Source organism: Mauremys mutica, chromosome 11, assembly GCF_020497125.1.
Source record: "Mauremys mutica isolate MM-2020 ecotype Southern chromosome 11, ASM2049712v1, whole genome shotgun sequence".
Lineage (NCBI taxonomy): Eukaryota > Metazoa > Chordata > Testudines > Geoemydidae > Mauremys > Mauremys mutica.
The window spans coordinates 48,967,602-49,111,780 of NC_059082.1; the positions used below are offsets into that span (position 1 = coordinate 48,967,602).

At 47.4% G+C, this 144,179-nt stretch overlaps 1 protein-coding gene and 2 long non-coding RNA genes across 8 annotated transcripts; 1 reads left to right on the top strand and 2 right to left on the bottom strand.

Moving 5' to 3' along the window:
* Positions 1–5,267: 5,267 nt before the first annotated feature.
* Positions 5,268–77,365, bottom strand: TBC1D24 (TBC1 domain family member 24). Of its 3 annotated transcripts, none has more exons than XM_044979592.1 (8): positions 77,191–77,365; positions 70,366–70,469; positions 44,814–45,848; positions 22,274–22,432; positions 18,706–18,769; positions 16,206–16,301; positions 15,473–15,707; positions 5,268–11,348 (listed from the first exon to the last, which is right to left on the bottom strand). In XM_044979592.1, the coding sequence occupies exons 3-8, from the start codon at positions 45,770–45,772 to the stop codon at positions 11,194–11,196; spliced, it is 1,668 nt and encodes a 555-aa protein (XP_044835527.1). In that variant the 5' UTR covers positions 45,773–45,848; positions 70,366–70,469; positions 77,191–77,365; the 3' UTR covers positions 5,268–11,193. The 3 variants fall into 3 exon arrangements, 2 of the variants coding, with proteins under 2 accessions (XP_044835527.1, XP_044835526.1); XR_006572413.1 differs by lacking the exon at positions 70,366–70,469 and having other exon boundaries at positions 5,268–6,861; positions 9,004–11,348; XM_044979591.1 differs by lacking the exon at positions 70,366–70,469.
* A 3,066-nt stretch (positions 77,366–80,431) lies between these two features.
* On the bottom strand, positions 80,432–91,732 carry LOC123343960. 2 transcript variants are annotated; one of them, XR_006572417.1, is made up of 3 exons: positions 91,582–91,732; positions 89,541–89,713; positions 80,432–80,816 (listed from the first exon to the last, which is right to left on the bottom strand). It is a non-coding gene; the product is annotated as an uncharacterized LOC123343960 (long non-coding RNA). The 2 variants fall into 2 exon arrangements; XR_006572418.1 differs by lacking the exon at positions 91,582–91,732 and adding an exon at positions 91,258–91,297.
* Positions 91,733–105,000: 13,268 nt separating this feature from the next.
* Positions 105,001–118,517, top strand: LOC123343959. Of its 3 annotated transcripts, XR_006572415.1 has the most exons (4): positions 105,001–105,061; positions 108,914–109,035; positions 114,421–114,492; positions 118,388–118,517. It is a non-coding gene; the product is annotated as an uncharacterized LOC123343959 (long non-coding RNA). The 3 variants fall into 3 exon arrangements; XR_006572414.1 differs by lacking the exon at positions 118,388–118,517 and having other exon boundaries at positions 114,421–114,546; XR_006572416.1 differs by lacking the exons at positions 114,421–114,492; positions 118,388–118,517 and adding an exon at positions 110,595–110,652.
* The last annotated feature ends 25,662 nt before the right edge of the window (positions 118,518–144,179 follow it).

Genomic DNA, 144,179 nt, shown 5'->3' on the forward strand with positions numbered 1-144,179 from the left:
ACCTACAAAATCTCCACCAAGCATTCTCAAAACTACAGTACCCGCACGAGGAAATAAGGAAACAGATCAACAGAGCCAGACGTGTACCCAGAAGCCTCCTACTGCAAGACAAACCCAAGAAAGAAACCAACAGGACTCCACTGGCCATCACATACAGTCCCCAGCTAAAACCCCTCCAGCGCATCATCAGGGAACTACAACCCATCCTGGACAATGATCCCACACTTTCACAGGCCTTGGGTGGCAGGCCAGTCCTCGCCCACAGACAGCCTGCCAACCTGAAGCATATTCTCACCAGTAACTGCACACCGCACCATAGTAACTCTAACTCAGGAACCAATCCATGCAACAAACCTCGATGCCAACTCTGCCCACATATCTACACCAGCGACACCATCACAGGACCTAACCAGATCAGCCACACCATCACCGGTTCATTCACCTGCACGTCCACCAATGTAATATATGCCATCATATGCCAGCAATGCCCCTCTGCTATGTATATCGGCCAAACTGGACAGTCTCTAAGGCAAAGGATAAATGGACACAAATCAGATATTAGGAATGGCAATATACAAAAACCTGTAGGAGAACACTTCAACCTCCCTGGCCACACAATAGCAGATCTTCTTAGCAGTATTCTTGCCAGCAAGTTAAAGAAGTCTGGGCTGGATGAATGGACGGTAAGGTGGATAGAAAACTGGCTAGATGGTCGGGCTCAACGGGTAGTGATCAATGGTTCCATGTCTAGATGGCAGCCGGTATCAAGTGGAGTGCCCCAAGGGTCGGTGCTGGGGCCGGTTTTGTTCAATATCTTCATTAACGATCTGGAGGATGGTGTGGACTGCACCCTTAGCAAGTTTGCAGATGACACTAAACTGGGAGGAGTGGTTGATACGCTGGAGGGTAGGGATAGGATACAGAGGGACCTAGACAAATTAGAGGATTGGGCCAAAAGAAATATGATGAGGTTCAACAAGGACAAGTGCAGAGTCCTGCACTTAGGACGGAAGAATCCCATGCACTGCTACAGACTAGGGACCGAATGGCTGGGTAGCAGTTCTGCAGAAAAGGACCTAGGGGTTACGGTGGATGAAAAGCTGAATATGAGTCAACAGTGTGCCCTTGTTGCCAAGAAGGCTAATGGCATTTTGGGTTGTATAAGTAGGGGCATTTCCAGCAGATCAAGGGATGTGATCATCCCCCTCTACTCAGCACTGGTGAGGCCTCATTTGGAGTACTGTGTCCAGTTTTGGGCCCCTCACTACAAGAAGGATGTGGATAAATTGGAGGGAGTCCAGCGGAGGGCAACAAAAATGATTAGGGGGCTGGAGCACATGACTTATGAGGAGAGGCTGAGGGAACTGGGATTGTTTAGCCTGCAGAAGAGAAGAATGAGGGGGGATTTGATAGCTGCTTTCAACTACCTGAAAGGGGGTTCCAAAGAGGATGGATCTAGACTGTTCTCAGTGGTAGAAGATGACAGAACAAGGAGTAATGGTCTCAAGTTGCAGAGGGGGAGGTTTAGGTTGGATATTAGGAAAAACTTTTTCACTAGTAGGGTGGTGAAGAACTGGAATGGGTTACCTAGGGAGGTAGTGGAATCTCCTTCCTTAGAGGTTTTTAAGGTCAGGCTTGACAAAGCCCTGGCTGGGATGATTTAGTTGGGTTTGGTCCTGCTATGAGCAGGGGGTTGGACTAGATGACCTCCTGAGGTCCCTTCCAACCCTGAGATTCTATGATTCTATGATCTTAAGGTGGCCATCCTGCAGCAAAAAAACTTCAGGACCAGACTTCAAAGAGAAACTGCTGAGCTCCAGTTCATCTGCAAATTTGACACCATCAGCTCAGGATTAAACAAAGACTGTGAATGGCTTGCCAACTACAGAACCAGTTTCTTCTCCCTTAGTTTTCACTCAACTGCTAGAACAGGGCCTCATCCTCCCTGATTGAACTAACCTCGTTATCTCTAGCTTGCTTCTTGCTTGCCCCTGGAAATTTCCACTACTTGCATTCGAAGAAGTGGGTATTCACCCACGAAAGCTCATGCTGCAGAACGTCTGTTAGTCTATAAGGTGCCACAGGATTCTTTGCTGCTTCTGCTGAGGATGTATAACTTCCCAACGGTGTAAATTTCAGTGACCATGACAAGGGACAAGATCACCAAGTCACGTGCTGGATAAATGGCTCTGTCTACTCCTGCCAGTGGATCTCAAAACCTGACTGGAGACATGCCAGTGATTTTTGTTCTGGGGTCTCCCTTGAGCAGAGTCTGACAAGCATGTCCATTTTACAGTATGGGTGGGCTATGCTGAGGTCAAACTCATTCCACTTGTGATCTAAACAGAATTCCAATGCAGATGTCCAGCAGGTTCAGTCCATTACCACACTGCATAGCCAGACCCCAGGTGAGTATAAGCAGGGATTTAAAAGCCTGCATCTCTCAGTGGTGGAACGAGAGACATTTGATGCATTTTGTATGCTGTAGCAACGAGTTCCAGGGAGAAGGGGTTAACATGTGAGAGGACAAGGATAAGTCTTTGCTACAGAGGCCATTGTGCAGCAGCTGGTGAGAGGCTGACCTACAGAAGAAATGCACCATACCGGAGCAGCAGCCAGCAGGGAAGCACTGCCATCAGCCAGCTCCCTCCGCCAAGCTGGTCAAAACGACACCAGTACTAGCTGGACTAGAGCAGACCCAGCTCTGAGGGTGTGGAGTTTGATTTGTTTATGGTGTGGAGGGTCCGAGTATACATAGGAAGGAAGAACATTGTGATCCCCAGCACGCCTGGCTGCTGTCTGGTTTCATGAAGTCAGCAACCCCAACCCCACTCACGTGGGAGAGCAAGTCAGGGCTAGCTGGAATTACCCTCCTGTTCACTAGCAGGGAGGGGAGGGAGGAGTGGCTGGTGCTGTTAAACTTGAGAGGCTGATTCAGACAGAAAATGAAGCAAAGCCAAGAACAGAGCAGCAGTGCCACAAACTGCACCTAGCACGACTAATGTTTACACTTACAAGGACCAGGTACTGGAATAATAAGGAAGCACCTGTGGCTAAGCCTTGTTTAGACTATAATAGTACAGTTCCACCAGTAGTAGCCAGGGTGGAAGTGCTAGCACAGATCAGGTGCTATCCAGCATCACAGACCTGCTCTGGCCAAGTTCAGGTGACATGGCACACCTGGGGCCTTGTCTAGGCTAGGGCTCCCACACAGTTAGCCATGATGGGACTTATCCAGGAAAAGGACTAGTGCACAGCCTTGGAGCCTTGTCTACATTAGCATAACTAACCTGAGCAATGGGCACTGAGCGGAGTTTGGTCCTGGGCTACATTTGCAATTAGTGTTCAGAGCTGGTTCAATTGCTCCCATTGCGGACATCAGTTGTCAGCAACCAGTACTCTGCACATGAAGTCAAGGTCCTAGATTCCTGGTTGGCACTGCTGTGTGGAAGTGCAGACTAACGCACCCAGTTCAGCCCTCTGCATGGCTTGAAAACTTGCTAAGAGCCAGCTCAATGTGGCAGGGGGAAGAAACAAGCAAAGAACAGTCAAGAGGCAGCCCGCCTGCTAGCTGGCAAGGGAGTGAGAGCTTGGAATGGGAATGAAACCCCTGCTGGGATGTGTACAAAGGCAAACAGCTTTTCTGTGGCCCTTTGGTCTACCGTAACCCTTGATTTGCTGGTGGGAGGATTAGCTTTGTTAGCCGACATTATGAAATGGTGCCAGAATCAACGTCCTACTTCTGTGAGTGACAGAGCTCGCAGCTTCCAAGGAGAATGGGTATGGGGTGGAAGAAGGTGGGCACAACTAGCATGAAATCTGCATGAAATCTCTAGGAACCCCTACAGGCACAAGCAAGTACAGATCCATCATAGGAGGGCAAGGCTCCAATTTCTGACACTGCCAGTCAAGCATGCAATCTCCTCCCAGTTCCCAAACAGTACAGCTTTAACTCTTACAGCTACTTGCACATAAAGCTCTGTAGCACTGACAGTTGCTCCAAAGCCCAAGATTAGACTTTCTGGGCTAGCTGACCCCAGGTTATTGATCTGTAAAAGCCCCTGCACTAAAGGAGCTTTAGGTTTGGGACATTTCCTGCTACCCAGCACTAGCTTGTTGTGATATCAGAATGACACTTTACCTCCTTAGCTAACCTCAGAGAAACCCCTATTCCTACTGAGACCTCGTTAACCACTGATACATTTACACTAGCATCACTGTTTACTAAATCCTGGGCTTTTTGGCTAGTAGAAGCAGTTGTTCTTTTAGCTGGCATCTGTCAAAAGTAACCTGCTCATCTCATTTGAGATCAGCTGAAGAGTAGCCTCTAGTGGCCAGACCCTACCTTTACACTAAAGATTCTCCATAGCATTCTTACTCATCACTGCACAGAGATTGGCAGGAGCAGAGCGCTACAGAGATGCTTGTTTCAGTGATCCCTTACAGTCAGTCAGTCCCCCTCCTGCTCTTCACAATATAATTAAAGCGCAGCTTTACCCTAAGAAATGACTGTGTAAAAATGGCACTCTAAGGCTCCATGCTATCTCTGATCTCCATATAAAATGTACTGTTAGCACTGTTTTTTCTAACTGCCAGCTCTAGACTCACCCTTAGTTCAGAGTTTCAAGTGAGCTCTTTCTGTCTCATGCATCATCACCAGTGACTGAGGTTCGGCAAGCCAAATTATGTCATAAGTGACACCGGTGCAACAACACTGTCCAATGATGCCAGTTGCACCTGTGCAAACCCACTGAAGACTAACAAGGCTCTAGATGGCACTGATTGAGAACAATCTGAAGACAATGGGGCTGCCCAGGTGTAAACAAAGGCACAATGTGCTGTGTAGAACATCACTGAGTGATGACGACACATAGGAGACTCAGAGTGCAGCTGGACTCAAACCTCATCCACGAAACGTAACTGAATTGGCAACTGGCACTGAACACTCTTTAACTGCAAGTGCAGCCAAGGATAAACACCTGGAAAGAGGGAGAGGAAGGATGATCTTTTGATTAACACACTGGACTGGGACTTGGGAGATCTGGGCTCAATTCCCTGCTCTGCCACAGACACCATATGCGACTTGGCCAAGTCACTTAATCCGTGGCCTTCAGTTTCCCATCTGTAAAATGGAGATACCAACTCTTCCTTGTAGCTTTTGAAGGTGGTTATGTCTCATGATGCGGAGCAAGTGCCTACTAGAAAATCTGGCTTTAGAACAAGAAATCTGTACCAGACAGCTTTGCTGAAAGGGAAAAGCCAACAGCTTGTCTATTTAAATTTTATTTTAGTAATTCAACCCAAATTCTGTGCAGTCACATAAACACTCAACACTGACATTAGTGGATGGCATAGTTACATGACCTAGAAAGTCACAATTAGACAGCACTACAATCACCTGGAGAAAAATGTCACTCAGAATATAATTTGCATTCATATCACTTACAAACAGACTGGTACAAAATTCATCTCAAAACAAGAATTGGCTCAGAAGACAGAGCTATTATCACACAGTGATGAGACAGTATCTGAGCCCTCTATGCATTTTGTGCTCTGGGGGATTCCAGATGTGTATTGCAGCAGCTGACTTTTCCCTCTGCCCCAGCTTCAGGTGAGGTCTTGGTCCCTGCCCATTTGTGATATCAGAGTGTAGCTCTGAGGACACAAAAGGCAGTGTAAACTCCGATTCCTCAGGATTAAAACCAAAACCAGAAAGAGGTGAATCAGTAGGTACTAGGTTTTCAAACATGCCAATGCTGGGATTAGCAGCTGATTTGATATGCAATAAAATTATTTGGGGTGGGGGTAAAAAGATACTTCTGCAAATATAATTTTAACCCTTTCAGTACCATTCAGTCTATTTTCTCCACAGAAGAGAATGTAATACACACGGAGGCTCCTTGTCTGTCACCTCTCTGGTGAGAGGGACAGAAGATGGAAGGTGACTATCACAAAAAGTGCATGATTATCAGAGAGCAATTAGCTTTCCAGAGGTTTCCAGTGACACATCAGTTGGCTTCTGTGCTGTATGTCAGAGGCTATTTACAGTGAGTTCAGCCCATTTTCAGATGCCTAGGGGAGGCGGGAGGTGGTTCTAGTCTTCTCTGGCCTTCCCCATCCCCAGAAACCTTCTAATAGAAAGTTTCAACTCAGAAATGGGTTCCCAGGAAGCCAGAGATGCTCTTAAAGAGAAGCAGCTGCATCTCAATAGCCAGAACCTTAGCTCCACACTAACAGCATAAATCAAAGGGCACTGATAATACGCAATACCACACCAAAGGGATATGTCGTCAAAGGCTGTTCAGAATTACAATAAAGTAACTCGTCATACTACACGCTTCCCAGCTGGAGCCCTGATCTCTGAGAAGTCACCCACTCTAGCAGTCTTCTAAAAAACTGGTCTATGTACCCAGCCCCAAGAGCTCTGCATGTAACATAGACAACACTGCTCACTGATTTACATGGACCTGGATGGATTTCTCTTTAACATCAATTTTTAATCACAGACAGAAGATGCATCTTTGCCATTGGAGAGGAAGGGACAAGTCCTCAGCTCATAGTGCCACAGCTCTGAGCTGCCTTAGGCTCACAAAGAGAAATATTATACATGAACATTTACATAGAAAAGGAGCATTCGTTTTTATGGAATAACTACAAAAGGAGTATACGAAAGACAGCTTTATATAATACAATTCCTCTTGCTTGTTTGTTGTGGCTTCTTGGTCAGGTTGGGTTATCCAAGTGCTGGACCTGTGTACACTAAATTGGTCTTCTGAGATTTTATTTCTCAAGTACTCACCCTAATGAGATCTTTTAGCACCACATCCTGGTAAAACAAACTGCAGCTGCAATACATTCCTCCTAAGAGTGATATGAACACAGATGGCAGTCAGTAGAGGGGTCACTAGTTACCCCACCCATCAGGGCAAGGGGAGAAATTACTTCTAGCACAGCTTCACTGACTCGTCAGCCATTTTGCTTCCAGTAGTGGGGTTCATGCAGTGGAACCCCCAAATTACCCTGGTGAGGTAGTGTTCGTTCCAAGTCATAAGAGTATCCTCCCCTTTCCTCAAATTGCAAGGCCTATGCCTAGACACAGACTGCCTCATGAGAAGCTACTCACCACAGACTCCCATTACCCATGTGGTGAGCTCCTTTAACAAGGAAGTAAAGACTCTGCTATGGTCACCTGCAGAAATAGAGTAACAGGCCATCTGCACAGGTTTCTTAGGGTGTGTCTACACTGCAGCTGTGAAGTGTGATCCCCAGCCCAGGGAGACATTTGCACTTGCTCAGCTCAAGCATGTGTGCTAAAATTAGCAGTGTGAACACGGGAGAGGTGGTGGCTCAGGCTAGCCACTCAAGTCCAAGCCTACCCGAGCCCGCAGGTCTGAACATGGGTAGATAGTCTGACCTGCTCCCTATGTCACAACATCCACACTGTTATTATCAGTGCACTAGATTGAGCTGGGCTACTGCAAGTCTGTCTACATGTGCTGGAAATCACCTCCCAGCTGCAGTGTGGAAATACCCTCGGGGCTTCTTTGTAGGCCCTCCATGTTGGAATGATTAGGGGCATCAGCTACTTCTACAGAATGCAATCCTGGCAAAGGTCAAAACTGGGCTTTTCTTTGCTGCTAAAAGGCAGATGTCCAAGTGCCAGTGACTTTCAGTAGGATTTGGGTGCCTACCTCTCTGAGGGTTCTTTGAAAAACCAGCCTAGTATTCTAAAGCTGAGTTTGCTGTCATCTTCTATTCAAGCAGTTTTCTGGGGTTACGTTTCCACCCTAGCAGTCTGGAGGGAGGATTCTGTAGATGTTATTTGAGGAGTGGGGCAGGGCTCAAGTCTAGCATGTGGGAGAGGTGGGGGAAGGCAAGAAAACCAGAATGTCTCTGGATGTGTTTTGCAGACAGACTTAAATGAAGAGATTTGCTTTAATGTGAAAGTCTCCCACTCTTGCCAACCCAGAGCTCAAGGGACAGGTGATATCTTAATTACATGAAAGCTACTGCTAAGAACATCCTATACACAAGCTGGAAGAATGAGGCAGAGGGGAGAACATATTTAAGACAACCTCTCCCCCCAAGATACTTAATGCATTTTCTGAATGAATCCTTTGCCCAAGGAAGTTGATAGATGCCATTAAGCATCAAAAGTGATATGACATTTGCTTTTCAATATCCTACAGATAGATGGACACCTGCCAGTTCTTGTAGAAAGCAAGGTACAATCATGCAAGGTTCTTTTCAGCCAACAGCCATTGGTGCAGGTGGATGATATAATCTGTTACAAACTCAATTAATAGACATATGGATAGGAATTACCACTAGTTTCTTTCAGTCTGGAAAGAACTTGCTTTGAGAAACAGGCATGAGAGCTCTGTATGGAAAGTTAAAGGCACTGTACAGATTTTACAGTGCCAGCTAGTGGGAGATGATCCATCCACACCAGAACAGTTAATGAAGTAAGTGTCTACAGATCATGGACCTGAGCTTGTTCTCCAGGGCCTGTGCTCAGCAGCATTGCCATGGGTGCATCAGCAAACTTAACCATCACTCTCAGCAATATGCAAATAGGGACAGCTACAGTGGAACCAGAGCTGCCACATGTAACCCTCTCAGCTTGCTTAGTCTCCCTTTGCAGCCTAGTTACTTTGTAAAAATGTCAATATTCCATCCTGGCATAGGAAACCTTCCAAACCATGTAGGGCCAGAATCCTCCCTGGAACGGGCAGTTAACTCCTCAGACCAGTTTTGTTATAAGCCATTTGGGATGGAAACTCCTGCTGACTGATCTTAAGGGGGCACTGAAATGAACTATTTTTTACTAACTGAGCCAGTTGCTAATACTGACATTTAAGAATCCCAACGGTGCAACTGTGGGGGTTGACACGTGCCCCACGGCTAGTGCATACTATCACTTGGAAGATAAAAGGAGCTTAGTTCAGTCAATTCAAATCTGAAAACTGACTCTTTAAGCAGGGGCAAACTTCATTCACTCACCTTCCATGTGCTTCTGCCATGCGCAGAACAGAGTATTGCAAAGTCCACAGCATGTCAGACGGTATGGGCTGTCAGTCAATTGCATCTATCCTCACAGGCACAGGAAGGCCTTCTCAATGTGAGCAGCAAAACAAGCTGGAACCAAAGCTGCTTAAGATTCTAACAGAATATTTGTTCAGATTTAACACTGACAAATGTATATTTTTCAGACAGAATAGAAGAGTCTGCTCCTGCAGCCATTACTCAGCAAGGTGAGAGCCCAGGATTCTGGGTTAGCCACGACAGCTGCCCTCTCCAAACACATTCAACGCACTGCAAGGATGCACAGGGCAAGGACAATGCTTCCTTGTTCCATCATGAGTGCTTGTGGTGTTACTAGCTCTTGCAGAAGTAAGTGATGCTACTCTTCACCAACAAGCAAAAGATTCTGATTACAAACAGTTTGATGTACATCTATCATTTTAAAAGGGTGCATCCATGATCTGTTACTGACCTGGGTTCTTATGGAAGGGCTTCCGACAATGGTATCACAAGTAGCTGTTCATCTTCCAGGCTAAGCTTTGCCAGTGGGTTCTTGAGAGGCAGTGCCCTGCCAGAAAGTCACACAACTGTCTGACAGTCCCTTTAGATGTGGCTGGGGCAAGTGAGTTTTAGCCAGCCTCACCTGAGCCAGTGGATTCTGAGGAGATTGTGCCCAGCCTAGTTAAGAGTTGGGCCACTGATCTTCACTGCATATTTAGATCTCCCTTTATAAAAGAAATGCACCTTTAAAAAGGTAATAATCAAGGTTCTCTATTTTAATGCAATTGATGTCACTATGTACCTGGTGACGAAACCGTGCTCTCTTTTCCCTCCATCTGGCTGTAGAACTCCCCCTCACTAGTCATCAGTCTGCTGAAGTACTCAGAGGAATCTCTCTAACATTTGTTCACACTGATCCTCCGTTGAGATACACAGACTAAGACAGGAAAGGACAAGTCTCAAAGCTGGACTGCTAACTTCAGTTGTCAGGCAATGGGAAATCACTTCCAGTCACCAAGCGTGTCTGCGGAGAAGTGCTGCCAGAACTCTCAGGCAAGAAGAAATGACTGTGTCACCTGTCCAACTTGCACCACAAGGCATTACTGGCAAAGCATGGCTGCATTTTACACTGAGAGAGCACTAGTCTCTTCAGTCAATGGGCAGATTCAGGTGCTATAGAAACAGCACCCCCTAAAGCCTGTCTGGGGAACTAGTACATTCCCAGACACGAAACAGAATTGATAGATGTGATCATTTTCTGTCTCTGTAGGTACTCGCTCACCCTTATCCATTTCTCTTTGGAGAAGGCATTGTGTTTCTGCATCCAATTGCTAATTTCCTGCCTAGCCAGTTATCATTCCCAGTGCAAAGTCTCATGTCAGCTTCCAGGAACCACGAAGAAGGGGAAGAGTTTGTGCCCTGCATATAGCCTGCTGGCTTTTAGCTGCCTGAGCCGTGAGTCATAATATTACAATTGGAAGTCACGATTCTGATATGTTCTAGGAATGTAAACAGAAAGTCAACCCTTTGAGGAAGTGCTTTCCCAGACTGGATGCTTCCCACAGGGGGGCAGACTCTGCAAGCAGATGAAGAACACAAGCTTTCAGATGTGGCGAAAAACAACTATTAGTCTTTGTTCCTTTCAGAAGCTTTGCTGACTTGCTCAGGAAAGGGTGCTGAAAATGGATACACGGATCTGCCTGATGGATGGACCCATATGCAAAGTCCACTTTATTCTGCTCCTGCAAGTGGCAAACTGATATCACTGGCACGAGCCAGCACTGTACAAGCTACACACAGCTCTGCCAATATACCTGCATCCTGATGAGCAACACACTGCTGTTCCAGTCCTGGCCTGAGAGACTGATTGCATATGGATACAATGGGACTAGAATGAGATACCCACATTTCTACTTGTTACCTAAATCAGGGTTTGAACCCAGTTTGCCAGAGGTAAAAGGAGTTAACCAGATGCACCACCTAGTCATTTACATTTTGCATATAAGGAGCAACAGTAAACAACTAAGCCCTGCATTTAGTGTGCTCCTTAATAGCTAAGCTAGAAGGAGCCAGGTGGAATTTTTGTGCTAGCTTGGCTTTTGCATTAGTATTTGTCTTGAGAATTTTGAGATGTCTGACAGGCTCATTGTTTTGATGATGGTTATAGCCTCAGATGTTCATAGTGTCCTTGAAGCCCCACACCTCCATGGCAGAGATCTGGAAGTTTTCAGAGCACAGTGGCTGATTATTGAAAGTATTGCAGTGGCTGGTTCTCCCATGGTTCAGGTCTGCATCAAGGTAGAGGGCCTGGCCATCACCACCTCCTACAGAGAGAGGAAGAACACACACGTTACGTTGCTTTTGCATTTCTCAGGATGTGAAACTTACAGCTACACAGAGAAGGGGTTTGATGGCCTTTATCTCCAGGAACAGCTGGAATATAGGAAGACCCACCACAACGTTCAGCTGCTCTCTTTTAGCACAAAGGACAACCGTTTCTATGCATGGATTCTAATGAAGCTAGCAGAACTGCAAGTGACCATTTTGGCAAATTCATGGAAGACAACCCAGGCAGACTGGCTCCACACTTGCTTGCCTTCCCGCAGTTCCCATTGGCTGGGAACAGTGAACCGTGGCCACAGGGAGCTGAGGGGCTCCATGCCTGCAGACGCTCCAGGTAAACAAAACGTCCCAACCCGCCAGTGGCTTACCCTGACAGGCCGGGAGCCATTGCCAACCCATTTATTGATGTCAATACTAGAGCCTTTTAAAGTTGCAAAGGCTTTGTTTAGTGGACTAGATTGGCTTGAAAGGAATACTAAAAGAGCAGTGCTGCAGATCTGCATGACATTTGACTCATGCAGTTCACAAAATGCTATGCCTTACAAGCCAATCAAAAAATAATACAATGAACGGGGGTTGGGGTTGGGGGTTGGACTAGATGACCTCCTGAGGTCCCTTCCAACCCCGAGATTCTATGATTCTAACGATAGTACTATAGCACTGGTGTCAGTCCGCTACTGTGTAATTTGATCTCTTCATGCATTTCTACCAATGGACCTCATAAGTCTCAAGCCAATATGAAAATATAATGTGCAGAATCAATGGAATCTCTAATAAAATTGAATTAGACTTTTTACCCCACAGACATGCCAATCTACAGGGCTGCTTTGAAATAAACAAAGAACAATAATCATTTGACAGTGATAAAGCAGGTGACATTCCTATATAAAGTCCTACAAAATCTATAACTACAATAATAATAATCTATTTTCATACTAGTATTTAAAATGAACAACGGTGAAATCAAAAGAATAAGGTCTGCTTATCACGCAGCGTTCAAACTTAAAGTTGTTGAATATGCAGAAGCAAACAATAATTGTGCCGCTGCTCGTGAATTCTGTAACAATGAGAAGCAAGTAAGAGAATGGCAGAAAAATAAAACAACACTAAAAGACATGCCAAGAAGCAAGAAAAAATGTCCAACGAGGTGCGCTTCATTTCCTGAGCTGGAGAAAGATCTCAATAATTGGGTTGTTGAATGCCGACAAAATGGGTACATTGTCACTAAAACTGGAAGTTGTCTGCGTGCTCTGCAAATGTCGAAAGACGACAAATACAAGTCAGTAAAGCCATCAATGTTTGTTGCATCAGCGGGTTGGTGTACTCGCTTCATGAACTGTCATGGTCTCTGTCTTCATCAGCGAACAAAGATAGCGCAAAAGCCACCAAGAGAGCTGGAAGAAAAAAATCGAATCTTTCCAAAGGTTTATTATAAAATATCGAAAGGAATATGCATTTATACACAAATAGGAAATATGGATGAAACACCGATGACATTCGATCTCCTGAGCAACAGAACGGTGACCGGTGTTGGTGAAAAAACAGTTTTAATTAAAACCACTGAACATGAAAAAATCCATTTTACGATGGTTTTATCGTGTTTGGCAAATAGATCAAAGCTCTCTCCTGTTATTTTTAAAAGAAAAACCTTGCCTAAAAACATGAAATTTCCTGCTGATGTCATCGTACGTGCACACGAAAAGGGATGGATGGATGAAAGTGGGACTATTGAATGGCTGGAAAAAGAGACCAGGAGCACTTTTCAAGAAACCTGCTTTGCTCACTTGGAACATATTCAGGGCACACAAAACGGAGGTGAAAAATGTTGCCAAAAATATGAAAACTACTTTGGCTGTAATACCTGGAGGCTTAACTTCAGTTCTACAACCACTTGATGTCTGCCTGAACAAACCCTTTAAAGACAGGCTATGCAAAATGTGGTCTGAATAGATGTGCTCAGGCATGGTGAAGCTGACAAAATGCGGGAATCTTATGAAGCACAAAATCAATCTGTTCGCCCAGTGGATCATTCACGTCCATTCCCTCGGAAATGGTAGAAAATCATTTAGGAAATGCTGTATCAGCAATGCACTCAACGGGTCAGAAGATGATGCCATATTTGATGATGACACAACAGAGGCTGATGATGAGAAGGAATCTGAATCTGAAGACTACACTGCCGATATCTATGATGACAATGCAGGTGCAGCTGTGACTGAAGCGGAGTTTAATGAACTGTTTGGTGAATCAGAGACTGATTCAGACTTTGAAGGATTTTAAGACTTTTTAATGTCTCATATTGTTCTAAGTTACTTGTTTTAAATATCCATTTTCTGATTTTAAATTGACTGTAATTTTGAAGGTGAATACATATTTGTTCAGTTATTATTATAACAACAAGAGGTTTTTCATTAGAGTATATTAAAATAATTCTAGCAAAACTTTTGCGTGTTTCTTGTGACGTCAGCTTTTAAAATATAGCCGGGGCTGGAAAACTTTGGCTCCCGGCCAGTCAGGGTAAGCCGCTGGCGGGTCAGGACGTTTTGTTTACTTGGGGCGTCTGCAGGCACAGAGCCCCTCAGCTCTCAGTGGCTGCAGTTTGCCGTTCCCAGCCAATGAGGGCTGCGGGAAGTGGCGTCACTTCCCGCAGCCCCCATTGGCTGGGAATGGCAAACTGCGGCCACTGGGAGCTGAGGGGCTCTGTGCCTGTGAACGCTCCAGGTAAACAAAATGTCCAGGCCTGCTAGCGGCTTACCCTGACAGGCCAGGAGCCAAAGTTTTTGCCAACCTCTGAAATACAGGGTCGGCTTATGAACGGGTCATACAGTTTTTGCTATTTTTACCTATCCATTTTGGGGGGTCGGCTTATAAACGAACGGGCTAATGAACAAGTATATACGGTAAATAGAACAAGTGACAAATCAAGATAGAAACCCTCAGACAACTTAATGAGCAATATCAAACTGGGGAGAGAGACAAAGCAGGATACTAAAAGGGTCTGGTACAATCTTCTAGATCATTGTAAAAGATATTCCAAAGTGTACTGCATGTTGATCACATCTGCAAGAGACCAGACTGACAGAATATTGCACAGATCTTAGAGGGACAAGAAATTCAGTTAAATTAATTTAGATCAATGAAATACATACTTGGGAGGGAGATGACAGACTCCCAGCTAAAACAAAATGAAGGGTATTGTCTGAAGAGCAGTTACACAAGAAAGGCAGGTAGATAAGGCACAACATACTGGAGGGTTCAGTGCAGTGGAAATCCTGTTCTGTGTCAGAGACTGGACTAGGCAGTAATTCCCACATACTGCTCTGATGCACTAAGATGGATGTGACTAGTACTGCCTCCCTTAACAACAGAGCTTTGTGATGAGCCACAATACACCATCACTGGTCTCCGGTTGTCAAGTGCTCTCTAGCTTTCAACTGAGCTCGTGTTGTGAGCCGTTTGGGTTTGGAGCAGGCCAACCCACTGTGGACTACAGTGCACATTACTAAATAGGAATCAGTAGGCACTAGAGGTTATAGCTGAAGTCTTGATGTGGTAACCATTGGACTATATGCTCTCAAAGCAGGTCTCTTCCAACCCTGTTACCAGACTTTAGTAGACGCGCTTTAAAACTGTGGCTGTCAGAAAAAACTGTTCTGGGGAAAACGTCTCAGTACATAACTGTTGTCTGCATTTCCAATCATAACTGACTACTTTACTAGCCAATAGGCTCTTGCCACAGTCAGCAGCACTGCAGACACACTATAGTTGCAGCAGAGCAAGCTGCTGTATTCTAGTTCACCTTGTGCTTCAACACCACTTCATTGTCAGCTAAGTCCTTATTCCAGAATTATTTACCATCATGTGTGCTGCAGAACATAGGTGGAGCTGTGCCTGCAGCATCTAGTTCTTACAATGTTTTCTCTTTAGAAGTGTGATATCCAAGTTTTGATACAAAATTTGGCAGAGCAGGATGTTTTCATAGTCACTTTTCTCACTCCAGCTACAGTAGGAATGGCATAAATACTACAAACAGCTTGATTGATTTTTTGCTGTGATAGGCAGGAAGAGCTGACAGAATAATTGCATGGATCCTGCACAGACTTACCTATGATGATGCACTCATTGCTGCCAGCCATGAACATGGAAGCAGTTTTGGAAGGCAAGTTGAAGTGACGAGCAGCTAGGAAGGGGGAAAGACGATCCGAGGAGTCCGAGGGGATGCTGCTGGAGGACAGGACAGTGGAAACCTGCATGGACTTAGCCCCTGGCTCAGAAGTAGTCATGGCCAGTTCGGGGTGCTTGATTATCACCCACTCATAGCGTTCCACTTCTGGCTGCAGCTATGTGAGAGGCGAAGAGAAGACAGCCAGGAATCAGTTGGTGAGCATCCATTCCACTAAGAGTTCTGAATACAAAGCAGCCCTGGAGCTGCTCAGACACTGCCAGTACCACTGGTGAGTGATTCAGACTAACCCTTTGGCATAATGGACAGGAATGTTGCTGGAAAGACCTCTGCCATGTAGAGGACTGAGAATAAGACTTGGTAATACGTGGTGATTTCTGAATTAGCTTACTACATATGGCATACATCCACGCCCAGATCTTGTGAGAATTATTCTGTACTCAGGAGAAAGGCCCTCCCCATAAAGTTGAATAGGAAATCTCCTACCACATCCTTTCATAAGGGATTCCATAGACTTTAAGGCCAGAAGGGCACTGGATCACAAGCTTGTCAGCCCATATATTCCACTCTAAGTGGAAAAGGGGTGTTACTGATTAGCTATTAAAATCCAGTCATCTCTATTCACTATTGAGGCAGAGCTGCGATTACTACTTACCCTGAATACAAAGCATTCTCCTGTCCCAAAGAAACTCAGTTTATTCCCTCCTCGCCTGCGCTCACTCCAGTCAGTTGACAAATAAGCACCACAGACCTAGAGCAAAGGACAAGGTCAGGAGGCTTTTCACCAGTTACTACTAATAAGAAACAGGGTATTTTAAATTCACTGACACCAAAAGGCTTTGGAGCCCACAACTCAAGGTCTAATGTAGTTTAATGTTGAAAGTCTCAAGATCAGTGGATTAAGAGGACACAAGTAATTTAGACCTAAAGCTAGATCTAGATTCTGATCAGCTGGGGAATGGCCTGCAGATTCTAAATTTTAAAAATTATTTTACATCCACCAGTTCTGAGAGGAAGGATGATCCAGTGCATAGGCTGCTAGCCTTGGACTCTGGAGAACAAGGGTCAATTCCCTGCTCTGCCACAGACTTCCCATGTGACCATGGGTGAGTGACTTAGCCTCTCTATGCCCCAGTTCCCCATCTGTACAATAGAGATAATAACCCTGCCTAGCACCAAAGGGGTGTTGTGAGGTGCTCAGATACTATAGCGATGGCGGGGGAGGGGGGCATGTAAGTACCACAGGAAGAAGCATAATAGACAGACCTAGTTGCACAAAAATAAAATTGTGGAAGCCAACTAGCCACTTCCTTGTTTTGGTACCAAAAGGATCAACACTCATATCAGAGCACAAGACTTGGCTGTGCAGCAGCTGCGAACACGCAATAATTCCAGAGAACTACAAGCATGTCTGCTGCCTTCAACAATCTCGTCCACAGTAGCAAGTGCAGATGAATTGGTGCTGAGCCCAGTTTAACTGCTAGGATAGCCCAGGACATACACCACTCTAGACTCTGTCAGAAAGCCTGATTTCACACATTCAGCACAACTCGTGCTAGGTTAAGCATGCAGTTAAACCTCCTTCAGCACTCAGTGGTGCTGGGACCTTTTTGATAGTGGGGGTGCTGAAAGCCAGCCCCCTTACCCCTGTCCACACACCACGAGCTGGGGCCGGGACGGGGTAAGGGGGCAAAGGCTGGGGCCAGCAGTCAGGACCCTGGGAGCAGAGCCTGGGAGCAGAGTCCCAGGCACAGGGCCAGTGACCGGGACCCTGTAGCACCCCCCACACCACTAGTTCCCGTGCCTATGTCAGCACCAGCAGAACTTCTCCCACTGCTGACACCCATTAGCAATGAGTAGCTTTGCTAGCATAGAAAAGGCTAATGAAGCTTACATAGAAGGTAACAAAAAGGTGGCCCAATACTGGAATTTGCTCCATTAGAAGTAAGAAAAAAACGAACACAATATCTGAAGGAAATATCTGGGGAAATAAGTAAATTATTTTTTCTAGCTTCTAAGATGCAATTATAAACATGGAAAGTACAAAACAGAAAATAGACAGTGTCCTTTTAGACTATTCGCATTTCTCCTCTTCCTTCTGCTTCTTCCTTATTTTCTAAGGGGTCACATAACAGATCACTATTTGCTTTCTTCATGCAGAGGCCAGCAGCACCTACACAGCTAGAGTTAATAGCACTCTATAAGCCAAGAGGCAAATTAAATTTATGATGGCAGATGCACTCTTTCCCCTTCCTCTGGATATCATGGGCACCACATGAGCCACTTACCTAGCCACTGTGGTCTGAGGATTAGAAACAATGGGAAAAATTCTGCTTTAATTTACTTGCATGCAAACCCAATGAAACTGACCCCTGCGGACTGCAATGGCACTACATGTGAGCAACAAAGCACAATGAGGCCTCCAGTGCTGCAGGAGTTTGGTGTAGCCACCCAGCAAGGATAAAACCAGAGAGAGAAATCCATAGGCTGCAGCAGGAGCTGAATATATTGTAATGGAATTTTAAATGCCACACAGTATTTAGCAGCAGGCCCTCACTCTCTGTCACCAGAGGACCTCTACGCATGTGCAGTGGCTCATCTCAGAGCTCTATGAAATTTCACTGCTACTGTGCATTTGGTTTTATACAACCATAAGATCAGCACTCAATTTTTTTTTTGGTGTAATAGGAAACCCAATACTGCTTTCCCTTTTGAGCACTGCTACTGTACCAGGTTATCCTTGAGCAAAAGGAAAATGCCTTCTCTGGATCACAAAAGTCCAGTTCAGCACAATCCCACAGGCTCTCACTTCAGTCCTCATCCTAACAGGGCACATACATAATAAAATGGATGTCAGGCGTCTCATGGAAGTTACTGCAATCTGGTACCATTGCCACCATCTCATACGAACTACAACAAAGGGGATGCCAGACCTGGACCCAGGTTAAAGTATTTAATCTGGTATAAAGTTTACTGGAGGTCCCCCATGGCTAGTGAACAACACAGGGAGTACCTAAGTCAAAAGCCATAAGAAATGAATTTCTACACCATCTCCTTCTTCCTTGCATAATAAACTGTGTAGGACAGGATGGGTTTTAGGCAACCAGGTGGTATGTGGCATCACAATTTCCTCAGTTACCTTTTACCCTACTTACCTCTTTGGCTGTTGTCTTGATCACGAGGAGCGTTGGTTCATGTCCTTCGCTGTGAGAATAGAACCTGGTATGTGAAGAGATGGCTCCTTAAGCAAAAATCACACTGCTTACATTAACTGTGGTATGTGATCTGCAGTGCCCGAACTACCTCTCCAGCCTAAGATTTGTTTGCTGGCATGAGGTACAATGATTGCTCGGGGCTGACTGTACTACTGCCAGTGTTTTCAACAATACAAGGCAGAGGATAGCAGCAAGCTCTGAAAAAGACTAGGGGCCTGATTCTCCATTGCCTTGCACCTTGCAGAGACACCTGAGCAGAGTGGGGGGAAGATACTATCGAATCGGAACAGCATCATTTTACAATCACTTTGCACGGGGTAAATGACTGACTATGCAAGGTACCAGATAGCAGAGAATCAGGCTGTGTGTTGGTGTCATAGTTCATGAAGAGCTTTCTGCCTCTGCAGGCAAATGCTGAGGCTCATTCCTCTCACTGATGTGTGTCACTCTCACAGGCACTCTGTGCTGGAGCAGAAGATGAAGGAACCCATTTATCTGTTTCTTTTTCTTGGTAATTCATTCTTGGCAGCTTCACCTCCCATCCCATTTGTCATTTCTGTGAACACAGGATCAGATCAAGGATAATGCCTTTCATCTGATGCCAAGTTATTGCTATAACAAATTCACTTGTCTTGGGAACAGAGCAAGACTGACATATTTTGACCGTTAATTTTTAGGCTGTACCATTTTAACACATTTCAGGGATAAAAGCGACTTCACAGGAGACAACTGGGGAAAGTGGGTTTTGCTAGGCTATTTTTATTTTCAGGAATTTTTTTTAAACCACATACCTGGATTTTTAAAACCCATGACAGCTCTCCCCCAAATTAAACTCCTGTCTCATCCTGCATATTTTTAAGTCCACCTTTCCTTTTGCAGCTTATCCTTTGCCTTCTTCTTCCCAAGAGTAGAGATGGGCAACCTCTGCTTATTGTTATCACGTGAAACGCAAAACTTTCAGAGAGCCAGTGTGCATTGCTCCAAAGGGACTGACAGGTTGTGGCTCATCACCTGGGTTAAGACATGTCTTAGGCCTGATCTACACGACAGCGTTAGGTTGACATAAGGCCGCTTATCCCGACCTAATTATGTTAGTGTACACACTACAGCCTTGCTCCTGCTGACGTGCCCTACTACACCGACGTAACTCCACTTCCACGAGAGGAGTAGGGCTTATACTGGTGTAGTTAGGGTGACGTGTGTTACTTACATCTATTGGCTATCATTCTTATCATGCAATTGACAAGAAAGTTGGCTCCCGGCTCCCCATCTGGGCTGCTTCCTGGTCTCAGCTCCAAGCTGGGCTGCTGCCCAGGCTCCTGGCTCCCCACTCTCAGCTGGGTTGCCACCTGGGCTCTTGGCTCCCTACCCGACTCCAGCTGCGGATCTCCCTACTCCAGCTTCCCCCCCTGAGGCTCTCTACTCCCTGCTGGGAATGGAGCTGGCCCCCTGGGCTCTCAGCTCCCTGTAAGAGCTTTGTGAGCGACTGGTCATTATCAACCCAGCCAGTTACAGCAGTTAACATTTCACACTAACAGGCTTAGCATGATTTAAATATTTTCATTAGGGACACGGATAACGAATGGAGAGTAGGGCTTATACAATTTGCAGATGACACTAAGCTGAGAGAGATGGGAAAGTGGCAGATTAACTCATGATGCCCATGGAGCCTGTGCCCAGGGGCCACGGCCAATTTGGGGGCACCTGCAGGAGCACCATAACCTGTGTAGAAGTGTGTGTGGGGGGCCCCACCGGCACTAGAACTATGGTCCTGCTCCTTGCTCCTCCTCTTCCCCCTGGAGGCCACGTCCCCAAGCCAGGCTGGAAGCCGAAACTGGGCTGTGGTAAGAGCTGCCCAGGGAGCCTGGGCTGTTGTGGGGAGCCCCAGACCCTCCACCTGCCCTGGGTGGGGTGTCAGGGTGCCCAAGAGCAACCCCTGACCTGTGTCCCTGCCCCCCAGGGCCCCAATAAATCTTAATCCACATCTGGGTGGGAAGCACACTGGAGAATAGGATTGGAATTCAAAACAACTTTGAGAAATTGGATATTTGGTCTGAAATAATAGAACTGGAAGGGACCTTGAGAGGTCATCTAGTCCAGTCTCCTGCACTCAAGGCAGGACTAAGTATTATCAACAAGATGAAATTCAATAACGCGAAGTACTACACTTAGGAAGGAAAAAAAATCAAATGTACAACTACAAAATGGGGAATGATTGGCTAGTAGAAAGTATTGCTAAAAAGAATCTGGGGGTTATAGCTGATCACAAACTGAATATGAGCCAGCAATGTGATACAGTTGGGAAAACAGCTAATATTATTCTGGGTTGTATTAACATGAGTGTTGTTTATAAGATATTGGAGGTAATTGTCACACTCTACTTGGCAGGGATGAGGCCTCAGCTGGAGTGCTGTATACAGTTCTGGGCACTACACTTTTGGAGAGATGTGGACAAATTGGAGACAGTCCACAGGAGAGCAACAAAACTAATAAAAGGTTTAGAAAACCTGACCCATGAGGAAACGTTAAAAACCTGGGCATGTTTAGTCTTAAGAAGAGAAAACTGAGGGGGGCTGATGACAGTCTTCACACATGTTAAGGGCTGTTCTAAAGAGGACAGTGATCAATTGTTCTCTATGTCCACTGAAGCTAGAACAGGAAGTAAATCGGCTTAATCTGAAGAAAGGGAGATTTAAATTAAATATTAGGAAAAATAGCTAACTACAAGGATAGTTAAGCTCTGGAACAGGCCTCCAAGGCAGGGTGTGGAATCCCTGTCATTGGAGGTTTTTAAGAACAGGTTGGACAAACACCTGTCAGCGCTGGTCTAGGTTTATTTGGTCCTGCCTCTGTGCAGGGGGCTGGACTCTAGGAGATCTCGAGGTCCCTTCCAGCCTGACATTTCTATGATTCTATGAATTAACTGCAATTCCTAAGGTTGGCACTCAAACAGGGGTAATTCATGACTAGTACTCACACTGAGGGCTTGTCTTTCCTACGGGGTTAAGTCGACCTATGTTATGCTACTCCAGCTACATGAATAACGTAGCTGAGTTGACGGAGCTCAGGTTGACTTACCAACGTGTCTTCATGGTGCTGAGGTAACAGGAGACACTCTTCAGTCAACTTCCCTTACTCTTCTCAGATAGCTGGAGTACCGGGGTTGATCAAAGAGTGGTCTGCCATCAATTTAGTGGGACTTCACTAGACCTGCTAAATCGATCCCAGCTGCATCGATTGCAGCAGCATTGATCTTCCCAGTAGTGGAGTCCAGCCCTAATTGGAGGCAGGACCTTAGCCTCTAATTTTGGAAGCTATCCTTGTGGTAGCTGTAACTGAGATGGGGGAGGAGAGATTCAGACTTCCCTGGCATTTGCAATCTGTCACTCCCATAATAGTCTTTGGATGCACATTTTCGTGAGCCATGCTTTGGATGAGGATTTCTGTCCCCAGTTAGCATTGTTTAGCTGTTCTTTTCTACGTGTACAACCGGGAAAGACGAAGTTACCTGTTTAGGCTGCAGCCATGCTCCAAGGTGGTGAAAAGCAATAGGGGCTGGCAAAGTGCAAAGCGCTCTGGGATCCAGGACCAGATGTCTCTCATCTCTTTCACGCTGACGATTTCGGACTTGAAGTTCTCAGCATGCACTGCCAAGTGCACGTTCTGTCTGTGAAACATGGGAGACACCGTTGAGAGAGAGAAGATAATCTGACAAGCAACACAAAGAAGGGACAGCTGAATGTGAGAACATGCCTAGGTGGAAGTGCCTCGGTAAGTACCCTGCTCTCTGAAGCTCCAGGCCATGAGGTGAGGACAGTGTGGTTTAATGAAGGAAAGAAACACTGTTGCTGTTTGGTGGAATCTATGATGATTAGTAGCTTTACTGGAGAGAACTTTGCAGCTCTTACTCAGCCATGCTATCAATGGCTGGTGCAGAGGAGCTAAATGTTTGAATGAACAGGGGAAATATCTTAAATATATTAAAAACAAATTCAGTTAGATCTGCCACTCAAGGATAGTCCCACTAGTACCAGCACTAGAGAGATACAACCCACAGGGGAGAAAATACAGCAAGTCCAGCCAGATATTCTGACACTTGTTTGTCTCTTGAGTCCTGTTTGTATTTGTGGAATTAGAGAATTCCTGCAAATATCCCAGTCACACAAGAGTTACATAGATCACAGAAGCAGCAAAGAGTCCTGTGGCACTTTATAGACTAACAGACGTTTTGGAGCATGAGCTTTCGTGGGTGAATACCCATTTCGTCAGATGCATTTGCCATCTACCATAATTTTATCATGAGTCTCATGATATTTGGTGTTTTCTGAAAGCGCTGGCTTCTGAAATCATGGGATTATTGAGAAGGGAAGTTACTCACCTGTGCAGTAACTGATGTTCTTCGAGATGAGTGTCCCTGTGGGTGCTCCACTCCAGGTGTTGGTGCATCACTGCGCCTTCGTTGGGAAATTTTGACAGAAGTACTCATACTGGTCACGCACGTGCAGAGCCTGCCCCACATGCTGAGTGTGCCTTAATAGTACGCGTGCACGACTGGTCTCCTCAGTTCTTTCTCTACAACGGAGGCTACCCCAACTCTGAATTAGAGAGGAGGAGGGTGGGTAGTGGAGCACCCACAGGGACACTCATCTCGAAGAACGTCAGTTACTGCACAGGTGAGTGACCTCCTCTTCGAGAGAGAGATGTCCCTGTGGGTGCTCCACTCCAGGTGACTGAAAAGCATCTCAAGGAGGTAGGGACTTCGGATCTGGTAGGAATGCGGTAGATAATACAGCTCTGCCCAATCGTGTAAAAGTGAGAGGGCCTTGAGTCAGGGCATAATGCTTAACAAATGTGTGATCGGAAGTCCAAGTGGCCGCTTTACAGATGTCAGGCAGAGCAACTCTGCGTAGAAAAGCCACGGAGATAGCTAGCTACAGTTCTAGTGGAGTGAGTTCTGATGCAGGCTGGCAGAATTGTCTCCTTTAATTGATAGCACAGGCGGATATAAGGAGATCCAGTTGGAAAGTCTCTGGGTGGAAATAGGTGTCCCCTTGGATCATTCTGCAATGGAGACAAAGTCTGGAAGAGTTTCTAAAGCAGAGGTGGGCAAACTACGGCCCACAGGCCACATCTGACCCCCGGGACCCTCCTGTCCGGCCCGAGCTCCTGGCCCGGGAGGCTAGCCCCGGCCCCTCCCCTGCTGCTCCCCCTCCCCCGCAGCCTCAGCTCACTGTGCTGCCGGTGAAATGCTTTGGGCTGCAATCTCCTGGGGCAGCACAGCTGCAGAGCCGGGGCCTGACCTGGTGCTCTGTGCTGCGCGGTGTGTGGCTTGTTGCAGACAGGCGGCGCGGCTGCCTGTCCTGGTGCAGCTGCGCTGCCAGCCACAGCTGCTCCAGGGAGCATGGTAACGGGGCTAGGGGGGAGGGAGGGAGTGGATAGAGGGCAGGGGAGTTCGCGGTGGTGGTGGTCAGGGGGGTGGATAGGGATCGGGGCGGTCAGAAGGCGGGGAAGAGGTGGGTTGAATGGGGACAGGGGTCTTGGGGGGGCAGTCAGGAAGGAGAGAGGAGGTTGGATGGGGTGGCAGGGGGCAGTCAGGGGCTGGGAGTCTGGGGGCAGTCAGGGGACAGGGAGGAGGGAGGGTGGATGGGACAGGGACCCGGGGGGGGGGGCGGCTGTTAGGAATATGAGGAGAGATTGGATAGCGCGGCAGGGGGAAGTCAGGGGTGGAGGTTCTGGGGGTGGTCAGGGGACAGGGATCCCATGGGGGGAAGTCAAGAAGGAGGGGAGGGTTTGGATGAGGTGGCGGGGGATAGTCAGGGATTCCAGGGGGAGTCAGGGAGAAGAGGTGGCTGGAGGGAGCAGGGGTCTGGGGGGGCAGTAAGGAAGGAGGGGGGGTTGGATGGGGTGGAGGGGGCGTTAGGAGCAGGGGGTCCAGGTGCAGGAGGGATGGATGGGCCAGGGGTCCCGGGGGCTGTCAGAGAACAGGTGGGGTTGGATGAGGCAGGAGTCCCAGGGGGGCTGCTAGGTGGTGAGAAGCGGGGGGCGTAGGGGCTGGGCCACGCGTGGCTGTTTAGGGAGGCACAGCCTCCCCTAACTGGCCCTCCATACAATTTCAGAAACCTGATGCATCCCTCAGGCCAAAAAGTTTGCCTGTACCTGTCCTAAAGGGTCTGGTTCTATCCAAATAAAAGGACAAAGACCTGCATACATCCAATGTATGCATTGTGGATTCAAAGGAGTTTGCATGCAGTTTAGGAAAGAAGATTGGTAGGTGTATAGGTTCGTTGATGTGGAATGACTAATGTACCTTTGGAAGAAATCTGGGGTGAAATCAGAGGGTAACCCTGTCCTTAAAAAATACTGTGTCGGGTGGGTCCACCATGAGAGCTACTATTTCTTTTGCATGTCTGGTGGAGGTGATTGCCACTAAGAATGCTGTTTTAATAGAGAAGTGTAAGAGGGAACAAGTGGCTAGGGGCTCAAAAGGTTGTTGCTTTAAACAGGTTAGTACTAAGTGAAGGTCTCACAGAGGAGTAGAAGGTTTAATGTCCTAGTATAGGGATTGGAGCCCTTTAAGAACGTGCTTGGTGACTGGATGAGCAAAAACAGAAGTACCGTTGATTTTGTCATGAAAGGTTGCTATGGCAGCTAAGTGGACTTTGATGGAGCTGAAAAAAAAGCCAGATTGCTTCAGGTGTAGTAGGTAATCAAGTATGGCTGGAAGATGTGCCGAAGTGGGAAGAATTTGGTTGTTCGAGCACCAGTGTATGAATCGTTTCCACTTTTGGAGATATGTGGTGCGAGTAGATTGTGTTCTGCTATGTAAGAGTACTCTTTGAACCTGTTCAGAGCATGCTAGTTTGCTTTGTGAGAACCACGGAGGAACCAAGCTTTGAGGTGAAACATGGATAGGTTGGGGTGGAGAAATCAGCCGTGTTGTTGCAATAGGAGGTTTGGAGTGAGAGGCAACAAAATTGGTGGACGAATTGACATTCTGGTGAGGAACGGATACCACGGTTGTCTGGACCACGACGGGACAATCAGAATTACTGTGGCGCAATCTGTTCATATAAGAACATAAGAACATAAGAAAGGCCATACCGGGTCAGACCAAAGGTCCATCTAGCCCAGTATCTGTCTACCGACAGTGGCCAATGCCAGGTGCCCCTGAGGGAGTGAACCTAACAGGCAATGATCAAGTGATCTCTCTCCTGCCATCCTTCATAGAATCATAGAATCTCAGGGTTGGAAGGGACCTCAGGAGGTCATCTAGTCCAACCCCCTGCTCAAAGCAGGACCAAACCCAACTAAATCATCCCAGCCAGGGCTTTGTCAAGCCTGACCTTAAAAACCTCTAAGGAAGGAGATTCCACCACCTCCCTAGGTAACCCATTCCAGTTCTTCACCACCCTACTAGTGAAAAAGTTTTTCCTAATATCCAACCTAAACCTCCCCCTCTGCAACTTGAGACCATTACTCCTTGTTCTGTCATCTTCTACCACTGAGAACAGTCTAGATCCATCCTCTTTGGAACCCCCTTTCAGGTAGTTGAAAGCAGCTATCAAATCCCCCCTCATTCTTCTCTTCTGCAGATGAAACAATCCCAGTTCCCTCAGCCTCTCAGAACTTTCTCAGAACTCTGTGGAGAACTGGTATCGGAGGAAAAGCATACATTAAGTGTTGAGCCCATGAGATCAGGAATGCAACTCCTAGGGAATGTTTGCCCAATCCCACTCTGGAGCAAAATTTGGGACATTTCTTGTTCTTCGCAGGTCCAGGGTTGGATAGTCCCAAACACGGAATATATCGCATATGATCATGTCATTTTTCTCCCATTTGTGATCCCAGGGAAAACGTCTCCTTAGCTTGGTATTCAGGGCCCCGGGAAGATAGGCGGCTGATATCCAGATGTTGTTTGCAAAGCACCAATTCCAGAGCTTCATGGCTTCTGAGCAAAGCGAGTGAGATCGAGTCCCTCCTTGCCTGTTGACATAGAACATGCATACGATGTTGTCTGTCATTATCCGAACATGTTGGTTCCAAATGAATGGGAGGAAGTGACGGCAGGCATTGTGTATGGCTTGCAGTTCTAGGATGTTTATCTGTAGGGAGGCTTTGGTGGAAGACCATAGCCCCTGGGCTGTGTGGTGGGACATGGGTACTCATCATTATGAGTGATGGGGAGTCCAAGAGAAAAGAGACTCCTGAGCAGAGGTTGGAAGGAACTGTCCACCATTGGAGGGAGTCTTTGACTCTGAAGGGTATGGATAAAGGCTTGTTTAGAACGTGTATGTTTGGTCTGTAAACTGTGGCCAACCAAGATTGGAAGCACCTCATGTATAGATGTGCACGAAAGTACACAAGGCCATGCGGCCTAATAGTTGCAGGCAGTCTCATCCTGTGACCGGGGGACTGTTGCAAAGTTTTGTAACCAGGAGTTTTCTGGTGTTGAAATGATCAAGCGGGAGAGAGACGCTATTCCCGTTCGGGGATCAAGGTGCGTTCCTATGAACTCCAATTGTTGGGTGGATTTGTTTTTGTTTATTTGTAGGCCAAGGGAAAGGAAGCAAGCGACGGTAAGCTGCATGGATTGAAGAGCTTCATTGAGCATTGAGGCTTTGAGGAGACAATCGTTGAGGCATGGAAATATTATAACCCCCTGTTTTCTGGCTAGGAGTTTGGAGAAAACTCAAGGGGGGTGGGGAGGAGAGTAGATAGGCCGGAGGGCAGCACTCTGTATTGAAAATGTGTCTAACCGAGGGTAAAATGAAGAAAACATCTGTGGGCTGGGTGAACAGTCACATGAAAATAGGTGTCCTGTAGGTCGAGGGATGAAAACCAATTGCCCTGCTCCAGCACTGGGATTATGGTGGTGAGGGTAACCATTTTGAACTTTTGCTTTTTGATAAATTTGCTTAGCTGCCTGAGGTCAAGGATCAGTCACCATCTCCCGGTTTTCTTTTCTGTTAAAAAGTAATGGGAATAGAAACCTTTCCCTCTGTGTTGTTCAGGCACGATTTCCACTGCCCCCAATTGAAGGAGATGTTGTACTTCTTGGAGAAGCAGTTACTCATGAGAGGGGTCCCTGAAGAGGGACGGGGAGGGTGGGTGGGTGGGAGGGAGGCGGGGAGAGGAAAGGGATGGAATAGCCAACTGTGGTGACCTCTAAAGCCGACTTGTCGGTGGTAATATTTCGCCATTGATGGGAGAATGGGCATAGGTGGTGACCAAAAATAGGGGCAGGCGGTGTAAGCGCTGAAGTGGGAATATTGTTTTCTATACCCTTGACCAAGGCTTCAAATTTGCTTATTGGTTGGAGGGCGTTGAGATACTCCAACCAATTTGGGACAGTGGCGTTGGTATTTGGGTCTCTGGCGTTGTTGTTGTTGCTGTTGCTTGTGAGATCTATGGAATTGCTGGCTGTATGTGTGGTCACTGGTAAGGCTGGTATCTATATTGTCATCTTCTGGTTGTAGGGGTTTGAATTCCTAGAGACCAAAGAGTTGCCCTGGAGTCCTTCATGGAGTGGAGTACGTCATTCGTGGTGGAGGTGAATAGTTTGCCACCATCGAAGGGGAGATCCTCAATGTTACTCTGGACCTCCCAGGGAAAAGAAGAGGATGAGAGCCATGACCCTTGGTGCATCACGATTGCTGTGGCAGTGGACCATGCCACAGTATTGGCTACATCAAGGGCAGCTTGAAGAGCAGTGCGGGAGAAGATTTGTCCCTTGGAAACTATGGCTGTAAATTGTTGTTTCTTTTCTTCTGGAACGTGACCAATAAAGTCCATGAATTTATTGTAATTTTTGTGGTTGTATTTTGCTAGAATGGCTGTATAATTAGTAATGTGAAATTGCAACATGGAAGAAGTGTATACCTTACGTCCGAGCAGATCTAATTGCTTACTGTCCTTGGCAGAAGGGGCGGAGCGGGGAAACTGGTGTTTGTTCTTTTGGTTAACTGCGTCTACTACCAGCAAGTTTGGCGCTAGGTGAGTAAAAAGGAATTCCAAGCCCTTGGAAGGAATAAAGTACTTCCAGTCTGCTTGCTTACAGGTAGGCAGGCTTGCAGCCGGGGTTTGCCAAATGGCCTTGACAGGTTCTAAAAGGGCTGCGTTGATAGGTAATGCAATTCTAGAAAAAGAAGAGGGCTGCAGGATGTCGGTTAGCTCATGCTGCTGTTCAGGGACTTCCCCCAGGTTAATTCGTAACTCATTGGCAACTCTTTTAAACAGGTCTTGAAATTTTGAGAAGTCGTCTGAAGACGTCGGAGGAGGAGGAAGCAATGCTTCATCAGGTGGAACAACTGGTTCTACTGTGTTAGAGGCAGCCCGTGCTTGCGACATGGCTGCCTGGTGTCTGGAGTCAGTAGCAGGGTTGTCAGCTGGTGGTACCAAGCTGGTCTCACGCCTGGCTGCAGTGGTAAAACGAGTGTGGTCCTGAGTATAAGGAGCCCTTGGAGCCCAATATTGCCACTGTGGTGGGAGGGCATGGGTGGTGCCATGCAGGGGTTCACGCACCATGGGGCAAGACCCTTGGAGTAGGACCAGACAGCTTTTCTATGACCTCTCTTGATGGCTGTGGACGGGAGATCTGATAAGAAGAAAATTCTCCCTGCAACCCAGATTCCTCATCACTGGAGGAAAGCTGTGCGGACCTTGCCTGAGTGTTTGGAGAGAAGTAGGTGTTAAGTAGGGGTGACTGCAAAATAGGTGACACCAGCAGGTCCCTTGAGTGTGTGAACTGCGGTGCCGCAGTGCCTCTGTGAGGGGAGCGCTGAGCAAGAGGAATTTGTTGTGAGGTGGGATTCCTCTGCATCGGTGTCCTGAGTGTTCTGTCACTGCTGGTTAGCTCAAAGGCTGACAGTGCCAGGAGAGAGAAGAGGAGCCTGGGGCGGGGGGGCAGTCAGGCAGGCTAGTATGTGTCAGCACCGCTTCCACTGCTGAGAGCAGGGCCGGCTCCAGACCCCAGCGCGTCAAGCAGGCGCGTGGGGCGGCATTGTCCTGGCAGGGCGGCATTTGGCTCCGGCGGACCTTCCGCAGTCATGCCTGCGGGAGGTCCACTGGAGCCCCGGAACGAGCGGACCTGCCGCAGGCATGACTGCGGAGGGTCCCCTCTTCCCGCGGCTCCGCTTGAGCTCCCGCAGGCATGACTGCGGCGGGTGCGCTGGTCCCGCGGCTTGGACGGAGCTCTCGCAGGCATGCCTGCGGATGCTCCACCGGAGCCGCGGGACCACGGGACGGTCCGCAGGCACTTCTGCCCCAGCCGCGGGACCGGAGAAGGGCGGCGCGAGCGGTGCGGTGCGCCGCCCTGCTTGGGGCAGCGGAATTTCTAGAGCTGCCCCTGGCTGAGAGGCAGGCAACTGAAAGCCTGAAGCCTCGGCACTGGAGGTTAGTGCAACTGCTACAGCTGCAGGCGGGTTTCGCCCGGCGCATCAAAGGTACTCAGCCTGGGGAGCGCGGGGAGGGAAACAATACCCAGAGAAGTCTTATCCCCGTGAATACTCTTTGCGGGTGAGAGAGACTGATTTTTTTTGAAGTTTTCTTTTGTCTCTTTGAAGCAGGGGGGCTGTGGTGTATAGCAGAGTTGGAGCCCAGTCTGAGGCTGGTCCGAGAGATTTTTGCAGCAGGAGTAGTTTTAACTGCAGCTCCCTGTCTTTGTGTGCCCGGGATTTTAATTTGCTGCAATTAGCACATTTTTGGGGGATGTGGGACTCCCCCAAACATTTAATACATTAGAGTGGCCATCTGAAAGAGGGATGGCGTCATTACAGTTAGAGCAGCACTTAAAACCTGGAGAGCCAGGCATGTCGGAAATGGCTGCGCTGACAGGAAAAAAAAAGTTTTGTTTTTTTTGCTTTAAAGAGAAGAGATAAAATAAGAGGGAAAAGAGTTGAACAAGGGAGAGAAAAAAATATCTAACAAGTCTGCTGAGCTCCGTCTCAGGTTGGGGACGGTAGAGAAGGAACCGAGATGACCAGTAGCGCACGCATTCCATTAAGGCGCACACAGTGCGTGGGGCAGGTACGAGTACTGTGGTCAAAATCTCCGAGCGAAGGCACAGGGATGCACCAACGCCTGGAGTGGAGCACCCACAGGGACATCTCTCGAAGAAAAATCTCTGCTTTTGTTAAAAAAAAAAAGTTTTGCATCCTCATGGTTGCAGAGAAAAGCTTGAAAACATGATCCAAGTGCACCCTATAGGCTCAGAAACCAAAAGGCAAAGTAAAAGATCCCCACATTTATTATTTTTTAAAAGCATGATTTTAAAATCCAGTCTCTTGAGTTGTGGGGGCCTGTCTCGTGATTTTTGAACCCTTGGGATTCGCAATACAAAGATCAATACATTTACCCACCCTTTATTACCCTGGGTTAAAGAAGGAATCAATCTACTCAAACCCATGATAACAGAAGTTTTAAAAAGTGTTATTGCATCTGCATCTGATGGTGAAGCCAGTTATCAGTACAAGTGCCACAGCCAAGTAGATCTGGTGGAAGAGACACAAGGGCTCAAACAAGGTGTTAAAGGATTAGATAGCAATCAGCTGGGCCAAGCTCTGGAGAATCAATTTTGCATGCCACGAGGGTGGCCTGAGTGTGGGAAAGGGTCCCAAGTGTTTGCTCGGTTTTACAGTATTTTTATTTCAGCGATTGTTGGTTTCTTTTCTTTCCCCCACAACTTCACAGAATGCAGAGAGGACCTCATAAATAATGCACTGAGTATGTTAGTGTAGCGAGGAGCTCCCTACAGTGTGAAAAATGCTACATCACTTTATGAAAATTTCTACTTGGGAGTCATGCATGTGCTTGAGTAGCCAGTCATGCATGTGCAGCATTCCTTACTAACTGCTTGCTAAAGAGAGAGATTGGGAGCTGCCCAAAGTCACCAGTCCTGGGTCACTTACTGTAGCAAGTGGGGCATCTCTAAGCTGCCTTGCTGTCAGCATTCCTAAGGAGGAGGCTGAACATGTAAGGGTTTAGGCACAAGGCGTTTTATAAAGCTCACTAACCTTCCGATAGGAATGTTGAATGAGGCTTCCCACTTGCACTACAGCCCCGAATTCTCATCTAACCATCAAGGTACTTAGATAGACCCCATCAGGGTGGATTTGATTTACATCACTAGTCAGGAAGACTCGATTTAATCACGGATTTCTACATAAAAGTGCATTCTTGTTGGTTGTTATAACCTTAATACATATTCTTCACAACTCAGAGATAGATGTAGGTTTCATTTTTAGAAGGTATACACTTTTTAAAGAGATCTATTTAGAAAACTTTTCAGATAAGTTTTACAGCTATATGAGAAAATTAATGATTGATAAATGAAATAAGCAAACAAAGGTAATTGAAGCAGATATTTATGAAGTCATTGGGGGGTGTACTATCTCCAATCATTAATCATTAATATTAATCATTAATCATTAATATTTGGAGGATTTTCTTGCCATGCTGTATTAGGAGGAGAACATCACCAGACAGACATTTAAATTGTTTTATTTAACTGAAACAACATTATGTATTCTGGATTTTTTTCTTCAACAGCAAACATGTACTATTTTAACAAAACAAGCATATCAATTTCCAAATTTAGTTAAACATTCAATTTTTTTAAAATCAGGTTTGTTTTTGTTAAAATTACACTGCTCTACAGCCAAAATGCTTCTGAAATAAATGTAGTCAAACTTTACTAATTCTGGGTCACTGAGAACGAAAATGATGCTTAAAATTGTTGATTGGCTCTAGTTTTCAAGGTATGCTATTGGGACAGTATATACGACCCTTGACTTGGGAATGGCGGAGGATAAGTGAGTTATAAAGGGAAGGGATCTCAATTTAAACCAGAAATGACTAAAATACATCTTTGACTGGATCTATGAATAAATCTATGACTGGCTTTGGACAGTACTTGCTTTTTAGGCAAAACAATGAATGACGCAATCTGAAGCTGGTATTGCGTCATACATGATATGAATTGCATCATGTTATTCCTAGAAGTCATGGATGATGCAATCATAATGAAGCTTACATCACTCTGCAGAACAAATTGCCCTATATCAGCTCTAGAAATCATACAGTGTCGTGCTCTCTTATTTGTCAGTGTTTGATTTTGCAAAGGGACACATTTCTGTTTAGCCAAAGTGAGCAGAAATGCCTCGTACTTGTGTGAACAGTGCAGATAACTTCTGCTATGTTTGTGGTGAAGTGACTTTTGCATCACAAAAGCGCAGTATAACCACTATGGTTAAGAAAGCCTATCACCTTTATTTTGGCTGCAAAATTGGAGACCAGGACAAGAGGTGGGCCCCACACACATGCTGCAACACTTGTGCAACAAATCTTCGCCAGTGGTTGAACAGGAAAAGGAAATCTATGCCTTTTGCAGTGCCAATGATTTGGAGAGAGCCAACAGATCATATCAGCAATTGTTACTTCTGCATGGTGCCTCCAGTTGGGAAAGGTGTGTCAAAGAAGAAAAAGTGGACTGTGCATTATCCAAACATTCCATCAGCTATACGCCCAGTACCCCACGGAGAAGGACTGCCGGTTCCTGATGCACCAGAATCCATTCTCACTTGAGTCAGACGAGGAAGAGGAAGAGGATGAAACTTCTGGTCCTGAACCATCAATGTCACAGGACACACATTTTCTCCCATCCTCCTCCTCTGAACCACACCTCATAACACAAGGTGAACTGAATGACCTTGTCAGCGATTTGGAACTACCCAAGAGTAAGGCAGAGCTGCTGGGCTCCAGACTACAGCAGTGGAATCTCCTGGCAGGTGATGTTAGGGTTTCCATGTTCTGTGACCGTCAAAAGGATCTTGTCCCATTCTTCTTCAGGGAAGGTGATCTTGTAGCCTGCAACAACATCGATGGTGTGATGGCAGCCCTCAACATCGTTTACGATCCAGATGAGTGGAGACTGTTCATTGATTCATCGAAGACGAGTCTTAAAGCTGTTTTACTGCATAATGGCAATGTTTTGCCATCAATTCCAGTTGGTCATGCAGTCCATATGAAGGAAACCTATGACAACATGAAACAACTTTTGAGATGCATAAACTATGACCATCATCAGTGGCAGCTTTGTGGCGATTTGAAGGTCATTGCTCTCTTGCTTGGTCTGCAGACTGGATACACAAAGTACTGCTGTTTTCTCTGCAAATGGGATAGTCGTGCAAGAGATTCCCACTACATCAAGAAAGATTGGCCACTCTGACAGTCATTGGAGCCTGGGAGGAAAAGTGTTCAGCATCCACCACTTGTTGAATCAAGGAAGATTTTGTTACCACCCTTACACATCAAGCTGGGTCTGATGAAGAACTTTGTCAAGGCCATTGACAAAACACATGCAGCTTTCAAGTACCTCCGTGGAAAATTTCCAAGGTTAAGTGAAGCTAAGATAAAGGAAGGTGTCTTTGTTGGTCCTCAGATTCGTGAACTTCTTCGAGATGATGCATTTGACCATGCACTGCGTGGCAAGGAAAAGTCGGCATGGAAAGCTTTCCAGTTAGTGGCAATACATTTTCTCGGAAACAACAAGGCAGACAACTACAGGTTGTTGGTGGAAAACCTCCTCAAGGCATACAAAAGCCTTGGTTGCAACATGTCACTAAAGATACATTTTTTGCACTCTCATCTAGATTTTTTTCCACCGAACTGCGGAGCAGTGAGCGACGAGCACGGCAAGCGATTTCACCAGGACATTGCAACGATGGAGAAATGCTATCAGGGCAAATGGAGCCCATCAATGCTTGCAGACTATTGCTGGACAGTGACAAGAGATGCTCCATTGAATGAATACAAGAGACAAGCCAAGAAGTGCCGAGTAGACACTGAATAGGACTAAACTATTATGTACATAATAGTTTTTTGCCTTTTGTTTCATAATAAATTTTAGTTAGATAACCCTTTTGCTGATTTTTAAAGTGTTACATAAACAGGACAGGTGAAATATCATGTAAAGCAACCATAAACACATGAAAAGACCTAGGTTTACAATTTATGATTAAAACTCTACTATCTACACAATATACATAGACATAAAATGTAAAAACTTAAATATCTTAGAAACAGTAGCCAGTTGTTTTAATTGTCATATTTGAATTCAGCACATCAAAATACATAATAAATACCACATTTTATCCCTGAAGCAGATGACTTCTCAAATTGTAGACCAGTGTTATTTTTAACTAAAATAGTTAAATTAAGTATTTAAAAAAACCCCAAAATTAAACTGACGATGTCAACCAGATCAACATGAAAAACTTAAAATATTGCCTTCTGTAGCTAACTCAGTTGTCTTCACCTTAATTTTCCTGTTTGTTCATAATCTGGAAAAGAAAAACAAGCTTTCCTGCTTTTTCACATCCCAAACGATTTCTCAATTTGGAATGAGTTAGTCCAAAAGAAGAAAATATTCTTTCCACACCAGCCGAAGAAGCTACTGTTGTTAAAAGTGAGATTATCACTTCAACAGTCTCTGAACCCAAGTATTTAAGTGACATCCACCAGTTCACTGGTGTGACTTTCTTTAAAACAGCAGCAGCAAACATATATTTCTTCAATAGTTCACTCTTACGCTGAAGTTTATTATAGTTGGTATTATGCAGGGATGATTGCTGGTGTCCATGTCATAGCCAACTCCTCTTCTTCAACAGTTAAGGTTTGACCCTGGTACTGAGTATTGAGAATATTTGCAAGAAAATGAGCTGGAGATAGTGCTTGTCCCATTCATTTTTTTAATGCTTGTAACTTAACTCTGTCATTGCATATTTCTCTTTTTAAGATCTCACTCAGTTCCTTCCAAATTTCAACAGCGTCGGCAATAATATAGCTATTTCCCTGCATTTTGTTCAAGGCTACAGAAATAGGCTTCAGGGTATTCAGCATGTGTTCAACATTTCTCTTAAGCCCAATGTTGAGAACTTTGGCTGAGACAGTGCCATCTATTTTTTCACGATTTTGTTCACAAACAAACTAATCAGATTAGGCCAGTTCTTGATATAGTGCTCAAAACAGTCCACTACTGAGTTCCATTGCACATCTTGTGGGAGAGTTAGCTTGGTTCCTCCCACTTTTTTCAGAGCAGCTGCTGCAAAGTGGTTGTTATGGAAGTATTTTGCAATTTCAACAACATTAGCCTTTATTTCTGGAACACTGAAGTCTTTGGCTAGGAAGTGAATCAAATGAGCACTGCAACTGTGTGTTATTAGCTTTGGACTCTCTTCACTCTCTTATAAATAATTTCTTCTCCTCTTGGATACATTTGCAGAATTGTCTGTGACCAAGCTGTGTACTAGACATTTGAATTTTTTTCCCCACAGTTTAGCTTTTACTGCTACGTCTTGTAAGTATTCTGCTGTGTGTGCATTTCCTGATGTATCAATTGTTTCTGTAAGGAAGACATTCCCTTCTTCTGTTGTCACACAAGCACATACAACAGGATCATTATGGACATTGCTACACCCATCAAGACTCAGGTTAACAATTTTACCCTCTAGACCTTTTACACGCTGCTCAATTTCTCCTTCATAAACTTTATCCAGCAATTTGCCTGCGACATCTACTCTGTTGGGTGGACTGTATCCTGGTCTTAATGACTGAGGGGGGGGGGACCCAAAATAGCAGTGCCTGCCATCGCCTTTTCAGGTGAGGATGAGGAGAAAACCACAGGAGGAAGAGGAACATCTGGGCCCTCTTGGTCAGCTGTGTCTTGGAGTCCTGAGCCCGTGATCTCAGTGTCTGGACTCAGAAGCGGGGTTGGAAGAGGGTGTGGAGCCTGGATGGATGGCACCCTAGTCTGCATGCCCCCAGGAGCAGGACGGCTGATGGTGGCCTCTGGCACCTGCGGGTCAGAGGGGGCTGAACGAGAAGCCCCTGATGGAGCACCCTGGGCCTGGTGGTACACCCAGGGTGTCCAAAAGGGCCATTGGGTAGACCCTTGGATTGGACCTTGTCCCTGCGCCTGCCAGAGTGCTGTGATCCAAATGGCGGTGGTCAGATAGACGCGACCCCACGTCTGACTCTGTTGAATAAGAGGTGGAGTGCATGGCCACTGTGGTGCCGAGTGGGCCTGTGCCGAGTCGTGCCGACGCGATGGAGATTGGTATCGCGAAGACGGAGAGTGATGCTGCAAGGGGGAGAGGTGCCAGGATCTAGACCAGTGCCGAGATCTGGACCTAGTCCTTGACGGTGATCAGCGTCAGGAGTGGTGTCTGGGCCGAGATCTGCTCCTGGACAGTGACCGGCATACAGTGCAGTGCCACGAATGGTGCCGGGAGTACGACTGGCGCCGTGAAGGAGAGTGGTGCTGGGACTGCGAGCGGTGTCAGGAGCGGGAACGGTGCTGAGAGCAGGATTGGTGCCGTGGCTCAACCGACAGTGCCGGGTGGATAAGGGCTGGTTTACCCCAGGATGGGACCACACGAGCAGGGACCGGTGCCTTTGTCTGCTGTCATAGCAATCAGGTCCCTTGCAGCCTCAAATGTGTCTGGAGTCGATGGCAACTGGACTTCAACCACGCTACGCATCAGGGAGTCCAGACGCACCGGACTCAACGGCTCCGCTCTCTGTGCTGGAGTCAATGGTGTCGAAGTCGGCACTTGTGCCCCTGGCTGCTCCTCTACGGGCCGCGGCACCAAGGGTGGGTCCAGGGAGGTTGGCGTCTGCTGAGGTGGGCCAGCCTTTTCCGGTCAACGGTGCTGCTTCTGACCAGGTGAGTGGGAGTGGTGCCGGACTGATGATGTTGGCTGCGGTGCCAGGGAACGCTGGTGCTGCGGGTCTCCATCAGAGTCCGACCGCGGTGCAGCTCCTACTGTTGCCGCCAGGGCGCTGCGCACCGAACCACTCAGTGCCGGGTCTTGGCGCGGTGCTGGAGGTTGAGGGCTAAGAGCCGCCTCCACGAGGAGCTGTCGCAAACGAAAGTCCTGCTCCTTTTTAGTCCGGGGCCGAAAACCTTTGCAGATCCTGCACTTCTTGGTCTGATGAGATTCCTCTAGACACTTTAGGCAAGAGTCATGGGGGTCGCCCATTGGCATGGACTTGGAGCAGGATGCACAGGGTTTAAAGCCTGAAGCCTTGGGCATGAGCCCAAGCTACCGGTGGGGAGGAGGGAAGATCCCTGCCAACCCGCTAAGTAGAACTATGTACACTATAACTATATAAAAACTCGATAACTGTACTAACTATTAACACTGTTGAGAGGAAAAACGCTGGGGAGAATGGAGAGCAGCAAAGCCGAGCTCCACAGTTGCAACGACCGTCATGGGTGGTAAGAAGGAACTGAGGGGGTGCTGGGTCGGCTGGGCTATACATCCAGCGCCATGAAGGCGCCACTGCAGGGGGCTCCACGGCTGACCCACCAGGTGATGCTAGGGTAAAAGTTCTCTGATGGCCGTGCACGCGGCGTGCACACACCTAATTGGAATCAATATGAGCAAGCACTAAAGAAGAATTATGCGTTCTGAGTTAGTATTCCACCACTAGAAAAAGTTTCTCATTGTCATCTAGGAAGAACCAGTAGTTTATTGAGAAAGCCCACTGAAGATGAATTAGCCATGCAATTGTAATAGCCATTAGTTGGAGCTCACACTGCAAAGCTGCAGCCATTTGCCAATTAAAGATTTCTGTCCTTCATTAGAGTTCTTTTTATCCTTCACGTTAGTTTGTTTGCTGGAATCTGCATTGCAATTTTCTATTTAATGTGTTTAAAATACATCACATGCACGGAAAGAAGGACTCTTACTTCTTAATTACCATACCGAAAGTGTAGCATATTCAAATATTTACAAATTTGTTTGCTTATTTACTGTTTTGGTGGGAATGTGGGTTCTCATTCAGATTCACCACTAAAACTGAAGTGTTTCAAGGCCACCAAAGCTCAGCAAGATCAAGCTAGCTTTCATTTCATGTATCAGCAACAGCCAGTGCAGATACCTTGAATCATTATGTTCATTAATTGCCTTGGAATATATACAAAGTGTAAGTAGCCACTGAATCACCTTTTCTATTTCTCAAGATCTTGTATAGGGTCTGAAATCCCCGAGGACCTGTGGAAGTTTTTAAATCCATGACTTTTTCAAAATCTTCCAGAACTTGAACATGGATCAAAGTGCACTAAGTGGCTTAGCACCTAGTGTAGGCATGGACAAGTCATGTTTTAAAATGTTTTCCCTGCTAGGGTTAACAATGACCACATAGCATGTTTTTAAACATGAATATCTATGACCATACTAAGAGGAAAACCAGGTTTATCATGTAAGTTATGACAGATTAGTTTAGTTTTATTGTATTGCAGTAGTCCTGATCATGGCTAGGCGTTGTACAAACATGTTCAGTTAATATGTTTTCTAACATGGTGCATTTTTTCAAGTGCAGACAAGATCTAAGGAGTCCAATCACCAACACGAGAATTTCCATCCCAAGAAGATGACCCACATTTATGAATGAAATCTAGGCCTCCTGTGTGGCTGTGCAGAACAATAATGCTAGGTCAGTGAGACGGTCTCATGAACTCTCATTTGAACCCCTTTATAGGTTACTTTGAACTAATTTTGCAAGGCCATATTCAGGAACTATTTACTTTGCTGTTTGTTGCTGCAATCAGCACTGCTGCTACCGCCCCAGCATAGCAGGGATGACACACAGCCTTTAAAAACGCAGCCAAGCAAAGACAGAAGAAACGAGCAAAGCACAAACATTCAAAGTTTTTTAACCTACCTTTTAGGAGATGAAAGACTGCAAACAGGAGGAGTGCAGCAGCTATGGAATTGACAGAAGAAGAACGCACAAAGAGAAGACATAAAAAAAAGACAGGAGAAGAGGTCAGTGATTTCCTACAACCCCAGAAAAATGCATGGAAGGAGCCTAGGGAGAAACACAGAATAAGGTTTGAACAATGCCCGAAAAAGAAAAGAGGAGGACAGGTTAACAATATTCCTCATTTAGCATCAGTTCTCCTGTTCTCCCGTCAACCCTCAGTCCGTTTCCTTCCTGCTGTGTGGTTAGAGCTATCAGAATGTTAGGGGAACAATTCATATCTGCTGTGTGGCTCACTCACTAGCAAAGCAAGTTTGGATAAGGGAATCTGAGTTCTCTCAAAGACTTGAGAGAGAGCTTCTGTTGCACCTGCTTTTGCCTACCTAACGTCCAACGTCAAACCTACTCCACGGTCTCTCTTCCAGAGATCATTCAGAGATTATGGTATATTCCAGCAAATGGCACAGAAAAGGTGAAAACTTTTCATTAGCCAGCGACTCTGCTTGTTGCTCTCACCTGGCGATGATCGTACCTTGCTTGGAAGAAATCTAAGACTGCACCTTTGTTGCTCTGGGCTGACTACTGATAAGTCATTTCTTAGCCAGTAGCAGCTCCCGGCTTCTTCATTCCCTAACACACTCTCTCTCTGAAGAACATACACACCAGCTGTCTTAACTCTTTTGCCCTTCCCCAACTGGGAGGAAACCAGTGATATACCTGACTGTCACATACTTAGTGCTTCCAGTGCGGTGCATCAAAGACAGTGGTCTGGAGGCCCTGGTAACTACTAAACCTGCCCTGTTCAAAGTTTCTAACCAACACTCCAGTAGACAGAAGCCTTGAAAGGTATGCTTAGATTCCCTGACAAGGGAAGGTGCTGATTCTTTAGAGATCTGACCAACACGAAGAGGCCACACATCAAGGTCTGCAGGAGAAATACAGAAAGGATGTTAACAGGATGTAGGATTCTGAGAACAAGCAGCTGGAAAGGAACATTCACCTTATGAAGAGATGAATAGCAGCATACAAGAGCACCATCAAGACTGGTGTTATTTCATAGGCCAACATATGACATAAGAACGGCCATACTGCGTGAAACCAAAGGTCCATCTAGCCCAGCATCCTGTCTTCTGACAGTGGCCAGTGCCAAGTGCCCCAGAGGGAATGAAAAGAACAGATGATCTGTCCCCTGTCATTCATTCCCAGTTTCTGGCAAACAGAGACTAGGGACACCATCCCTGCCCATCCTGGCTAATAGCCATTGATGGACCTATCCTCCACGAACTTATCTAGTTATTTTTTTAACTCTGTTATAGTCTTGGCCTTCACAACATCCTCTGGCAAAGAGTTCCACAGATTGACTGTGCATTGTGTGAAAAAAATACTTCCTTTTCTTTTAAACCTGCTGCCTATTAATTTCATTGGATGACCCCTAGTTCTTGTGTTACGAGAAGGCATACATAGCACTTCCTTATTTACTTTCTCTACACCAGTCGTGATTTTTTGACTGATGTTGTACACTGAGTTGATGTTTTCAGAGAACTATCCACAATGACTCCAAGATCTCTTTCTTGAGTGGTAAGAACTAATTTAGACCCCATCATTTTATATATATTGTGGCAAAGTTCCTCCTTTCCTCTAGTAGGTCCTGCGCTTATTGGCGGATTTCCTCCCCTCAGTGGTCTTCCCCTTGGATGAAACCCACAGTCTGGATCACCTCCTCCTATGTCTGATTAGGAGTAGCGAGGCTTGGGGGGAACCCGGGCCCACCCTCTACTCTGGGTTCCAGCCCAGGGCCCTGTGAATTGCAGCAGTCTCTATAGTGCTACTTGTAACCGCTGCTTGACCGCTACAGCTCCCTGGGCTACTTCCCCATAGCCTCCTTCAAACACCTTTCTTATCCTCACCATAGGATCCTCCTGGTGTCTGATACTGCTTGATTGTATGGTGTTTCCTCAATCCTCCAGTAGTACACCCTCTCAGTTCTTAGTTCCTTGTGTCTCTGGCTCCCAGCTCCTCATACGCCCTTCCTTCCTCTGGCTCCTCCTCCTTGACTGGAGTGAGCACCCCTTTTTTATACCAGGTGCCCTGATTAGCCTGCCCTGATTGGCTGCAAGTGCTCCAATCAATGTAGCTCTCTCCGGTGCCTTCTAGAAAGTTCTTAATTGGCCCCAGGTGCCTTAATTACCCTGGAGCAACTGCCATTTTGGTTCCCATGGTACTAGGGATTTGCTTAGCCTGGGGCTAACATACCTTAGCCTGGGGCTAACATACCTGTTCCTGAGTACTTTCCTGTAGCCATCTGGCCTTGCTCCATCACAATATAGTTGGGATTATGTTTTCCAACATGCATTACTTTGCATTTATCAACATTAAATTTCATCTGCCATTTTGTTGCCCAGTCACCCAGTTTTGAGAGATTCTTTTGTAGTTTTTGGGATGTAACTGTCTTGAGTAGTTTTGTATTATCTGCAAATTTTGCCACCTCACTGTTTACTCCTTTTTCCAGATCATTTATGAAAATGTTGAATAGGACTGGTCCCAATACAGACCTCTGGGGGACACCACTATTTACCTCTCTCCATTCTGAAAACTGACCATTTATTCCTACCCTTTGTTTCCTATCTTTTAACCAGTTACCAATCCATGAAATTCCCTCTTATCCCATGACCGCTTACTTTGCTTTAGAGCCTTTGGTGAGGGACCTTGTCAAAGGCTTTCTGAAAATCTAAGTACATTATAACCACTGCATCCCCCTTGTCCGCATGCTTGTTGACCCCCTCAAAGAATTCTAGGAGATGGTGAGGCATGATTTCCCTTTACTAAAACCATGTTGACTCTTCCCCAACAAATTATGTTCATCTATACATCTGACAATATTGTTCTTTACTATAGTTTCAACCAGTTTGCCCAGTACTGAAGTCACGCTTACTGGCCTGTAATTGCCGGGATCACCTTTGGAGCCCTTTTTAAAAATTGGCATCACATTAGCTGAATAGCAGAATTCCAGTCATTTGGTACAGAAGCTGATTTAAATGATAGGTTACAGACTGCAGTTAGTAGTTCAGCAATTTCACATTTGAGTTCCTTCAGAACTCTTGGGTGAATACCATCTGGTCCTGTTTATTACTGTTTAAATTTATCAATTTGTTCCAAAACCTCCTCTAATGACACCTCAATCTGGGACAGTTCCTCAGATTTGTCACCTAAAAAGAATGGATCAGATTTGGGAATCTCCCTCACATCCTCTGCCATGAGCGCTTGAGTGCATCCTCGTCCTTGAGTGCTCCTTTAGCATCTTGATCGTCCAGTGGCCCCACTGGTTGTTTAGCAGGCTTCCTGCTTCTGTTGTACTTAAAAAAAAATTGCTATTACTTTTTGAGTCTTTGGTGAGCTGTTCTTCAAATTCTTGTTTGTCCTTCCTAATGCTCCTTTCTATTTTCCAAGAATATGTTTCAGTAACCACAAATACAGGTTCTTCAAGGGTACCGACTCAAGCTCATTGTTCTACATAAGTGGCTGTGAGAAGATACATTAGTTATGTGTACCTCCTGATCCCACAATTTAGAAGTGTGTGAAAGAGTATCTCTCTGGATTACAGCATTCCAGATACTATGCTCACAGGTTTCTATGGAGAGTTTTCCTTGTGAAGGACAGAAGAAGGGCCAGTTAAGCTATTGCTGAACCCTCCAAACCTTTAGATTTGGGAAAAAAAACAGCATTTAGGAGAGATTTCCTCCAAACAATTGGCCTTGGGAGAAAAATGTTAATGTGACTGTAGAATTTCAGGATCTGTTTAAAGTTTATCTAAATATGCTTTTATTTCATACATCACTTACCCAAGTCTTATCTTGTTGGGTTTAATATAAATATATCAAACATTGACATAGCTGCCTAGAAAAGTGAGGCATGAAGCTGTACTCCCAGGAATTCTTTATTGCACCTGTTGTATATGCATGAGGTGCTTTCTCAGATAAGGAAGCTGGTACTGTTCTGTATTTCTTCACCATTCTGAAGCAGCATATCGTATAGTCTAGCCTGGTTAGATAGATAATCTGATCAGTTTGCGAGTTTTCTGGCTGCCTCTTTCCTGTATCTGATGAGAAAGCATGTTCTATAGGTTCATCTTTTGTCCCAACCTATAGCCATTCTGTCTGTGACTGGTTTATTCCAAATCACTCATTTGTAACCAGAGGTGCACTTGTCTATCACTAAACAGACTAAGACTTTACCTGTGAACCTTACAAAGTGTCCTGGGATTTTTTATAAGAGGCTTTTTGACCGTAAAGCTCCTTTTCAAATATCACTTGTAAATAAAGGTCCATTAGGGTTTAAATACTCTCAACTCTCAAAGAAAAACTAAATATGGCTCAACTGCACTATTAAGCAGAACATTCCCACTTTCAGATACTGTTTGCTTCTGTTACAATACATTGGTGTTCAATGCTGCAATTTCAAAACATACACTGAAACCACTGTTTATATAAAAATCACAGTAAAAAATTAAATTTTCACATTTGTTTAGGTGCTGTCCCTCCCAATATAGCTTTGTTCTCAGACTGGTTTTTTTGGTTCACTTTGTTTTAACCTAAAAAAGCCAGAAAAATGAGCACGTCTTAATATTTGTAGTGAACATCTCACTATGGGTAAACCTACACTACCCACTGGATTGGCGGGTAGTGATCAATCTATCGGGGATCAATTTATTGCGTCTAGTGTAGACACGATAAAATCGATCCCCGATTGCTCTGCTGTCAACTCCGGAACTCCACCGCGGTGAGAGGCGGAAGCGGAGTCGGCAGGGGAGCAGCAGCAATCAACTCACCACCATCCTCACAGCCAGGTAAATCGACCTAACATACGCCAACTTCGGCTATGCTATTCGCGCAGCTGAAGTTGCATATCTTAGGTCGACCTCCTCTCCCCTCCACAGTGTAGACCTAGCCTATGTCAATAGTTAGAAGTTTGCTCCTGTGATAACAAACTGTCAAAACTGCTTCATTTCAATAATGGCATAACAGATAGATTATACGTCTTGTTATAATTTCAGCAACATTCAGACAATTTAGTACAAAGATGGAAGCCAGGTTTACATAGCTGCAGCCCCAAATGTAGTCATGTCCCCAGAAGAATGACTCCTCTGGGATAAAGATAACATGATGTGCTATCAGAGCATTCAGCCTCCTAACCGACCTTGCAGAGTTGGCTGTCTCCCTCTCTAGAGAGAAAGAGCCTGTTGGTTTTGTTGGGCAGGGCTAAGTAAATAGAGCACCTGGGGGCCTTACCTCTTCTGTTTGACTGTGATGCCTTTCTCCTGTAGGGCCTTCTCATTGGCCATATGCAGAAGCTGGATCTCCTTCCGGGAAAAAAGCCGTATGGCAAAGGCTTTCTCCAGCAGCTTCTCGGGAGACACTGACTTGGCAATGTCCCTAACAAAAGCTCGGATGTCTTGCTGCACATTGTCCGACTCTATGGGCTGCCCGGCTCTCACTTTGTGGAAGACTTTGAGAAGGGCTAGTGCAATCCGATAGAGCACCTTGTAACCCTCCACTAGGAACACATCGAAGACCCGAGTAACATACACCAAGGGCAGCTCTCCAAAGAGCCACCGCTGCCAGTCAGAGTACACCTCCAGCACGTCCTCAGACACTGCCACCATCAGCTTGTGTGCTGCCTGGCAGTACTTGTTAACCAGGTCACCAAAGGTCATACAGGAGGACTCGAACGCCAGGAATGTCTGGTCAATGAGCCGCTTGGATGGGTCATTGCAAGCAAGGATGCGACAAACCATCTCGAAGCACTCTGCCTCATCCTTGCTGTAGTGGAGGAGCAGAGCCACCACAGAAGGCAGCGCTGGGCAGAATGATATGTCAGGGAACTGATTTGCAATGCAGCAGATTATCTTCCTGACTGCCCCAATGCCCTCTGCATTCAAACAGTAATTGGGAACCAGACTGTTATCCACAAATTCTGGCAATGGCAGGGTGCCAGCATTACGCTTGCCAATGATCTTCACAACAATATCCCTGTACACGTTTGCATCTGGTGTCACTGTGCGGCATGGGATGTTCCCAATTAGCTTCAGGTATACTTTGGCTCTCAAAGAGTGATTCTTGGCCCAACAGCCCTGTCGGGCAAGCTGTTTGAACTCCTGGAAATCGGTGCAGATTAGCTCCTTTGAGTCCTGCACCTGGATTGTGGCATCCATCTTGTCCCAATCCACAAAGCGGCTATATTCATCCATGGCTGCAGAGAATGTTTTCACAGAAAGACAGAAGAGTAAAGACCTTATTCAGGCATTAGGGGACTCGTACTTTTTCCTGGAAGAGAAAGAAAAGAATGTTTAGCGGTTTCTCGTGACAGATCATTTCCCATCCTCTTCAGAGCAAAGAAATTCAGGTTGCTCTGTGTTGCTATGAAGATGTGGGTTCCCACTGCAAGCAAGTTCCCAGATGCTGATTTTTGTTTAATATATTTAATCCCATTTTCAAACCACAGCATGTTCTTAATCCACATTTAACTGGTACATTCAAAAATCAGCCCAGTGTAGATTCTAAACACATTCCAACATGCTGTCTCCCTAGTACAGCTGTTCTGGCTAGAGACTTCTCTGCATATTTGCACAAGCTCAAGTTATGGTTGCATTAACTGTGTAATGAAGAAGATGCTGCCATCCTACTGATTCAAAGGCAGCCATTGTGAGGTGTTGTCTAATACCAGCCTCTCCCCCTTGATTTTAATGGAAGGTGAAGATTACCTGGACTGTAAGCATCTAGCGTAATGCACTGGCCTGTGGGTTCGTGAGCTTTCATACATACACTTGTATGATCAAGTCACCCTCTAGTGGCTGTCCCACAAAGAGATGACATATTATTAACATCAGAAGAGCTCCTTTAAAAAACACAGATCTTTGCCACATGAGCTAGAGCTGAGCGATCAGGGTTCTAGGCCCCAACTCCTCAGGGAGGGCACACATGCATGAGTTATCTAGTAATTACAATTGTGGCCTAAAGCAACTGGATTTGTTATGTTTCAGAGTAGCAGCCATGTTAGTCTGTATCTGCAAAAAGAACAGGAGTACTTGTGGCACCTTAGAGACTAACAAATGTATTTGAGCATAAGCTTTCGTGGGTTACAGCCCACTTCATCGGATGCACAGAATGGAACATTCTAGTGTTACATTCGCCAGGGACAGTCATTTTACCTCTTCATAGTAAAGCATGGTGTACAGCTATGATGCTACACAGCAATGCTAATAAATAAGAGTAAAGATTATCAGTGTTCCAGAAAACAAACGACTCCCCTCTCCATAAATTAGAGTGTTTTAGGAAATTAACATTTACAGAGAAGTTCATTCTCAACAATAAGTTGCATTAAAAATATTTTGAAATGCCTAAGCTAGATACCTTGCCCATGAAAGCTATTCTTTCCCCCATTAAAGGGAAGCAAAAACCTTTCCCCACTCAAAGCAAACATGTTTATAAATACACAATCAGTGCTAGCTACAACAACAATAACTCTGATCCAAATAGCTGTAGATCCTACTTGAATATTAATCTGGATATCTTGGAACCATGTCAACTTTTAAAAGAAAGGAGTTATGTTTGAAAGAGCAGTGCGGTAAAAACAAGTAAAAGCATCTCTAAAAGATTCTTAGTAAAGGTTTAGTTTAAATCTGCTTTCTCATTTTGAAATCGGCTTCTGCTTTTTGTATTAAAAATATCAATTTTGGGAGAAAAAAAAACACACCTTAAGAGTGTGGATTATGCCACCCTCTGTTCTCAGTCCCATCTTTCTGTTCTAATTCTGAGACCAATTTTCAGTGTGTGGTCGAACTGGGTGGGGCCATGTTCCCACCCCCATTCAAACAGGCAGAATTTCTTTCAGTGTTCGGGAAGGATGAATAATAGAGGTTTAAGTTCTCCTGCGAATTTCTGCTTTGGGGTTTTCACCAGCTTATTCTTGGGGGACGACTATAGAATACTGGTCCATTGCAGAGTGAAGTTCATCTGTTACTAGGAGTTCCAGAACAAAGTAACAATACTTTGTACTTCTCTATCACCTTCCAACCAAGGACCCCAGAAAGATTTATGAACATTAATTAACAGGGTGGATTTGTTTTAAATCAAATTGATTTAAATCATGATTTAAATCACTAGTCAGGAAGACTCAATTTAATCATGGCTTTCTACATAGAAGTGCATTCTTGTTGGTTGTTATAACCTTCATACATATTCTTCACAACTCAGAGATAGATGTAGGTTTCATTTTTAGAAGGTACGACGATACATTTTTAAACAGTGATTTATCTTGAAAACTTTTCAGATTAGTTTTATAGCTATACTGTATCAGAAAATGAATGATTGGTTATTTTGTTTACCAAAGGTAATTGAAGCAGCTATTTATGAAGTCATTGGGAGGTGAACTATCTCCAGTTCAACAGGCTAATCATTAATATTTGGAGGCTTTTCTTGCCATGCTCTATTAGGAGAATATCCTAGACAGACATTTAAATTGTTTTATTTAACTAAAACAAAGTTGTGTTCTGGATTTTTTCCTTCAACAGCAAACATAATATTTTAACAAAACGAGCACATGTCCCTTGCTTCTCACATTTATCTCCAGATTTCTTCTCCTTGTCCAGATCTATTCCGCCCCCAACAATCTTCTATTCATTGAACTTTTTGAAATGTTGCACTTTTAGAGAGGTAAAGGATTAACTCTGTGTACACAAATTTGCAGACGGACAATAGAGTTGAGGTCTGTTATTTCTCACCTCTATATATTATTCATTTATTTTAAAATATTTTTGCTGTTAACAAGCATGTTATCTCTGGAGACACAAATCCACAGTCTGAGAACTGCAAAACTAAGCATCTCTGATGGCATCTTCTAGATTGAGCACTGAGTCCCATTGGGTAGATAGAAAGATTAACCTAAATAATCTATACAGAAGCCCCTGGAACCCCATAAGACTGGGTCCCTAATCCATGAACTATTGGAACTCATTTAAAAAATTTTTCTTAAACATCACATAAATATATTGTCTCATATTATAGAATTAGAATTTATAATCCCTATTCCATGATGAGATATCTTTGAGCTATTATGTATCTTAATTAAAACTATCTTTAGATAGGTTTTTTCCTCAAAGCATTTTATCAAAAAAATCTGATTTAAATTAAAAAAATCTGTTTTTTTTAAATCATTGATTTTTATCCACCCTGTTAATTAACCCTCTCCACATTTTTGTGAGGAAGGGAAGTATGATCCCATTTTACTGTGACCTAGACAAAGAAAGGTGACGCATGATGCTTGAGATGATTTCAGTGCAGTACACTTTATGGCTGGAGTCCAGTGCTGCAATGGATTCACTCTCCTGTCTCATTCTCTGGCACATTTATATTGTGTCAGTGCTTTGCCTTAGAGGACAACCAGGGCACAAACACATGAAATTAGTCTTAGCTGGCTATTTCCTGTCCACTTGCCTCTCTCCCCTCCTTTTCATTCAGCCTTCTCTTGTGTATTATTTGCTCTCTTATTTTCCTCCCCTGGGGCCTTGTTCACTGAAGGCCTGAACCAAAACTGACTGAAGCAAGTGGGAAACTCCCAGAGACTTCAGCTTTGGATTAGGCTCCCAAAGGTGGTATGTAGCTAGATGTATATAGGGGTGCTTGTGAGCACAGTCCCATGTGCTTTTGTAAAAATGTCAAGAGAGAGCTGGCTGTATTTTAAAGAATCCTTATTGAGGTTGCAGGAACAAACCATCCCAATGTGTAGAAAGAATAGTGGGGAGGGATAGCTCAGTGGTTTGAGTATTGGCCTGCTAAACCCAAGGTTGTGAGTTCAATGATTGAGGGGGACATTTAGGGATTTGGGGCAAAAATCTGTCTGGGGATTGGTCCTGCTTTGAGCAGGGGGTTGAACTAGATGACCTCCTAAAGTCCCTTCCAACCCGATATTCTATGATTCTAAATATGGCAGGCAAGCAGCTTTGCTTAACAGTGAAATCCTTGCTGATATTAAACACAAAAAAAAGCAGCTTAAAAGAAGTGGAAGATTGGACAAATGACCAGGGAGGAGCATAAAAATATTGCTCAGGCATACAGGAGTGCAATCAGGAAGGCCAAATCACACTTGGAGTTCCAGCTAGCAAGGGATGTTAAGAGTAACAAGAAGGGTTTCTACAGGTATGTTAGCAACAAGAAGGAGGGCAGGGAAAGTGTGGGCCCCTTACTAAATGGGGGAGGCAACCTAGTGACAGAAGATGTGGAAAAAAACTAATGTACTCAATGCTTCTTTTTGCTTGTCTTCACGAACAAGGTCAGCTCCCAGACTACTGTACTGGGCAGCACAGTATGGGGAGGAGGTGACCAGCCCTCTGTGGAGAAAGTAGTAGTTCAGGACTATTTAGAAAAGCTGGACAAGCACAAGTCCATGGGGCCAGATGCACTGCATCCAAAGGTGCTAAAGGAGTTGGCGGATGTGATTGCAGAGCCTTTATTTTTGAAAACTCATGATGATCGGGTCCCAGATGACTGGAAAAAGGCTAATGTGGTGCCCATCTTTAAAAAAGGGAAAGAGGAGGATCTGGGAAACTATAGACCAGTCAGCCTCACGTCAGTCCCTGGAAAAATCATGGAGCACGTCCTCAAGGAATCAATTCTGAAGCACTTAGAGGAGAGGAAAGTGATCAGGAACAGTCAGCATGGATTCACCAAGGGCACGTCATGCCTGACTAACCTAATTGCCTTCTATGAGGAGATAACTGGCTCTGTGGATGAGCAGAAAGCAGTGGACATGTTATTCCTTGACTTTAGCAAAGCTTTTGATACAGTCTCCCACAGTATTCTTGCCAGCAAGTTAAAGAAGTATGGGCTGGATGAATGGACTATAAGGTGGATAGAAAGCTGGCTAGACAGTCGGGCTCAACGGGTAGTGATCTAGTTTGCTCCGTATCTAGTTTGCAGCTGGTATAAAGCGGAGTGTCCCCAAGGGTTGGTCCTGGAGCCGGTTTTGTTCAATATCTTCATTAATGATCTGGAGGATGACGTGGACTGCACCCTCAGCAAGTTTGCAGATGACAAAAAACTGGAAGGAGCGTTACATACGCTGGCAGGTAGGGACAGGATACAGAGCGATCTAGACAAATTAGAGGATTGGGCCACATGAAATCTGATGAGGCTCAACAAGGACAAGTGCAGAGTCCTGCACTTAGGACGGAAGAATCCCATGCACTGCTACAGACTAGGGACCAAATTGCTAGGCAGCAGTTCTGCAGAAAAGGACCTAGGGGTTACAGTAGACGAGAAGCTGGATATGAGTCAACAGTGTGCCCTTGTTGCCAAGAAGGCTAATGGCATTTTGGGCTGTGTAAGTAGGGGCATTGCCAGCAGATCGAGGGACATGATCATTCCCCTCTATTCAGCATTGGTGAGGCCTCATCTGGAGTACTGTGTCCAGTTTTGGGCCCCACAATACAAGGAGGATGTGGAAAAACTGGAAAAAGTCCAGCGGAGGGCACCAAAAATGATTTATGAGGAGAGGCTGAGGGAACTGGGATTGTTTAGTCTGCAGAAAGAAGAATGAGGGGGGATTTGATAGCTGCTTTCAACTACCTGAAAGGGGGTTCCAAAGAGGATGGATCTAGACTGTTCTCAGTGGTACCAGATGACAGAACAAGGAGTAATGGTCTCAAGTTGCAGTGGGGGAGGTTTAGGTTGGATATTAGGAAAAACTTTTTCACTAGGAGAGTGGTGAAGCACTGGAATGGGTTACCTAGGGAGGTGGTGGAATCTCCTTTCTTAGAGGTTTTTAAGGTCAGGCTTGACAAAGCCCTGGTTGGGATGATTTAGTTGGGGATTGGTCCTGCTTTGAGCAGGGGGTTGGACTAGATGACCTCCTGAGGTCCCTTCCAGCCCTGATATTCTATGATTCTATGAAATGCTGCAGAAGCAGAGAAGGGAAGTGAAGCTGGAGCCAGCAGGCTATTGCCTGAGCTGGGGTCTTTGTACGTGAGCTGCTTTGATGGGTGAATGCACTAAGGGCCTGTGTGGGAGCAAGAAGAAAGTGAGAGAAAAGTAAAGAGATGATCAAAAATTGCTGCCTTGCACTTCTCTGGCAAATGTGGGAGCACACTGCTGTTTTGAGCGAGGAGACAAGCAGATGCTTTATAAAGCAGTGAGCAAGTGACCAGGGAGCTTTGTGAACAGGGGCCGCTAACAAGGAGTTTCGAGAGGGAGTTTGGAAGGGGAGCGGGAAGGGGGTGAGATACACTTGCCGTTCTTTAAAACCTTTGAACTAAACTATAATCAAAACTTCTTGATTTAAACAAAAACCCTATCATTAACCTAGGTAGCTGTGGGAGCGAATGCAGACAGAAGCCTAGCAGCAGAGTGATGGCTATCTTGTTTATTGCACTCAGTGTAGCATGTATGGATTACCTGCTCTGTGGGCAGGTGGTGTCTGTGTGCATTCTGTGCAAGGAGCTTCTAGCCCTCAGAGACCACGTATGGGCTTTGGAGGCCAGGGTGGCGGAATTGGAGGAGCTAAGGGAGGCAGAGAGGACACTGTAGATTTGTCCCACCTCCGGTCACTGAACTATTAAGAAGGATGAACAGCTCAGGGAAGGAGAGCAGTCAACGGGAGCAGAGGGAAACCTTCCCATAGGTGGGACCCTTCTTCCAGATGATGTTGGGGTATCCTCTTGCACTGAGGTTACCTCCTGGGGGGAGGGAACTCTAGTCATTAGGAAAAGGCAGGTGTTAGTAATGGGAGATTCAATCATTAGAAACATAGATAGCTGGGTTTGTGATGACTGGGAGAACAGTATGGTGACCTGCCTGGTGCGAAGGTTGTGGTTCTTTCGAGGCATCTAGATAGACTTATGTGTAGTGCTGCGGAAGAGCCGGTGGTCATGGTACATGCAGGTACCAATGACATAGGGAAGGGTAGGAGAGACGTCCTGGAGGCCAAATTTAGGCTGCTAGGAAAGAGACTGAAATCCAGGACCTCTATGGTGGCATTCTCAGAAATGCTTCCAGTTCCATGCGCAGGGTCAGGTAGGCACGCAGAGCTTCAGAGTCTCAATGCATGGATGAGATGATGGTGTAGAGAGGAGGGGTTTAGATTTATTAGGAACTTGGGAAACTTTTGGGATGGAGCCTATACAGGAAGAATGGGCTCCATCTAAATGAAAAGTGGATCCAGACTGCTAGCACTTAACATTAAAAAGGTTGCAGAGCAGTTTTTAAACTAAGAGATGGGGAAAAGCCGATTGCTGCAGAGGAGCATGTGAATCGGACAGAGACTTCTTTTAGAGGAGAGTCTATTGATAGAGATTCTCTAGGTTTTAGTCAGGAGGAGAGGATGGAAGAGGATAATGTAAGGGCCAGATCAGATGAGAAACATTATAATAAATAATAATAATAATACAGTTGAACCCTGTTATGTCGCCGGCCTAGGGGTTTGCCAAAAATAGTCGAGATAACCGATGATCGAGATAAACCCCTATCCACCCCCCCACCCCTGAACTCCCCTGCCCTCTCTCCAACACCCCCTCCCTGCCCCCTTACCGCGGTGCCTGCACGTGGCTGGATCCAGCGAAGCGGGACGGGGAAGCGGGGCCGGGCTGCCGTGGACGGGGACCCGGAGCCGGGCAGCCAAAGAAGCGGGACCCGGTAAGCGGGCCGGGCGGCAGGCGAAGCGGGACCGGGTAAGCGGGGCCGGGCGGGCGGGCGGCAGGCGAAGCGGGGACCGGGAAAGCGGGGCCGGGCGGGCAGCAGGCGAAGCGGGGACCGGGTAAGCGGGGCCGGGCGGGCGGCAGGCGAAGCGGGGACCGGGTAAGCGGGGCCGGGCGGGCGGGGACCGGGGAAGCGGGGCAGGGCAGGGACCGGGGAAGTGGGGCCGGGCGGCGAAGCGGGGACCGGCGAAGCGGGGCCGGGCGGCGAAGCGGGGACCGGCGAAGCGGGGACCGGCGAAGCGGGGCCGGGCAGGCGGGCGGCAGGCGAAGCGGGGACCGGGTATGCGGGGCCGGGTGGCGGCGGCGGCGGCGAAGCGGGACCGGGTATGCGGGGCCGGGTGGGCGGGCGGCAGGCGAAGCGGGGACCGGGTATGCGGGGCCGGGGGGGCGGGCGGGGACCGGGTATGCGGGGCCGGGCAGGGACCGGGTAAGCGGGGCCGGACGGCGAAGCGGGGACCGGCGAAGCGGGGCCGGGCGGACGGCGAAGCGGGGACTGGGTAAGCGGGGCCGGGCGGGCGGGCGGCAGGCGAAGCGGGGACCGGGTATGCGGGGCCGGGCGGGGACCGGGTAAGCGGGGCCGGGCGGGCGGCAGGCGAAGCGGGGACCGGCGAAGCGGGGCCGGGCGGACGGGCGGGCGGCGAAGCGGGGACCGGGTATGCGGGCCGGGCGGGCGGGGAACGGGTAAGCGGGGCCGGGCGGGCGGGCGGCAGGCGAAGCGGGGACCGGCGAAGCGGGGCCGGGCGGACGGCCGGGCGGCGAAGCGGGGACCGGCGAAGCGGGGCCGGGCAGGGACCGGGGAAGTGGGGCCGGGCGGCGAAACGGGGACCGGGTATGCGGGGCCGAGCGGGCGGGCGGGGACCGGGTATGCGGGGCCGGGTGGGCGGGCGGCGAAGCGGGGACCGGGTCTGCGGGGCCGGGCGGCCGGGCGGGCGGCGAAGCGGGGACCGGCTATGCGGGGCCGGGCGGACGGCGAAGCGGGGACCGGGTATGCGGGGCCGGGCGGACGGGCGGGCGGCGAAGCGGGACCGGGTATGCAGGGCCGGGCGGGCGGCGAAGCGGGGACCGGGTAAGCGGGCCGGGCGGGCGGCGAAGCGGGGACCGGCGAAGCGGGGCGGGGCGGGCGGCGAAGCGGGGACCGGGTATGCGGGGCCGGGCGGGCGGGCGGGGACCGGCGAAGCGGGGCCGGGCGGGCGGGCGGCGAAGCGGGGACCGGCGAAGCGGGGCGGGCGGGTACGCGGGGAACCACGGGGCTGGGGAGCCGGAGCTAGGGCAGGAGTCGCGTGGCCGGGGAGGGATGCGGCAGGAGCCGGGCAGGGCCCCCGCCGGAGTTACAGTCGAACCCATTTATCTCGACCTCGGTTAGTGGCAAAAGCTCTTCTGTGCTCGAGATATTAGGGTTCGCCGAGATTAAAGAATCGACATAACCGATGAGAAACCGATAAGACAAAGAGGGAGTTTGGCGGTTCCACTACTAAAACGTCGACTTAATAGGGTTGGCAAGTTAACCGAGGTCGAGATAAATGGGTTCGACTGTAATATTAATTGGAGATATACCAATCTCCTAGAACTGGAAGGGACCTTGAAAGGTCATCGAGTCCAGCCCCCTGCCTTCACTAGCAGGACCAAGTTTTGCCCCATATCCCTAAGTGGTCCCCTCAAGGATTGAACTCACAACCCTGGGTTTAGCAGGCCAATACTCAGAATCTCACACATCAGAAAAGGACAGACAAACAGTGACAAGTTTTTAAAGTACTTGTACACAAATGCTAGAAGTCTAAATAATAAGATGGGTGAACTAGAGTGCCTCGTGTTAAAGGAGGATATTGATATAGGCACCACTGAAACCTGGTGGAGTGAGGACAATCAATGGGACACAATCATTTCGGGGTACAAAATATATTGGAAGGACAGAACTGGTCATGCGAGGGGGTGGGGGGAGTGGAACTATATGTGAAAGAAAATGAAGAATCAAATGAAGTAAAAAATCTTAAATGAATCCACATGTTCCATAGAATCTATATGGATAGTAATTCCATGCTCTAACAAGAATATAACTGTTGGGATCTATTATCAACCAACTGACCAAGACAGTGATAGTGACAATGAAATGCTAAGAGAGATTAGAGAGGCTATCAAAATAAAGAACTCAATAATAGCGGGGGGTTTCAATTATCCCCATATTGACTGGGTACATATCACCTCAAGACGAAATGCAGAGACAAAATTTCTCGATACTTTAAATGACTGCTTCTTGGAGCAGCTGGTACAGGAACCCACAAGGGGAAAGGCAATTCTCAATTTAGTCCTGAGTGATGCGCAGGATCTGGTCCAAGAGGTAACTATAACAGGACCGCTTGGAACTAGTGACCATAATATAACAACATTTAACATTCCTGTGGTGGGAAGAACACCTCAACAGCCCAACACTGTGGCATTTAATTTCAGAAAGGAGAACTATGCAAAAATGAGGAGGTTAAACAGAAATTAGAAGGTACAGTGACTAGAGTGAAATCCCTGCAAGCTGCATGGACACTTTTCAAAAACACCGTAATAGAGGCCCAACTTAAATGTATACTCCAAATTAAAAAACACAGTAATAGAACTATAAAAGAGCCACCGTGGCTTAACAACCATGTAAAAGAAGCAGTGAGAGATAAAAGTGGAAGTCAAATCCTAGTGAGGTAAATAGAAAAGAGCATAAACACTGCCAAATTAAGTGTAAAAATGTAATAAAAAAAGCCAAAAAGGAGTTTGAAGAACGGCTAGCAAAAACTCCAAAGGTAATAACAAAATGTTTTTTAAGTATATCAGAAGCAGGAAGCCTGCTAAACAAACAGTGGGGCCCCTGGATGATCAAGATACAAAAGGAGCACTTAAAGACGATAAAGTCATTGCAGAGAAACTAAATGAATTCTTTGCTTCAGTCTTCACAGCTGAGGATGTTAGTGAGATTCCCAAACCTGAGCTGTCCTTTGTAGGTGACAAATCTGAGGAATTATCACAGATTGAAGTGTCACTTGAGGAAGTTTTGGAATTAACCGATAAACTTAACAGTAACAAGTCACTGGGACCAGATGGCATTCACCCAAGAGTTCTGGAAGAACTCAAATGTGAAATTGCAAAACTATTAACTATGGTTTGTAACCTGTCCTTTAAATCAGCTTCTGTACCCAATGACTAGAAGATAGCTAATGTAACACCAATATTTAAAAAGGGCTCTAGAGGTGATCCCGGCAATTACAGATCGGTAAGTCTAACGTCAGTACCGGGCAAATTAGTTGCAACAATAGTAAAGAATAAAATTGTCAGACACATAGAAGAACATAAAATGTTGGGCAAAAGTCAACATGGTTTCTGTAAAGGGAAATCATGTCTTACTAATCTATTAGAATTCTTTGAAAGGGTCAACAAACAGGTGGACAAGGGGGATCCAGTGGACATAGTGTACTTAGATTTCCAGAAAGCCTTTGATAAGGTCCCTCACCAAAGGCTCTTATGTAAATTAAGTTGTCATGGGATAAGAGGGAAGGTCCATTCATGGATTGAGAACTGGTTAAATGACAGGGAACAAAGGATAGGAATAAATGGTAAATTTTCAGAATGGAGAGGGGAATGCACATTGGAAAAAATACCCCCAACTATACATACAATATGATGGGGCCTAATTTAGCTACAACTTATCAGGAAAGAGATCTTGGAGTCATCGTGGATAGTTCTCTGAAGACGCCCACGCAGTGTGCAGCGGCAGTCAAAAAAGCAAACAGGATGTTAGGAATCATTAAAAAAGGGATAGAGAATAAGATGGAGAATATCTTATTGCCCTTATATAAATCCCTGGTACACCCACATCTTGAATACTGTGTACAGATGTGGTCTCCTCATCTCAAAAAAGATACACTGGCATTAGAAAAGGTTCAGAGAAGGGCAACTAAAATGATCAGGGGTTTGGAACAGGTACCATATGGGGAGAGATTAAAGAGGCTAGGACTTTTCAGCTTGGAAAAGAAGAGACTAAGGGGGGATATGATAGAGGTATATAAAATCATGAGTGGTGTGGAGAAAGTGAATAAGGAAAAGTTATTTACTTCTTCCCATAATAGAAGAACTAGAGGCCACCAAATGAAATTAATGGGAATAATAAATAAAAATAAAAGGAAGTTCTTCTTCACACAGTGCACAGTCAACCTGTGGAACTCCTTGCTTGAGGAGGTTGTGAAGGCTAGGACTATAACAGGGTTTAAAAGAGAACTAGATAAATTCATGGAGGTTAAGTCCATTAATGGCTATTAGCCAGGATTGGTAAGGAATGGTGTCTCTAGCCTCTGCCTGTCAGAATGTAGAGATGGATGGTAGGAGAGAGAACCTGTTAGGTTCACTCCCTCTGGGGCACCTGGCATTGGCCACTGTCAGTAGACAGGATACTGGGCTGCATGGACCTTTGGTCTGACCCAGTATGGCCATTCTTATGTTAGAGCAGGCGTGGGCAAACTCTTTGGCCCAAGGGCCACATCTGGGTGGGGAAATTGCATGCAAGGCCATGAATGTAGGGTTGGGGCAGGGATTTGGGGTGTGGGAGGGACTGCAGGGTATGGGAGGGGTGTGGTGTGCAGGAAGGGGCTCAGGGCAAGGGATTGGGGCAGAGGAGTGGTGCGTGGTGTATGAGGGGGCTCAGGGCAGGGGCTTGGGGTGCAGGAGGGGTGCGGCAGGGCGCTCAGGGCAGGGGTTGGGGGCTTAGGGCAGGGGGTTGGGGTGCAGGAGGGGTGCAGCAGGGGGTTAGGGTGCAGCAGGGGGCTCAGGACAGGGGGTTGGGGTGTGTGGTGCAGGAGGAGTTCAGGGCGTGGGCTCTGGCCCAGTGCCACTTCCCTTGAGTGGCTCCAGGGTGGCAGCAGCATGCAGCAAGGCTAAGGCAGACTCCCTGCCTGCCCTGGCCCCGTGCTGCTCCTGGCACCACATCCCAGCGGCCCCTGGGGAAACGGGGGAGGCGGGGGAAGGCAGAGGGTTCTGCATGCTGCCCTCGCCTGCAGATACCTCCCCCGGAGCTCCCATTGGCCGCGGTTCCCCGTTCCCAGCCAATGGGAGCTGCGGGGGCAGTACTTGCAGGTGAGGGCAGTGTGCACGAGCCCTCTGCCCCCACCAGCTGCAGGGATATGGTACTGGTGCTTCCAGGAGTGGCGCAGGGCCCGCGGCACCATAGGGAGTGGCAATCCCATGGGCTGGATCCAAAGCCCTGACAGGCCAGATCCGGCCTGCGGGCTATAGTTTGCCCATCCCTGATCTCGAGTCACAGACCTTTACCTGCTCCTTGTGGATTCCTGGTGGTTCTTCTCCCATCCTACGAATCTAGTGTGGTGACATTCCAAGGTTGGGAAACTCTGGGGCAGAGCCCTGATGGCAAAAGAGTCCCAATCAGATCATTGCTAAGGTGGCTTTTCCAGGAAGGATAACACGTTTGAACAAAACCATCAGTCTGTAGGTGATTAACATTAGCAAAGGGTTGTAACATTTTCAAGGCTGTCCAAAGCGTGCCAGCTCACATATTGGTCTGCAAAGCCTATGAAATCTGTGTGTTTTTTAAACAAAATTCTTCAGTGCAGTGGTGCCCAGCCAAGTACCTGTGCTGGAACCGGTACTTAAAGCCTTTGTAAGCGACAGTCTAGGTTTTCTCCCGCTCCTTAATGAACCATGGTGCATTGCCACTGCATGTCCTACATTCAACGGGGCATATTTTATTCAGCCACAGAACTTGGGCTTTTCCAAACTCCAGTCTGATGAGGTCATGAGCAGCATATGGATCAGCACAGAACCATGGCAGAACAGCTTCGTATAACCACACAGGAGGCACCACTGTGCCAGAAACTCCGACCCTCAACAGCTGCTGCTTTTCTGTACTATCCATCTCCTCCTACTGCTTCCATGCAAAAGGAAGGGGATGGGATACAGCAGTTGGGGGCAATTCAAAGTAGACTTGGTGGAGAAGGAGAAGGCGGGGGGGGGGTTCACCAAGATATAGTGGGGACTGGCTTTGGAGTCCCAGACACTTCCTGACAGCCACAAATCTTCCCTTCTGCCACAGCAACTCTGGAGAACCTGACACTCCAACCTAGGAAACTAGCTGGAACTGTAGTATAGGACAGTGTCCTAAACACTAAAGAACTAGAATGCTTGATACCAGTGAGGGCAGGAAAATGCGAAGAGTCATAATTTTTTCCCCCTGTCCATACCATAATGAGATTCAACCCAGAAAAGAGTGACATAGTCCAAAGTGCAGAAAGAAACACAAACCACCTGAGTATTGAATGTAAGAGGAGTAGCTGGAAAGCAGTAATGCCAAGAGACACGTATGGATGGTAGCAGACAGCAAACTAGCAGGGAACTTATTATGGCACGTGACACCAAAAAAGCTGTGATTCTGGGCTGAATATGCAGAAACATGTCATGGACCCAATAATCCTGATTCACGAAGATTTGACAAGATTGCACCTAGAATACTGTATTAAGTTCTGGGTATCTCAGCAACAGAAAGAGATGCGGTTTAGAAAATAATAAAACTGATAAAGGGGGTGAAGGGAGAAAAGATTAAAACACTATGCATAGTGTGATGGGCTGGATCACAGAGACCCCCTTGGGACTGTCACCTGATGTGCTGAGACTACCTCTGATCCTGTTTTCCCTGGCAGCTTGGGACTTCAGTACCTGTCTTCTTGAGCCAGACAAACTAGCCTGCTGCAAACACAGACCCACGTCTGAACCACGTCCCCCAAAAGCTGCAGACTTAACTGAAAACAGCTTAAGAAGTGCTCCTGTCTCTAGCACCCAGATACCCAGTTCCCAATGGGATCCAAACCCCAAATAAATCTGTTTTACTCTGTATAAAGCTTATACAGAGTAAACTCATAAATTGTTTGCCCTCTATAACACTGAAAGAGATATGCACAGCTGTTTGCACCCCCAGGTATTAATTACTTGTTCTGGGTTAATTATTAAGTAAAAAGTGATTTTATTAAATATAAAAAGTAGGATTTCAGTGGTTCCAAGTAACAGACAGAACAAAGTAAATTACCAACCAAAATAAAACAAAAACTTGCAAGTCTAAGCCTAATACAGTAGGAAACTAAATGCACGTAAATCTCACCCTCAGATGTTCCAATAAGCTTCTTTTACAGACTAGACTCCTTCCTAGTCTGGGTCCAGCAATCACTCACACGCCTGTAGTTACTGTCCTTTGTGCCAGCTTCTTTCAGGCATCTCTTTGGAGAGGAGAGGCTATCTTTTGAGTCAGCTGAAGACCAAATGGAGCGGTTTCCAGGGCCTTATATAGTCTTTCTTGTGGGTGGAAACCCCTTTGTTCTCCTGTGTAAAATCTCCTCAACAAGATGGGGTTTGCAGTCACCTGGGCAAGTCACATGTCTATGAATGATTCAGCTTTTTGCAGGCCGACGCTATTGTTTACATGTTAGTTTGAACATTCCCAGGAAAGCTCAGATGTGGATTGGCATCTCCCAAAGTCCACTGTCAGTTAAGTGTTTCTTGATTGGGCAATTTCTGAGAATAGTCCTTTCTCAAGAAGCTGAGCAAATGCTTCACTGAGGCTACTTAGAATCAAACAAGTACATAGCCAATATTCATATCTTCGAATACAAAAATGATACACACATACAGACAGCATAATCATAACCAGCAAACTACAACCTTCCCATAGACACCCCACTTGGTCTCCTCTGTATAAGAACTTCTGCAACCATAGGAGCCTGGTTGTAACAATGATCTATACGGTCACAATTTATGTCAATAACATCACACACAGCTTGTGTAAGGGAAGACAATTGTCTCAATTGTGTTTAGAAACTGTGAATGTCAAGAAGGGATAGAATTATTTAGCATGCATCAAAGGGGTATAAGTAGGAGAACAGAATGAAATTAAGAAAAGGATATTTTTTGCTGACTCTCAGAAGAGGTTCCTGAGTGAGATCTATTACAGTATAAAATAGTCCAAGGGAAGTGATGGAAGCTCTGTCAACTACTCTGTCAGGATTATCTGCACTTGCAATGGCATGGACTAGAGGCTTTTCTAGGGTTAGCTTCTAGTATTAAACAGTATAAATAAGACCGAATGAAGATATCTTATATCCTAAAACCATGCACTGAACGTGGATAGCCTCCAAATTGCCATGTTTTCAGCCAATTGACTAGGGGAGAACTGGACAGAACTTTGTAATTACCGTAATTAGTTTTGCCACATTTTCTATTTCATTAACAGAATTATCTTTATCTGCTTCTTCTTGTTTGTCATTTGGGCTACTTTCCTTCCACTATCTTTCTTAAAACCAAATAAAAAAGAATGTTCTCTCTATACCAGCAGAAGAGGTTACTGCAGAGAAAAATAAGATTTTTCCACTGAAACTCTGCACCAAAATTAAAACAGTTGAGCCAGCAACTGAAGAGGCTCAGCTTTCTATACCCATTTTGCAGTAAGGTGTCAACTGAAATGCACAAGGATATTGATGAATGATTAGCAGATACCTATGGCACAGCAGCGCTACCGTTTTCAGCAGAACTTATTAAAAGAGAAGAGGAGATTTTAACCCAGGTATGCTGGCCAAATTCTGATGTGGGTAAGAAGGTCATATTCTGCCTTCTTAGACCTCCCCTCAGATGTTCAACTATAGAAGTTATTCTTCTCTTTTCCTTGAAGAGGTGTTGTGTAATATTATTACAGCTTAATGGTTGTCACATTCTACCCTGCAAATGGCTGCATTTCAGTACGATTCCTGTAGCTTACAGCCTCTGTAAAATGCTTTGTGTCTTGGCACCAATTCAGCAAATTGCCATCTATATGAATATTATAATAACCTATTTCATCAAATTGTAATATATGAGGAATCTGAATAAAATGTACAGTAATTAATCAAACTCTCTCACCACTTGAATAGGACTCAAGAATTCTTTGACTTCTACCTGTGAGAATTATTTTTTTCCCATCCTAAAGAAAAGTTAAGTAGCAAAATATTGATTTGAGTAATCTTGAGTTAAACAAATCTGTCTCTTTAAGGAGAATCTGCCAGGTTAAAAATATTTGTTGGTAATAAATAAAAGGTAAGAACATCTTTTAATATTTTAGATTATTAAATCTACAAATTTTAAGCACTAATTTTTTGAATCATCATCAGTCCAGATACTGAACATAGTCTAGTCCAGGGATAGACAACCTATGGCACACGTGCCGAAAGCGGCACACAAGCTAATTTTCAGTGGCACTCACACTGCCCGGGCTCTGGCCACCCATCCAGGGGACTCTGCATTTTAATTTAATTTTAAATGAAGCTTCTTAAACATTTAAAAAACCTTATTTACTTTACATACAACAGTTTAGTTATATATTATAGACTTATAGAAAGAGACCTTCTAAAAATGTTAAAATGTATTACTGGCACGCGAAACCTTAAATTAGAGTGAATAAATGAAGACTTGGCACACCACTTCTGAAAGGTTGCTGACCCCGATTTAGTCAGTGTAATTTTTGCTTATAGCTTATTTCAAGTCAGTTTTACTTTGACACTTTGGAACTGGCAACAATTGAAATATCTGAGTTACATCACTGTAGGAGAACATTTAAAAATCTAGAACACATCCTGTTTTCAGTGAATTTTTAAAAAATCATTTAAAAAAATCATCTCCAATGTTTTTATTGTTTAAAACCTAAATCATCCTATGTTGACCTGATACTGCCTCCTTAATAAGCCTGATATGCTAAGAGTCACTTGGATAGCTTTGTTCCTTATTATGTTTAAAGATCTTGTCAATTCCCTATGAACTGATTGGTGTTAAAGTAACAAAAAGTTTGCCAAAGCTGACACTTCACCTACATTTTGCACACTAGTGACATAATGTACCATGGTTCTGAAATCAACATCATTCATATAAAGTAGCAGAAGTGTCACTGGCTTAATTGACAATTACCTCCTTTCCCCAAACATCTTGCATATAGTTACCCTGATTTGTACTCCACAGTTATTGCTAGACAACTGGCATCAAACTAAATTGCAGCATATATTTTTATAAATATTATACAACATGTTAACAGAAAACAGATTGTCTATTTTCCCCTCCACATAAAGACCATTAGCTAACCTCCTGATGCTACAATGCAGAGCCATTCCCATACTCTCGCTGGTTTCACATTTAGTTGTTTCCTTATCGCTTGCTGCAGCATTACTAACCTCTGTCTCCTTTGTGTCCCTGGTACATTTATATTTGAGTAGAGTTTACATGTACAGATTATCACATCTACTGCTTCAAAAGTGATTGGCTATTAATTCCGCCTCTCCCAATTAAAAACAAAACAAAAACCCTCCCCACAACTTTGAGGAGACATAACTTCACATTATCCAAGAGCACTGAGCCATAACTGAGATGTTGATGTTTTATACACCCAGGGGTCTGTGACTTAAAAGGGAATGCAGCAATTTCCTATTGGTACAAAAATACTGTAGAAGAAATGAAGGTCAGTTAATACACACTTGTGCTCTTACTCCCTCAATGTATTCAATCTCTTCTCCAGCTTCTTCTCTACCTCCGTGTAGCAGGGCACTGCTAGGAAAGCCCCTAATCAGCTCCTGCCACCCTGGTACCCGATCAGGGGGAAAAGATTGGGGCTGGGTAAATAGCCAGTGCTTGCCTGGAAACTGCTCCCACCTGCAAGCCTCATTAGCAGGAGCTAAAAGGCTGGGAGGAAGTGGAAGGAGGATGAAGACCAGGAGGAGGAAAGCACCTACTAGTCTTGCTGGTCAGGCCTGTGTGAGGCCAAGCCATGTAAATAGCGGGAAACTGGTGGTGGGAACGGACACAAAAAAGAGAGTATGGGCATTGCATCAGCTTGGAGCTTTCCTGAGTCTTTAATGAGTGGGGCCAAGGGGCCGAATCCAACAGGTCATGGCATGAACCCGTTATACCCCTACATTCATAGCAGCTGACTTAATAAATAATATTTCTACTATATTAATTTGGAAACAATACAGGGACAATAGAAATCAACATATCCTAATCAGAAGAGGATTTTCTTTAGCAAACTTGAGATACAGTACTTACAACTTTAGCTAGCTTCCCTGAATATGCAGATATTTGCACCACAGGGAAAACTGAACATACTATGCTAACACTGGAATCAATTTCTATATACTAGGATGCAGTTAGTCCAGTTAATCTAAGAGATTTATTAGAACACTTTCTTTCGAGAGCACTGCATGGAGTTCAATGGATTGCCTTAATGAGGTTAAATGCAATTCGATCTCCCTACGAATTGCCCCAGGCTTTGTGTACAGCAGCACCAGCTCTCTCATTGCTTAAATTGGGATTTTGAGCCAGCTTCCTGAGCGTAGATCTGATTAATGCCCTAATACTAATTTATCCAGTGCCACAGAGAGCTGGGTGATTGCTTTCTGCTCTAGCTTCTCTTATACCTTGGGGACAAAGTTCTATAAGATCTGGAGGTCTACCATGAACTAAAATTGCTACACTCCACGTCTCACTTTTACAGCTGGATAAGAGTGCTCAGTAGGATGAGCTGGTTCATAAGTCTTAACCATGTCCCTTGGGACAGCATGCATGGCTACACATGAAGGATAGTAACAGAAAACAGGCATTAGGTCCCTATGCTTTAATTATTAAGGCCGCATTAATTGCATCTTAATGTGATCCATCTACAATGCATTTAATTACCATCAAATGCTCACGAACAGCAGGAGTTAATTCTCCAGTGGTCCAGAGAGATAACTGGCGCTAGAGATTTCTTAAAGAAAACTAGATTTCTTTCTTAGAAAGTGTAGGGTCATTTCCAGAATTTCTCAAATTGATGAAACTAAATATACTGTCAAACTGTATATAGAACATGTTGCTAATAACCAAACACAAAGGATTCCAAATGTTCATGATTCTTAAAACCAGAATCTGCACATAATTTCTGATGCAAGCAATTACATTTACAACAAATGTAAAGTAATGCACACTGGGAGGGAAAATTAAAGCTATTCATATACCTTATAGGGTTCTAAATTAACTAAATCAACTCAAGAAATGGACTTGGGAGTCACAGCAGATAGTTGAATAGAGACTTCCACTCAATGTGCAGTTGCAATCAAAAAAGCAAACAATATTAGGTTGCATAAAGAATGGGACAGTAAACAATACTGAGAATATTATGCCATTATATAAATCAGTGGAGTGAATACTGTGTGCAGTACTGGTCACCCCATCTCAAATAGGATATAGTAGAACTAGAAGGGGTCCAGAGAAGGGCAATAAGAATGATCAAGAGCCTGGAAAAACTCCTTTTCAGTCTTTCTTCACAAGGATTGGGATTGTTGTTACTTTAGAAAGAAGAAAAATAAGAAGGGACATGAAAGAAGTATGTCAAATAATGAATTGTGTAGAAAAGGTGGACTGGGACCTTTCTGTTCTGTTCGCTCTGTGTCTTAACACAAGAGCAAGGGACAGTAAATGAAACTGAAAAAGGAGTGAAATTCAAAACTAATGACAGTGTGTAATTAAATGGTGGAACTCTGCCACATGAAATGGTTGAGGCCAAGAATTTTAAAAGACTCTAAAAGGGACTGGGTATTTATATAAGTATCAAGAATAACTGGAGTTATAATTAATAATGATAAAAATTTTGTGGAAGAACTTCAGAGCTTAAGTCAACCTCTAATTATTAAAGACTTAATGTGTGTGTGTGTGTGCGGTGGGGGGATACCCCATATGTGCCTACTGCAGGGTTCTTACACATTTCTCTGAAGAATCTAGTGCTGGCCACTTGTAGAGATGGGACACTGAGATAGATGGACCATGGGTGTGATCCAGTCTGGCAGATATGTTCCTATCCAGAGTTTTATTTTTGTACCTGAAAAACACCCCTATATTCACAGGCACAATAACTCAGTGAAAGTGCTTTGGACTGTTACTGCAGTCCCAGGTTTGCCCTCATTTCCTGGGAATGACAGTGCAACAAAGGTAGCTTCAAATAAATATTCTCTGTTGCTAACTACTGGAAAGGTTGCCAAACAAGTAGCACCACTGAGGAGCTTCTTCTTGGTCAGGATACTGACCATAATACAAGGACTTGAGGTTGAAGAGAAACAGAATTTTAAGTGTCAAAAATATCTGCAAAATCGTTCTATGTAAGTTGCACTAAAAAAATAGTATGATTTTGATTGATACTGTTATAATTTAATGCAGTGAACACAAAACAGTAGACAATTGTTTTATTCTTTTAGGTTACAGCAGCTGTGGGATATGGAGCTGTAAAACATTGGAAGCAGTTGGAGCATCTCTTTCTAATGAGTAGGCCACACTGGATGACAGCCTACTATTGCTATCTGCCAATAGAGTTACTCCTTTAGCTCAGGTGGGGTCTGTACTGTGATATCAAGGGTTGCAGTTTCCAACTCTCCTGAAGACCTGCATGCGTATAGGATTGTTCGAGCAGCTCAGTTATTTTGCACCCTGGGTAGCAGGTTTTGTCTTTGTCTAACAGGTGTTGGGTAAGCTTTTCAAGCATTGTTCTTCATTACAAAAGATCACAAAGCACTTTCTAAACGATACACAGAGGTCACTCATCAAACACTGAGAAGTGGTGAGCGCGGAGGTAGAATGAGGCAGCCATTTTATACCAACAACTTTTTATTTTAAAGGAAGGAAAGAGCAAAAAATAACCTGCTGTCAGAGAGGAGAGGACACAAGCTGTAGTTTTGTCAGAAAACAAGAGTTATTCTTGCTAGAAGTCCTATTACTAATGAGATATATGGATGCTGCTATAATATCAGCATCTACTAATCGCTGAGGATGGTTAGCACAGTTAAGGAACTTCACACCTATAGCTAAACCATTCCAAATGTGCATGTTTGATGTCAAAGTTGAACCACTGAACTGGTGAAAGTTGCTGGTCAGTCACCTAGAGGACAACTTTGTTGAGGTGGCATTTCCAATTTTTGTCTGCAAATGTCTTTCTTCTATGTGACTAGTTCCAATTTCAGAAAGCCATTGGGAGTAGGAAAGTTAAACTTTCTGCTCCAAGAAATGAATAAAAAAGCAGCAGATGAAAATATTCCATTCATAGAATCACTGTCTACTAAACCAAGAGGGATCAGTGAATTACAACAATCTTTTCAGTTCTCCCATTAAGTTAAAGTACTGAGATTTAGAGAATACCAGCATTCCCTAGAGTCAATATTTTAAAACTTCTTTAGTGATATTTAATACCATTTTAAGCATAAAATCAAAGGTGGAAAATACTCAAATCATCTAGTCCATCCCCCCTTTGACAAAGGAGAATCTCCAGGTTACTCTGTAATGTCCAGAGAAATGAGGCTTTCACAACTTTCTTTGGTAGATTGCCAAAAATAGAGGTCAGTAAGTTTTTTTCTAGTCCATAGCCCAAATTTTCCCTTCCTTAATTTTGCACATTTACTGCCTTATGTCATGCTCAACTGCCCTTTCCCTCCCCGGTGTTAATATTCAAGTTCCCAGACAGGTATGTCTCCATCAGCTAAGCAATATCTATTCAGGCTTTAATGTTTCCTTACCACAGTCAGTATCTTCAACCTTTAAAATAATTTTAGTTCTTTCCCAAACACCTCTAGTTTGTCTGCATCTTTCTGATATTCAAATGCCCAGAAAGCCCTATTGTATTCTAGATGCAGTAGAGCTTAACTGTCTGCTCAAGGTTATATGATGCAATGGCATATTCATCCTGAAATAAAAATGAATCATTTTACAGCTGTATCATATAGCAAGCTCATCTTCAATTTCCTCTCCACTATCATCCTTAGGTCTCGTTTTTAAAATTAGTAATGGAGAAGATTTCCTATTAAATTGTCTGCACTTTGGATTAGTCTCCCCTAAGATATATTGCTTGCATTTGTCTAGGCTGTATCGCATCTCATTTACTGTCCTTTATCTAACCCCTCTCTCTTTCTATTATTTTCTGTTCTCACTGATGTTCATGCCACCTTGTTTTACTATTATCTGCAAATTTAGATTATGACCAGCATAGAGACAGCAGCAGCTTCATTATGAACAGCATAGAGACAACAGCAGCTTCATTATGAACAGCATAGAGACAACAGCAGCTGATAGCATCAGTCAAAGCTTGTAGAGAATTTTTACAAAGTGGGGAAGATTAATAGATAATGGGAATACACTACTAAAACCCAGGAGAGATCATAACACTAAACAATTAAGGTAAATCAGAGGCATCTGAAAAGAAATGATAAAGTGACTCCGTTGTGAGTGCCTGTAGACCACTGTGTGCATTATTATTAGTGTGGGCACAATGCTAAAGTTGTACCAGTGCATACCTATCAGCTCTGTTCTTCCCACTAATTAATATATAGACAGAAGTGCAGTAACAGTACCACCACACACAAGCCCTTTAGCGATAAATCTGTAGAAAAGGCAGCACTGGTACAACCACTCACATACACCTGACCACTATGCAGTCCAAATCCCAATGCATACAGCCCCACTATAAACATACTCAGTATGACACCAATATGATAAGTGAGTTCCACAAGTAACTTGAATCCCCTTCCTTTACACTCCACATCGACACCAACAGCTGCTGGAATCCATTGTACAGGTTGGCAAAGGAGAAAATTAAAGCTGCTTTAAGGGACCACACCTTTTAGGAAGGCCTCACCCACTTTTTCCACAAGCCACGCGCTAAACCACAATACACTGGCCTTTGATCTTCCAGTCAGAGGCGCCAACTTTTCCCGGTGCCGGTGGGTTCTCAAGACCCCCGCCCCCATTCCTGACCCCACCCTGACTCCACCCCTGCCCCGCCTCAATTCCAACCCCTTCCCAAAGTCCCCGCCCCAACTCTGCCCCCTCCTTGCCCCTACTGGACCCTTGCCCCAAATCCCCACTTCTTCCCTGACTCCTCCCCCGAGCATTCCCGCTCCTCCCCGCTCCCTCCCAGTGCTTGTCGCGTGAAACAGCTGGGAGGAGGAGAAGCGGGACACGGCATGCTCAGGGGAGGATGCAGAGGCGAGCTGGGGCAGGGCGGGGAGCTACCGGTGGATGCAGAGCCCCGGAGCACCCACGGAGTCGGCGCCTATACTTTCAGTATCATAAAGTAGGATCTTTTTGATGCAATTTACACTTTAAGAGTATTAGTTAAATGTGCACCAGACTGGGATATCAGGTCCAAGAGCTCTGGGCTTCTGAGATGCCCCAGTCACTCACTATTCAAACATAATGCAAGCCAAAAAAAAAAAGTTTACTAACCAAACAAATCTTTCATTTTCTTGCCTTGCTTCACTACACATATTGAAGAACATATGCCTGCATGATAAACTAAAAGGCAAACTCAGTGATGTGTAAAGTGGCAAGTTAAGACTCTCTTACACTCAAGTTCCTTGAGAACTATTTATACCCCCTCACTAACAAGCAAAGGTGTCTAACCTGGTGCAATTTAAAAGCCAGAGAGACAGAAGAGGGTGCGAACTAGTGCGTCTCTTGCTGCACTCCTCTTGTGGCCCCTTCAAAAGGTGAGCTACATCAGCTTAAACTACCTTACAGCCAATGGGGCAAATTCAGAGAGTTACAAGCTGGTCAAGTAGATGCAAGCCACAAATTAGGCCTTATCTACATTAAAAGTTACACAGATTTAACTAAAAGTGTGTTTTTAAATGGATTTAATTAAACCAGTACAAAACATACCTGTGTGGATGCTTAAATCAATTAAAACAGTTGATAAACTAGATCAGTGTAAGCCAGGTTTAAAAATTGATTTAAGAGTGAACAAATTGAGCCAAATCAATTTAAAAACAATATGTGTTTAGATAAGGCCTTAATCTGACAGTCAAAGGAGGTAGATGGTATTTAAATTGGCGCAACATCCAGTCCCATCCGTCTGTAAAAATATTCAAATTATGTCAATTTAGACTATCTAATTGTTCTCTTTATTTGGCCCTAAATGTCCACAAGATTTCCTTGGGAAAAGCAAAGACGATTTACAGTATAGGAGAGCACACACTTAAAAAATTAAAGTTGTCATTATATAAACTCTTTATAAAACCATGTCTATTTCCTCCTCCTCTCACCTTCTCTGATGTTATTGACTCGAACCGTGACTGTATAGATCATTGTTGCAACCAAGGTCCTGTAGTGGCACCAAATCTTGTACAAAGGAGGTCAAGTAATGTGTCTGTGAAAAGGTTATGATTTGCTGGTTATGATTATGCTATGATGCATGTACAATTTTTCTTTTACTGGGGTATTGGTTTTCATAACCATTCATCCTCATTCAGAGTGATGCTGGTAGTGATACAAGGGAACTGGAGTATCTGAGGGAATTGCTTGTATAACTTTTGGTTAGCCAGTGGGGTAAAACCGAAGTCCTCTCTGTTTGGCTGGTTTGGTGTGCCTTAATAGTAAAGGACCCCCAGCCTTGGGCTGTGACTGCCTTGCTCCAAGCAATTTGTTCTGAATTGATACTCTCAGTAGTGTCCCACCAAAGGCCGCTTCGTTACACCCTCCCACCCCCCAAAGTAACAAAACCTAACATGAGATTCTTTGCTGAGTTGCTCAGAAGGGCATCCTTATCGAGGACATCTATACCATATAATGAATGGATAATCCCTTTCCTTAAAAAGCCAATTACCAATAGCAAGTGTCACCAGAAAAGTGACAAAGGATGATCTCTTCACTTTGGAGGACGGCCAGGCACTGGCAAAGAGCCAATATGGTAAATATTGTTCCTCCTTTCATTGTAATTTCAAGTAGCTTGCCAACAATTGCACACAAACACCCTTCAGACAATAAACTGCCACATTTTAGTGTTTTCTTCTCTAGTCTTTCCAAAGTACTGCCCCACTGGTGAAGCTGGAGAGTAGGAACATTCAACAACAGTGTGAGCAAAAAGGTTGCAAATCCTTTCAGAAAAACGTAAGTACAAAATGCTCAACACAGAAATCCTTCACCACAAATGACACCTTTGTTGGCAGCCCCCTCAGAAAGGCTAGGGGTACGTCACCATGCAAAAAAATAAAAATAAATTAAAAAAAAAAGTGCACTTTTTACATCAAGATTGCTACCTAGTGGAGACGAGGAACTATAGTTTTTGACCTTGCCTGCTTAAGTCAAGGTTAACTCCATGCCGGCAGTATGGGGTTGACTTCAACTATTTACCTAGAAGTAAACTGTCTGTGCCTTGTCTCCAGTGTGATCTTATATTCAGATGTCTCTCATGATTGAAAACACAGTGTTTGCTGCATAAATTATTAGACTATGGGTTGAACCAAAATTGGACTGAATTACCGTCTTACCCCTAAAATGTGTCCCTGCTGAGTAGCATGGAGAAGTCAGCACTTACGTTGTCTCTAGATTGAAGTACCAAATGAGTGAATGGGGGGCCTGGTTCAAAGACTGTGTAACTGGCACTGTTAAACACTAAATGTACAGTTTTAAAAGGTGTGATTTATACCAAATATCTGCATCTCCTGGCTTCAATCTCCTATAAAGAATAAGTGCTATCCAGAATAATTGCACATGAAGTATATGAAAGCATGAATGAGCAAATGTGAAATTCCCATAAATATAGTATTGTAGTTAATTACTTGCTCTTCCTATCGCTTAGATTGAAATAAGTAGCTCATCTTGTTATTCATATGAGCATGTTCATCATACATACCTTGGTGCAATACTTATATGGTGCAATTTGTGGTATCTAAATAATGCAGCTTTAGCTGATGTCCTCTTATTATAGACCGTCCCTGGACTCTCCTCTCCTATTCAGAATGTTGGCCTTACTATTAACAGTAACTTTGTAGAACCCATAACATTACATATAATGCTTGCAGGCAACATAAGGACATCTTTATTCCATACTTGGGATTGCATAGAGAAGAATTTTTTTCATAGGTGACAGATACTCTAGAAAAGTGGCTCTGAAGTTTGTAATATTTCTTTTTTTAGATTTTGTGCTACCAGTTCCTGAAACCAGAAGAAACGTGTACTAGACTCTGCTATGTGGCGTCAGATCAGCAAATCTGTTGTAGCTTGATGTACCACTCCTGGCACCCTGTGCAGCGTATAGAAAGCTAGCACTAACAACAGCCCTGCTGTACCCGTATTCAGCTATGTTCAATCTAAAGCAGGGGTCTCAAACATGCGGCCCGCGGGCCGCATGCGGCCCGCGGAGCTCTTCCCTGCGGCCCGCGGAGCTCCCCAGGGGAGCTCCGCAGGGGCCCCCAAGAGAAAAGCGGAGGCTCCCGCCTCCGCCCCTCTCCTGGAGCCTCGGCGCATAGAGCGCCGAGTCTCCGTCCGAGCGCCTGAGCCCCGCCCCGATCCGAGCCGCGTGGGGAGGGGGCGGGGCGGGGAGCTCTGGGCTGAGCGCTGCGCTCGGCGTGGAGCTCACAGCCCCGCCCCCTCACCACGCGGCTCGGATCGGGGCGGGGCTCAGGCCTCGCCGGAGACGCGCTCGGGTAAGGGGGGGGGAAAGCGGGACCCGCCGGGCCCGGGCCGTGGGGGGGGGGGGGGGAAGGGAAGCGAGACCCGCCGGGCCGGGGCTGGGGCCGGGCCGTGGGGGAGGGAAGCGGGACCCGCCGGGGCCGGGCCGGGGGAAGGGAAGCGGGACCCGCCGGGGCCGGGCCGGGCCGTGGGGGAGGGAAGCGGGACCCGCCGGGGCTGGGCCGGGCCGGGGGGCATGGGCGGCAGGTTATATATTTGTGTGGGGCCCGGGCCCCAGCAATATTCAGGGCTGGGCGCCCTGCTCCAGCAATAGTTGGAGCTGGGTCTCTTCCCGCCCCCCCCCCCCGGTCCTGCCTGGATCGGCCCCGGCCACCGCAGGTCTCCCCCCGCCGCCGCGACCCTGCCTGGAGCAGGTCCCAGCCCCCGCCTGCCACCCCCCCTCCGCGTGTTCCCCCCCCTCCGCCGCGTTGTGTTGCGTCCCTGCCTGACAGAACGCAGCGCGCCTCTCCCCTGCCTGCTGCCCGGAGGGCTCCCCAGCAGATTTGCTGTCTTCTGCCGCAGGGTCCTAGTGCCTGCCCTCCGCCAGTACTGGCAAGGCAGGCTGCCCTTACCCTGAGCCTCTCCAACCCAAACCCTCAGCCCCAGCCAGAGCCCTCATTCCCCCCGCACCCTAATCCTCAGCCCCAGCCCTGAGCACCCCCACATCATGAACCCCTCATCCCCCTGCACCCTAATCCTCAGCCCCAGCCAGAGCCCTCATCCCCCTGCACCCTACTCCTCAGCCCCAGCCATGAGCTCCCCCACATCATGAACCCCTCATCCCCCCGCACCCTAATCCTCTGCCCCAGCCCTGAGCACCCCCACATCATGAACCCCTCATCCCCCTGCACCCTAATCCTCAGCCCCAGCCAGAGCCCTCATCCCCCCACACCCTAATCCTCTGCCCCAGCCCTGAGCGCCCCCACCTCATGAACCCCTCAGCCCCCCGCACCCTAATCCTCTGCCCCAGCCCTGAGCGCCCCCACATCATGAACCCCTCATCCCCCTGCAACCCTAATCCTCAGCCCCAGCCAGAGCCCTCATCCCCCTGCACCCTAATCCTCAGCCCCAGCCAGAGCCCTCATCCCCCCCGCACCCTAATCCTCTGCCCCAGCCCTGAGCGCCCCCACATCATGAACCCCTCATCCCCCCGCACCCTAATCCTCTGCCCCAGCCCTGAGCGCCCCCACATCATGAACCCCTCATCCACAGCCCTCACCCCACACTCCAAACCTCTTCCCTAGCCCTGAGCCCCCTCGCATCATGAACCCCTCATCCACAGCCCTCACCCCACAGCCCAACCCTCTTCCCTAGCCCTGAGCCCCCTCGCATCATGAACCCCTCATCCACAGCCCTCACCCCACAGCCCAACCCTCTTCCCTAGCCCTGAGCCCCCTCCTGCATCATGTACCCCTCACCCTCAGCCCCACAGCCCTCACCCCTGCACTCCCTCCTATCCCCAAACTCCGTCCCAAAGCCTGCACCCCCACCCCCTGCCGCAGCCTGGAGCCTGCATCGAGCACAGAGCCTGCATCCAGACCTCCTCCCCCACCCAAACTCCCTCCCAGAGCCTTAGGCAGTAAATCTAAGTGCGTGTTTTGTCCTTTGAGTGAGGTGCATTACTGAGTGTATATATTTATTAAAACTGCGCGCGCTTAGGGGAGGAGGTGGAGAAGAGACAGGGCAGGGGCGGGGCCTCATGGAAGGGGTGGATTGGGGGTGGGGCCAGGGGCAGCAAGGGGGCGTGTCAGTGATGCGGCCCTCGGGCCAATGCACTAGTCCTCATGCGGCCCTCGGGGTCATTTGAGTTTGAGACCCCTGATCTAAAGTCTGATGGGTTGAGAAATAAAGAAACCCTTCTTCAGAAACACCACAAAGACCTGCTTTAGTGGGAACTGATGAGGCAAGAGACTATCAGAGCAGATATCTACAGCCTATGAGTTAAATCATTCTTCAGTTTGTGTTTTTTCTAGGAAACCCAGTAATAGGATGATCCACCACACTATTGTTTTAGTCTATGAAATCTCTTCTTCCTAGGACAGTGGTTCTGAATGGTGATGATCATTTTCCAGCTATCTTTCTAACTACCCTGGGACAGCTCAGCTATCTTTCTAACTACCCTGGGACAGCTCAGCAATTATGCCTATTGGTTTAAGCAGCAGAGAGCCAGAACAACAACAAACATGGAATCGCGAAGTCCAAGAGCATGAAACCTGCAAATAGCCCTCATGTGTCTGAGCAAGTAATTCAAAACAGTTAACTCCACGGCTAGACATCACCAGCACATGCTTTGATCAATACACGTAATCCAAGCAAGTCCATCATTAATATAACACAATCAGCCACATCCACTTTTATATTAGTGTGATCAGTTCAGGCAAGTCCAAAAATATTGCATGACTGTAGACTAGCAATTCCTTATTCAAACTGTGAATGTATCACCACCAAGAAGGTGGGAAACTGTTGGGCAAATGGATCAGGACATTATAATGGAACTTATCAGTAAAGTAAGATCTCGGTGAATGAAAACGCCGCTACGCCTGACTTTGGAAATTTAGGATTTCACCTGCCCAAAGGAATGAAAGGATCCCTGCCTTGCAGCCATAGCACAGGGCTGCATATGGAGAATAAACTGCTCTTTGTCTTCCTTCAGGGCACTAATTTCTGCAAGTTATTTACTTCAAATGTTCGGTATTTGGGGAACTTTAACATTTCCTAAAGTTTGTGATTTTTTTTTTTTAGTTTGTTAGGTTTCCGCCTTTGGTTATGAACCAGTGTGACACTCTGTACCTCAAATAGCACCCTGCAACCCTATATTCACCACTGTGATATGATTACGATATGCTTTGTGCAGGTACTACTTGAGAGGTCATGATCTGTTGAACATTACTATCCTATTGAATTATGTGTGTTACCATTGTATTTGAAGTTATGAAGTTTTGCTATCTGTGTGTTATTGAAATATGCTGTGCGTCTAGGAGATGCCCACAGCTAGTCTTTTGGTGGCAGAAAAGGAGCAACTAACCCTTACACACAACCAGATATTGTGCAAAATGTTTATCAGTGAAACAGTCCTGAAATATCACTGCCAATACTTAATTGGTAACTCATGATTTGCATCAGCCTCTATTAAATATAAACTCACATGGTGTTTTGAAGACACTTTGTTATAACTGAGGAGGTAGGAATCAAACCCATAATCTTCAAACCAACCATCTGAAATTAGAGGTTTTCAGGTTAATTTTTGGAGCCTGGGATTATTTTTATTCCCATTTTGTGTGCACTGTTGCAGAAAAAATGGAGTTTTCACTGGATTTAAAACAAATATGTTAAAAAATTAACAAGCACACTTCAATGTTGTTTACACAAGCAGTTCCCATAATCTACAGGATAATGGAAATTTTAATCTAAGAGCAAACAGTCTGCTGCATTAAACCCCACATTACGTGAATTAAAAAAAACACAAAAAACAGATCAGTATTTCAAATTTAAATCCATGCTTGTCACTTGTGTTTCCAAAACAACAACTCAGTAACCACTAACAATTCAAACTGCTTATGGTGTCAACAGCCATGCCAATTGATAGAGGCAGCAGCCAGCAATGCCTGAGCCTACATTTTCCAGATACCACAGAAGCTCCCCAACCTTCCCCATCTTTCCCCAGCTACTCAAAGTTTCCCCACCCCTTGCCCAACTAAAACCTCCAGTCCCCCTTCCCACTATCTGAGACTAAAGGCCTTTCTTCAGTCCCCTTCCACTCTCCCCAATAGCAGAGTGCATCTCACTTTTCAGAATACCATTCCCCATCTTCCTGTGACCCCTGTATACTATGTCACTAGCCATATAGCCATCCCAAGCAGCACCCACTGAACCCCACTGCTACACTCCAACCCCTGTGCACTTAGATGTACCCCCGTCTGCTCACACAACCCAAGCTGTACTCCAACTCCCATAATGCACTTCACTGCTCCCCCACGGTGCACCCCTACCCCATACAGCACCCCAACCCCATCACACCCATGTCACATCCCTCCTACTCCTTAATACTACACCCCATCAACCCCAAGGGGCACCCCACTGCTCCCCTATGCGCCAACTCCACCCCATCACCTGCCCCACCCCTACTGGAGCCCTCCATACTGCCCCATAGTCCCCAACGGTGCACCCCACTGTTCCCCCACCCCCATCACAGCCCTCCATGGTACCCCATAGCCCCCAGTGCTGTGCCCCACTGCTCCCCTACCCTCATCATAGTCGTTCATACTGCCCCATAATCGCCAACGGCGCACCCCACTGTTCCCCCACCCGCATCGCAGCCCTCCATGCCCCCCCCGCAGCCTGAGCCGGGCGTGGCTGGCCGCCCCCTAGGCCCGCTCGCTAACCCTTTCTGGAGGCTGAGCCCCGCCACGCTCCCTTACCCGGCCCGACACCGCCTCCGCCGCCCGCTTGGGTATCAGCCGCTCCCCCAAGCCTGACAGGCCGGCGCAGGCGCACACGCGACCTCCCACTCAGAGCCAAAGCGCAGGAGCCAGACACGATCGCCTTCCAACCTCGAGACGATGGGGTAGGCGCATGCGCAAGAGGATGGACTGCTTTGCTTCCGCCTCGGGCGGGCCGCCGCTAGGTATGTTTTGCCTATGCGCAGTAGCCGCGGGAGCTTTTCTCCCTGTCGTTCGGCAGGGAGGAGCCATTGTGAGCCTAGTACTATACACAGACAGCCCCCCCCCATGTTCACCTAGGGCCCTCAGCCTCAGGGGTCGGGCTGGTGCTGCCCTCCCAGCTCCAAGGGCCCAGGGGCCTGAGAAATGTCACGCGTGGAGCTGGACAGAACGTGCTCCACTGCGAAGCGAGAGGTTGGCTTCAGGGCCAGGGGCAGCAGGGCAGCACAGGCCCAGTGCGTTGTGGGGGTGTTTGGCTTCCTCTGAGGCATTAGGTTTTGCAGGCTGCAAGAGGCAAAGTTCAGGCTTGATGGGCCACTTGTCTCAGCTGCTGGCTCATTCCATGCTCCTGACATTTAAGACACAGAAGTGGCCGCATCTTGGAGTGGGGCTGTAAGGCGCTCACTGGGTACTGCACAAAGTGGCCAGGGCAGCAGGCTGGAAATCAGAAATTCCTGGTTTTGTTCATGGCTGGGCCACTGATTCACTATGTGAGTTTTGGTAAATCATCTGATAACTCTGTGCCCCAGTTTCCCCATCTGTAAAATGGAGATTGTGCTATTTACCAAGGTCCAGTGGTTAGGGCACTGACCTAGCACTTGCTCTGCCACAGACTTCTTACATGACAATGGGTAAGTCAATTAGCCTTTCCAGGCCTCATTTCCTGATCTTATAAATGGAGATAATAGCAGTGCCTTACTTCACAGAGATGTTGTGAGCATAAATAAAATAAAGGTTGTGAAGTGCTTTGAGAGCTGATGGAAAGAGCTATATGAGAGCTAGTGTAGCAAATTTGAAGAACCACCAGCACAGCACCTCCTGCTAGTCATCTGGGAATTAGCTCTTTTCCAGCAGAAAAGGTGTCTCTGCAGGCCAGTGTCTCACCTGTCACTGGCCCCATGTCCCTCCCAGTCCCCGGTGCCTTTTACCTCAGGGTTCTGCCCTAGCAGTATCCCCATGCTCTGAGTCTCCCTTCCTAGGGGAACCCCCAACCCTCTAAACCTGCCTTGCCTCAGGGGCTACTGCCAGTCATCATCTAACCCCCACTCACTGGAGCAAACTGCAGTCTGTAAAAGGCCACTCATCACTGGCAAGGGGGTCAGACAGCTTCCTCTGCCTAATCCCAGGCTGCAGCCTCTGCAACCGGAACACCTGTTTTGACCTTTTAGCAAGGCCCACAGCCTGGGAATTTACCAGGCTGGAGCTCCTCTTGCCTTTCCCTAGTCATACTCCATTCCCTGTTTCCTGAGCTCCTAGGCAGTCAGGTCCTTCTCCCTCCAAGGCTGGGGAGAGAGAGACTCCTCAGCTTTTGGCTCACAACCCTCTTATCAGGGCCAGTGGGGCCCTAATTGAGCTGGCCACACCTGTGGCTGCTTCCCCAATCAGCCTAGCTTGGCTGCTTTTTAACCCCCGTTCTGTGGGAGTAGGGCAGCTGCCCCACTACAGCTAGGCATTATGATTAAGACTACGTTTTAGTCATGGGTATTTTTAGTAAAAGTCATGGACAGGTCACAGGCAGTAAACAAAAATTCACAGCCCACAGTACTTTATACTCCTAACTAAAACTTGGGTTTGGGGGGCATGGGTGCTGTGGGGGGGTGGTCCGGGGGTGCAGTGGATGCCAGCAGGGAGGCGGGCAGCAGCACACAGCCCGGGACCCCCACTAGTGCTGGGTGTGGTGGGCAGTGGCATGTGACCAAGGACTCCTGCTGGTGGTGGGATGGGGGACCAGGTGGCGGCATGCAGCCCGGGATCCCCACTGGTGCTGTGGGAGGGGGAAAGGTTAGCAGGGCTGGAAGTCTCTCTATCCAGCTCTGTGTGTCCCTGCAGCTCCCAGGGGGAGGAAAGGCCAGGGGGGCTCTGCACGCTACTCCCTGCCACAAGCTCCAGCACTGCAGCTCCCATTGACCGGGAACTGCAGCCAATGGGAGCTGCAGGGGTGGCACGCGGAGCCTCTGGCCTCTCCGCCTAGGAACTGCAGAGACATGCCGGCTGTTTCGGGGGAACCCCCTCTGACATAGGTGCTGATTCCATAGGTGCCCCAGGGCTGGAGCACCTACAGGGAAAAATTAGTGGGTGCTCTGCACCCACTGGCAGCCAAGCTCCCCTCACCCCCTGTCCCACCTCTTCCTCCTCCTCCCCCCTGAGTGTGCCATGTCCCTGCTCCTCCGCCTACCTCCCAGCACTTCCCTCTGGCAACCGCCAAACAGCTGTTTGGCAGCGTGCTGGGAGGGAGTGGGAGGAGCAGGAATGTGGCACGCTCAGGGGAGGAGGCGGTGAAGAGGCAAGGCCAGGGCGGGGATTTGGGTAAGGGGTTGGAATGGGGGCGGGGCAGGGGTGGGAAGAGGTAGGGTGGGGCAGGGCCACATGGAAGGGGTGGAGTGGGGGCGGGGCCAGGGGCAGAGGGGGTGTCGAGCACCCAGGGGAAAGTGAGGAAGTTGGCGCCTATGCCCCCTGAGGTAAGCACCACCCCGCACCCCAACCCCTTGCTCTAGCCCTGAGCCTCCTCCCACAACCAAAGTGCCCCAGCAGTGGCCAGTACGGCTGGCCCAGGGGTTGCTTGGTCTGCTTGGTCAGCCCTGGAGCCTGCCACACCAGCTGCTTCAGAGGTCACGGAAAGTCATGGAATCCATGACCTCCGTGACAGACATGCAGCCTTAATTATGATATCCTCAGATGAAAAGCACTATATAAGTACAGAATATAATTATCACTGTGGGTACACTTTAAGATCCGGATAGCTTGCTCTCAGCAACAAAGTCAGTGTCTTTTAGCAAAGCTTGAAGTGGCCAGGACTGAAACCAAGGAAGCCAGGAAGGACTTCCATAATGTTTATTTTGTTTTATTTTATTTGACAACAAAGCTTTCTGTTCACAATTGGATAAGTAACCAGCACACTAAAGATTGATAACCACAGATGAATCAATGACTAATAAAGCACTATTATTAATCTTTTATACAGCATCATATATGTGTACAATTTTGTGATGTGTTGGTAAGTTCCTGCCAAACAGATAACAGAACCCTGCCCTAAAAGGGTTGCAATCTAACTGTGCAGACAAGAAACACAGTGGAAGAGAACATAATAAAAAATACACAGAGCAGGGGGTTGCTGTTGCAGTTGAATGCTACATGGAATGGGTGGGGTTTTAGGAGTTCTTAGTATTTGTGATATCCACCCAAATGCAACTGGACAGTAAAGTGAAACAAGACAGAAGTTACAGGAACTTCAACACCCAGAAATGAATGGGTTTAGCCATGCACGGAGGTTTACAAACACTGCCAGAGTGGTCCATCTCAGCTATCCTGTCTCTGACGGTTGGAAGATGATGTCATAATCTCACTCCATTTCCTTTTGGAAAGAGTGCTGAAGATCCTCTCTGTGACTGAAATTAAAAAATAAACCTGTTAATGTGTGGATGCTTCTGGGGTTGCTTGAGACTCACTGAGTACTGCTGTGGGAAGTTACAAATGTCTGTCATTTAAGTGTGTGATAGAGCCATTTCCAGAAGCTATAGTGAAAAATCATTAAGTGATCAAAGCATTTGCTGACCCTTTTCCAAAGCTGGTGATACAAGAAATATAATTTACTATAATTATATATTTATTTCTTGAGTGTCATACAGAGCACTTACACACATGAAAAGAGATGCATTCCCTGCCCCAGAGTGAGGAAAAATGAAAGGAGTAGCAAGGAAAGAGGATTGGGAAAAGTGTAGCAGGAAAGAGAGAGGAAACAGGGAGATATGAGGTCAAAGACAGAGGTCGGAGTGAAGTTATGTACAGTGCTTGACAGTGAGAGGCCATGTTTCAGTCTCCTAGGTCAGACTTCTGCCTGCTGAAGCATTCTATATATATCCTCAACTTTCTCTCTCTACTTACCGGGTTTTGGGTCTGCGAAAGATATTCTTGATTAGGCACCCCATAATGGACGATGCTTTTGCAGTACGGGCTCCAAGTTCTTTCTCAGTGTCACAACAGAGCTGAGGTTGGTGAAATCACTGACAATCTCAACTGGGTAGTTCCCTGCTAAGTTGCTAGAGTCTGCAGCATGTTATAAACCACCAGCTAAAAGAATTTTGGTGAGGAAGGGCAGTGCTATTATCCCCATTGTACACATGGGGAACTGAGGCACAGGGACACTAAGTGTTGAACCTGTTGTGGCTCTTTTCTCAGGGGACCAACAGCACTGAGCGTTGCAAGGAAAGAGGGAACAGACTTTGAGATAGGGCATGAACTGTGGTGCAATTTCTAGTGGAGTAAGAGCCCTAATTAACATTTTGCCAGGGAGTCGTCATTTTCTCATTATGCTTTTTTTGCCACCTAGGAATGGAGATGATCTGGCTCAGGACATGGAGCTCCCATTGACTTCAGTGGGAGTTCTGTATACAGACAACTTGTAGAATGTTGCATTGGAAGTGCTACAAAACTGTTCTCTGTCTATCTGAGAGGAAGGATGGTTCAGTGGTCAGTGGCTAGCCTGGGACCTGGGTTCAACTCCCTGCTCTGCCACAGAATTCCTGTGTGTCCTTGGACAAGTCACTTAGCTTCTTTGTTCACCATCCATACAGTGGAGATAATAGCACTGCCCTTCCTCACAAGGATGTTTTGTGGATAAATACATTAAAGACTGTGAGGTGCTTGGATACTATGGCGATGGGAGCCAGAGAAGAACCTTAGGTATCTCCCTGAATTCTTGACATGGAGATACCTGAACACCTCTCAGGAACAGGAATGACAACACTATTTCTCTTGAGTCCCTCCCTACTGGATGTTGCAGTGGATCATAGCTGTTGTGGGAGGATGTGATCACGGAGAACAGGATAGGGACCAGGGTGGATTTGATTTAAATCACTAGTCAGGAAGACTCGATTTAATCATGGATTTCTACATAAAAATGCATTTTGTTGGTTGTTATAACCTTAATACATATTCTTCACAACTCAGAGATAGATAAGACCCAAACTGGGTCTCTTTTACAGCCTGCTGCCATTATAGGTTTTCCATTCTTGTGAGAGAATGGTATGGTAGATCTCAAATCAATGAAGGCTACACTCAGAAAGACCTCAAGACTTCTGGAATATGCTGCTCAAACAGTTTCACTTTTGTTTCTACTGCCTGTCCCTCCCTTCTCACATTTATCTCCAGACTTCTTCTCCTTGTCCAGATCTATTCCTCCCCGAACAATCTTCTGTTCATTGAACCTTTTGAAACTTTGCACTTTTAGAGAAAGGTAAGGGACTGACTCTGTACACAAATTTGGAAAAGGACAATAGAGTTGAGGTCTGTTATTTCTCACCTCTATATATTTATTTAAAAACATTTTTGCTGTTAAGAAGCATGTTATCTCTGTAGACATAAATCCACAGTTTGAGAACTGCAAAACTAGGCATCTCTGATGGTATCTTCTAGACTTAGCAGAATCCCATTGGGTAGATAGAAAGATTAACCTAAATAATCTATACAGAAGCCCCTGGAACCCCATAAAATTGGGTCCCCAATCCATGAACTGTTGGAACTCATTTACAAAACTTTTCTTAAACATTACATGACTATATTGTCTCTTACTATAGAATTAGAATTTATAATCCCTATTCCATGATGAGATATCTTTGAGCTATAATGTATCTTAATTAAAACTATCTTTAGATAGGTTTTTTCCTCAAAAAGCATTTTATCAAAAAAATCTGATTTTTTTTATTTTTTTTTTAAATATAATTGATTTTTATCCACCCTGATAGGGACACAGTCCTTCAGGGAGCTAAGGCCAATCTCAAGGAACTCTCTGCAAATCAGGACACGGATTATTACCAGTGGGGAACCACAGTGGGGTGAGATGGTAGGTCAGAACAGTATTCTAGGGCTAGGAGAGGTTGGCAAATGCTGTTGCAGGGAAATAGCTGACAGGTTGCTGAGTGAAGGCAGCATAGAAGAGGTGGGTTTTGACTTGCTTTTAAAAGGTCTGGAGAATATGTTACTATTCAAGATGAGGGAACTATATGCTCCAGGAGCCATGGAACCTTTCACCACTAGCTCACCAGGCAAAGCTCAGGTCTAGGCCAGAACATAGTTTGGCAGTAATGGCTAAAAGCAGATAACATCTAACAGTGGTTTGGTGACCAATGGGAAATGAGGTTGAGGACCTAAGACTAGTTCCTATTGGATAAGTGTCTGAATCACAAAAAATTTCCACCATAATTGGGTCCCTTGTTAGCAGCTTTGCAGAAGCCAAGGGATGAGTGGACCATGGAGATTCAACTGTCCTCTAATCCCAGGTCAGGAGTAATGTATGTTGGCCCCAGGGGACAATGGGGGATGTTTGCAGTGCCACTGCCTTTTCTATGGATAAATAAAGGATTTAGGTCAGGCAGCTCTCATGAGCATTAGAAAGGTCACATGACACATGTAAAAGTTTGGTCCAGATGGTGGCTGGCAGAGGTGAATAGGGACTTGTTGGGGGTGGAGAGAGTAAGTGGAAATGAGAAATGGCAGAGTAGATGGAGTGAGTTGGGATATAGAGAGAGTTATCAACACAGTGGTACATGGGTTTTGAAGCCGAGCATGGGATGTTTAGAATGGATACAGGTAGGGCCGGCTTTAGGCCGATTCCCCCGAAACGGGCCCCGCACCTAAGAGGGCCCCGCTCCCTAAAGAAGAGCGACTAACTTAGGCGGCTTTTTAATTTACTCACCTGGCGGTGGTCCAGGTCTTTGACGGGACTTCGGCAGCGGATCCTTCACTTGCTCCGGGTCTTCGGCGGCATTTTGGCGGCGGGTCCTCCAGTGTCGCGGAAGACCTGGAGCGAGTGAAGGACCTGATGCCAAAGTGCCACCGAAGACCCGGACCACCGCTGGGTATTCGAATCGGGCCCCACACTTCCTAAAGCCGGCCCTAGATACAGAACTGGGTGAAGCACCAGCAGAGATCTTCCAGGCTGGGCCATTTGGACATATTTGCTGGAGTGCTCTGTACAGATTGGAGTGTGCCCCAGTTTGCGACTGAGCGCCTGGGAGAGGAGCAGTTTGTACAAAGCTAAAGACAATTAGCCAGTCTCTGTAGTGCAGGGATCGACAACCTTTGGCATGCCGGGCCGGTTTGTTTACCTGCTGCGTCTACAGGTTCGGCCCATCGCGGCTCCCACTGGCCATGGTTCGCCACTCCAGGCCAATGGGGGCTGCGATGTGCTGGCCGCTATTTCCCACCGCCCCCATTGGCCTGGAGCGGTGAACTGCTGCCAGTGGGAGCCGCGATCGGCCGAACCTGCGGACGCAGCAGGTAAACAAACCAGCCCGGCCCGCCAGGGTGCTTACCCTGGTGAGCCTTGTGCCAAAGGTTGCTGATCCCTGCTGTAGCGTTACAGAAAGCATTGCCTATAGGGCCTGCAGGCTCTGAAACAAGAAACGCTGCATGCACAGAACTCTCCTTTAACTAGAAGGCAGAAAAATCTGGGGAAGTGTGACCCCCTGTGGGTAAAAGCAGGAACTACAATGTGGATAACGACATTCTTTTTCATAGTGTGCACCACATCTTAATAGAGAACTTGTCTTGTGGGCTGCCTTCACTCTAATCCATGATAGCACAGCAGCTCTCTTCTCCTCAGTGACTGGATAACATCCATGTGGCAATTTCAGCAAGGACTTCCATGCAAAATTAAGAAAGCAGGAGTGTATTTTTCACTTCTTTTAATACAGTTTAGCAGCTAGACACAAGGAGGGGCCATCGTCATGTGGCCAGACAGCCAGGTAGCTCTTCATGGATAACCAGCAAGTGCTCCATGGACCACAGTTTGGGAGCTGCTGTTCTAGGTCAGTGGGCCATATTGCAGTATACTCAGGCTAGGATTATATTGCTTGTGTTTCCCATCCCATGCACTTTATTTACTTCTTGCTATCTTCTTCCTCCCTAGGTGTGATGCGATCTGCCTTTCCTCCTGGGAATTCGGTGCTAGTTCAGTCCGCACTCCAAGACCCTTTGTGCCACCTGCTCCTCCTGTCATACACATGAGTACTCACTATGAGCATTACTGTTTAGTGACCTCTAGCTTGGATGACCACAGTGCACCTGTGATGCTACTTGTGGCCACTCCCTCGCCTCAGGGCTACGCCAGCTCAGTCTTTGCCTTGCAGGTTGACAACAGATGCACACTAGCCCCTGAGTCTCTTCAAAGTGTCCCTATATGGTGTCCAGCCCCTGATCACTGGATAACCACAATAATCCCAGTGAGATGGGTTCCCCCTGGGGTGCCACCAGGAACTGGGGTATCACTGAGCCCTCCGACCCACCATCCCTCTCACACTGTGCTGCTATGAGAAGCTGCAGACCCGCTCCCGGTCCTACACTTGCACTAGCATTCACACAGGTAGGGACACACCCAGCTGCAGTTACATGCAGGTTCTGACCAGCCACTGCATGAACCAACAATAGTGAGGCTACAGCCAAAATAACCACCAGCTTCCCAGTGTAGAACCCCAGAGCGATACCTTCCTGCCCTAGTCCAAACCCCAACCAGTATGAATTTATTATCCAGATTGCCTCCCCCTCAGTGTGGAGAGGAAATGCAACAGCTCCTACCCCTTGAGCTAAGATTGCCATGTACTTCACTCAAAACTTATTGGTTTAGATTAAAACATAAAATAAGTTTATTAATTACAAAAAAGATAGATTTTAATTGTTTATAACTGATAGCAAACAGATCAAAGCAGATTACCTAGTAATAAACAAAAATGCAAACTAAGCGCAAGATACTAGAAAGATAGACTATGAATTAGTAAATTCTCCCTGTGAGTGATGATACAAGCAGGCTTGCAGAGTCTTAAGGAACAAGCTGCATTTGCATTGCAGCTTAGGATCTGCACCCCCTTTCCAAGTCCTTTTCTTTTGGAGCTTCTCTTAGGTGTTCCATTGTGGGGGAGTGAAGAATAACCAATGATGATGTCACTCCCCGCCTTATATAGCTCTAGCATATGGAGGGAACCCTTTGTTCCAACCTCAGTTCCCAGACCAGCTTGTGGAAAAACACCAGCACCCCAAAATGGAGTTCAGAGTCATGTGGCCTGATCACATGCCCTTGCAAAGTCATAGCAGCCATTACTTGGGCCTTATCTTAACTACAAAGTTTTGTTGGCAAAGGTGATGTTAGCAATCAAAAATTGGCATAATGAAAATCAGAATTTCATGTTCACACTCGCTCCCTCTGTTGGCAGAGTGTGTCCACAGTTGGGGTACTATCATCGACACTGTGCGCAGTGTACTGTGGGTACCTATCCAACAGTCCAGCTCGACATCTTCTGTCGCTAGGTGTGGGAAGGCAGAGTGGATCGCAGCGCATGTTGGGACTGGGCTCAATGTCCCATGATGCATTGCTTTCTGTCCCAGCACTCCATGGGCTTTCAGCTTTCTTTTGCGGCATTTTTCAAGGTCCTTTTCTTGCTGTGCATCGCGGCATCTTTGTGAGAAGGGATGGATCCCACACTGCTCTCCTATGCTCTATTAACTGTCATGACATTGCGGATGGCAGTACAGTTAATCGTGAAGTTTCTAACTGAAGAGGACTCCCAGTCACTTGACATGTTGTGTGATATGGATAAGAGCAACTTTAGATTGGTTTTGGCATTCACAGAACAGCTGCATAGGGTGGACCATCGCTTTTGGGCTTGGGAAACAAGCATTGAATGGTGGGATTGTTTCGTCATGCAGGTGTGAGATCATAGAATCATAGATTATTAGGGTTGGAAGAGACCTCAAGAGATCATCTAGTCCAACGCCCTGCTCAAAGCAGGACCAATCCCCAAATGGCCCCCTCAAGGATTGAACTCACAACCCTGGGTTTAGCAGGCCAATGCTCAAACCACTGAGCTATCCCTCCCCCCCGAGCACTGGCTACAGAATTTTCTGATGTGGAAAGCCACCTTCCTGGAATTGTGTGCAGAGATCATCCCAGCACTGAGGTGCGCAAGGACACCAGAATGAGAGCTGCCCTATCGGTAGAGAAGCATGTTGCAATTGCAGTGTGGAAGCTGGTGACTCCAGTCTACTATCGGTCAGTCATGAATCAATTTGGAGTTGGGAAGTTGACCATTGGGACTGCATTATTGCAAGTGTGTAGGGCAATTAATTGCATCTGGCTCGAAGGACTGTGACTCTGGGAAATGTGCATGAAATAGTGAATGGCTTTGCAGAAATGGGTTTCCCTAACTGTGGAGGGGCGACAGATGGCACACATATTCCAATTTTGGCAGCAGACCACCTTGAGACAGAGTACATCAATAGGAAGGGGTACTTCTCCATGGTGTTTCAGGTGCTTGTAGATCACCGTGGGCGTTTCACTGACATCAACACGGGGTGGTCTGGGAAGGTACATGACGCATGTATCTTCAGGAACACCGGTCTATATAGAAAGCTACAAGTGGGGACTTTCTTTCCAAACCAGAAGATTAAAGTGGGGGATGTTGAAATGACCATAGTGATCCTGGGAGACCTGGCATAACCCTTACAGCTACGGCTCATGAAACCTTACAGGGGAAACCTGGACAGCAGTCAGGAGCAGATCAAGAACAGGCTGAGTAGGTGCTGGATGACAGCTGAATGTGCCTTTGGCAGATTAAAGGCACGCTGGCAATGCCTTTATGGCAGGTTAGCTTTAATTGACGGAAAAATCCCATGCACTGTTACAGACTAGGGACCGAATGGCTGGGCAGCAGTTCTGCAGAAAAGGACCTAGGGGTTACGGTGGACGAAAAGCTGAATATGAGTCAACAGTGTGCCCTTGTTGCCAAGAAGGCTAATGGCATTTTGGGTTGTATAAATAGGGGCATTTCCAGCAGATCGAGGGATGTGATCATTCCCCTCTACTCAGCACTGGTGAGGCCTCATTTGGAGTACTGTGTCCAGTTTTGGGCCCCACACTACAAGAAGGATGTGGATAAATTGGAGAGAGTCCAGCGGAGGGCAACAAAAACGATTAGGGGGCTGGAACACATGACTTATGAGGAGAGGCTGAGGGAACTGGGATTGTTTAGTCTGCAGAAGAGAAGAATGAGGGGGGATTTGATAGCTGCTTTCAACTACCTGAAAGGGGGTTCCAAAGAGGATGGATCTAGACTGTTCTCAGTGGTAGAAGATGACAGAACAAGGAGTAATGGTCTCAAGTTGCAGAGGGGGAGGTTTAAGTTGGACATTAGGAAAAACTTTTTCACTAGTAGGGTGGTGAAGCACTGGAATGGGTTACCTAGGGAGGTAGTGGAATCTCCTTCCTTAGAGGTTTTTAAGGTCAGGCTTGACAAAGCCCTGGCTGGGATGATTTAGTTGGGTTTGGTCCTGCTTTGAGCAGGGGGTTGGACTAGATGACCTCCTGAGGTCCCTTCCAACCCTGAGATTCTATGATTAATGAGGATAATATTCCCATGGTCATAGCCACATTTTGTACACTGCATAATCTCTGTGAAGTTAAGGGTGAAAGGTTTACTCAGGGGTGGAGAGTTGAGGTAGACCACTTGGTTGCTGATTTTGAGCAGCCAGATACCAGCTATCAGAGGAGCTCAGAGGGGGGCAATTCAAATCAGGGAGGCTTTGAGGCAACACTTTGAAAATGAGAACCAGTAATGAATATGTCTGTGATTGGTGGTGCAATGTTACATTACATACAATTTTTCTATGAAGTAATGGTGACATTTGGGGCCTTACATTCCAGCAAGCACGTGAATAAACTGCCCGTGTATTTCGTGGTAGTGCCTGCTATCTCAATTTGTAGAAAACAAATAAAGATGAGTTACCATTCAAAAACTTTGCTTTTATTGTACAAGAAACAGCCCACATGCACATGCTTGGTGAGAAAGGAGGAACCAGGGAAGGACAGACTTTCAAAGCTGTGTATAGGTCCAGCTATCGTGAAAGTTGTCCGAGGGGGTGGAGTGAAGGGGAAACCAAGAAGTCCCAGAAAGTGGAAAGGACCGTGCAGGCAGAGTTTGGGGGGGCATGGAAAAGAGTTCTGACTGTGCTGCAGGAGAGGGCGGACATGGATCTGCTCAGTATGCAGCATTATCAAGGACTTCAGCATTTGCATTTGCTCCTCTGTTACTTTAATTATCTACTCAGTAGCATCCTTAACAAACCTGATTCTCTTTTCTGTCCTGCCTTTTGGCTTCCCAGCACTCCTTATGTTCCCTTATCTCTGCATTGGAGCCATGAAGTACCTCCCAGAACATGTTGTCTTTGCTGCATCTTGGATGCTTTCTTATCTGGTGGAGTCGCTCCGGTGTGTGTGGAGTGTTCCTGAAGGCCACATCTGCCGAAGCACAAGGGACAATGCACAGAAGCAGAATTGTTAAAGTCACGCACAATGTTGAAACATTTCAGTTAAATACACCTTTTGCAACATAGCAATCACTTTCTCACTGACCCTTGACAAGCACACATCTCTGTGAACACTCAAAGCATGGTGAGTGTTGGCGGGAGAAGGGGCACTCTATGCACTCTTATGTTATGGTGCAGCCAACTAGGGAAAAAATTCTAAAATTCTCACACATTTTTCCACAGGCAGGGGTCATTGTAGCAGATATCTCACTGGTAAAGGTAAGGAGGGAAACTAGAGTATATCTACTCCGTGCTTTTGGGTTCCGCCCTGCTTCCTATGCTGCTCGCCTGTGTGTCGCTTTGGTCCCTGCACAAGTGATTGCCGAATGGCACGGTAAAGTTTCCTTCAATGGGGGAAGGAACAAAGCTGGTCTGCCATGGAACATTCGACAGAAGATTACCAAGTACCTCCAGGAAACTTTCCTGGAGATCTCTCTGGAGGATTCCTGTGAGATCTCGGTGTGCATCAACATCCTGTTCTGCCAGACCGATTAGCTACACAGAGAAATGTCCAGCTCAGAGAAACGCAGCCAGCCTTCCACATTTCTATACCCTGAACCCACCTCCGCACCACACAAACCACAGCCATTTACCAGGAGTCTCCTCTCCTGCTTCTTGCTCCCCGGAGAGCAACTGCTGAGACTGGCTAGACACCTCTGGAGTTGAGGACAGTTCCTGGCTGCCTGCCCTGCCAGGTGACCCCGCTGGGAGCTGCACATCACCGTCTAACTCCACCTCACCATCAATGACTTTGTTCTTTGGGTTAGGTCCTCTTTCCACTGCCTCCAGGCCCACTGAAGTGTCCACAAAGCTCTTGGCGGTGGAGATGGAGTCGCCACTGAGGATAGTATCCAGCTCCTTATAGAACCGGCAGGTCTTAGGTGATGCACCTGAGTGACGGTTTGCCTCCCTCGCCTTATGATACACCTGCCTCAGCTCCTTTATCTTTGCTCTGCCCTGCATCATGTCCTGATCATAGCCCTTTTTGCACAAGCCTTGAGAAATGTGCCCATAGGTATCTGTAGCGAAGCAATGACTCGCCAGTGCGGCACCTCTTGCTGGTTGTCTTGGGAATTAGCTCTTCACCAGCTTTTGAGCACCCTCTGCTGGCCAGTGTCTCACCTGCCTTAGGCCCCCTGTTTCCCTCCCGGACCCCAGTGCCCTTTACCTCGGGGTTCTGCCCCAGCAGTACCCTCATGCTCTGGGTCTTCCCTCCCAGGGGAACCCCCTACCCTATAAACCCACCTTGCCTCAGTGGCTACTGCCAGTCGTCTCACTGGGGCAGACTGCAGTCTGTAATGGCCACTCATCACTGGCAAGGGGTTAGGACCAACTGCCTCTGCCTATTCCCAGGCTGCACCTCTGCAGCCCCAGTACCTCTGTAGGCCTTCACCAAGGCTTGCAGCCTGGGGGTTTACCAGGCTGGAGCTCCCCAGCTCCCTTTGCCCTTCCCCAGCACTGCTCTGCTTCAGGTACCTTGCTCCCAGGCAGCTGGCCCTTCCTACTCCAGTGCTAGAGTGAGACTCCTCCAGTTACTGGCCCCCAGCCCTCTTATCAGGGCCAGCTGGGCCCTAATTGAGCACAGCCACAGCTGTGGCTGCTTCCCCAATCAGCTTAGCTTGGCTGCCTTTCCCCTGTTTTCCAGGAGTGGGGCAGCTGCTCCACTACAATATCCCAATTCTTATGACTCAGCCGCAGCTGGGACTGTACAGCCTCCTCTCCCCACATACTGAACAGATCCAAGAGATCTGAAGTCGTGCAAGAGGGAGAGTGTTGGCTGTGATAACCCACCATGGTCACCTGGGAAGATGCGATGAGACCTCTCCACTCTGAGCCAGCAGGAAATGGAATTTCACAAATTCCTGGGGCTTCTAAGGTTGGGGAGCAGATAGTTGTTTACCTGGCTGCAGGGCAGCAGAGTTCAAACCGCTGACCAGACCGGTCACAATGGGCATTGTGGGACACTTCCTGGAGGCCAATTAAAGGGATGAAATCAAGAGTGGTGTCTACACTGGCACTTTATTGACAAAAATTTAGATGAAAATGACTTATGTCTCTCATCGGGGTGATTGTATTTTGTTGCCAAAACCAGGCATTTTTGCAGACAAAAGTTGTATCGCAGTGTGTATGCATTCACTGTTTTGTTGACAAAAGGCAGCTTTTGTTGACAAAATTTTGTAGTGTAGAAAAGGCCTTATAGGCCAGCCGAAGTGTCCACAGGAAGGTTAAGCTATTCCACAGCCCATTGTCTTTGTTGATGAGCCATTAGCACCGTCTGGCTTCTTCATTGTTGTACCTGAAAGGCTGGCTGTGGGTGGTTTACAGAGTAAGCCCATTTGAAATACAGATCCATAGTCAATATTTATAACTTCAAGTACAAAAATGATACATACAAATAGGATAATCATATTCAGCAAATCATAGCTTTTCAAATGACATGTCACATGACCCATCTTGTACAAAATGCATTATAATTATGGCATAATCATATCATAATAATATCACATATGAAGAATATGGGGTGCAGTGTCGCATCCAGAACCTCTGTTTCCCAAGGTGCAGTGTACCACCGTTTACCAGTTTCACCTTAAACCACTGCTCCTGTATCACACACAGCACTTGAGTTCAATTATAAAACAAAATGAAATGTATTTAAGAAAGAACAAAGATTCAAATAAAAGCCAGTGAGAGAGATGGAAACGATTACATACTAAAAAAAATCATAACATGCACTCTAGAAACTAATGTAATTAACGAGGTAACCTCCAGACCCGGTCTACACTATTCACTTATGTTGACATGTGTTGACCTAGCTGTGGAAGTGTCTTCTCTTGAACTTGGCTCCTGCCGACGTACGTGCCTCTCTCCGCCAATTTAGTAACACCACCTCCTTGACTGGCGTAGAGTCACAGTTGATGAGGTCAACACAGTGTCAGTGTAGACATTGACTGTTAGTGGCTTTCAGGAGCCATCCCACAATGCCCCACACTGACAATACAATCGGTACAAGTGCTCTTGGTGAGGACGTGCATCGCCGACACAAGGAGCAAGTGTGCACACACACACAAGCAATTTAATAACTGTGGTGACTGTATGCCAACATAAGTTACGTTGACATAATTTTGTAGCATAGACATGGCCTCAGTCTAAAGAAGTTTTCCTCACCCAATGTCCTTCCAGCGTATTTCAGCCAGGTTGGGCTTTGATCTTCCTCTCATGAAGCATGCAACACTGCAGCTTGCCTCCTCCCTGAATGATACAGCCTACTCTCTCTGCCTACAGTTATAGCCCAAAGGTTCATTGTTTTCAGTGGTAAATGGGGTTCTCCTATCCCATTGATTCACTTCTTCCTGTACATTTCCTCTATTGAGAGATTTCACAATCCTTCATTAGCATTTGGCTCAGACTGTAAATGTGCCCATTGTGAACCCAGCCAATAGTCAATGTACATGTCAACAGATAGGTGGATAAACATAGCATGGAAAATCCTGCTTTTCACCTTTCCAGGTGATCAACTCCCAAGTTGCATACCTTATGAATGTGATTTTCAGTATAGATGCGTATCTCCTTATACAGTTTCTGTCCATATATTTCATAATTATTAGGGTGATACAGCCTTTCACTAGAGACTTTACATGTCACCCTTTGGTGAACTGTTATGTATACATCAGATGTTATGTATACATTATGTATACCTGGGCATCCCTGTAGCCCCTATGTACCACATCTGTGCCCTTTGCCAGTTGGCATTAAGAGGTTCCTGGGTCACAGCACCCTACAATGAGCCTAATCTTACAGACCACTGAGAAGCTGCAGCTGGCATGGAATGTAGCTACCCATTAGTTTGGTGATGCTCGCATATTACACCAACTATCCACTTTGCTTCCGGGTGCAATTCCAGGTGTTGATATTGATTTGGAGAGGCCCATGTGATTGGGTCCTGTCAGCTCAAGAGTCCACTATTCCATTAGGTTCTGTCTGATCAGCTGAGGCCTTTTGGGCACTCTTGTTAACAGTCCTTAGATTAGAATATCAGGGATGTGGAAGGAAAGTGTTCTTGGGTAAGGGTGGGGGTTCACGCTTTGGAATTTGCCTCCCACGGTTAAATGGCAGTTTTCTGACCTTCACGGTCTCCTGTAAATCCTGTCTGTTTTCTCAAGCTTTTGCCTGACTGGGTGATTTTCAGGTAGTTAGGTTTATTCCAAGGGGCAGGAGTATTGTACATACATCCAGAAACCATATGACAGTCACATTCTATACATCAGAATAAATAAATACCACTTGATTTATGCTGTGGATACTCTTTAAAAGCATCCTGGTCTCCTCTAAAACCCTGTATGCCTTGCCATCAACTCAAATCTTTCAGATCTGTGAACATGACCAAGTGTTTAAGGATAAGCTGATTTTGCCAGACAAAGCCAACCTCTTTGGAAATATCAGAGAGTGTTTTTCCTGTGTTAAAAGCTCAGTTTCACTGGCAAGGCTGTATGGCATCACAGTAATGACCAGCAGGGTGTATTGCAAGTCAGGCTGGAGGTGCATTCATGATGGACCAGAAACAGACCAGCCAAGAGTCACCATAGATTACAACTGAGATGCAAGAGCAAGCTAGTGCAATGCCAGTCTGCACCCTGTGGTCTCAGTCTCTTACATTCAGAACTTTTTAACTCTTCAGAAAGCATCAAAGAACTGGAACAATCCAGGGTAAAGTTCCTAGATGGGTCCCAAATGAACAGTACTCATGGCTTTCCAAATACAATGGTCAGGCCACACTGATTGGCAGGACCTAGCACTAGAGTCCCACAGCATCAACCTCCATGGCACTGAGCTGCTCTCTGAACTGGCTGTGTTCTCACCTAGCACAAACCAATTACTGTTTCCAAAGGGTGTGAAAAAGCAACCGGTCAAATGTAGGCTCCATGGGGGCCCTGACCTGGGCTCCAGTCCCCTCCCAGCCTCTCACATCTGTGCTTGGGAGTGAATTGCCGCTCTGTGCCAGAGCCACCCCCTCCTCCACACACTCTGTTTTCATTAATGTGCTTTCTTGGGCTAAGGATAGTTCTTGTTTCCAGCTGAACAAACAGTTTTCATGGCATGTGAAACTCAGCTCAGTGCTAATAGGCATCCCTCCCCCGCCCCATTGCCACCTTTGTGCAGTTGGCAGGAAAAAAAGTGGCCTTATTACCTGGCTTATTATCGGCACGGGACTGTAATTTATGAAGTATGCTTGGTAAAGTGCCATGTCGAAAACATTTACGGCCCACTTACAGTCCCGCAGGGTGGTGGGGAGGGAGAAAGGCTTAGGAGAGGAAAGCAGTTGTTCCACCCTTAGAAAATGCTGCAGCCCCCTGAGAGCTTTGTCTCTGCTCACGCAGCAAAGTTCTGAAACCCCATTGGAATGGCAATCTCAGCAGCCTCTCATCGCACCTCTGTATGGCCTAGAGGCAGCAGTAGGTAGGAGTGGGCTGCACTGAAGGATGGGTCGAGGATGGTGGCTCCCTTGGTGTATACATTTGTGGGTTCCCAAAATTCTCTTACAATGTGGTCTGCATGATGGAAAAAGATTGCCTCCTGAGCACCTCCCCTCCCACCAGTGATTGCACAGGCCACCTCCCTTTCCATTTGCATCACACATGCTGACAATTCCAGCAATTACCTGCATGGCAACAGGGTACTAGGTCTTTGTAACTAACTGTCTTCGCTGTGTTAAATGTTAATCACTTTGAGCCTGATTCCTTATTGCCTTGAACCTTATGCAGTCATTTACACAAGTGCAAGTCTGGTGGCACCTTAAAGACTAACAGATTTATTTGGGCATAAGCTATTTTAACCCTTCTGCCCATCAGAGTTGGCAGTAACAAGGGCCGGGTTCAATATCCAGAGGTTCTGTTTCAATAACACAACACAAAATCGGCTCGAGCTTCCACCCAGTGACAATTACATACCACCCCCCTGGGTGCCTCTAAGAGGCAATACTTCCCTCTCGCAAGCACAGAGTCTGAGTGTAGCAAAAGCCTTTTAATAGAGGAGGGAAACAATGCCGCATTATGTTGGGGAAACACCACAAACAGGATTCATAACACAAATCATGAGCAAAAAACCCAATCCCAAGTAAGTGTGGCAGTGTCCTTTTCCCCTCTGGGTCTTAAGTCCAGCAACCCAACAGTCACCCCACCCACAGTTTCTGACCTTGGTCAGTGTAGCCCCCCAGAGTTCAGAAGTTCATCTGCAGAGTTTATCTCCCCCTGCCTGGGTGGAAGGGGGGAGATGGGGGGGTATCTTACATGCTCCGCTGCTCAGGTTGATAGCCGATTGGCATGCCTCTCCGTGGGGTTCTGCTGCAGTCTTCACCGCCAGCCGCTCCACTCTGCCTCGCCAACTGCCCTGCTATCCGCTTCACCAGCCGTGCCTCTACGCTATCCACTCCGCCAGCCATGCCTCTCCACTATCTACTCCTCTCTGCTAGCCACTCACCAACTTGTCTTCAGCCCCCCCCCCCCTTAACACAGCTCTCAGTAACTTCAGTTCTTTAGTGACTTCAGCTGGTAGTAGGGGAGCCTCAGTGCTGGTACACCACTAGCCCAACATAGGTTGAATTCTTAGACCCAGTAATTAGTGATTTCATCTCTGTAACATGTAATAAGACTCCTAATGGAGTAAAAATTAGTTCAGTTGTTGTTGCACAGGTGGCAGGAGAGAAAGAAAGGAACAGCCTTAATAGGAACCACACTGCCAGGTACACATACCTGTCCCCAGCTTCTCTCAGTTCAGTGGGTTTTGGAACCTATGTCCCTTGCCTAGCAAGTGCTACTTAGTTGAGGGTGAGTCCCTCTGTCATAAAATGCCAAGTACCGTTCTACTGTCCTTGATTCACATAACCAGGATAACAACACATTATTACTCCAGCCCCAATAACAAAGAGACTGGGGATCCCACAGCAGAGTGGGTGTGCCAATGCAAACGAGATCAGCCCCTGAAGTCATTTTCCACAGCTCACCACCAGATTGTAACTGCGTTTGTGTTGCTGTAGATATAAAGTTTTCATATCTACTAATAAATCATAGACGAAAATATGTGTAACCCCCAAGGAGATTACATAGATTCCTGGGATTCTATCTGCTGGCAGCTCAGGGAGTGGGAGCCAAGGGAGACTCAGAGTCCGCCCAGCAACCAATAGGGAGTGACAGGCCCTCCCAGGGAGAAGCCATTTTGTAGTCAGTCTGGAGCCAGCCAGGAAAAGGGCAGGACTGGCTGTGTGGGGAGCTGGTGAGTCCCCCGCCTGCATGCAGGGTTCCCCCTGAGAACAGGCCTCTAGGGACCTGACAGCAGATCCCTCAGCTGGGTTTTTCCTGCCCCACTGATGATTCCCAATTGGTAGCGTTTGCTGGGAAATTTCCCCAGCCAGGCTAGGTTCACCCTCCAGCTCCCTAGGTGAGACCAGTCACCACATGGTCAGCTCTGCTAGTCCAGGGAAGCGGCCTGCTGAGTGTGTGACTGGAGGCTGGGTTAGGAGGCTACAGTTTGGATGTTAGTGTAGTTGTATAACCTACACCTTAAGCCCTGCACCCCTTTGTGGTGAGAGGAAATGCTGGGACCGACGCAGCCTGATTCCTGCCTGCGGAGGATCCCTGCCAGCAGACCGCAGCCCCTCTGCAGTGACTGAGGAGTCCAGTGTCGTCTTTGAACCTGAGGATCATTCATGGAGTTTGTGAATGCACCAGCTTTTAGTTAGTTAGTCAGGGAATTTGTTTTGGGGACCCCCTATTCCCTGAAATGTGTCCTCAAGCCAGGGAGTAAGGGTTTGAGGATTTTATAACCTGCTGCATATTACACCTGTGGAGGGATTTAGCACCTCCTCCTACTTGTGAGCCCTTTGGGCTGTACTGAACCCAGTCAGCCACACTGCTAAACCACTGCAGAGAAGAATTTTGTGGTTATAGGTCATCAAGGGCCCCACAAAGTACATGTACCAACGGGACACTAATTTTACATTTGCTTCATCAAGTCACGGGTGTTTTCAGTGTGAACACCAGTGACCCTAAAAATAGTGTTTCACCGTTATGTTGTATTTTTCTCCTGTTTAATGATTGTGTTGAATATATTTTTATGTGTTTGTGTTATTTCTTGGAAGTCTCCAACTATCTGGCAAGTAAGTGGGGATTACTCTGTAGTTAGAATTTTCCGCCCAAGCTGGCCTGGTGACCCTGCCAGGAAGGAGCGAGGTGAGTGGAGGCACCGCCAAATAATTTCATAGAAAAAAGAAAGAAGAGTGGGTGGCGGGATCCAAAAGAACCCAGACCTGTCCATCAAAACCTGTAAGCGGATTGTCATTAAAGGAGGTAAACAGGTTGAGAGGGGGGCTACATATGTTAATATGAAACTATTTTATAATGCAAACAGGCATAATGCAAGATGTGTTTTATTAGATTATTATTCGATTTTTACAACTTTGCCTTTGTATATATGCAAATATAAAGCTTTTGTGTTTATATGGTCAATGTCCTTTCTGTGAAAATAATACATTTATTTTTATTCTAGGGGGTCTCTTACACTTGACATAGTTTAGGGCAGGGGTCTCAAACTCAAATGATCCCGAGGGCCGCATGAGGACTAGTGCATTGGCCTGAGGGCCGCATCACTGACACGCCCCCTTGCTGCCCCTGGCCCCACCCCCAATCCACCCCTTCCATGAGGCCCCGCCCCTGCCCTGTCTCTTCTCCACCTCCTCCCCTAAGCGCGTGTGTCAGAGTCTACCCTCACTTGAAACTGGGCGGTTTCAAAGTGAGGACCCGCATGTCTTCCCCCACCCCAAAATCCTAGGGTAGGTCTTCCCTTCGGCTGCCACCACCTGGTCAATTCCGTGGGCCGGGACACCCCTGTTTCCCCCCTTGGGAACACAGATCAATTCACAGAGGAGGAACCTTCCCCCTCCCCCCTGATTCAACTCCTTGAATCTCACACACACAGGGAAGCAGCCCACTTCCCCCTCCCCTTCCCCTGAATTTCCCCAAGGGAAGGAATTAACCAAGTCCAAAGAAAAGAAAAGAATTTATTAAGAGAACAAAAGAAAATACAGAATCTCTATGAATCCAAGCTGGGCACTCATAGGGTATAACCTTGCTAAGTTCTGGAGAGAATCCTCTTTCTTTCTCAGTACAAGCAGAATTAAGAATAATTAATAACAAACACACAGAATTGCAAACATAGGATTATTAGATAAGGACACAAAGTATCTTTCTAATACTCACTATCTTGACTAGAAGAAATTAGTTCAGAAAGGTGGAACTTGTAGGGACTTGATTAACTCGTCTGGTCTCTTGAACTCCAAACGGCCAAAGACAAAGACCCCCCCAAACAGAGGGAAAAGTTCCCTCCTAGGAGTTTCAAATTCTCTTCCCTGATTGGTCCTCAGGTCAGATGCCCACCAGGTACTATGCTTTAACCCTTTACTAACTATTCATGACAGCGTGGCTCCCCGCTCCTCCCCCCTCCCTCCTGGAAAGTGCTAAGCGCCACCAACAGCTGTTTGGCGGCTTGGCGGCGGGAAGCGCCTGGAGGTAGGCAGAAAAAAAAATGAAGAGTAATATAGTAGTAATATAGTAGTATAGTATTAAAATAACTTGCATCCGAAGAAGTGGGTATTCACCCACGAAAGCTCATGCTGCAAAACGTCTGTTAGTCTATAAGGTGCCACAGGATTCTTTGCTGCTTCTATTAAAATATAGTATGCTATTAAAAGTCAATTTATTAACTTTTTTATTAACTTCTTTAACTGTAATGTGAAACATCAGTGCTAATTTTGACAGTCATTTCATTTTTGGCCACTTAGCTGGCAGCGTTTTGCATCAACCAGAGCATCAATATTAGGTTTGATATCCTGAGACGAAACCAATCTCAGTGTTGCTTGCAAATGTTCATCAGTGAGCCTTGACCTTAACACAGATTTGTTAATCTTCATGGAAAAGAAAAACTGTTCACATATATATGTACTTCCAAACATTGCCATTATCCTTGCAGAAGCAGAGAATAACATGGGAAATCTTTCTTGTGAAAGAAACCTGTAGAATTCTGGAATTCCAACATCTGTATACTTCTGCTTCAAAATCGTGTCACACTGAAGCTCCACTAACTCCATCTGCATTTCCTCTGCAACATTGTCAATTTCAACAGCAAATGGTGTGGAAAAAAGTTGAAAATGTGGTTCAAGTGCCTTGAAATCTTTAAACCACACATCAAACTGTTTGTGTAAGTTAGAAATGATCTCTGCATATTCTTTCAAGGATTTGGGTTCAACTTTTCCTAAGGAATTCAGAGTTGAGAAATGGACCAAATTGCCAGCAGTCAGCAGTTTCCCCCATACAGTAAGCTTGACTTTGAATGACTTAATACTGTCATACATCTGTGTTATCACCTGTTTTCTACCCTGAAGTTTCAAGTTCAGTGCATTCAGGTGATCAGTTACATCTGTTAGAAAAGCAAGGTTGCAGATAAAAGTGGAATCAGCAAGCTGTGGAACCTCCTTGTTTTTCATTTTCATGAAGGAATCAATCTCCTCTTTAAGTGCAAAAAAACGCTTCAAAACATTTCCACGACTCAGCCATCTAACTTGAATGTGATACAGAAGTTCCCCATATTCACTGTCCATACTTGCTAGAAAAGAAGTGAACTGTCTGTGATTCAGCCCTCGTGCACGTATAAAATTAACAGTTTTAACAACTACATCCATAACTTCTTTCATTTGTAGACTTTTACTACACAGGGCTTCTTGGTGCAAAATACAATGTATACTGGTGAAGCTAATTCCTGGTATATTGAGGCTGTTCAGTTTGGTCTTCAATAATCCAACCACACCAATGTTTTCAGAGCACATTGATGGCGCACCGTCCGTAGCCAAAGATACGAGTTTGTTCCATGGCAGCGCAGCTTTTTCAATGCACTCTTCCAATCCTTGAAATATGTCACGTCCCGTTGTGGTACCCTTCAGTGGCATTAAGTCTAGCAATTCTTCAGTTATATTCAAATTGCAGTCCACACCTCTAATGAACACTGCACACTGTGCGGTATCTGATACATCTGTACTCTCATCAAGAGCAATTGAAAATACTTCAAAGTCTTTTGCCATTTGAATCAATTGTTTTTGCACATTATCAGCTAAATCCGTTATCCTGCAGGCAACTGTATTTGCAGACAAGCTTATGCCTTCAAAAACTTTCTTCCTATCAGGACATAAAATTTCACTGGCCTTCATAAGACATTCTTTTATGAATAAGCCTTCTGTAAAAGGTCGCGATGATTTAGCTATCATTTCGCTTATCACAAAACTTGCTCTTACTGAATCTTCGCTAGACTTGTTAATCCCTGAAAATAAATTTCTTTGCTTGGCAAATGCTGCTTTAAGTTGCTGAACTTTTTCCTCTCGGATTTTTCCGGTGAATGCATCATATTTTTCACGGTGCATCGTGTCATAGTGCCGACGCACGTTATACTCCTTGGGAACAGCAATCCTTTGCTGACAAATAAGGCATTAAATTTTATCTTTTACCTCTGTGAAAAAATATAAATTCTCCCATTTGTCTTGGAAAACTCTCTTTTCTTCCATGAGTGTTCTTTTTTTTGATGAAGTCATTTCCAAGCAGTTTTAATAAATATATACACTCAGTAATGCACCTCACTCAAAGGACAAAACACGCACTTAGATTTACTGCCTAAGGCTCTGGGAGGGAGTTTGGGTGGGGGAGGGGGTCTGGAGTGCAGGCTCTGTGCTCGGTGCAGGCTCCAGGCTGCGGCGGGGGTGGGGGTGCAGGCTTTGGGACGGAGTTTGGGGATAGGAGGGGGTGCAGGGGTGAGGGCTGTGGGGGTGAGGGGTTTGAGGCATTGGAGAGGCTCGGGGCATTGGAGAGTCTCAGGACTAGGGCAGAAGGGCAGGGGAAGGGCAGCGTGCCCTGGCCTAGTGCAGGGGGGCGCTAGGACCCTGCGGCAGCAGGTGATGCTGGAAGCCGGCATAGCGGAGGAGTGGAGTCAGCGTGAGCTCCCGGGCGGTGAGGGGGCAGCAAGTGGGGGCCGGGAGACACTGGGGGGAGGCGCGTGGGGGCGGCAGGTGGGGCCAGGGGAGAGACCCGGCCCCAAACATTGGGGAGCAGCGCGCGGGGAGCTTAGGCACAGAAAATAACTCGGGGAGGGGGGCGGGGGTGAGGGGAGTTTGGTGGCGACAGGAAGTAACTGGGGGAGCTCTGCGGGCCGCAGGGAAGAGCTCCGAGGGCCGCATGCGGCCCGCGGGCCGCATGTTTGAGACCCCTGGTTTAGGGCCTCAGAATGTCATAATCCAGCCCTGCTTGTCCATATACTTGTTGGCCCCCTCAAAAAATTTTAGTAGATTGGTGAAACATGGTTTCCCTTTACAAAAAACCATGTTGACTCTTCCCTAACAAATCGTGTTCATCTATGTGTCTGATAATTCTGTTTCAACCAATTTGCCTGGTACTGAAGTTAGTCTTAGTGGCCTGTAATTGCCAGGGTCGCCTCTGGAGCCTTCTTTAAAAATTGGTGTCACATTAGCTATCCTCCAGTCATTTGGTACAGAAGCTGATTTAAATGATAGGTTACATATCACAGTTAGTAGTTTTGCAATTTCACATTTGAGTTCCTTCAGAACTCTTGGATGATACTGTCTAGTCCTGGTGAGTTATTACTGTTTAATTTATCAATTTGTTCCAAAACCTCCTCTAATCTGGGAAAGAATGGCTCAGGTTTGGGAATCTCTCTCACATCCTCAGCTGTGAAGACCAATGCAAAGAATTCATTTAATTTCTCCACAATGGCCTTATCGTTCTTAAGTGCTCTTTTAGCACCTCGAGTGTCCAGTGGCAACGTACAGTGATAGAGTGGGGACTGGCTCATAGTGAACTCCAAACCCCCTCGACAGTGCAGGGGAAGCAAAGTCCTCAAATGCCTCAGTGCATCCTGAAAGGTAGATTTCATTTTGGGTTACACAGAAACCTCCTTTTAGTGTGAAACTGTTGAGTGGAAAACCCCCACACCATACACACCTTAAGAGGGTTCACTGTATGTGCACCTGATACAAATCAAAACATGGGATTGACTTTCCTCTCTGCCTGTTTGGCTTTTGGCATGCGTAACTGTACTTTGGTAGGCAGGGTGAATTTCATTCTCCCCAGGGTTGTTAAACAGATCATTTCCCCCTTTAAAGAAAGGGAGGGTGAGGGCACTCAATCAACCAGCAGCCACCCCTGGCCATGCTGCCGCATTCACTTGCAGAGTCCTGACTTTCTCCTTCCCCATCCCCAAGTTCTCCGTGACGTTAGACATATGGGGCTGGATCTGTATGAAAGCAAACACACATCTGGCAGTTCCTTCAGTTAATTGGGCAATTATTCATCCCGCTCTTGCTGGAAGCAACTTGCCATTACCAGGCCAAAACCAACAACAACAGAGTGTGGGTTTTCTCCTCCCCCTGGCTTCTGTCCTCTTAAAGTATGTAGGCATGGAATGGAGGGGCCATGGGGGTGAGGAGAAAGAGGAGGAACCAGCTCCAGGCTGTTGATCATGGTGACTGAGACAAATATATTTTTCAATGTGATAGACAAGTGTCTTCGGCAGCTGAAGAACACCAGCATGAGTTTCCCCTGTGGCATGCATGGGTCCATGAGGGGGAAGGAGGCAAAGCCATGGAATGCCAGGAGAATCAGAGTCAACCTGTTTGGGGTTTTATGAGGCAACTTGGCAGGCTATGGCATTGTGGAAGGCAGGGTAGGCCCAACCGAACTGTGTAACATTGCCATGTGTAAGTTGCCATGATTGCTCATAGTCCACCTGAGCAAGAGTGTGAAATCCCTCATCCATCTTCTTTACCCCTGGGTCCCCCTCTTTCTCTATGCCTAGCTTCCCCCATCCTAGTTTGGGGGCATGGTCCTCTAGACAGAAGGACCTCCTCCAAAGCAGGGATTCATGGTGCTTTAGAGTTCAGCTCAGTTCTTGTTGACATAAGCTGTAACACTTTGGTCAAATTTTGGTTGTTGAGTTTAGTATGTGGGTGTTGGTGGCCTTAAACTCTATGACTGCATGATATTGTGGTTTTATCTACCTCCCTTCTCATCTCAAAACTCTCATGTCCTGGGGCACTCCACCATTGCATATTGTTGGGATGGAGTCTGGAGGCCATTTGCACTGGAACAGAAACTGATTGCTCGTTTGAGTGCTCTGTCCTTTCCCTAATTACTGTGTGGGCTTATAGGAAACTTGATCTTTTCCACAAAACCCCCACTGGTTTCACCCACTGGTGGAAAAACTGGCCTTCTCCTCTAGAATTGATCCTACCTCTGCTGGATTTCAATTCTGCACTTAACCTGTCTGTTTCCCCCTTTGATTGAAAGCAGATCTCTGTCGCTCTAGTCTAAGCTATTGTGCAAAACCATGGAAGAGTCTGAAGTGTAAGCAGCATCAGTGTAATTAAAGACAGTGTAATTGCTTCCAAGCAAGCGGCATCAAATCCAGAATTGGAGGTGAATGAGTGGAGGGTTCTACTCTTTCCTTCATTCCTTGTCTCCTTCTCTTTCCTGATTCAGCTCTTCTCTGCAAGAATCATGGTGCAATTTACTCAAGGTTTCTTTCAGACTAATGAGAATCAGACAGACAGTTTACACTGTTCAAAGATGCAACAAAGGGTTTATGTAGCTAGGCAGACGGATTTCACAATGTTAACACAACCAGCAGGGTTGTTGAAGGGCCTTTGAACAGGTAATTTAATGCAAACAGTTGATCAGGGCACCTGAAACAGAATCGGTCACACATTACTGATTAGTGGCTTCCATCCAGCAACAGATCAATGACTGCTATTTTCTTGTAGGTTGCATGTAGTAGGGTGGCACGTGTGAATTGCTGAGTGAGACAGTGGCTGTCTTGTGCTTCACAGCACCTGGCACAGCATTTCCAAGAAAGTTTCTGGAAGTGAAGGGTGGTGATGGAGCAGACTTTGTTCTGGACGGCACTGGGCTCACCCACCCCTCTGGGTTTCCCTTTACATGCTGTGTTGAGAGCCACCAATTCCCATTGATTTCCTTGGAAGTTGAGGGCACTCAATACTTTGCAGAACTGGGCTGTGATTCTTTGACAATGGGATGGTCTTCCAAGAAGAAGGATTGCTAGGCAGAGACAGGCTCCACCTCACGAAGAGAGGGAAGAGCATCTTTGCAAGCAGGCTGGCTAACCTAGTGAGGAGGTCTTTAAACTAGGTTCACCGGGGGAAGGAGACCAAAGCCCCGAGGTAAGTGGGGAAGTGGGATACCAGGAGGAAGCACAAGCAGGAGACTGCAAGAGGGGAGGACTCCTGTCTCAGACCGAGAAAGCGGGACAATCAGTGAGTTATCTTAAGTGCCTATATACAAATGCAAGAAGCTTGGGGAACAAGCAGGGAGAACTAGAAGTCCTGGCACAGTCAGGGAATTATGATGTAATTGGAATAACAGAGACTTGGTGGGATAACTCACATGATTGGAGTACTGTCATGGATGGATATAAACTGTTCAGGAAGGACAGGCAGGGCAGAAAAGGTGGGGGAGTTGCGTTGTATGTAAGAGAGCAGTATGACTGCTCAGAGCTCCAGTATGAAACTGCAGAAAAACCTGAGTGTCTCTGGATTAAATTTAGAAGTATGAACAACAAGGGTAATGTCGTGGTGGGAGTCTGCTACAGACCACCAGACCAGGGGGATGAGGTGGACGAGGCTTTCTTCCAGCAACTAACAGAAGTTGCTAGATCACAGGCCCTGGTTCTCATGGGTGACTTTAATCACCCCGATATCTGCTGGGAGAGCAATACTGCAGTGCACAGACAATCCAGGAAGTTTCTGGAAAGTGTAGGGGACAATTTCCTGGTGCAAGTGCTGGAGGAACCAACTAGGGGAAAAGCTCTTCTTGACCTGCTGCTCACAAACAGGGAAGAAATAGTAGAGGAAGCAATAGTGGATGGGAACCTGGGAGGCAGTGACCATGAGATGGTCGAGTTCAGGATCGTGACACAAGGAAAAAAGGAAAGCAGTAGAACAGAGACCCTGGACTTCAGAAAAGCAGACTTCGACTCCCTCAGGGAACTGATGGGCAAGGTCCCCTGGGAGAATAACACGACGGGGAAAGGAGTCGAGGGAAGCTGGCTGTATTTTAAAGAAACCTTATTGAGGTTGCAGGAACAAACCATCCCGATGTGTAGGAAGAAAAGTAAATATGGCAGGTGACCAGCTTGGCTTAACAGTGAAATCCTTGCTTGTCTTAAACACAAAAAAACAGCTTACAAGAAGTGGAAGATTGGACAAATAACCAGGGAGGAGTATAAAAGTATTGCTCAGGCATGCAGGTGTGAAATGAGGAAGGCCAAATCACACTTGGAGTTGCAGCTAGCCAGAGATGTTAGGAGTAACAAGAAGGGTTTCTTCAGGTATGTTAGCAACAGGAAGAAAGTCAAGGAAAGTGTGGGCCCCTTGCTGAATGAGGGAGGGAACCTAGTGACAGAGGATGTGGAGAAAGCTAGTGTACTAAATGCTTTTTTTGCATCTGTCTTCACAGACAAGGTCAGCTCCCAGACAGCTGCACTCTGCAGCACGGTATGGGGAGGAGGTGATCAGCTCTCTGTGGAGAAAGAAGTAGTTCGGCGCTATTTAGGAAAGCTGGACGAGCACAAGTCCATGGGGCCGGATGCGCTGTATCCGAGGGTGCTAAAGGAGTTGGCCGATGAGATTGCAGAGCCATTGGCCATTATCTTTGAAAAATCACGGCGATCGGGGGAGGTCCTGAATGACTGGAAAAAAGCTAATGTAGTGCCCATCTTTAAAAAAGGGAAGAAGGAAGATCCAGGGAACTACAAGCCAGTCAGTCTCACCTCAGTCCCTGGAAAAATCATGGAACAGGTCCTCAAGGAATCAATCCTGAACCACTTAAAGGAGGGGAAAGTGATCAGGAACAGTCAGCATTGATTCACCAAGGGCAAGTCATGCCTGACTAACCTAATTGCCTTCTATGAGGAGATAACCGGCTCTGTGGATGAGGGGAAAGCAGTGGATGTGCTATTTCTGGACTTTAGCAAAGCTTTTGATACAGTCTCCCACAGTATTCTTGCCAGCAAGTTAAAGAAGTATGGGCTGGATGAATGGACGGTAAGGTGGATAGAAAACTGGCTAGATGGTCGGGCTCAACGGATAGTGATCAATGGTTCCATTTCTAGTTGGCAGCCGGTATCAAGTGGAGTGCCCCAAGGGTCGGTGCTGGGGCCGGTTTTATTCAATATCTTCATTAACGATCTGGAGGATGGTGTGGACTGCACCCTTAGCAAGTTTGCAGATGACACTAAACTGGGAGGAGTGGTTGATACGCTGGAGGGTAGGGATAGGATACAAAGGGACCTAGACAAATTAGAGGATTAGGCCAAAAGAAATATGATGAGATTCAACAAGGACAAGTGCAGAGTCCTGCACTTAGGACGGAAGAATCCCATGCACTGCTACAGACTAGGGACCGAATGGCTGGGCAGCAGTTCTGCAGAAAAGGACCTAGGGATTACAGTGGACGAAAAGCTGAATATGAGTCAACAGTGTGCCCTTGTTGCCAAGAAGGCTAATGGCATTTTGGGTTGTATAAGTAGGGGCATTTCCAGCAGATCGAGGGATGTGATCATTCCCCTCTACTCAGCACTGGTGAGGCCTCATTTGGAGTACTGTGTCCAGTTTTGGGCCCCACACCACAAGAAGGATGTGGACAAATTGGAGAGAGTCCAGCGGAGGGCAACAAAAATGATTAGGGGGCTGGAGCACATGACTTATGAGGAGAGGCTGAGGGAACTGGGATTGTTTAGTCTGCAGAAGAGAAGAATGAGGGGGGATTTGATAGCTGCTTTCAACTACCTGAAAGGGGGTTCCAAAGAGGATGGATCTAGACTGTTCTCAGTGGTAGAAGATGACAGAACAAGGAGTAATGGTCTCAAGGTGCAGAGGGGGAGGTTTAGGTTGGACATTAGGAAAAACTTTTTCACTAGTACGGAGGTGAAGCACTGGAATGGGTTACCTAGGGAGGTGGTGGAATCTCCTTCCTTAGAGGTTTTTAAGGTCAGTCTTGACAAAGCCCTGGGTGGGATGATTTAGTTGGGTTTGGTCCTGCTTTGAGCAGGGGGTTGGACTAGATGACCTCCTGAGGTCCCTTCCAACCCTGAGATTCTATGATACCACAGTTCAAGGGCCTGCATTTTGAAAGGAGATCAAAGTGCTGAGCATTCAGCAGCTCATAAAGATCAGGCAAGTCACTTGAATCCCAGTTTCTCCAATTTGTAAAGTGTATTGGGGTAAAAGTAGTCCTACAAAGGCAAGCAATTGAGTAGTTAAATCATGTTTATACAGTGCGTGATGGTGAAAAGTTCTATTACTATCTAAGATATGTATAGGGCCCCCAGTACTGTAGTGTTCGAGTACCTTACAATGCCCCTGGGAGATAGGGAAGTATTATTCCTAGTTTTACCAATGTGGGGGAACTGAGGTAAAAAGAGACAAAATGAAGTGATTTGCTCAAGATTACACAGTGATAAGAGACCCAAAGCATGGCCACTGTTGGCCCGCATCAGCTGACTTGGGCTAAAAATTGCTGTGTAGAGGTTTGGGCTCAAGCACCAGCCTAAACTCTGGGGCTCTCCACTCTCTCAGGGTCCCAGAGCTCATGCTCTAGCTCCTACATAGTAATTTTTCAGCTTCAGAGCCTGAGTCTTGTGTGCCCAAGTCAGCTGACCTGCACCAGCCATGGCTTTTTTTTTTTTAAATCTCTCTGTAGGCAGAGACTCAGAGCAGGAAATTGAACCTTGGACTCCAAAATTCCAGACTAGCACCCTAACCAATTGACCATCCTTCTTCTTTGATAACTACTGTTAATTGCACCCATTGGAGATTTAATAAAAGAAAGCAATAGTCACTGATGACTGAGTTAAAATGAAAAGAAAACAATCCAGAGTAAAAGTCTTCACCTAGTGTCAGCCTGCAGAAATGAGAGCAATATGGGATGAGTTCACTTCAGAATTAGAAGACCTCCTAGTTGGAAAGCCCAGGTGACAGAGCCTAAGAGCAAAACTTGTCTCATCTGTTTTTCAGCAGTTAATCCATTAGCAAGAATCTAGCTGGAGAAATCACCCAAACAGTAGGAGATGAAGGTGAAAAGCCTCAGAAAATGTGGACAAAGCCAGGAGAACAAATGAAAGCACAAATGGCCTGAGGTATGAGGAGTGGTTCTGAGCTGGATCTACCATTCAGTTCTGAGGGGATGATTAGACTCCCAAATCACTTAGAGAGGACAGCAAGAAAGGCAGGATTTGAACCTGGAAGACCTACAATCTGGACACTGAAATTAAACATCTGAGAACTAGGTCTGGCGGGGTGGCTCCAACTCTCACTGAAGTCTTTGGACAGACTCCCATTGACATCAATGAGAGCTGAATTGGGACCCTTGCAAAGATGTATTGCACACAGATAGACCCAGTAAAATCAAACCAGATGATGCAGCCCACTCAGCACAGTCACAGGGAGCTTGTTACAAAACCTTTTAACAAGGCAATTTCTGCAAAATAGCCATCCCCAACCCAGATTGAAAAGGCTCAAGGGAAGGACAGAGACATGGGAGACGATCCAGGGTGTAGAGCACTTTCAAGACAGAGAGAAACAATACAGGGTGGGAATTGTTTGTAGTGCAGGGATCCGATTAGTCGTGTTGCTTAATGCATTGCTCAAAGGGGCTCAGATGTTATGGTGATGAGAGTGAAAGACAAACCTATATGGAATAGAATCTCATCTGAGGGTATGTCTGCATGAGCTGGAGGTGTAAATTCCAGCTTGAGTAGACATACCCACACTAGCTCTGATTGATTTAGCATGCTTAAAGTGGCAGGGTAGCTATATTTGTATGGGTGGTGGGACAGGCTGGCCACCCTGAGTATGTACCCAGGGTTTCAGAGAGGATGTGCTGCACTGATATTTTTAATGCACTAGCTCAATCAGCTAGTGCAGGTATATCTTCTTACGCTAGATCTTATACCTTCTAGCTCCACTGGAGATGTACCCTAAGCCTGGGATATCTGATGGAACAATTCCAGATGCTGAAGAGTTGCTAAGGGCTTGGCTACACTTACAAGTTGCAGCGCTGGTGGAGGCTTTCCAGCGCTGCAATTACACCCCGTCCACACTTGCAGGGCACAACCAGCGCTGCAACTCCCTGGTTGCAGCGCTGGCTGAAAACCCATCCCGGTTGGGGTATAAGGAGTGCAGCGCTGGTGATCCAGCGCTGCTCAGCAGGTGTGGACACTCACCAGCGCTTTAATTGTCCTCCAGGGAATAAGGAGTTATCCCACAATTCCTGTTCAGCCACTCTGCTCATCAGTTTGCACTCTACTGCTCTTGCCTCAGGTGACCCGCCCTTTAAATGCCCCGGGAATTTTAAAAATCTCCTTCCTGTTTGCTGCAGCCAGGTGTGGAGTGCAATCAGTTAATCTTTACAGGTGACCATGCCTCCACGCGGCAAACGAGCCCCAGCATGGAGCACTGGCGAATTGCAGGACCTCATTAGTGTTTGGGGGGAGGAAGCTGTGCAGTCCCAGCTGCGCTCCAGCCGTAGGAATTACGATATCTTTGAGCAGGTATCAAGGTCCATGCTGGATAGGGGCCATGATCGGGACGCACTACAATGCAGGGTGAAAGTTAAAGAGCTGCAGAGTGCCTATTACAAAGCCCGCGAGGGGAATCACCGATCCGGAGCTGCCCCCATGACCTGCCGTTTTTACAGGGAGATGGACGCGATACTTGGGGGTGACCCCACTGCCAATCCCAGGACAACGATGGACACTTCTGAGCAGGCTGGGGGACAGGAGGAGGAGGAGGCGGCGGCGGATGCGGAGGCGGCGGGGAGAAAAACGCGAGTGAAGCTACTGGGATGGGGGAAGACACCCCAGAGTGGGCATGCAGCCAGGAGCTCTTCTCAAGCCAGGAGGAAAGTACCCAATCGCAGCAGCCAGCAGTTGCAGAAGGACAAGCAGAGGAGCGGGTTACCGGTAAGCGGCTTTTATTTTCTGGGTGGAAATGTTTCTGGAGAGGAAGGGGGTTTAGGGCTGCATGCATGCCAGCCTAGATGTGGAATAGCCCATTGATGTGGTCTATCATGTCGCGGTAATCGGCTGCAGTGATCTCAGCAAAAGTTTCAGCCAGAGCGTGGGCAATATGCCTGCGCAGGTTTATAGGGAGAGCCACTGTGTTCCTTGTCCCAGTCACGCTGACGCGTCCGCGCCACTGTGCCGCGAGGGGTGGGGGGACCATTTCTGAACACAGGGAAGCCGCATAGGGTCCAGGGCGGAATCCACATGTCCCTAGTGACTCGCAGCAGGGAGATATCTTCCAGGATTAACTCCTGTGAAAAATGTTGGGAGACTCTTTAGTGAAGAGATAGGGAGATAGTGAAGATCACCCCTGCAGCTGCATCTTCACTCAACCCCTCTATCACTCAAGCCCCACTTCTCCCTCTATAAGCACCCCTCACTCACCATTTCGTGGCTTCTGTTGTGTTATGTGTGTGGTAAAAGAATGCTAAACTGAGGACTAAGAACTCCCTCAGTGTAGCAATTAATGTCTGGAGATAGTGAATACAATGCTGCCCTGTTAAATGTATACATTTCTGGCTTTCTGCAGTGACCTTGACTGCTGGACTGAGCAGATGTACCACAGCACAGAGGCTGCACAATTTGAGGAAAAATCCCCAAAAGAGCAAGGAGGACATGTTGAAAACTGTTCTTCATCACTCTGCTAGAGAGAGTAAAGAATTGAAGGAGTGGAGAGAGAAGGAAAGCAGGATCCGCAAGAGAAATGCAGTGGCCAAGAGGAAAAGCACAGAGCGGCTGCTAAGCATTCTGTCGCGCCAAGCGGACTCCATAGAGTCACTCGTTGCCATGCAAGCAGAGCACTACCGTGCTACTCCACCCCCCCCCGTCCCAAAGCTTTTTGCCTTGTGCCCCAATGTCAGCTCAAACCACCTTTCCCCAGCATCCAGGTTCTTACCACCACCAGCTGCCTCCAACACCTGTACGTTCACCAACCAGCCCTGATACCTACCACCCTTACCCTCTGCACTCAACCCCCATCACCATGCAGTATATGCACCCTGAAGTGCAGGATTCATTAAACAGCACTCCAGACAGGACATATGCAAACTTGTGACTGTACAGTTCACCAACCCACACCCCTGCCCTCTTGTGTTCATGAAATGTTGTGTGTCTGTCTGTCTGTCTGTCTGTCAAGGAAGTTTTTTTCTTTTCAATAAAACAATTCTTGGCTTTGAAAACAGTCTTTATTATAGCAGATAGTGAAAGATACCGTAGCCCAGTAAAGAAAGAGGCACTGCAAATCATTTTAGGGATAATAGAATAACAGTGTAAACAGTGCAATTCACTCCCATGCAAGGCAGCAAACATTACTGTTGGCTTTCAGCCTCAAATTCTTCCCTCAAGGCATCCCTAATCCTTGAAGCCCTGTGCTGGGCCTCTCTATTAGCCCTGCTCTCTGGCTGTGCATATTCAGCCTCCAGGACTTGAACCTCGGTGGTCCATGCCTGACTGAATGTTTCACCCTTCCCTTCACAAATATTATGGAGGGTACAGCAAGCGCATATAACCGCGGGGATGCTGCTTTCCGCCAAGTCTAGCTTCCCATACAAGGAACGCCAGCGTGCCTTTAAACGGCCAAAAGCACACTCCACAGTCATTCGGCACCGGCTCAGCCTGTAGTTGAACCGGTCCTTGCTCCTGTCAAGCTTCCCTGTATAGGGTTTCATGAGCCAAGGCAGTAACGGGTAAGCGGGGTCTCCAAGGATCACAATGGGCATTTCGACGTCCCCTACTGTGATCTTCCTGTCTGGGAAAAAAGTCCCTGCCTGCATCTTCCTGAACAGGCCACTGTTCCGAAAGATGCGTGCATCATGCACCTTTCCAGGCCAGCCTGTGTAAATGTCAATGAAACGCCCACGGTGATCCACAAGCGCCTGGAGAACCATAGAGAAATACCCCTTACGATTAACGTACTCTGATTCCAGGTGGGGGGGGGCAGAATAGGAATATGCGTCCCATCTATCGCCCCTCCACAGTTAGGGAAACCCATTTGTGCAAAGCCATCCACAATGTCCTGCACGCTCCCCAGAGTCACGGTCTTTCTTAGCAGGATGCGATTAATTGCCTTGCAAACTTGCATCAAAACGATTCCAACGGTCGACTTTCCCACTCCAAACTGGTTCCCGACCGACCGGTAGCTGTCTGGAGTTGCCAGCTTCCAGATTGCAATAGCCACCCGCTTTTCCACCATCAGGGCAGCTCTCAATCTTGTGTCCTTGCGCCGCAGAATGGGGGCGAGCTCAGCAGACAGTCCCATGAAAGTGGCTTTTCTCATACGAAAGTTCTGCAGCCACTGCTCGTCATCCCAGACTTCCATGACGATGTGATCCCACCAGTCAGTGCTGGTTTCCCGAGCCCAAAAGCGGCGTTCAACGGTGCTGAGCATTTCCGTGAATGCCACAAGCACTTTAGTGTCACACGCGGCAGGAGAATCGATATCGATATCATCGTCAGACTCCTCACTGTCACTTTGGAGCTGAAGGAATAGCTCGACTGCCAAACGTGTTGTGCTGGCGACACTCATCAGCACAGTCCTCAGCAGCTCGGGCTCCATTTGCCACAGAAATCGCGATTCACACACAGAGAGTAAAACAGAAAGGCACTCACAATGGCGCCAAACGTTGCCGGAAAGAGTGAATGCTGGGATGTGAAGCGATGCACCACGGGGCGTTGGCACAGGAAGCGGAATGACCCGCACACTTCCTTCCCCTTCCCACAATACTCAGCGCCAAAATGGGACGAGGTGCTCTGTGGGATAGCTGCCCACAATGCACCTCTCAATACAGCGCTGGAAAGTGCTGCAAGTGTGGCCACACTGCAGCGCTGGTAGCTGTCAGTGTGGCCACACTCCAGCGCTGGCCCTACACAGCTGCATGACCAGCGCTGTAACTCCCAGCGCTGCAACTTGTAAGTGTAGCCAAGCCCTAAGAATACTAGTGATAGAACCGTAGGAGGTAGGTGTAACACTCTGTACCTTGGAGGAACACCCTACACCTTTATAAAATGATTGTGTGGTATCCAATGCAAAGTCTGTCATGTTGGGTGTCTTCAGAAGGCTCATGATGCACTGAGCATGGTTATAGTAATTGTTACAGTAATTTTATAGGTTATAATTTCATGTATGTAGTTATGAGGCTGAAAATGTATCCTCGTGGCTTAAAATAAGACCAGACAAAAACTTTCCAAGAGCAGAGAGGCAGTTCACACCTCATCAGGGCAGGTATGGGACAAACCCAGCCCAGCCTCACAGGAACAAAGGATGCTGGCTAGGCAGCAACAGAAGAATCTGTTAGACTCTCGAGTGAGTCACCCCCCTTCCTTTGGTCAGTTTGGAATTGCGATGAGGTAATGCTCACCTGACTCTGAAGAGGGAGGGCAAAGCCAAGAGGGAAGAAAGGACATAATAAAGGGGAGACACATTTGTTATGCTCTTCCTCTCTCTTCTGCCTCCATCTACAGACATCACCACCAAGCGACTGAAGCACTGATCAAAGGGGAGAGCCTGGCTGAAGGGCAACCAGCCAGCCTGTGGTGAGAAGCATCTAAGTTTGTGAGGGCATTAAAAGTATTAAGATCAGTTTAGAATGTGTTTTGCTTTTGTTTCATTTGACCAAATCTGACTTGTTATGCTTTGACTTATAATCACTTAAAAGTATCAGGGAGGAGTATAAAAGTATTGCTCAGGCATGCAGGAGTGAAATTAGGAAGGCCAAATCACGCTTGGAGTTGCTGCTAGCCGGAGATGTTAGGAGTAACAAGAAGGGTTTCTTCAGGTATGTTAGCAACAAGAAGAAAGTCAAGGAAAGTGTGGGCCCCTTGCTGAATGAGGGAGGGAACCTAGTGACAGAGGATGTGGAGAAAGCTAGTGTACTCAATGCTTTTTTTGCCTCTGTCTTCACAGACAAGGTCAGCTCCCAGACAGCTGCACCCTGCAGCACGGTATGGGGAGGAGGTGACCAGCTCTCTGTGGAGAAAGAAGTAGTTCGGGACTATTTAGAAAAGCTGGACGAGCACAAGTCCATGGGGCTGGATGCGCTGCATCCGAGGGTGCTAAAGGAGTTGGCTGATGAGATTGCAGAGCCATTGGCCATTATCTTTGAAAAATCACGGCGATCGGGGGAGGTCCTGGATGACTGGAAAAAAGCTAATGTAGTGCCCATCTTTAAAAAAGGGAAGAAGGAAGATCCAGGGAACTACAAGCCAGTCACTCTCACCTCAGTCCCTGGAAAAATCATGGAACAGGTCCTCAAGGAATCAATTCTGAACCACTTAAAGGAGGGGAAAGTGATCAGGAACAGTCAGCATGGATTCATCAAGGGCAAGTCATGCCTGACTAACCTAATTGCCTTCTATGAGGAGATAACCGGCTCTGTGGCTGAGGGGAAAGCAGTGGATGTGCTATTTCTGGACTTTAGCAAAGCTTTTGATACAGTCTCCCACAGTATTCTTGCCAGCAAGTTAAAGAAGTATGGGCTGGATGAATGGACAGTAAGGTGGATAGAAAACTGGCTAGATGGTCGGGCTCAACGGGTAGTGATCAATGGTTCCATGTCTAGTTGGCAGCCGGTATCAAGTGGAGTGCCCCAAGGGTCGGTGCTGGGGCCGGTTTTGTTCAATATCTTCATTAACGATCTGGAGGATGGTGTGGACTGCACCCTTAGCAAGTTTGCAGATGACACTAAACTGGGAGGAGTGGTTGATACGCTGGAGGGTAGGGATAGGATACAGAGGGACCTAGACAAATTAGAGGATTGGGCCAAAAGAAATATGATGAGGTTCAACAAGGACAAGTGCAGAGTCCTGCACTTAGGACGGAAGAATCCCATGCACTGCTACAGACTAGGGACCGAATGGCTGGGCAGCAGTTCTGCAGAAAAGGACCTAGGGGTTACGGTGGACGAAAAGCTGAATATGAGTCAACAGTGTGCCCTTGTTGCCAAAAAGGCTAATGGCATTTTGGGTTGTATAAGTAGGGGCATTTCCAGCAGATCGAGGGATGTGATCATTCTCCTCTATTCAGCACTGGTGAGGCCTCATTTGGAGTACTGTGTCCAGTTTTGGGCCCCACACTACAAGAAGGATGTGGATAAATTGGAGAGAGTCCAGCGGAGGGCAACAAAAATGATTAGGGGGCTGGAGCACATGACTTATGAGGAGAGGCTGAGGGAACTGGGATTGTTTAGCCTGCAGAAGAGAAGAATGAGGGGGGATTCGATAGCTGCTTTCAACTACCTGAAAGGGGGTTCCAAAGAGGATGGATCTAGACTGTTCTCAGTGGTAGAAGATGACAGAACAAGGAGTAATGGTCTCAAGTTGCAGAGGGGGAGGTTTAGGTTGGACATTAGGAAAAACTTTTTCACTAGTCGGGTGGTGAAGAACTGGAATGGGTTACCTAGGGAGGTGGTGGAATCTCTTTCCTTAGAAGTTTTTAAGGTCAGGCTTGACAAAGCCCTGGCTGGGATGATTTAGTTGGGTTTGGTCCTGCTTTGAGCAGGGGGTTGGACTAGATGACCTCCTGAGGTCCCTTCCAACCCTGAGATTCTATGATTCTATCTTTATAGTTAATAAATTTGTTTATTCTACCTGAAGCAGTGCGTTTGGTTTGAAATGTGTCAAAGGCTCCCCTTGGGATAACAAGCCTGAGACATATCGATTTCTTTGTTAAATTGACAAAGTCATATAAGCTTGCAGTGTCCAGCAGGCATAACTGGACACTGCAAGATGGAGGTTCCTAGGGTTGTGTCTGGGACCGGAGATACTGGCTATTTGCCCAATCCAAGGAGCAGTTTACATGCCAGAGGCTGTGCATGAACAGCCCAGGAGTGGGGGTTCTCACAGCAGAGTAGGGTAAGGCTGGCTCCCAGAGTCAAGGATTGGAGTGACCTAGCAGATCACTGGTCCAGATAACACCCGAGGGGAACATCACAGAAGGTTCTTTGGAAAGGTAGAAGGCATAGGATTGGCTGAACAAGCCCATGCTCTAGAAGTAGAAATTTCTCTTTGCCCTCACTGCCCAAAGAACTGGGCATTACCACTGGTCTATCAGCTGGGGACTCTGGGCAGTACCATAATGCAAATAACAGTAACAATGAATAATGACAGGCCAGTGAGAGGGGAAAATGGTCAGTTCGGTTTTCCAAGTGACTGAGCACACTCTGTTCCAGCTGGAGTTGATGGAACCTGGGGGTGCTCCACAGCTTTGACAATCAGGCCCCTATTCCACCCTCTCAGTGGAAGAAGAGAGAAAAGGCCAAGTAGGAGTGAAAAGAGGAGCAGTGGAGACCCCAGCCCTGTGGAAAGGGCATTTCTTGTCAGTTAGAGATGGAGACCTGGATTCTCATCCCAAACCAGTGTAACTGCATTGACGTCAGGGGAGCTTTACAGTTCTGGGAAAGCAGAGTCATGTCCAGAGAGTCTTGCCTCCAGGGAATTCTGACTTGGTCATCAATGCTGTGACTGGAAGGAGAGGATAGGCCCAAATTGCCTGGCTTAAGGCAGGAAAACTACAGCCAAACTGAATGCAAAGACAGCCAGGAAGTGGAAATAGAAGGGGGCCTGTTTCTTTTGCTGTTAAGATGCTCCCAGACTGAATTTACTATTTAGACATTTTGTAGGGGGGCGGGGGATTATCCCCCTGCCCAACTGCCACACTAGACTGGGATTCAGCTCTGCCTCCATTTCATTCTGGATCAGCTGGAGTAGTAGTGGCCTGCCAGCCAACAGCTCCCACCCAGCAAGAGGGCTGTGCTGGAGAAAAATACCCAAAGCCCTGATCTCCACTGATGTAAATAGGCATAGCTCATTCACTTCAGTGAGGCTAAGATTTCAATCTGGGCATGTGGGGGTGTGAGAAGCTGGGAGAGAAGGGGCCCCCCTCCTTTAAAAACACCTTTTTAAAGATTTCAGGCTATAACAGAGATGTTCTACAAACATGGGGTAGCCACTGCGATGGGTGGGGGTGTGTGAGAGCAATGGATGATTCTTGGGCACCTATATTGCTCACACTAAACTGCAGAGATCCCCTATAGCAGGGGTAGGCAACCTATGGCACACGTGCCAAAGGCAGCATGCCAGCCGATTTTCAGTGGCACTCACACTGCCCGGGTCCTGGCCACCAGTCCGGGGGGCTCTGCATTTTAATTTAATTTTAAATGAAGCTTCTTAAACATTTTAAAAACCTTGTTTAATTTATATACAATAATATTGTAGTTATATATTATAGACTTCTAGAAAGAGACCTTCTAAAAACATTAAAAACACCACTTCTGAAAGGCTGACAACCCCTGCCCTAGAGGATTGTTTGCATGCCATTGCTCCATGCATTTCAGGGCAGATGATCCTGCTTTATCATTCCACCTGCTTTGCATTTTTGGCTCTGGCCTTGTTTGCTTTCCGTGGTGTTTCAGACTGTGCCCTCTTTCCACAGAGATGCTGGAAATGAGCTCACCTCCCAAGGCAAACAGCTTCAGCGGGTGTGTGGCTGTTGGGAGGAGAAGTCAGTGTGGAGACTCTCTCCTCCCCCAGAAATGTCCGGGGGAAAATGGTGCATCTTGGCAGTTAATGGTAAGGAAACACAGCATGGGGATGAGTCACCCTCAGAGGCTGCCTTCATAACTCTCAGCACCACCCTCCTAGAATATTCAATAGCACAGCTGTAAACAACTTCTTAGAGTGAGCCAACATCTGGGATAATTAGCTCCCCTAAATCCTGGTACCCACTCTTCCCTCATTCAGGGAGTGCTGTCTATGGGGGCAGGTTATTGCTTATTCACGAGCAGCACTGATTTTCCTCTCCCACCCTCTCTGCTTAGCATTGCTGCTGCCTTGACATCCAGATTCCATCCCCCATCCCTCCACATCCACTGATGTTCGTTACCCTTGGAATCAATTTCAATGTATTTATTGGCCTGACAGCATGAAGCGGTAAATGTTGCCAAAGTCAATGCATCAAGTGTCTGTCTAGGACAGGTCTGGGCTGCCTACTTTGTGTCTCCTGAGCTCCCAAGTCTGTTTATTTAATTTTCTCTCACCTGGTATTAGAAAAACATTAAACTTTTATTAATTTTTTCCCCTCTTCCCATTAGCAGATGAAGTGCAGGAATGGACAAATGAGTCACTTTAAAGCAGATTGAGATTTCTTATGATTTTCCTATTAATGTTTTAAGAAAGCTGAGGAAAATGACCAGGAAATTGTTACAGTGAAACCTGTTTTAAAGGACCTGAAAATCATCAGCTTTTTTGTTACTAAGGGCTGACAGCATTGTACAGGTTATGTGTGCTGATTCTTCTGGCTGGTTTCTTTACAACAGAGGCAAGCTCTTGTCTAGAGGTTTCACTGTACTTGGTCTGTCAATTTTTCAAGAGGCTAGTAATCTCTGCCTGGGTTTGAAGACAGTGTCATAAATTAGAATCCGACACATTTTCTGTGATACAAAAGCAGAGGTGGACACGGCCAACTCCACAGTGACAGAGCATTTCAGAGGTCTTGAGAAAAATGCTTTGCACTTCTTGGGCTGGATCCTTTGCATGTGCAAATTGGTGTTGTAGTATTCATAGGCGGCAGGTTCATATAATTTTTGGTGGGGCCCAAAATGGTGGTGTCCCCCCCCCCCCCGCTCTCACCCTGTAAGCTGATATAAAATGAAGCTACAATGCGTCAGCACCACAAGATTACAAGGGTCAATTAAAAGTGGAAAGTCAGAAGCAGCACTTGCCTATTAATACCTAATATACGGTATTAAATTTTGTTGCACCTGTTGTGACAAAGTGGGAATGTTCTTAATGTTTTCTCTGAATACTGTGTGGGTGCCTCAGTTTCCCCTGCAAAGTGCCAACTGACGGTGTTGGGGACAAAGATCAGGTGGCCTCCTTGTCCGGAAGAGACACAAAGGCCAGATGAGGGAGTGTCAGTTTGGAGCTGGCTGGGGAAATCGGGAGAGGCCCAGAACTTGGGTCTGGGCTCCCCACCCCCCAAGATGGACCTGACTGAGGGGTCCTGTTTTCTGTACTTACAAGCTCTGTTTTAGACTGTATCCCTGTCATCTAATAAACCTTCTGTTTTACTGTCTGGCTGAGAGTCACATCTGACTGCGGAGTTGGGGTGCAGGGACCTCTGGTTGCCCCAGGACCTGCCTGAGCAGACTCGCTGCGGAAAGTGGACAGTGTGGAAGGGCATGCTGAATGCTCCGAGGTCAGACACAGGAAGGTGTAAGCTTCTTGCCCTGGAGACAGTATGCTCAGAGAGGAGGCTCCCCCAGAGTCCTGACTGGTTTTGTATGGAGTTGTTCCAAAGCATCCCAGCATCCCCTTCCACACCATGCGCTTCCCGGAAGTCTGCACAGGCACTGACACTCCCTCCTCTGGCCTTTGTCTCTTTTCCAAGCATTAGGAGGCCACCTGATCTCTTTGTTCTCCAACACCTTCAGTTGGCACCTTGCAGGAGAGTGGCCCAGGCCATCAGTTGCCTGGAGACAGGGTGTCAGCCATTCTCTGTGCAGACAGCATCACACTGGCCCTCTAGGGCTTTACAACAATCACACCCCCTTATCCCACCATCTAGAGCCTTAAGAAATGCATTGGGGAAACTGAGGCACACAGACAGTATTCAGAGAAAACACCTGTATACGACCAGTTACATACTTTGAAGGGTGTAAAATAATCAAATATTGTGCTAAATACAATGATACTCCAAACTGACCACCAAATTTAAGTTGCATGTTTTTCCCCTCAGGTGAGGGTTCTGGGGTGGGGCTGGGGATAAGGGGTTCACAGTGCAGGAGCGTGCTCGGTGCTGGGGGTGCAGGCTTTGGAGTGAGGCAGGGCTGAGGATGAGGAACTTGGGGTGCAGACAGGCTGCCCCAGGGCTAGGGTCAGAGAGGACTCCCCATCACCACCACTGGCAGCAGCAAGCTCCAGGGGAGGGTTCCCTCCTGCCCCCCATGGCACACACACTCTGCACATGCTCCTAGAGCCCCTCTCAGGTCCAGAAAGCTCACTCCCCTCCCCTATGATGGGTACTGGGGGGGTGCACAGGTGGCCTTCCATGTTGCCCCTCACCATAACTTCACTGTGGATGGGGGATGGGGCTGCCCCTTACCCAGCATGGGGCAGAAGTGGGGTAGGCAGGGTGGTGGCTGGCTATGGGGTGGGGGAGCAGGGTGTCATAAAATTCACCCACGCCCCAGCTGCTCAGGTCTAGGAAGCCTCCCTCTCCCATCCCTCCTGTGGCAGGTGGGTTGGTGGGTGCTGGGGGAGGGGGCATTGCCTTCACATGTGGCTTCCTGCCTCCCCTGTGCAGCCTGCTGTGCCTCACTGGGGGGCTGGGACTGGGGCTGGGGCAGGGGGGGAATCATAGGGTCAAACACTCACGGAAGTCCCAACTGCTGCTAAGGTGAATGATGTCTGTCTCCTGGCCCGTTTGTGTCTCCTCCAGGTAAGGGCGGGAGGGGAGGGGAGGCCCCCTCCACTCCCCTCCCGCTCCTGAGTGCTTCTGCAATCGTTAGCACATTCCTCTTATGTTAATGCTGCAGCCCTTAGGCTACCGGCAGCAGCAGCAAAGGAGAGAGAGAGAGAGAGACATGCTGTGTGCTCTCTTTACATTCAAGCAGGGAAACTCCGGGGAGGGGGAAAAATCCAATATTTCCAAATATTGATGGAGCAGAGCCCCTGATTATGAATATTCCTGGGGCTTTAGCTCCAAGAGCCCATATAAGTTGGCGCCCATGGTAGTATTGAAGTTAGTGGATTGGTCCTGATTTACAGTAGCTGTGGATCTGGCCCAAGACTACAGAGTCTGGCATGCGTGGCTCTCAAAGGACTTTCCAAAGCAGGGTATTGTCATTGCAGATGGGGAAACAGAGGCATGGAGATTTACACCAGTAGGAGGGCACAATTTATACTCTTGGGGACAGGGAAAATGTCTTACTTTAGCGTCCCAATTCTACTACCTGGGAGCTCCTCCCACAATGGGAATTGCACCCAGGTAGATGAGAACATGTATGTTTATAGAGTGCCCTTTATGGCGCACATATATGGCTTGTCATAATTATGACAATAATTCCATGGACTTGCTCCTTAATCTTATTTACTGTAAGTCCAAAAATAGGAGTGAGGAAAGGAGTCAGCTTCCAGATAATGAACTCAGGAGGCAGGATCTTCAGGTGGTGTCAACGGGCATTGTCACTGAAGCTATGCTAATTTACCCCAGTCGAGGAGTTGACCCAGGAAAACAGTGATTAATGCAGAAACAAACAAATGCATAAAATCTGTGACTAATAATCCAAAGCATCCACATCTGTTATCACCCACACTCCTAAGCCTTACCCACCTGGATTTCTCACATCAGTGCTATCAAAGCCAGCACAGTCAATACACACAAGCTCAGATTCAACATTGCTGACACTGAATAAAAGACTTGAAAGCCTCTGTCTGGGTAGTCATGCGCGTGTACACACTTTCCTCATAAGTCACCAAGAAGATTACAACATAAAAAAGCCATTTTGCAAAACATTGGGAAATTAAACTGTAACAACTCATGAGGCCTGCCAGAGGGCAGCACACCCCTGACTCCAGGACAGTCACCTCCAGACAGTAACCCCAAGCTGTATGCAGCAGTATTTCTCAGTACTGCTCATGCATAGCTCTCCACCCAAAGCAAACCCTTGGGCTCCTGCAGTCACTGCCACCAATGACCTACCCACTCCCTCTTCCACTCCCTCCCCAATAGTCTTGCCATACCCAGTGTTCAAAAATAATACATTTTCGTTTTCATTTATTTGCCCTGTTGCTTTTGAGCCTTTAGGGTGCACTCATGTGACATTTACAAGCTTTCTTTGCAGCTATGAGAGCTAGAAACTTACCTCTTTAGTGAAAGCTAAAATTCTCCTGCAATCACCTAACTGTAGGAGCTGGGGCTTTAAGAAAAATATCAAAAATTGCAAGAGTTGGCAACACTGTGAACACATCTTGTCAGTGTGATTTCTCTGTCTGTTAAGTCACCTACCAGCTGAGTGTGCCACCCTCCTAACACCCTGTACTAGTGCACTCACCCCTGCAGTGCCTCCTGCTGGTTTCCTGGGAATTAGCTCTTTTTCCAGCTCCGAGGCACTCTCTGCAGGCCAGTGGCTTGCTTGCCGCTGGCTCCCCTGTGTCCCTCCCAGACCCAGGTGCCCTTTACCCATGGGTTCTACCCACTGCAGCAACCCCCAATCTGGGTTTCCCCACTCCAGGGAACCCCCAACCCTCTATCCCCACCTCACCTCAGTGGCTACTGCCAGTTGTCATCTAGCCCCCATTCACTGGGGCAGACTGCAGTCTGTAAAGGCCACTCATCATTGGCAAGGAGGGGTTGGACCTGCTCCCTGGGCTGCCCTCTGCAACCCCAGTGCCCTTCTGGGCCTTTGCCAAGGCCTGCAGCCGGGGAGGTGGGGGGTTTCTAGGCCAGAACTCCCTAGCCAGGCCCTTCCCTTTCTACAGGCAAAGAGAGACTATCTGCTCCTGGCCCACTGCCCTCTTATAAGGGCCAGCTGGGCCCTGATTGGGGCGTGGCTCCAGCTGAGGCTGCTTCCCCAATCAGCCTTGGAGCTGCTTACCCCAGCCACAGCCCTCTCCCGGGCTGTTTTTAACCCCTCCGGGCAGGAGTGGGGTAACCACTCCTCTACACACCCATTTGCTTGCACTGCTCCCATGCCTTTCTGAGGACAGGGCTACGTCTGAGCAACAGTCAATTACACTGTCAGAAAGAGAAGGGAAAACCTATATGTAACGAGGCAGTGACCCATTAAGAACTTTCCTGCTAGCCCTCTGGTTAAACCCAGCTAGAGCTGGTTGGACATTAACAAAATTTAGATGAAAAATGGCAGGGGGGGGGAGAATTGGTGAAATTTCTGTTATTTTATTGGTTCTGCTGGCAATCTGCTTTAGGAACTCTGGTGCTCTGGCTCTCAGTGATACCAACAGATGTGCACACAAAGGTACATGAACATTGTCCAACACATACACACACACTCCTGCCCCCACACATGCACTATGCATGTGCACACATCCCTACCCCCATGCATGCACTTCATGCATGCTCTATACCCATCTATATGCATGCACTGTATGCTCACGTGCATGCTCTATGCACATGCACACCCACCCAAATGCATACATTACACACATGCACACACCCACGCACATGCATGCTCTGTGCATGTGCACATATCCACACACGCACAGAATTCAATATCTTTCACATTTGGACTTCTCCTTTCTGGCTATGGGTCGAGGACACCAGCTCCAGTCAATCAGTCCGAAGGTTCCTTTCTACCAGCCACATGGCCTACTCAGACTCCTCACATAGAGGCTGTTACTTACACATCTGACATGACCCACCTCACCAAATGTTTGGCCTTTGCTACCAAAACTCATTTGATGAGTACTTGGCATCTTGCCGCATTGGGCTGTTAGCGTATGATGGATGATGCTGTCCTGGGCTGTCTGTTCCATGCTAAGTGCCCTTTGCCTTATCAGGTATGACCTGTAGTGGAAGAGTGTGTGTGGCCTGGCAGAGAGGTGATTCCAGGCATGTCACAGGGTGTGAGTATGTTGGCTACGTGGGGTCATAGGCCATGCTTTTTATTTTTGCAGAGCACCATTCACCCTTATGGTGCCACATAACCATTTCATAACTATCATTATTATGCATCTGACGAAGTGGGTATTCACCCATGAAAGCTCATGCTCCAATATGTCTGTTAGTCTATAAGGTGCCACAGGACTCTTTGCTGCTTTTTATCATTATTATTATTATTATTATAGCCATGGAACTGGCAGAACATTGCAGGTGTCCCCCAGGATAGCTCTTTGTTCCCCTCTAGTGGCTGCTACTGCCTTCAACGCCGTGAACATGGTCTTTTAGCTCCAGGAGTAGCGATATGTGCTTTTGGATCCCGAGGGGCCCTGGATGCAGTCCCTGCAGATGTATTCCTCTAGATATAGACGTCCCAAAATGTCTTCAGGTTTGAAGCAGTGTCATGGCACGATATCCTAAAGTCATAAGACATGTTGAGTTTGCTAGTTCTTTTGTTCCCCTGCCCCACCAAAGTGAGAGTTGGTGCAGCAGCCAGCAGGGCAACCTCTGGTCCAGCTGCTGCTGCTGAATGTTAAAATGATCTTGTATGTCAGATCTAGGCAAAGTGAGTGACTGGCAGTAACTGCAGAGGTGTCCCTTGAAGGCTATCTGGTTACATGCAAAGCTCCCTTGCTGGATTAGTTACGACCCCTTCAACTGGCCTGTTACGAAGTGTTCATGAGTCCCTCAGAGGCTGGCCGGAAACTGGGCTGACAGGGTCATGGGCAGGTTGTGCAATGATGTCATGGCTTGGCAGACTGTTGCTAGGCTACAAGAGCAACATGGTTTCCCAAGCGCTTGGGGTTGGGCTTGAAGCACACCTAGAAGTAGCCTCAATCTGATGGAAGCCAGGAGGACTGATCCTCTTCTCACTCACAGTGGGGCAAATCGGGGGGTGAGTCCAGTGAAGATGGTGGAGTTACACTGGTATCAGACTGTTATAACTGAAATCAGATGGACGGCCTCGGGGGCCAATGTACCTGGGTGCCTGAAGAAGCAGACAAGTGCCCTACTCCCATGGAAAGACTTGGATAAATCTCTTTAGGGGCCTAATCTGGCCCTGTGTGTTTAACTAGCCTGGAGGAAATGAGTTCATCTCTGCCAAAATCTCCATGGAATTAACAAGGACACAAGGGAGGGATGCGGACAAGGGGAAGAGAGGGACAAGGGGTGCGGGGAATAAAACCTCCTGCTTCAGGGCACGAGCCAATCTATGCTTATTGAGGGTCAGGAGGGAACTTGCCCTGGGAGCAGGTTATCACAGGACTGTTGCTGCCGGAAGGGTTTCTTGCACCTTCCTCTGCAGCAGTTTGTCTTGGCCACTGTCAGAGACAACTGCAGTACACGGGCCACTGGTCTGATCCAGTCGGGCAACCCCTAATGATCTTATGGTAGGGAAATGAGGGCCGAGGATAACAGTGACATGGTATGAGGGCAGCAGCTTTGTTGGCAATAGGGAACATGGCCCAGATCTACATCCTGCCCTTGGTGCATCTTGAGGAGAATACCTGCCTTAGAGGAATCTCCCTGCAGCCAGCTAAACCATTTTATGGCTGTCTAATTGGAGTGCTTTGTAGAGCTGGCTCTCTTTGTAAACTTTTGGGGCCAGATCCTCAGCTGGTGTAAATTGGTATTGCTTAAGTAAAGTCAACATCAGTACGCCAGGCTGATCTCATGTACCCTAGGTTTGGGATGTGCAGAGAACTGCGTCCAGAATCAGGGAAATGCAGCCACCATCTTTGTGTCCCTGCTCCCCAGCAGAGAATGTGGCTTAGTCAGATCAAGTGGGGGAGGGATAGTGTTATATCCTTGGGGGCAGCCGGTTTAGGAAGAAATCACTTGAGGCCAGACGGCAGACAGCTAACAAAACTACCATTTTATTTACAGACACGGAGCTCACCCAACCGGCCGAAGCTGGCTGGGCTATCCCCTAATAATCTAACTCAGTTGCCATAGGAACAAAAACCAAGACAACCAAATACACAACATATTCCTCCCCCCTAATAAGAACATCCCCTAAATAACACACACTAGACTAGAGAAGGACGGTAGACTGCCTCCATTCCCGGCTAAACCCTGGGGATTATTTTGCCCCATAACTGTGGGTTCGCCCTAGCTAAAGATCCAGCCGATGAGGAGGCCTTCTGTCTCTAGGTGGATTACAGCGAATTTCTGGTGTTGTTGCACCCAAACGTACCATGGGCTCAGGGTCCGCAGCACGAACAGGTGAGGAGGTGGTATCAGCTCGTGCTGGGCAAAGGGGTATCTCAGCCGCCGGCAGTAATGGAGGAGAACAGTCAGGAACAGGTGATTCGTGATTCGGTGTCTCACCAGAAGAGGTGAAGTCAGACCCCTCAACTGCAGATGTGTCCTGAGGACTGGCATGACCTGGCAACAGCTGATCTACATGTCGCCGCCAGGTAAGATTCTCTGCAGTCCGGACTGTGTAGGAAACAGGTCCTGTTTGAGTGATGATTGTGGCAGGGATCCATTTAGCTCTGGAAGTATAATTCCGAGCCAAAACTGGCTGTCCGGGCTAAAGGTTCGGTCTTTTGCTCTGGGTGCCCGTCTGATGACTTGATATTGCTGCTGATGTTGCACAATTTGTCAGGGTTCAGAAGGTTTCAACAGATCAAAGCAAGTGCGCAGCTGTCATCCCATCACTAGAAAGGCCGGGGATGCCTGGGTCGTAGCATGAGGTGTGTTTCTGTAGGAAAGTAAGAAGGTATCCAGACGCTTTTGAATGGAGTGTTGTCCCCTTGCTGATTTCAAAGCGTGTTTCATTGTCTGCACAAATCTTTCAGCTAATCCGTTGGTGGACGGATGATATGGTGCTGACGTGATGTGGTGTATCCCATTTGCCTTCATAAAATTTTGAAACTCCTGAGAGACAAACTGCGGTCCGTTGTCGCTCACAAGTTGTTCTGGCAGACCAAAACGACTAAAGAGTCCTCGTAGTTTTTGGATAGTACTCTCTGCAGTAGTGGACTGCATTATAGAGACTTCTGGCTATTTAGAATGGGCATCTACTGCCACCAAGAACATGCTTCCTTCAAGGGAGCCAGCGAAGTCAATGTGAATACGTTGCCACGGGTTTTCAGGCCAGTCCCATGGGTGTAGGGGCGCCCACTGGGGTGCATTCCTCACACCCTGACATGACATACAAGCTTTTGCCTTCTCTCCAATAGCACTGTCCAATCCAGGCCACCAAAAATAGCTTCGTGCAATTTCCTTCATGCACACTATTCCACAGTGACCGGAATGTAGCTGTTCTAACATCTGTGATCTCAGTGGTGGTGGAATAATGACACATCTCCCCCACAACAAACAACCAGATTGGACCGATAACTCTGTCCTCCTGGACATGTAGGAAACAAGGTCGGGTGAGACCGGAGAGGTTTGTCGAGATTTTCCATGCATCACCAGGTCCATAACTTGGGACAATACTGGGTCAACGCGAGTTGCCTTCTTTATCTCAATAGCAGTGATGGGTGTATTCTCTACCTGTTCAAAGTAGAAGATTTCCTTTTGGGCACTATCGTGGTGTTTGACCGGCAAAGGCAACCTTGAGAGGCCATCTGCATTGCCGTGCAGAGTGGATTTCCGATATTTGATTTCATATGTGTGTGCTGAAAGTAACAATGCCCAACGTTGCATACGACTAGCAGCTAATGGGGGAATGCCTGTGTAGGGTCCAAAAATTGACGACAGAGGTCGATGGTCTGTGAGAAGAGTAAACTTTCGCCCAAACAGGTACTGATGAAACTTCCGAATTCCAAAAACAATTCCTAATGCCTCACGTTCGATTTGGGCGTAGTTAGTTTCTGCTTTGCTTAGAGTGCGTGAAGCAAAAGCAATAGGTCTCTCTTCTCCCGAAGGCATAATGTGTGACACGACTGCTCCCACTCCATAAAGGGAGGCATCGCAGGCCAGTTGTAGGGGTAAGGATGGATCAAAGTGCGTTAGAACTTCAGAATTTAGCAATGCATCCTTAGCTTTGTTAAATGCAACATCACAGGCTTCAGTCCACTTCCAGGCCTTGTTCTGCCCAAGGAGCTCATGACGTGGTTTTAGCAGTGTGGCTAACTGTGAGATGAACTTTCCATAATAGTTCAGTAATCCTAGAAACGAGCGCAGCTGGCTTACATTTCGAGGTGGGGGAGCCTCCACAATAGCTTTAACTTTTGCAGGGGCCTTATGAAGACCTGCAGAATCAATGATGTGTCCCAAATATTCAACAGAGGGCTTGAAGAATTCACACTTGTCTTTGCGAACTTGTAGGCCATACTCTTCCAGTCTTTGTAGGGTAGCCTCTAAATTCTTTAAGTGATCCTCTTCATTTCTTCCAGTGACCAGGATATCATCCAGATAGCACTGAATTCCTGACAAGCCACACAAGATCTGGTCCATAGCCTCTGGAACAGGGCAGGAACAGACGTTATTCCGAAGGTAGGCGACAGTATCGATAAAGCCCCTTATGAGTCACAATAATCAACAGCTCTTGGGACTTTTCATCGACGTGCATCTGTAAATATGCTTGACTCAGATCAATCTTACTGAACTTTTGTCCCCCAGCCAGGCCTGCAAAGAGGTCATCGATGCGGGGAAGCGGGTATTGCTCTGCACACAACACTGGGTTGACAGTGACTTTAAAATCACCGCAAATCCGGAGAGAGCCATCTTTCTTCACTATTGGAACGATAGGAGTGGCCCATGAGCTATGGGTAACTGGTATTAGGACTCCATTGGTGACCAGGCGCTCCAGGTCTGCTTCAACTTTTGGCCTGATGGCATATGGCACAGTTCGGGCTTTCAGATATTTTGGTGGACTGTCAGGTTTAATGTTCAATGTCACAGTGATTCCCTTCATACTTCCCAAATCATCTCCAAAAACAGCAGCATGTTTCCTTAGTATAGGGGTTAGACTGGTTTCTTCTTTAGTCATCCGGTGCACTTCTGCCCAGTTCAGTTGAATCTTCCCAAGCCAAGACCTACTCATTAAGGCTGGGTAGTTACCTCTCACCACAAACAGTGGCAATTTAGCAGCCTGTCCACTGAGCTCCACCTTAACATCAATAGTGCCCAACATGGGCACAGCTTCTCCCATATATGTCTTCAGAACAGTTTTTGTTGCCTTAAGCGGAAGATGCTGTAGCTTTTCTTTATACACAGTCTTGGAGACCAGCGAGACGGCTGCACCAGTGTCCAGTTCCATGCGTATAGGTTTGCCATCCAACAATGGGGTTACCCAGTATTCATGTGAGCCCATTGCCAAAGACAAAACATGCAGTGGCACTTTCTTTTGTGATGAGGTGTCACCTTGATCATCCTGGGTCTGCTCTAGGGTATGCAGGGTTCCTCTTTTTGTCGGCCAGACCACAGGCCTCTTTTTCTTTTGTTTACAGGCACACTCAATGTGTCCCTTTTTGCCACAGTGTCGACACACCAGGTCCTTACACCAGCATTCTGATGCCTGGTGACCCGGCTTACCACAGCGGTAACATTCTTGACTCTGCACAGTTTTGTGGGTCGGTTCTTGTGACACTTTTTGCACCCTAGGGGATGCACCAATGTATTGCATCTCCCTTGTAGCCAGTTCCATGGAGACAGCAATATCAATGGCCTTCTGTAATGTAAGCTGAGCCTCTGTCAGTAGGTGCTTCCGTATAGCTTCACTGTAGAGGCCACACACTAACCTGTCACGCAGGGCATCATTTAACATCTCTTTAAATTCAGTGTTCTGCTAGCTTTTTTAAAATTGCTACAAATTGTACAACTGTTTCATCTTCCTTTTGGTCTCTTTTGTGGAAGATATACCAATCTTCTAGAACTGGAAGGGACCTTGAAAGGTCATCGAGTCCAGCCCCCTGCCTTCACTAGCAGGACCAATTTTTGCCCTAGATCCCTAAGTGGCCCCCTCAAGGATTGAACTCACAACCCTGGGTTTAGCAGGCCAATGCTCAAACCACTGAGCTATCCCTCCCCCATCTTTCAGCAATTACCAGTGGTTTTGGGGAAAAATGGGACCCCGGGATTTCCACAATGTCACTGTAAGATTTAGTCTCAGGCTTAACAGGGTGTAGTAAGCTGCGTAGCAGGGAGTAGGTTTTAGCCCCTACAACATTTAAGAATATTGGCACCTTCTTCGCTTCTGTAATGTCATTTGCAATAACAAAAAGCTCAAAACGCTCAGTATACACATGCCACTGCTCTATATTCTCATCAAAAGGTTCCACTGGCCTGATCAGAGTAGCCATGATTTTTAGTTTCACTTTCACAGTCAGTGCAAACAAGCAGTTTCTTTTGTTTGTTTGTTCTTTATCTTGACTTCTACTTCCTTCTGTTACTGGAGCAGCACCGGAATCCCATCCATCGTCGCCACTTGTTATATCCTTGGGGGGCAGCCGGTTTAGGAAAAAATCACTTGAGGCCAGACAGCAGACAGCTAACAAAACTACCATTTTATTTACAGACACGGAGCTCACCCAACCGGCCGAAGCTGGCTGGGCTATCCCCTAATAATCTAACTCAGTTGCCATAGGAACAAAAACCATGACAATCAAATACACAACAGATAGCTCAGTGGTTTGAGCATTGGCCTGCTAAACCCAACGTTGTGAGTTCAATCCTTGAGGGGGGGTCATTTAGGGTTCTGGGGCAAAAATTGGATTGGTCCTGCTTTGAACATGGGGTTGGGCTAGATGATCTCCTGAGGTTCCCCCCAAGCCTGGTAGTCTATGATTCTATGACTTGCAAAGGCCACCTAGAGGCAGAGCAAAAATTAGAACTCCTATCCCTGTGCTCAACCCACTAGACTATATTCTCAAAGGCTACCCCATGCCAATGGCCAAGTTAGGCTGCAGGAAAACTTTACTATGTAGTGAACATACTGGGCCTTACAGGGAAGTATTTAGCTCTGGTGCCAATTGTCCTGCAGCCCTCGTGCATTGAATTGTAATCCTTGTATCCATGTTGCAGTGTATTCTCGGAATGGCTGTACTGTCTTGATTGACACTGACCACCTTTCTCTGAAATTGTATACAGCTGTATGGTCCACAGGTGTGTGACTTCCACAGTGCAGCTCACCCCTGAACACTACATTGCCTCAGGGGAGCTGAGGGAGTCCTGCCTAGAGGAGAGAATGGGTCCAAACCACATGGCAGTGTGCCACAGGAGGGAAATGCCATTTTCTGTTGAACTGACTCAAAACAAACATTCTGGGTCAGTTTAACAAGCTGAAATGTTTTGTTCCTGGCCAAACTGAACTAACATAACTTTTTTGTTTTGATTTTCTTGCAGAAATTTTTTAAAGAAAGGCAAAATTGCCATTTACCTGTTGATTTTTCAGACACTGCATTTTCCATTGGTGTATCATCCTGATGGAGAACTCCTGCCCAGTTTTCCCCATAGTCTTTCAGTTGAGATGGCCACAAATGGTGCCAGTTTTACTCCATAACCTGCCTGTGCACTGGAAGATGGCCTGGGACTCATCTAAGTTGCAGATGATTGAGATGCAAGATGTAAGAACACGCCTGAAGGAACCTCTGTGAGCTTAAAGCACATGGATCATGTCACCGGGTGAAGATGTCAGTGGGTGCAAGGGCAGTCTAGGCATCACAGAGTGGGAGAAAAGCCACTAGATTGACCCCTAATGGTGATCTGAGCTTTGCAAAGGAGAAGCCCAGGCCAACAAACCTGCAAACCTGCTGTTTTTACAAACCTGCAAATGTTTCCCATGTATTGAAAACTGCAACAACCAACCCCCCAAATTCCTCTCTAGACTTGGATGGAATATGCAGGCAAGAGGCAGATAACCATGTGCTCTGAACCTTGGAGCTGCTGCTTTTATTCCTATTCAGGCAGCAGCTTAGGTTATAAACACACCCTATTTAAAACACTGGTGATTAGCATGGCAAAGGCCATTGACACCAAGGAAAGAAGGGCTGTGTCTGCAAGTGAAACACACCTCCCAAGTGACCTACTGCTGGCAGGGCTCAGATTCAGACCACTGAGCTGGGAACAGGTTTGGCCTATGGGTGGCTGTAAACCCTCAGGCTCCCATCACATAGGTCACCATTTTCAGTATATGGGTGCTCAGCCTGAAACACCTGGGGCCCAATTTTAAGAGGTGATTGTGATGTGTCATTCCATATCCTTTATGAAAATATGCTTGTGATATGAATATGACATAACAGATATACTTCATGCAAAATGGGTCTTGTAAGGTATCATTGGAAAGGTTATAATTTACTGAATGTGCTTATCCAATTTGTATGCCTGTATCATTTCTGTATTGGAAGTTAGGAATATTGACTATGTATCTGTATTTCAACTATGCTACTTTGGGTGATGCCCACTGCTACCCTTCAAGTACAACAATGGAAAAGCCAAACAGGGTGGATGACCCACTGGCGAGGACGGTGGACTGTGAAAAGGCTTTGCCTTCCTGTGGCTACTTTTAAATGTGTTATTGAATGTCCAGGGAGATTGAAGTGTTCTCCTACCGGCTTTTGTATGTTACCACTCCTGATGGTCTGATTTGTGTCCATTTATCCTTTTACGTAGAGACACTTCAATCTCTCTAGACATTCAATAACAGATTTAAAAGTAGCCATTTTTCAACAACAAAAACTTCAAAAACAGACTTCAAAGAGAAATTGCAGAGCTACAATTCATTTGCAAACTTAACACCATTAATTTGGGCTTGAATGGGGACTGTCTCACTACAAAAGCAATTTTCCCTCTCTTGGTTTTGACACCGCCTCATCAATTATTGGGAGTGGACCACATCCACCTTGACTGAATTGGCCTTGTCAACAATGGTTCTCCACTTGTAAGGTAACTCCCTTCTCTTCATGTGCCAATATATATTTATGCCTGTATCTGTAATTTTCACTCCATGCATCTGAAGAAGTGAATTTTTTATCCATGAAAGCTTATGCCCAAATAAATCTGTTAGACTGTAAGGTGCCACCGGACTCCTCATTGTTTTTGCGGATACAGACTAACACAGCTACCCTTCTGAAACCTATTTCTTGTTTATAATATAACCCAGTTTATGTAATTTCTAACCATGGGGCAAGAAGTTGTGCATATCTCCCTCCACATTGAGGGAGACGGCAAATTTAATAAAACCTTTGGGTTTGTATCCCTTAAAGGAAGTGGACACCAGAGCGGATCTCTGTCTCTCTGTGCAGCTGGATGTGGCCCCACCTGTGTGCTTGACTGGAAGAGGCATGTCAGCTTAGCCCAGCAAGGCCAGGTAAAGGGGACCCAAGCTGGAAGGATAGGCTGATTCAATGGCACCCCAGCACATCAGGTGACACCCCAAAGGGCCCAAATGCATCACAGTGCTAAGCACCCAGAACACAGCTGAAGTCCATGGGAGCTGCAGGGGTTCAGAGACTGAAATCAGAGCTCGGTTGTTTCATGCTGGGCACCTGATCTTTGGGACACCCAAATTAGAGCCCACCTCTGGGAATGTGGACTTTGAATGGGCTGCAAAAAGAGGGACCCTCAGCAGAGTCCCATCTCTTTAAGAAGAGAAGAAGCTGCAGGCCATGTGGGAGCAGCAGGGGAAGTGGGCAGGTGGGCGCATGCAACTGACTTGCTCTGAAACAAGTCCCAGGCAGCTCTCTGTCTCTCTCCCCCACTGCACCTGGATGGATAAAGGCAGTATACCCTGCATGTGTGGGTTGGGCAGTCAGAGTGTCAGAGGAAGCTGGAGGCAGCTAGCACTGTATATAAGAACATATTGGGTCAGACCAATGGTCCATCTAGTCAGGTATCCTGTCTGCTGACAGTGGCCAATTCCAGGTGCCCCAGAGGGGATGAACAGAACAGGTAATCATCAAGTGATCCATCCCCTGTTGCCCATTCCCAGCTTCTGGCAAACAGAGGCTAGGGACATCACCCCTGTCCATCCTGGCTAATAGCCATTGATGGACCTATCCTCCATGAACTTATCTAGTTCTTTTTTTAATCCCCTTCTGTATCTTTTCCAATTCCAATATATCCTTTTTGAGATGGGATGACCAGATCTGCACGCAGTATTCAAGATGTGAGTATACCATGGATTTATATAGTGGCAATTTGATATTTTCTGTCTTATTAGCCATTCCTTTCTTAATGATTCCCAACATTCTGTTAGCTTTTTTGACTGCCGCTGCACATTGAGTGGATGTTTTCAGAGAACAATAAGTCCCAGATCTCTTGAGTGGTAACAGCTAATTTATAGCCCATCATTTTATAGGTATAGTTGGGATTATATTTTCCAATGTGCATTACTTTGCATTTATCAACATTGAATTTCATCTGCCATTTTGTTGCCCAGTTACTCAGTTTTCTGAGATCCCTTTGTAACTCTTCACAGTCTGCTTTGGACTTAATTATCTTGAGTAGTTTTGTATCATCTGCAAATTTTTCCACCTCATTGTTTACCCCTTTTTCCAGATCATTTATGAATATGTTGAATAGGACTGGTCCCAGTACAGACTGTTGAGAGACCCCACTATTTACCTCTCTCCATTCTGAAAACTGACCATCTTTCCTACCCTTTGTTTCCTATCTGTTAATCAGTTACTGATTCATGAGAGGACCTTCCTTCTTATCCCATGACAGCTTACTTTCTTAAGAGCAGGCAGAAGCGGATTAGGGTTTTCTGGGGCCCCTGGGCCAGAGCAAGTGGGGGCAGTGATGGGTTGGATCACAGAAACCCCCTGGGAGCTGCCACCAAGACTACTTTTACCCTTGCTTTCCCTGACAGCTCAGGACCCCAGCACCCTGTCTTGCTGAGCCAGACACTCCCGTCTGCTCCAACAAAGACCCAGGGTCTGAATTACTTGCACCAGAGCTGCAGGTTTACCTGAAAGCAGCTAACAGAAGTGTTCTTGTCTTTAACATTCACATGCCCAACTCCCAGTGGGGTCTAAACCCAAATAAATCCATTTTACCCTGTATAAAGCTTATACATGGTAAACTCATAAACTGTTCGCCCTCTATAACACTGGTAGAGAAATATGCACAGTTGTTTGCTCTCCCAGGTATTAATACATACTCTGAGTTAATTAATAAGTAAAAAGTGATTTTATTAAATACAGAAAGTAGGATCTAAGTGGTTCCAAGTAGTAACAGACAGAACAAAGTAAGTCACCAAGCAAAATAAAATAAAATGCGCAAATCTATGTCTAATCAAACTGAATACAGATAAGATCCTCACCAGTTCCAGAATGCTTCCTTTTACAGACTAATCTCCTTTTAGCCTGGGTCCAGCAATCACTCACACCCCTTGCACACTGTCCTTTGTTCCAGTTTCTTTCAAGTATCCTGGGGGGTGGAGAGGCTCTCTCTTTAGCCTGAAGACAAAATGGAGGGGTCTTCCAGGGGTTTAAATAGACTTTCTCTTGTGGGTGGAAACCCCCTCCTCACTCCTATGCAAAGTCCATCTCCAAGATGGAGTTTAGGAGTCACCTGGGCAAGTCACATGTCCATGCATGACTCTCAGTTTTTACAGGTAGCATCCATTGTTTACATGCTACCTTGAACGTCCTCAAGTAGACTTCTTTTGTGGATTGGAGCATTCCAAGATCCATTGTCATAGAATCATAGAATCTCAGGGTTGGAAGGGACCTCAGGAGGTCATCTAGTCCAACCCCCTGCTCAAAGCAGGACCAAACCCAACTAAATCATCCCAGCCAGGGCTTTGTCAAGCCTGACCTTAAAAACCTCTAAGGAAGGAGATTCCAACACCTCCCTAGGTAACCCATTCCAGTTCTTCACCACCCTACTAGTGAAAAAGTTTTTCCTAATATCCAACCTAAACCTCCCCCTCTGCAACTTGAGACCATTACTCCTTGTTCTGTCATCTTCTACCACTGAGAACAGTCTAGATCCATCCTCTTTGGAACCCCCTTTCAGGTAGTTGAAAGCAGCTATCAAATCCCCCCTCATTCTTCTCTTCTGCAGGCTAAACAATCCCAGTTCCCTCAGCCTCTCCTCATAAGTCATGTGTTCCAGCCCCCTAATCATTTTTGTTGCCCTCCGCTGGACTCTCTCCAATTTATCCACATCCTTCTTGTAGTGTGGGGCCCAAAACTGGACACAGTACTCCAGATGAGGCCTCACCAGTGCTGAATAGAGGGGAATGATCACATCCCTTGATCTGCTGGAAATGCCCCTACTTATACAACCCAAAATGCCATTAGCCTTCTTGGCAACAAGAGCACACTGTTGACTCATATTCAGCTTTTCGTCCACCGTAACCCCTAGGTCCTTTTCTGCAGAACTGCTGCCCAGCCATTCGGTCCCTAGTCTGTAGCAGTGCATGGAATTCTTCCGTCCTAAGTGCAGGACTCTGCACTTGTCCTTGTTGAACCTCATCATATTTCTTTTGGCCCAATCCTCTAATTTGTCTAGGTCCCTCTGTATCTTATCCCTACCCTCCAGCGTATCAACCACTCCTCCCAGTTTAGTGTCATCTGCAAACTTGCTAAGGGTGCAGTCCACACCAGCCTCCAGATCGTTAATGAAGATATTGAATAAAACCGGCCCCAGCACCGACCCTTGGGGCACCCCACTTGATACCGGCTGCCAACTAGACATGGAACCATTGATCACTACCCGTTGAGCCCGACCATCTAGCCAGTTTTCTATCCACCTTACCGTCCATTCATCCAGCCCAGACTTCTTTAACTTGCTGGCAAGAATACTGTGGGAGACTGTATCAAAAGCTTTGCTAAAGTCCAGAAATAGCACATCCACTGCTTTCCCCTCATCCACAGAGCCGGTTATCTCCTCATAGAAGGCAATTAGGTTAGTCAGGCATGACTTGCCCTTGATGAATCCATGCTGACTGTTCCCGATCACTTTCCCCTCCTTTAAGTGGTTCAGAATTGATTCCTTGAGGACCCGTTCCATGATTTTTCCAGGGACTGAGGTGAGACTGACTGGCCTGTAGTTCCCTGTATCTTCCTTCTTCCCTTTTTTAAAGATGGGCACTACATTAGCCTTTTTCCAGTCATCCGGGTCCTTCCCCGATCGCCATGATTTTTCAAAGATAACGGCCAATGGCTCTGCAATCTCATCGGCCAACTTCTTTAGCACCCTCGGATGCAGCGCATCCGGCCCCATGGACTTGTGCTCGTCCAGCTTTTCTAAATAGTCCCGAACTACTTCTTTCCCCACAGAGAGCTGGTCACCTCCTCCCCATACCATGCTGCAGAGTGCAGCTGTCTGGGAGCTTACCTTGTCTGTGAAGACAGAGGCAAAAAAAGCATTGAGTACACTAGCTTTCTCCACATCCTCTGTCACTAGGTTCCCTCCCTCATTCAGCAAGGGGCCCACACTTTTCTTGACTTTCCTCTTGTTGCTAACATATCTGAAGAAAAAGACGGTTACTCACCGTAGTAACTGTTGTTCTTCGAGATGTGTTGCTCCTATCCATTCCAGTTAGGTGTGCGCGCTGCGCGTGCACGGCTCTCCGGAACATTTTTACCCTAGCAACTCCGGCGGGCCGGCTGGGCGCCCCCTGGAGTGGCGCCGCTATGGCGCCGAATATATACCCCAGCCAGCCCGTCCGCTCCTCAGTTCCTTCTTGCCGGCTACTCCGACAGTGGGGAAGGAGGGCGGGTCTGGAATGGATAGGAGCAACACATCTCGAAGAACAACAGTTACTACGGTGAGTAACCATCTTTTCTTCTTCGAGTGATTGCTCCTATGCATTCCAGTTAGGTGATTCCCAAGCCTTACCTAGGCGGTGGGGTCGGAGTGAGACGTGGCAGAGTGTAAGACTGCTGAGCCGAAGGCTGCATCGTCTCTGGATTGCTGCACCAACGCGTAGTGGGAAGCGAAGGTGTGGACAGAAGATCAGGTGGCCGCTCTACAGATGTCCTGGATGGGGACATGGGCCAGGAAGGCGGCAGACGAGGCGTGCGCCCTCGTCGAGTGAGCGGTGAGGCGGCATGGTGGCACGCGAGCAAGCTCGTAGCATGTCCGGATACATGCCGTTACCCAGGAGGAAATCCGCTGCGAGGAGACCGGCTCGCCTTTCATGCGGTCGGCAACTGCTACAAACAGCTGGGTCGAACGCCGGAAGGGCTTCGTCCGCTCGATGTAAAAAGCGAGGGCCCTGCGGACGTCCAGGGTGTGAAGCTGTTGCTCCCGAGGGGAGGCGTGCGGCTTCGGGAAGAAGACCGGGAGGAAGATCTCCTGGTTGAGGTGGAAGGCTGACACCACCTTAGGGAGGAAGGCCGGGTGTGGTCGAAGCTGCACCTTGTCTCCATGGAAGACGGTGTATGGTGGACCAACCGTTAGAGCACGGAGCTCAGAGACTTGTCTTGCTGATGTAATTGCGACGAGGAAGGCTGTCTTCCAGGAGAGGTAGAGCAGAGAGCACGTGGCCAGAGGCTCGAAGGGCGGTCCCATAAGCTTGGCCAGAACGAGGTTTAAATCCCAGGTCGGGGTAGGACGTCGCACCGGTGGGTACAAACGGTCCAGGCCTTTAAGGAAGAGGGAAACCATCTGGTTGGAGAAGATGGACCGATCTCCCATAGAAGGACGAAAGGCGGACACTGCTGCCAGGTGTACCTTCAAGGAGGAGACCGCAACACCTTGCTCCTTAAGGTACCTTAAGGTAGTCCAGGATGGTAGGGACAGGGACTACGAAGGGATTGAGGCCTCGTTGATCACACCAGAGCGCGAACTGCTTCCATTTCGCAAGGTAGGTGGAGCGAGTGGAAGGCTTTCTGCTCTCTAGCAGGACTTGCTGTACTGCCGCCGAACAGTCCCTCTCTGCGTGGGTCAACCACGCAGGTACCAAGCTGTAAGATGGAGGGACTGCAGGTTCGGATGGCGGAGTCTGTCGAAGTCCTGCGTGATGAGGTCCGGCCATAACGGAAGGGGGATGGGATCCCGAACGGAGAGCTCGAGCAGCAGGGAGTACCAGTGCTGCCTCGGCCAGGCCGGAGCTACGAGTATGATGTGGGCCCTGTCCCTCTGAAGCTTCAGTAGCACTCGGTGTACGAGCGGGAACGGAGGGAAGGCGTAGAGGAGGTGATCCGTCCAGGAGCAAAGGAATGCATCCAACAGGGAGCCTGGCGAGCGGCCCTGGTATGAGCAAAACAGGTGGCACTTCCTGTTCTCCTTGGAGGCAAATAGGTCTATCTGGGGAAACCCCCACCTCCGGAAGATTGTGTGCACGACATCTGGACGGAAGGACCGCTCGTGGGAGAGGAACGACCTGCTGAGATGGTCGGCCAGCGTGTTCTGCACTCCCGGAAGAAAGGACGCTTCCAGGTGAATTGAATGGGTCACGCAGAAGTCCCACAGGAGCATTGCTTCCTTGCAGAGCGGGGAGGAGCGGGCTCCGCCCTGCTTGTTCACATAGAACATCGCCGTCGTGTTGTCCGTGAACACCGCTACGCATTGTCCTTGCAGACGGGCGTGGAAGGTGTGGCACGCCAAGCGGATCGCTCGCAGCTCCCGGACGTTGATGTGGAGGGAGAGCTCCTGGGGTGACCAGAGACCCTGGGTGTGAAGGTCGCCCAGGTGGGCCCCCCATCCCAGCGCCGAGGCATCCGTGGTCAGTGTAACGGATGGACGAGGAGGGCGGAACGAGACTCCTGCACACACGACCTCTGGGTCCAGCCACCAGCTGAGCGAAGCGAGGGTAGGCTTCGTGACCGTGACTACCCTGTCTATGGAGTCGCGGTGCGGGCGGTACACTGACGCCAGCCAGGACTGAAATGGGCGAAGGCGCAGCCTCGCGTAGGCGGTTACAAACGTGCACGATGCCATGTGGCCCAGAAGGCGTAGGCAGGACCGAACTGTCGTTGTGGGAAAGGCGTGCAGGTCTCGGATGATGGAGACCATCGTCTGGTGCCGAGGTCGAGGGAGGCAGGCCCTGGCCACCGTGGAGTCGAGGACCGCTCCGATAAACTCCACCCTCTGCGATGGAGTCAATGAGGACTTTTCGGTATTGACGAGAAGACCCAGTACCCGAAACAGGGATAGTATTTCGGAAATTTGCTCTGCTACCAGTTGTTGGGATGGCCCGCGAACCAGCCAGTCGTCGAGATACAGGTAGACGTGTACGCGACGACGGCGGAGGTCTGCAGCAACTACCGCCATGCACTTGGTGAAGACCCTCGGCGCGGTGGATAGGCCGAAGGGTAGTACCGCAAACTGGTAGTGTGCACTGTTGACCATGAAACGTAGATAGCGTCAATGGGGAGGGTAGATCGCGATATGGAAGTACGTGTCCTTCATATCGAGGGCGGCAAACCAGTCTCCCGGATCCAGGGAGGGAATGATGGTCCCCAGGGTTACCATGCGAAATTTGAGCTTGACCATGTATTTGTTGAGCTCCCGGAGGTTCAGTATAGGTCTGAGACCTCCTTTCGCCTTGGGGATGAGGAAATAACGGGAATAGAATCCCCTGCCCCGCCTGTCGTGCGGCACCTCCTCTATGGCACCCAAACTCAACAGCGTCTTGACCTCTTGTAAGAGTCATTGCTCGTGAGAGGGGTCCCTGAAGAGGGACGGGGAAGGTGGGCGGGAAGGAGGGGGCGAAATAAACTGAAGGCGGTAACCATACTGGATAGTACGAAGTACCCAGTTGTCCGATGTTATTTGGGACCACGCCGGGAGGAAGCGGGAAAGGCGGTTGCAAAACAAAGGGGTTGGATCCTGGAAAGAGTCTGATGGGCCGTCCTCGGGCGTCCCATCAAAACTGCTGCTTGGGCCCTTGCGGGGCCTTGGACGACGCCTGGGCTTGGTTGCGCCTGCTGCCGGATGGCCTACGGTGGTTTAGACCGTTCCGCCGACTATTATACGGCCTTGACCTGGCCTGGGTAAAAGGCCGGTAGGGCTGTTGCTGCCGGAAAGAGCGCCTCTGGGTAGCTGGTGTGTGCATACCCAGAGTGCGAATAGCGATACGACCGTCCTTGAGGGTCTGGATCCTGGAGTCCGTTTTCTCCGAGAACAGACCGTGAGTCTCAAAGGGGAGGTCCTGTAGGGTATACTGCACTTCCGGCGGCAAGGTGGAGGACTGCAGCCAGGAGATGCGCTGCATAGTCACTCCGGAGGCCAAAGTTCTGGCCCCTGAGTCCGCCGAGTCCAGAGCAGCCTGGATGGAGGAGCGGGAGGCTTTTCTGCCCTCTTCTACTAGAGCGGAGAACTCCTGTCGGGAAGCCGTCGGGATCAGCTCCGAAAACTTAGTGAGGGACACGAAAATGTCAAAGGTGTAATGAGCTAGGAGGGCCAACTGGTTTGCAATCCGAAGCTGGAGACCCCCCGCCGAATACACCTTTCGGCCCAACAGGTCCATGCGCCTGGCGTCCTTGGACTTTGGCGCCGGGGCTGGCTGTCCGTGCCTCTCGCGGTCATTAACAGACTGCACGACGAGTGAGTCTGGAGCGGGGTGGGTGTACAAATACTCGTACCCCGTGGGAGGGACCGAGTATTTTCATTCAACGCCCCTTGCAGTAGGAGGGATGGACGCCGGTGACTGCCAGATGGTAGTGTCATTTTTCTGAATAGTCTTGATAAACGGGAGGGCCACCCGCAACGGGGCCTCGGCTCCGATGACGTTGGTCACCGGGTCTTCGTCTTCCGGGACCTCCGCCACCGGGAGGTCAATAGCCTTCGCCACCCTGCGAAGAAGGTCCTGGTGGGCCCGCAGGTCAATCGGGGGAGGGTCCGCCGTAGCGGCACCCGCCACCGCCTCATCCGGTGAGGAAGACGAGGAAAGAGTCTGGACCACCACATCTGCCGGTGGTTGCTCCGGGGCTTGGGAAGCTGTATCGTGCCCCGGATGCTCTGCGGGACCTGATGGCGACAGGGCCTCCCCCGGTGGTGTTGGGGGAGGCCTGCTCACCGTGGCTTCTGGCACCCTGTGTTCAGCACCCGCTGGGCGCGGGGGGAAAGGGAGCCCTTGGAGCTCATGGTAGGCCCAGGGGACCCAAAAACCCCACTGCTGTGGTCCAAGGTCCTGGTTCTGGGTGCCCGCCCGAAGATCTCTCTCGCTGCCCGCCTGGGAGGCGACTGATGGCTGACGCGAAGGCCACGGGGGGGCAGAGGCACTGATGGAGTGCGCCGTGGAAGGTGGCAACTTGTCCCCGGACAGTGCCGAGGATCGGTGCCGACCGTCGTGGTGCCAGGATGGAGATCGGGACCGTCGATTGCCTCGGTACCGGGAGCCTGACCGCGACCTCGATCGGCGGTGACGGGAGCGGCTTCGGGAGTCGCGGTGCCGAGAACGGTACCGGGAGCCAGACCTCCGACGGTACCGTCGGTCCGGTGACCGGGACTGTGAGCGTCGCTGGGAGTGTGACCGGTACCGCGATACTGAGCGGTACCGGGACTGCGACCGGTGCCGAGACGGGGAGCAGTACCGAGATGTTGATCGGTGCCGGGATCGGGATCGGCGTGACGGCGACCGTTTCCTGGATCGGGACCGGGTCCGAGACTTGGAGCACCGTCCATCCCGTCTGTCGGGGGTCGGGGGCCGCATCATTGCCGGCTTGCCCACCGACTGAACAGCCCGCACCGGCAGTGCCGGGGGCCGGAGGCTCGGTGCCTCTGTGAGCTCGATAAGCTCTCTCGCTGTCGAGAAAGTCTCGGGCGTGGACGGGAGATGCAGCTCGACCGCGGTCGGCACCGGGGAGCAGGGAGGTACCGGACTCGACGGCTCTTGAGGCGCCGGAGTCAACGGAACCGTGCACGGCTTGTGCACTACCACAGCCAGTGCCGGAGGTGCCGGTGATGGCTGGGTAAGCTGTCCCGAAGCAGGAGGCTTAGGAGCCGAGTGCGCCGTCTTCCGCTTCCTCGGTGGAGAGAGGGAACGGTGCCGGGACTTCGGTGCCGTCTGCGAAGCTTTAGCCGCGTCGGTACCGGGGCGGCTCGGTGCTGCTGGTGCGCTGCGCGCCGAGGACGGTTTCGGTGCCGCCGGGGACGGTGCGGGAGGCTGAAGTGCCGACTCCGTAAGGAGCTGCTTGAGGCGAGAGTCTCGCTCCTTTCTCGTGCGCGGCTTAAACGTCGTGCAGATCGGGCACTTATCTGTCCTGTGAGATTCCCCGAGGCAGCGCAGGCAGGAGTCGTGCGGGTCGCCAACGGGCATGTGCCGCTGGCAAGCCGCACAGGGCTTAAACCCCGGTGCCTTGGGCATGAGCCCGCACCGGTTGTGGAAGAAGAGGGGCTAACCCCTCTAATTCCCTTACTATACTATAACTAACTAAACTTATTCAACTAATCTAACAACTAAACTAAGTTAACCAACTATATACACTGAAGAAATGGAGAAACGCTAGGGCTGTGGAGGTAAGAGAGCACTCCACTGTTCCAACTGGCCGTCACGGGCGGTAAGAAGGAACTGAGGAGCGGACGGGCCAGCTGGGGTATATATTCGGCGCCATAGCGGCGCCACTCCAGGGGGCGCCCAGCCGGCCCGCCGGAGTTGCTAGGGTAAAAACGTTCCGGAGAGCCGTGCACGCGCGGCGCGCACACCTAACTGGAATGCATAGGAGCAATCACTCGAAGAAGAACCCTTCTTGTTGCTCCTAACATCTCCGGCTAGCTGCAACTCCAAGCGTGATTTGGCCTTCCTAATTTC

What these genes read in the sequence shown, in the direction of transcription:
- TBC1D24 (XM_044979591.1), bottom strand. Translation starts at nt 45,772, where the DNA reads ATGGATGAATATAGCCGCTTTGTGGATTGGGACAAGATGGATGCCACA. An exon ending in TCAAGACAACAGCCAAAGAG is followed by an intron (nt 16,302 to 18,705) that starts GTAAGTAGGGTA and finishes CCTTTGCTCTAG; the next exon opens with GTCTGTGGTGCTTATTTGTC. An exon ending in GAGAATGCTTTGTATTCAGG is followed by an intron (nt 15,708 to 16,205) that starts GTAAGTAGTAAT and finishes CCTCTCACATAG; the next exon opens with CTGCAGCCAGAAGTGGAACG.